Source organism: Seriola dumerili, unplaced genomic scaffold, assembly GCF_002260705.1.
Source record: "Seriola dumerili isolate Sdu_G_001 unplaced genomic scaffold, Sdu_1.0 BDQW01000200.1, whole genome shotgun sequence".
NCBI lineage: Eukaryota > Metazoa > Chordata > Actinopteri > Carangiformes > Carangidae > Seriola > Seriola dumerili.
Genome location: NW_019174455.1, coordinates 1,066,110 through 1,210,288, shown reverse-complemented (window position 1 = coordinate 1,210,288; position 144,179 = coordinate 1,066,110). Strand labels below are relative to the sequence as shown.

General features: G+C 41.5%; 7 protein-coding genes across 17 annotated transcripts; 1 reads left to right on the top strand and 6 right to left on the bottom strand.

Moving 5' to 3' along the window:
* The first annotated feature begins 31,313 nt into the window (after positions 1-31,313).
* On the top strand, positions 31,314-36,093 carry LOC111228111 (ly6/PLAUR domain-containing protein 6-like). Its single transcript, XM_022753927.1, has 4 exons — positions 31,314-31,464; positions 33,918-34,016; positions 35,015-35,145; positions 35,556-36,093. The coding sequence occupies exons 1-4, from the start codon at positions 31,347-31,349 to the stop codon at positions 35,721-35,723; spliced, it is 516 nt and encodes a 171-aa protein (XP_022609648.1). The 5' UTR covers positions 31,314-31,346; the 3' UTR covers positions 35,724-36,093.
* Positions 36,094-56,746: 20,653 nt separating this feature from the next.
* Positions 56,747-62,719, bottom strand: LOC111228095 (methylmalonic aciduria and homocystinuria type D homolog, mitochondrial-like). 3 transcript variants are annotated; one of them, XM_022753905.1, is made up of 8 exons: positions 62,684-62,719; positions 62,215-62,269; positions 61,779-61,920; positions 61,409-61,626; positions 58,401-58,509; positions 58,061-58,191; positions 57,622-57,708; positions 56,747-57,094 (listed from the first exon to the last, which is right to left on the bottom strand). In XM_022753905.1, the coding sequence occupies exons 2-8, from the start codon at positions 62,221-62,223 to the stop codon at positions 56,888-56,890; spliced, it is 903 nt and encodes a 300-aa protein (XP_022609626.1). In that variant the 5' UTR covers positions 62,224-62,269; positions 62,684-62,719; the 3' UTR covers positions 56,747-56,887. The 3 variants fall into 3 exon arrangements, with proteins under 3 accessions (XP_022609626.1, XP_022609624.1, XP_022609625.1); XM_022753903.1 differs by lacking the exon at positions 62,684-62,719 and adding an exon at positions 62,445-62,677 and having other exon boundaries at positions 62,206-62,269; XM_022753904.1 differs by lacking the exon at positions 62,684-62,719 and adding an exon at positions 62,445-62,677.
* Positions 62,720-65,684: 2,965 nt separating this feature from the next.
* LOC111228122 (interleukin-10 receptor subunit beta-like) lies at positions 65,685-77,196 on the bottom strand. The gene is made up of 7 exons (XM_022753942.1): positions 77,001-77,196; positions 75,516-75,639; positions 72,653-72,831; positions 70,432-70,586; positions 67,909-68,059; positions 66,493-66,635; positions 65,685-66,344 (listed from the first exon to the last, which is right to left on the bottom strand). Exons 1-7 carry the CDS (start codon positions 77,056-77,058, stop codon positions 66,129-66,131), a joined length of 1,026 nt encoding a protein of 341 aa, XP_022609663.1. The 5' UTR covers positions 77,059-77,196; the 3' UTR covers positions 65,685-66,128.
* Positions 77,197-79,177: 1,981 nt separating this feature from the next.
* LOC111228128 (interferon alpha/beta receptor 2-like) lies at positions 79,178-88,643 on the bottom strand. 5 transcript variants are annotated; one of them, XM_022753954.1, is made up of 7 exons: positions 88,432-88,643; positions 87,577-87,709; positions 86,318-86,493; positions 85,963-86,123; positions 81,187-81,349; positions 80,481-80,581; positions 79,178-79,805 (listed from the first exon to the last, which is right to left on the bottom strand). In XM_022753954.1, the coding sequence occupies exons 1-7, from the start codon at positions 88,511-88,513 to the stop codon at positions 79,776-79,778; spliced, it is 846 nt and encodes a 281-aa protein (XP_022609675.1). In that variant the 5' UTR covers positions 88,514-88,643; the 3' UTR covers positions 79,178-79,775. The 5 variants fall into 5 exon arrangements, with proteins under 5 accessions (XP_022609675.1, XP_022609671.1, XP_022609672.1 ...); XM_022753950.1 differs by having other exon boundaries at positions 79,178-79,849; positions 88,432-88,641; XM_022753951.1 differs by having other exon boundaries at positions 79,178-79,849; positions 88,442-88,639.
* A 257-nt stretch (positions 88,644-88,900) lies between these two features.
* Positions 88,901-106,596, bottom strand: LOC111228083 (interferon alpha/beta receptor 2-like). 5 transcript variants are annotated; one of them, XM_022753879.1, is made up of 9 exons: positions 106,482-106,596; positions 105,960-106,089; positions 102,104-102,233; positions 101,578-101,753; positions 97,746-97,894; positions 97,087-97,246; positions 94,352-94,467; positions 91,488-91,584; positions 88,901-91,340 (listed from the first exon to the last, which is right to left on the bottom strand). In XM_022753879.1, exons 2-9 carry the CDS (start codon positions 106,015-106,017, stop codon positions 90,877-90,879), a joined length of 1,350 nt encoding a protein of 449 aa, XP_022609600.1. In that variant the 5' UTR covers positions 106,018-106,089; positions 106,482-106,596; the 3' UTR covers positions 88,901-90,876. The 5 variants fall into 5 exon arrangements, with proteins under 5 accessions (XP_022609600.1, XP_022609602.1, XP_022609597.1 ...); XM_022753881.1 differs by having other exon boundaries at positions 88,901-91,157; XM_022753876.1 differs by having other exon boundaries at positions 88,901-91,584.
* Positions 106,597-106,658: 62 nt separating this feature from the next.
* LOC111228081 lies at positions 106,659-117,897 on the bottom strand. Its single transcript, XM_022753875.1, has 8 exons — positions 117,793-117,897; positions 117,403-117,493; positions 117,133-117,253; positions 112,526-112,686; positions 111,732-111,892; positions 109,941-110,100; positions 108,889-109,019; positions 106,659-108,721 (listed from the first exon to the last, which is right to left on the bottom strand). Exons 2-8 carry the CDS (start codon positions 117,449-117,451, stop codon positions 107,972-107,974), a joined length of 1,533 nt encoding a protein of 510 aa, XP_022609596.1. The 5' UTR covers positions 117,452-117,493; positions 117,793-117,897; the 3' UTR covers positions 106,659-107,971.
* A 5,559-nt stretch (positions 117,898-123,456) lies between these two features.
* cunh21orf62 (chromosome unknown C21orf62 homolog) lies at positions 123,457-130,562 on the bottom strand. The gene is made up of 3 exons (XM_022753882.1): positions 130,488-130,562; positions 130,272-130,408; positions 123,457-125,862 (listed from the first exon to the last, which is right to left on the bottom strand). The coding sequence occupies exon 3, from the start codon at positions 125,804-125,806 to the stop codon at positions 125,024-125,026; it is 783 nt and encodes a 260-aa protein (XP_022609603.1). The 5' UTR covers positions 125,807-125,862; positions 130,272-130,408; positions 130,488-130,562; the 3' UTR covers positions 123,457-125,023.
* Between the last annotated feature and the right edge of the window lie 13,617 nt (positions 130,563-144,179).

The window sequence follows — 144,179 nt, the reverse complement described above, 5'->3', positions numbered from 1 at the left end:
AACGTAAACAATCAAGACGCCTGGCGCATCGCTCGCCCACCTCCACCCTCAACTACTCCGAAAAAACATAGTTTCATCTTACTCAAACATTACACAAATCCCCTCCTGACAGTCAACATGTCCCACAAAAACTCTCGGAACAATGTCATTGCTCGCCCCTTCAACCACATACCTGTAAAACATGGACAAATGACCACACAGTGATTCCGTGTTTCCTTGACCAGAGCTTTACTAAGAGTGAGGAAAACACCGCGAACAATCACTCGTCTGTGGGCGTAGACCCAAATAATCGATCTCTGATCCTGCTAGATCTCGACCTACTCTGCCTTTAAATGAATTATTCCTTTTAACTATGAGCTTTTTAACTCTATTGCACTTTTAACCTCTTCAGTATAATATCGTCCTTTTTTAACCTATTACAAGTCTGCTTAACTCAATTTCTAAATACAAATGGCATCAAAGAACTGTTTTAGCATCAGCAACTTATCAAACTTATAGCTTGCTTCATTTAGAACAAGTGAAAATATTTGGAGAAATATTCAAACACAAGTATCTAAGTATAAACCTTAATTAGAGAGGGAATATATCAAAAAAATGGATTATACCACTAATGCATCAGGTAATATAAAGTTTCACATAAGCAGATCCCTTTAAACTTGATTACCTTCCATAAACATATAGATTTTCACACTTTTAGTTTCAACTTATAATGCCCCTTTAACCTTTGTGATGATAAAACACAAAATACACAATTCTTAATCTTCACTTAGAATGATATCACTTTCTACCTTTAACCCTTTTGACAATCATCAATAATAAACATCAGATTCATCCCAAAACATGTAGGCTAAATATAGTTTGCAAGGTTAATAGACCTGAGTTTTTGATTGCAGCTTTACTGTTGAACCACTTCTCACACCACTTTTGCTTGAAGACTGGCAGAGCACTTACTGGTTTTACTTTGAAAGGCTGCACTTTCGACACAGTCTAATCGCCGTTGCTGCGCCGACAATGTTTATGGACTTTGCTTCTCTAATGTGCCGGATGCTCGTTGTGGTGTTACGCTGTTCTCTTCATCTCTCCTACCCGTGTTGAGCAGGCGAGTTCTCACTGTAGCTCCCTAACAGACACGGATCGGTTTCTCTTTTACTGGCATTTATTTCGTCTCTTCTCCCATCGTTCATGCCATGAGAACTATTTGCACAAATATACAAATATATCAGCTCACAACAAAGACCTTATATGAAGTAATTAAAGGCATAAATGGCACGTTGTGTAAACATAAACAAAATGCATCACTAACACAAAGAAAAAATACCCCTGTGGTATCTTGAGGTGCTGATGTGAAGAAGTGATCACCGCTGACACGTCTTTACTTGCAATCAAAAAGAAGTTTATTTACAAGAAAGAAACTGTGTCAAAAATGTCGAATCCTAGAGCATCTCTGCCAATGTGAGATCTCTCCTCTACCGTCTCACAACCCCTCTATTTATCTGTCTCAACCCTCCTTTGGGATGTGCACTTCTTTCAATAGAGGAGCCTTCACCCAAATGGTTGATTACATACGAAATGTGACCTTTGGTCTTTTACCTTTTTAGGCAACAGAGACCCCCATACCCTGAGTCTCTTATAGCATATACAACAGAAAACAGATATATAAACATTGTCACCCCTTAAGGCACATTCTTAAACTTCAACTTGAACTGGATAGTTCAAGGAAACCTTCAACAACATCTTAGTTGGCACCCTTCTTGAACTTTAGGATGAGACACACATAGAAGAAGAACATACAACAATTTAGAATGTTGTAACATAAGGAAATGAAGTGGATAATACACTACACCTCGTTAGCCGCTTGTCATGAAAAGAGGTCCTTGATACACCTTCGGCCATGCTTAGCAGTATAGCATCAATTAAGTCTGCCGTGGCAGCACACAGGTACTAAACATTGGCTCCGGGCCAAAACACCACAGCACCGAAGGAAACAAATTTATGAAGTACATGATGAAATTAACCCATGTTTTATCTTATAACACACACATATGATTTTACTAATTTAACATTTTTATCTGAATTATTTAACAACATGAAATTATGAATTATCATTTGACACAAATACAACATCACTTACAGATTGTTTACAATAAATGATGAATGTAACCAGAAATACTTCACCCAGAAATAACCTCAGCAACAATGGTTTTTTTTTTCATTCCACACAAGGAATGGAGAAAACTCTACAGAGCAGTGTCAAAACTGTCACAAACCGGGCCGCACAGCATGACAAAAAGAGGGAGATGCACACAAAGAAGCCAATTAACAAATGTTTTATTTTTTTTTAAAAAACAGACAATAAATCTAGGAGAACCTAACAATGGCATGTGTAATCTGTAGGATCAGCAGTGTAAGTGAGTAAAGAAGGGTAAAGAAGTGTGTAAATGCAATGTTGTATGGTGCAGCAACAGAAACAACACAAACCAAATGCCAACCAAACCAAACAGGTGCCTGTAGGAGGAGAGAGAGAAAGAACAGAACTCCAACAGGGTTTTAAAAGCACTAGCACACAGGGCCCAGGTGTGCCAGGTTTGCTGATGAGCCCAGGTACTGACAACCCTTGGCCACACCCACCTCTAATACCTGTAAAACTTTGATCACTGTCATGTTCAGGTACATGTGAAAGTGAAAAGGGAATCATCCCTCAAGGCTTTTTTGTGCTTCCAGGGGGCGGCACAGCTGTGAACAGTTGAGAAGAAGGCCAATAAGAGCATTCGTCAGTTTCCCATCCACTTCTCCACTGTGGCGCAGTATTTCACTGTTATTTTAAGGGCACATTATCAAGACAGTAATATGCTCCTACATAGGTCGGTTCAAATGTACACTCTGCCTTTTACAAGCAGAGAGAGCTGAAAATGTGCTTAATAAGTCAAGTGGAACATTGGAATACAGCTTCAGAAGGGAGAATTATTTGTGTCATATTATGTGTTACATAACATTGACCCTGTGTCTCTTGGACATAAACAAGACTTTCTCATTTCCCATTCATCACCTAAATGTGTCCAGAGTTTCATAATGAACCAAAGATTTATTCACAGTTCTTATAATATAATATAAAAGATGTGACATAAGGATTTGTACTGTTGCTTCTTTGTAGAACTGTACCTGTGTCAGGACTGGACTCACTGGTCAGTCACAATATGTCATAAACAAAGACAATCTGCCCATCATCCAAACATAAAATTAAAACACAACGTGCAGGTGGAGGAGGTCGCATTTTAGTTTTTTTTTAGTACAAAATGTACTGTATGTCTTCATGTTATGTGCCACTCATTCATGGCCGTACCCACCACTGAGGTCAATTTTGCGAGCTCAGGTGTACGTAATTAAAGGTGTGAAATAACTTTCTAAAAATAACTTTACTTCAGTGCTGCAAAGATACAAGACAAGATCACTGACTTTCTCATTGCATGTGTATATGTGGATCTCTCTTCTGGTTTCTCCGATAACTTCAGATCCAGACGTCCGACGACTAAAATCCTTCATCTGGTTCAAATATAGAGCTGAAAACCACCAAGGTGTAAAAAGTGTATGTGGCTTAAATCTAGATAAAAGTCAATGTTGAGCTTCTGTCAGACAAACACAACACTGACATATGATCATAGAGGATATGATGTCATTGACAGGTGACCAATGAAACGGAGCATTACCATGATTAAAATCACAGATTTCACTGGTTTGAGAATTGATGGAAACATTTGGGAGAATGTAAGAACACAACTCAACAACATATAGAACACAGGTCTAGTTGTTTTTAGACATTTTAATGAGGAAAAGTTACAGATTATAGCATTTTAACCGAGATAAAGCTTGTTTCTTTGCTTAACAATACTGTTATTGTTATTGTGATTTAACTGTTTTTGGAGGGAAAAAAGAGAATATTATTAGACTGATATCAAATACACACATACATACAGTATATATATAAGATTAAAACGAGAAAATTGTTCTGTTGTTTTAGCTACTGTCACATTTCATATACCAGCTGACCATGCCCAGTTAGGAGACAGGAAGTGAAAACCATTTCATTGGGTGAGTTTGTAATGGGTCATGTTTGTTAGAGAGCATTTTGCTATAAATACAACATCTGGTATTCAAGCTGGCTTCCAGAGACAACAGCCTGCTGCAGCCACAAGGGGGCAGCAACAGATCCTTTATGAGACCACATGTAAGGAGTGTCTATTGTAGCTTCAACTGGTCAAACACTGCTTGACATTTATGTCCTGATGATAGAAGACAATATACGGTGCAGGTGTTACCATGTCCTTCAGCCTCAAACTCAGTGTATGATCAGGAAGAAACATGAGCTGTCAGTGTGTGTCCATATTTAAAATAGATCTTCTCTCTCCTGGTCTGAGATCAGCATGGCTTGTTGAGAACCATAACACCCACATGTGATCCAGTGAGTGGAACCAGCAGCTCTCTTGTAGAAAGGAAAACAAAGTGTTGAAAATGTGGTTGTCAAAACAGCAGGTGCTTACATCCACATCACAAACCAGCATGCAGTCCACTGCAGACAGCACAGACCAGATCAGTTACATGAGAGCTCTGGAGATGGTGGATCAGCACCTTGCACAGAAGAGGCTTATATTATATATTATGTTACATTTCTTCGGTCTGTAAGTGATGCACTCTACTGTGTGTCTGTGATGTAGTTAATTTAATCACTGTACAGTTGTTGGACTGCATGTCTGTGGTGTAGAGCTCCTGTGTTTAACTGTGTGTTCACTTCTGGCTCTGTTGACACAGCAACAGCCAATCAGGGATTAACATTCCACTTGGAGGCCAGAGGTCACCATGCTAATTGGCCACAGTGTTTCAGAGAGTCTGAGCTTCAAACAGAGGCAAAAACCCAGTGAGTCCCCGAGTTAGTCCCCACAGTCCAGCAGAGTCCACCTTCAGTCAGGACAAACAGGTCAGGTTTGATCACAATTCTCTGATAGCAGTTCAGATCCAGTTAAGTGCCAGTATCACTGATCTACACTCAGTTTATTGGTTGTAATAAACCCTCCTTTACCACAGTTAGGGTTCAGTCTGTGTTGATTCAACTGTGTGATCAATTGTTGAACTGTATTACATCATACAGAAAGGTGTTTCAGTTATGTAGTCTACCATCATTGATGTGAATGGGGTAGACACAATAATAGAAACACCTGTTGGTATAATGTACTGCAGTTCTCTTGGTAACAGTGCAACTGATTCTCAGGGTCTATGAGAGTCACAGTGAAACAGACACTGTGTTTGTCCAAGTAACATAAAGTAGTGGTGCTAGACCTGGAGTCTGGCTGTCACAGTGAAGCAGAACACTCAGCACATTGGACTGTATGTTGTGTTCCACTGTATCGTTTACATTCGCACAGATCTCTGAGCAGTTTGATGTCATCACTTGCTGATGGACTGTAGTCCAGCTGTCACACCAGTCTGACCAGTCTGGCCTTCCTCCTAAAGCCCAGGAAATAGCTAATGGGACCTCCCTCCTCCAGGTCCTGGCTACACCTCCAACAACAGCAGCGTGATAGGTGGGTCATACTGTGCAGATTCATTTCATTTGGGCTTTTCAGACCTGTTGGTACATGTACCACCCCATCTGACCTCTCACCTGACGTCTGCTCCTGGTTACCAGTGCAGCTGACACCTGCTCCTCTTGTCTTGATGGCAGCCCTGCAACCTCCTGTTCCTGATCTCCTGTTAGCAGTCTGGCCACCTCAACCTCCTTGTTTCCAGTCGGCAGTCCGGCTGCCTCCTGATCCCCAGTCACCAGTCCAGCCAACTCCTGCTTGCCCTCCAGAAGGGTTCTGCCTGTGGTTTCACCCTCCAGCTCACCCCCTTGACCTCCGGAGAGGCCTGGCCTTCGCCATTGGCATTGCCTCCAGAACATCTCAGTCTGTTTGCTCGGCCTTCAGGCCATCCTCCTGATCTGCCATGTCTGTCTGTCCTGTCTGACCCATCAATCTGAAGTCTTTTGCTGTGTCCCTGCTGCCCCTGTGATCTTTAGCTTCCTCTCTAGCCCCATTTCTCTCCTTCATATCAGTTTGGTTTGGCTAAGTTCCCTGTGTCTCTTGCTCCTGTGTTCCAAGTGTTCTTGGATTTTCTGGTTTTGCCTTGTTTTGTGGATTGCTTGTAAGTGACTTTTTGTTTATTAAAACACCCTTTTCACCAACTCCCTTTGTTTGTCTGCATTTGGGTTCTCATTACTTGACCTGACATGCTCAGTCCATCCTGCATGAAAAAAACTGTTGGAGCAGGAGGAACATTTTTCTAAGCTTAGCTGCTGACAGATGAAGTTCCCCCTGCAGCACACTGAGTTCATACCACCCTTAAACTGATGTGCATTTTGTCTGTACATGAAACTCAGACCAGGATTTCTCTGATGTTTCCATCAAGTCAAGTATTGTCACATTAACATCAAGCCTGTGTCTAAATGTGTCTGCTCTTCTGTTTGTGTATCTGTCAGGTTTTTACAAAGCCTGTGATGTGTCCTTCGTCAGCGTGCCAGGTTCTCACGGCTGCCTTTCCCCCCACCTGTGGAAATCAAAGGCTGGCATGACTCTGATCCAGGTCTCTGGCAGTCTGCAGGAGGTGGTGTATTTGGCCTCTTGGCTTCGGTTCTTATTTGTTTTACCAGGATGAGTCTATCTGGGAAGCTCTTTAAAACATGAAGCTGCTCTTCTCAGCTGTTTCCAGTTTCACATGATGATGAGTTCTGATCATCACAACACAATCATAACTGATAACAGGCCTTCTAGGTGTTTCAGTGGTTTGCAGTTAGTTATCATTCAGTGGGACTTTGACTCCATGATGATGATTATCATACAGAAAATGAATTCTCCACAATGTAAATCACAGATATTTGAACTCAAAACCCCAAAAGGTGACATTTTGTTATGATGAGGGACAAGGCTGAGGTCGAAAAGTCAAAATAACCTCCTCTCTAACAACTTCTCCTCTACCTCGATGGAAGACATCATGAGGTCAAGGAAAGATGTGAAGAAGAGTTCATCAGGACTTAGGAAAAGAATCTGACTGCACTTCCACTAATCTTTTTTTATTTATTTATTTCATCACACATGGATGATAAATCCTCCTTTCCTAACCACAAACACAAAACAGGACTGAAATGTTGATATAAGATAAAGATATACATGTAGAGAAATATGAGCCATTGAAATAATAATTCAATAGAAATAAGGAACTGAGCAAGAGATCAGAATAAATAATATTCAGACATAAGTACATAGTTTGCTGATATAAACACTGGAGGGGATGTAGTGAAACAACAACACGTATAGACTATAGTATTTTGTTATGATGATGTTATTATTAACTATAAATTCAGTCTGTTTGTTCTTCATGATGACTCCTGACTGATTTAAAGAGAATAAATCTATATTTATGGATTAGGGCTTCAGTCGATCAGACAAGGATTTGCATCAGTTCTGGATCAAGTCACAAACATAAAACAGCTGCTCTGATGTTTCCACATTTATGTGGGTCTGCACTGTAGTGAAACAATGGTTTAAATGTTGCTGCAGCAAAGAATTGTGGGATGGCATTTCTCCTTTCCTTCCATAAAGGAAGGTCCAGTGTTTCCTATGGAAAAGGAGATAAGACAGGAAGCATTGAGAATCCTTTCCTCATCATTTAGAGAAGTGGAGCAGCTGTGATCATGGTTGTTGCTCAGATACTTCAGCTCACTTCCCTCAGTTTCAACCTTCCTTAGCAAAGAAGACTTTTTGACTGCAGCCCAGATATCTTCTCAAGTCATTTGTCTGATGGGAACAAGTAATTAAAAAGGCATTAAGACCAGAAACAGCTGTGTTTCAGATAGTGGTGACATGATGATGGTCACAGCAGAGATAGAAGGAGATGCAGTGGTGTGTACAGTATTTCTGATTGTAAACCAAAGGAACCATTTACACAACAGAGAAGGAGGTAGCAGCTAGTATTTGACCCCAGCAGGCTAATAACAGCTATGATTATGTTCCAGAAAGCACCATTATTTTTACACCTTTGTAACACTCCATGAAAAATGATTGATGTGTTAAAAAACTACTGTGATACTCTATAAGTTATTAGACCTAAGGGATGAGCCTCAGTCTGTCCCTCATGAACTCACCCTGTCTCTCAGTCTGACATGCTGTGTGAAAGATGAACCAGATGTGTCTCTCAGTGTCTTCATTTGACCTTGATGAGCTGACAGTGACAGACGAGGCTGGTGGTGATGGTGGCGGTGGTGGTGGTGGAGTCGGACTCCTCATACACACATATTGTGTATACTGTATATTCTACAGCAGTGTTATTTATGTTGAAGTAAAGACTGACTTTATGAACATGTTGGATGAGTCATCTCTTTAAAGAGTCAGAATCCTGAGAATGCACTCAGGACCATGAAAGAAGCTCAGGTCCTCTCCTCTGTGTAAGTGCAGTGTTGATGTCCCCCACCATGTGAATGGGTCTCTGTATGAGGTCTGCTTCTTCTAACTATGCCCATTGTCTCCTTTGATTGACAGCAAGGCTGCTGATAAAGCAGTGAGGATCAAGGTATCCTGCTCTGCTGCCTACAAGAAGCTCTGCAGCTAGATTACTTTACCCTAGAGTCAGAGAGAGAGAGAGAGAGAGAGAACGACTTAAAAACTGTTAAATAACAAAGCTGCATCATTTCAACATCTGGGAGGAGTGAGACAGACGGCTGATAACAACAGCTGATATAAATAAGGTGTTGTAATGACATCAGCTGTGCTGTATCATTATGTAACTAAGGATCATAATAACCAGCTGCACAAACGAACTATAGGCTCGTTTTTTACAGGACGGTCATTTGAAGATGTTTGTAAACACGGGTTAACCTGCTGAAAGGCGACTGACTCCTTTTACACTGCAGATGAGTTTGCTGGAGAGGACACACACAACTGCAAGGAGAGATGTCATCACATGCACTGAGAGAGCACACACACAGACAGTGGAGAGAGAGTGAACTGCTAGCTGCCGTGCAGACTGGTAAAACAGACCCGTCTCGTCTCACCCTCAGGTTGCTGGTCCTGTAAAAGTGTCGGAGCCACTGAGTCAGACGCTTTGATCAGTGATTGTGTGTTTTTAAAGCTTCTTTCAGGGCTGCAGCTCACTCTCAGAGGAAGGTGTAGTTGCTGTGTTCCAGGTTTAACAGCACCGTGCTGGACAGGTGACAGGTGAGTTTACAGTGTCTGTGCTCTGAAAGACGTCACAGCAGGAAAAACTGAGAAAAGTGTTCACCCAGGTGTTATGTTGACCTCAATGCTGATCAGAGCCAGAGCCGATAAATACCTGGGACTACTGCAGAGTAATGCGACCCATATGTGGATTTTGATTGAAACCTTTTCCATTGCTGAGGTCTTAGCGGGTTTCTTGACCAGTGGAAAAGGGGCTACAGTCTGCTCTCTGTGAGCTAATCAAGCAACTCAACATATAAAATTGACCACAGCAGCAGGGGTAGCCCTATAATCTCCAATGATGCTGACTGACTGACTGACTGATGATATTTCCACCACTGGTGAGTGGAGTGCCGAGCCGCAGTCCACTGAGAACTGCAGGGAAGAGGAGGAGCACTTCCAATACACTGAGCCTTGCCTCCATCACAGTAATCAAACTATTTTCATTCCATGTATCATTATTACTGAAGGAGGCAGAGGAATAACTAAACATAAGACACACTGAGCAGAAAGAGCAGGAGAGAGAGAGGGAGAGAGAGAAGTCATCAGTAAGAGGCTTCACACTAACGGCTATGAACAACTATACATATCAAACAAAGGGAATTAGACATAAAGACCTGCCTCTAATAAAAGTCTGTTACGTTCTGGAGTTGAAGTAAATAAAGACTAAACTATTGTGGATCCAAATGGAGGATGTGCTCTGTGTGAGAAACTACATAAGAAAGATAGTCTGTCTCTTCTAACTTTCCCTCTGAGTGATCACGTTACAGTACATACAGCTGAAATCACAGCTCAGTCTTTGGTGGTCCAGACATATACTAGGTTTAGACCTAGTATTGTTATACACAAGACTTCATGTGTTTGTACAGGTTCATCTTCATCATGAACCTGTCAGGTTTCTCTTCTTATCTTTCTGCAGTCATCCCTGTGTGGAGGCCTGTGCCTGTGCCATCCTCACTCAGTCATTAGCTGCTACTTGATCCTCCGGCTAACTACCTTATAATTATGTGAGACGACTGTTTGCAGATCTGAACTTAGAGTGGAATCCAGTCGTGCTTGAAATCTCCACATAGATCCAGTGATATGTCAGCAGGAGATCCAGGATCCTTATTACACATCACCACATGATTGTCATGTAGATGTTTGATCCTGTGGATGTAGATAGTCATCTGACAGTCTGTAGGATATCTGTGACATGGAGAAATCTGCTGCAGACGTCCGCTGTCTAATGATTCTGGTGAACAGCTGCCACACCTGCCTCCAACTACTTTCCTGCCCCTGGTGTTCCAGTTAGTTGACCCCATGTATATGTACTTCCCTGTTTCCCTTTCCCAGATTGTCTTTGTTCCAGTGTGCTCATTGTTGTTCCTCCACACCGGAGACAGTCATAGCCAGAGGCATGTTGTTTTCAAGTTGTCTGCTGGTCTGTCCAATATTTCAGTAACACCTTGACAGAACTTCTTCCAATTTGGAACAAACATTCACTTGGACTCAAGGAAGAACTGATTCGATTTTGGTGGCTACAGGTCAAAGCTCAAGGTCAGTGTGACCTCACAAAACACTTTTTAGCCATAACTCAAGACTTCAAACAGCAATTATAACAGAATCTCACACAAATGGTTCATATTTTATATGACAAACAGTTAGGCCTGCAGAGAAGTTCTCTGGACCTGGACTCAGGACCTGGACTTCCCCTGAGTCAGGAAATAGGTGGAGGAAATCATTGCATAGCCATCGCACCCTGGAAACAAACTGTTCCAGCCTCTTTCCTCTGGTCGGCGCCACAGAACACGACGAAACAACCACGTGACCTCAGTTCATTAACACAGTGTGAAAACATACAACTGTATATACCGTGCATGTGTTCCATCAACAGACATACACCATTCACATACTGTATTTATACTGTAGATTGTTATATTAATAATACAACATTTAAATCAGGATGTAGTCACATCCAGCTCTAACAAACCTAATGGAAACAGACACATACAGAGACTGAATCTCTTCATTTAGCTTCAGTTAGCTTCAGTTAGCATGAAACACTAATATTCTGTAGACTGGAGACATCCCACCCATCTGTCACCACAGCCACTAAATAATATCACATTTACATCCGTTTCTTCCTGTTGATCCTCTCAGCACAAATCAAACCTCTTGTCTGATGTTTGCACATTCCTCTTCACATGTCTTCAGGCTGCACGTTTCATCTGCCCCTGATTTATGTGTTCATCACAGCAGGAGACCCCTCCCCCTACACACACACACACACACACACACACACACACACACACACACACATCACTGAACTGTTCTGACCTGTAACTTGTCACTTGAACCAATTTTTATTCGCTCACACTCTTTTACAACAAACATATCAGTTGACATTTCAGCTGCTTTCATCTCTTTCTCCTTGAATGACAGTTTCAATGTTTTTAGTATGTGGGAGGAGGGGGAGACGCCACAGGAGGCATCTTGGCCCAAATATGTGTTTTTCACATGTTTAGAAATATTAGAAAAAGTATTGTGATATGTTGTTCCAAACAACTGAACAGTTTTTCTCTTGAATCTGCAGCTTCACCCGTGTCCGAACACTGATTCTTTTAAAACCCACATGGACTAATAAGAATCTCAGCAGAGAGATGAGAGATGCACATTTACTGCACGGTGGCAGCTGTGAACATAACTGACATGTGTTGGGGAACAGGCTGAGGTGGGAGGGTGACTGTCTTCACCTTCATGCAGCTGCAGTTCTTGATTTGCTTTCCTTCCTGTTTTCCCTCGCCTCACTACCAGATTCATGCTTTTGTCCTCATGCTTATTTATATTATATATGTCATTGTACAGCTCAGTGATCTGCTGTCAGTGAAATGTTAGGATGATCAATAAATTGTGATCCCGAGTAAGAGCAGTGTGCAAGATATTCTTCTTTTCAAATATAAAGAGAATTTAATTAAACTAAATTTTCTGTATCTGCCTTTATAATATAATAATGCCTTAATATATTTTTTCAAGCAGCTCCTCTATGTGCATCTAAATCTAACACTGAAAATATTAATTTCATGCAGGCTGTTACCGACTGGCTCTTATAATGTAAGTCATTTACAATGTGACAATGTTGAAATTATTTAGTTATTTAGGTTTTTATTATTATTTAAAAATTACACAGTTTTTCATGTTCTTCTTATTTTTAAAATCCTATTAACGTGAACATCTGGAATTTAAAAAATATCTGTATATTCATACATTTTTGGTTGGTGTCAGATTATTTATTAGGGGAAAACAGGGATAGTTGTAACATGGGTCAGTTGTAACACCTCCAATTTCCCCAATCAGGAACAAGTGAGGAATCACCTGATTATCTCTATACCTGCTCAGTTCAGTCCTTTTTCCACATGTGAGGAAGAAGCTCAATGTGACAGACAGAGACAGTTTTTTTTAATTCATGTTTGTAACAGCACTGTCTGCTCTGTAGTGAAACTCTTCAAACGTATGTCATGTTTATTGTGTGTCTATGTAGTGTTGAATAAAAAGCTTTCAATATCAAGTTTTTGTCATAATCCTTATGTTATACAGTTACATTTCACCCCAGGATATGTTACAACTCACCTGGACTATGAGGTGAATTGTAAAATTTCACTCCTGGTGTTTGAGACTAAAACACAGACATGTTCTGTTTGTGTTGCAGATATATCACCTCCACCTTTTAACAGCAGACACACGCAACTAGTTTGTATCACATTTTGAACACTGGATTGAAAGATACAGACAGAAATGTCAAAACTGTTAACTACCATCCCTGGTCTCCCTAGGTGATGAACACTGATTGGAGGGGCCCTTGGCTATTTTTTTGCCCAGGGCCCCAGTGGACTCTGGAATGGCCACTGAATATGAGCTGTATTCCTGCATCAATAATCCAAAAAAAAACACATGATAAAACTCAATGGTCAATGGTTTCTTCTCTGTGACGGATAAATGCAGCGGTACTCATCTTCCTCAGGAAATGCAGATGTTACTTGTCTCCAGTTGTTTTCCTCCAGCTCCTTTATCAGACCGGAGGTAGGGCCGCCGGAGCCACCGCCCACAGGACCGTCCCGGCCAATGAGAAGCGGGCTGAGCGACGACCACTGATAGGAGCGGAGCCGCACTTCACCTCCGTCTCCTTCCCTCAATGGAAAAAGGTTTTCCTCCTTGAGTGTGACCGAGCCGATCCGCCAATGGGACAATAATCCTGAGAGACAACAAACAGAGAGTGAGGAGACTTTCTGCACCGCCTCGGGACCTGAGCCGCTCTGACAGCTGGAACCTCTCTGCTCAAGTAAGTGCTTTGATTTGAGCTGCAGCCGGAGCGCGGTCAGGGATCAGTCCGGCTTCTGAAGGAGAGCCTCAGTGGACAATGCTCCAATAGAAATCTCTTCTAAAATCATTGTGTTCAAACACCCGCAGCACCAGTGCAGGCAGGGGGGGCTGCTCTGTGTGACCCATTTTGACCTCCTCACCAGCTCCATCACATCCACACTGAGCTCTCAACATGAATAAATGATTCAGTGGCAGCAACAAAATCCAACACAGCCCATCTTTCATTCTTTCTTTCTTTCTTTCTTTCTTTCTTTCTTTGCAGAAAAGAACCTCAAAGGATTTGAAGCTTTTATTTAATAACTGATTTTTGTGATGAAGCCTCACAGACAAAGAAGGACCCTGCTCATGAATCACAGTCTCTCTGAATGTGTTTACTTGTATTCAATGATTCTAATGCGAGAGCATCAGTGTTGATCTGCTCTGAATGTTTCCATGAAGCTTCAGTTTCATGTTTGGACAATTTTCGAGTGCTTGAACACGGTGTCTGTGTGTGTGTGTGTGTGTGTGTGTCTGTGTGTGTGTGTGTGTGTGTGTGTGTCTGTGTGTGTGTGTGTGTGTGTGTGTGTCTGTGTGTGTGTGTGTGTGTGTGTGTGTCTGTGTGTGTGTGTGTGTGTGTGTGTGTCTGTGTGTGTGTGTGTGTGTGTGTGTGTGTGTATGTGTGTGTGTGTGTGATAATGAGTAGCAGGCGGATCATCGCCTCACCTGGTATAACGTGTCATGAGGCCATATAAAAGATGTTTTGGGGGTGGGTGCGATCAGAGGCAACACCTCCACACTATGGCGGCTTTGTTTTGCAGGCTCAGTCTTTCTATCAGTGTTCGTGTGTTTGTGTGGGAGCAGTGTGTGTGAGAGCAGTGTGTGTGTGTGTGTGTGTGTGTGTGTGTGTGTGTGTGTGTGTGTGTGAGAGTGTGTCACTTAGTGTCCTGCTGCCCTGCATGGAGCTCCTGTCACTCTGCCCTCTGTCACTGCAGCTCAGTGTGTGGATGAGGGCTGAGGATCAGAGTCCAGTCCTGAAACGCGGCGTCACATTCATGAACTTGTTCTTTGATCATTTGGATCCTGCTGGAGAGGAAAACTGCATCCGTTTCAGACAGGTGTTGTAGTGAAGCTTGAAGTGAGTGATCCTGTTGGTGCCAGGACATAGGCTCACACATATCATCTGTGTTAGTGTCTTGAATGTTTGAGACAGGCTGGAGCCAATCCCAGAGAGGCGGGGTACCGGTAGTCCATCACAGGGCTGACATATGGACCATTCACACACACATTCACACCTATACAGACAGTTCAGAGTCACCAGTTAACCTGCGTGTGTTTGGACTGTGGGAGGAAGCTGGAGCACCTGGAGAGAACCCTCACAGGTACAGGGAGATCAGAAAATCACTACACTGATGGAATTAAACATTAAGCTGAAAAGCAATTCTGAAACTGCATGTGATGTTTTAAAGGTCACTTCATGAAAACTATGAGGTGAAGTAGTAAATTAGTAACAGCATCATTAAGTTATAATATTCTGCATGATATTATATCTATATATAACTATATATTAGTTATATTATAAACAATCAGCCACCTTTAAATGGACTTGGTTGCATTTTTCTTTTCACACTCAGTTTGTAAATTTACCATTGACCTGATGTCAGTTCATGTTTGTTGCCTTCAGGCTCAGACTGAATTATATTATTACTAATGATAAAGATATTTTTGTCCCTGTAAATCCTGGATTATCAAAGTGGTGTCATACTGTTTTCATCTAATTATTACTGAATTTACCAAATCAAAAATATATCAGTGAAAGTTTTTCAACACGTGAATCATTTTATCTCTTATAACAACCTTTCTTAGTTCACACTTTGTTTTCTCTTAAACTGATATTTTCATTATAGATGAATAAAAGCCTAAATAAAAAGTCATTAATATTCATTAAATGCACCACAAATAATATTGAAAATAAATACAGATATTTACTCATTAATGAAATGTGATGAACTGATAGTTTTAATTTTCTTAATTTATTTAGCTTTGTATTAATTCCCCTACTTATTTACTTTCCCATTTGAATTTTTATTTTATTTATTTATTTGTTTATTATTTATTTATCTATCCATTTATTATTTTGCATTTGTGTTTTCCCCCTACTTATTTCCCACCAACTTATTTATTTCTGTATTTTCTTTTTACATGCATTTCTGCTTCATTATGCAAATGAGGGGAAAATAATAAATGGATAGAGAAATAGATGATAAATAAATCAATAAACAAATAAATAACTGAAATGTTACTTTAAGTGAGAAAGTAAATAAGTAGGGGAATTAATACAAAGCTAAATAAATAAAGAAGTACATTAAACCAGAAATGAGTTTATGACTTACTTATTTATATTAATATTATGTTTGGTGCATTTAATGGCATTTTGATTTATTTATCGAGTCATTTCTTTATTTATATTTGATTTGAGCAGCTTCAGTCCTCCATATCGCAAAACGTTTACTGTAACAATAGATGATGCGTGTGTGTGTGTGTGTTGCCAGCCTCAGACCTCACTTCTGAACCTTGTGTCTTGTGTGAAGAGGCTGTAATTTGCTGTGAAGTGAAGCTCTCTGTGTCTCTGTTCGATCAGCATCACAATAAAGTTTCTAAATGGAGACTATGAACAGCTCTGCTGTCGCTCCAGGTCCGGGTCCAGCTAGCCCCCACTGCGGGGCCCCATCCAGCTGATGGGCGTTCTTTAAGGATTAATTCAGATGAAGCTGTGTACCCTGTGTACTGGATCAGGACAGTGTTGGTCTGGTGGGCCTGCAGGACAGTAACACCTGCAGGCTTTACTGTGTGACTTACTGGTGTATTTTATTTGTGGTTAAAAAGCAAAGCAAGAGGAAACTTAGAACCAAACCAAGACATTTTTAATTCATTTCTAGTTGTCTCGTGTTATCTGTGTCTGTGGACTTAACTTTTCTGGTATGTGAAGCTGGCTGTATGTCACCATGGTAACCTGCTCTGGAGCAGGTTAATTTCAGAGGATCAACAGCCTGCTTACTGACCAATCAGATCACTAGAAATACATAGTCATTATCAGACAGGATCGAGTTTACTATAGAGACATAAGTAATAAAGAGTATAGAAACACTGCACCATCATAGAAACAGGACTTCACCAGGTCTCTATCAGTTCAACTATTCAATGGGGATTTTATTTCAATTTAATTTTGAATGCGCCATAAACGTAATCCTCCTCTGTTGTATTGTGGAGGCAGAAATCTACATCTTTATTTGTATGAATGTCTGTTTATCTCACCATCATTTACATCCAGTCCCTGCTGATTGTGGCTCTGTGAGGCTGATGGCTCTGTGTATAAATTGTGTTAGTGTAGCAGTAGTGATGGATGGGGCCTGGGAGCCACCAGCCCTGCTGTGTGATGGATGAAGTCTGGAGCTCTGACACTGACAGGGCTGAGAAATGGGCCGTGGCCTGTTAGGGAAACTGTTCACACTCATTAGAGCAGACACTTTCCATTATGGAGCCTTGTGATGGGGGAAACCCACATCTGTGGCTGCCCGCTGTGGGAGGGGCTGCTCCCAGGTGTGTGATGAAAAGGTGATGAAGGCCATTTTCCTCAGTCAGTGCAGGAGCATATGATGCCTGTGATATTCAGACTGTGCTGGTTTCAAGACCATTATACATGCTGACACCCCCTCCTCATTAGCTCTGACCTCTGTGTGTCAGAGCTGATTCTCATCTGAACACTCTGTAGACTGATGTGGAAGTCCACATTGGGTCTGTGTTTGAGTACAGTTAGTTTAATGTCAGAGCCGTCGTTAACATGGAGGAGTCCAGTTATTTACTTGAGCTGTGCAGTGATAACAGAGTTAGAGGTGGGAGCTGAACCCTGCTCCTGAAATTCATTATCAGTAACTCAAAGAGGTCTGGAACCTGAACTCTGGTCCACACATTACAGATGAAATGATTTTTGTGACTAGTTTGTGTTTAACAGTGGAACATAGTACTGTAGCTGTGGAGTAATGCTGTGTCAGGCTGTATAGAGCTGTTTTAGCTGCTGAACATGTTCATTCAACTTTAGTTAAAAATTTTCATCATGTGAGTTGTAGTGTAGTTCAGCTGCATGTTTGTCAATGGTCAGGATCATGTCATTTGTTTTTGCTCCAGAAGCAACAACCTGCAGGAGCTCAGGACAGTTGGAATGTCTTCAAAGCAGCGGGTGTGTATCAGTGTGAGTGAGCAGTCATGCAACATCTGTCTGAGCTGAAACAAATGACAATGGTCAAAGACTAAAACACAAAATAACTTTGTCAGTCAGCTTTACTTGATGATCATGCTTGTGAGCGACCAGATGTGTGTGTATCCGTCCTTCGAGCAGATCCAGCTGCTGGCGGAGGTGTGCAGTCCAGTTTATGTGTCAGGTCCAGAGAGTCATCGACGTTCTGAAATAAAGTGGAATTTTTCAGCCTCTGTTTCCTCTTGAAACTGCATGGCACACAGCAAAATGAACCGGTTCCAGCAGCTAACTACATCTAACTAGCAGATGGACAGGACTTGGTTATCTTCAATAAACTGGGTCCAGTGGTAATGTAAGGAAACAGGTCCTGTGTTCTGCAGAGCAGAGAGAGGTCACTGTGAGCCGTGGCTCATTGATTATGAAGATTACATCACAGGTCACCAGGTTACCCAGAGTGCTAATTATAAAGTGACAATCAGTGGACCCCACTGATTGTCACTTTATACTATTTCTCCACTTTTTTAACTATTTCTCCAGGGTGAAAGGGAACTCGGTGAAATGAGGTTGTTGGGCACACATGGATTTTAATGTTGTTCAATGACCCAACCGGTAAAACCCCTGAATTCCTGAGTGAAAACAATGATGGTCACAGCCACACAAAGACTACTAACATGAAGTGTTTGTGAGACACAGGAGCAGAAACTTGAGGACTGAGTCACTAATGGAGTGAAGCAGGCAGATGAGACGTTAGAAATGCTACAGTCCACTTCCAGAAGATTCTTTCACAAGATTCTTCCAGACATGAACATGGGAAATATATTGTAATATTTACAATTACAGGTAAGAGGATTATATAAATGTTTCAACGGGTTGAACCTGACTCTGTCGTTGTACTCATGAATTACTGCTTCAGAAAAGTACATTAGACTCAATATATCAGGGGGTAACATGGAGGAAGTGTGGCGTAAAGAAAACATGTTCCTGTCAGCTGTGAAACGTGTCACTGATCACTCTGGTTCATGGAGGACGCTTGACAGAGAGAAACAGATTCTGATGCAGCGTCATGTGTTTCCTCTGTGACAGCCTTGTCACCACTGAGATGTTTAATGGTTCATGACAGTTTGAGGGTCACTGATTGGTGGCTGAGCTGAGCTGTTCCAAACCAGTCCAAACCAGTCCAAATTAGTCTAACCCTGACCCTGACACCAGATACATGGGGGGTAATTTGGGGTTCAGTATCTTCTGTACCATGCTGTACTACAACAGTTTAAATCAGGTGGCTGCTGCGAGGCTACTGTCAGGAAACAGTACTGTTCATAGTTTTTTATTCTGAGCATTTTCTTTAATGGGAGCAAATAACAAAGTGAAAGAGACTGACACAGAGCAGTAGTAGCATCCAGAGTGCTAAGCTCCAATAATACTTAACAATGAGGGTCATGTGACAGAAATGTGGTCATCACCTCATTGCATCATTTCACACTCTCTTCATGCCACTGTGATCACATACTGGAGGTTGTGTCAGTGGCCACTTTATATTGTATATGTTGTTTCTGTGTGAATACTCGTCAGACATATACATCTGTATCTATGTCTACACCATGTCTGACTGTTGATTCATTTATTCACAAAGTAGCAGCAACACATCATCACGTCACTGAACCCAGTCTTTCACAATATATTTGCACAATTCATCTATAATAGTGAAAATATTGTAAAGTATATCACGTGTATAGCTTTTGATGTTTTTCTATTTTTAAAACCTTATTTAATTTATTCAAATCTGTTATCTGTTGTCTGACGCCTCAGCCTGTTTCAGCACAAAATACAAAAACAACTAAACAACAAAAATGACCCCCACCCCCATGGATCATCATTTATGTGTCCGGTTGTTATCAGTGTATATAAATGTAGGACTTCTGACTCGTGCACAGCTTACTGTTGATCCTGTTGGCAGGATGTTGGTCTGGTTCATGTGCAGTGATGGACAGTAGCACAAGCCACTGAGTGAATGTGATGTATGAGAGAAGCACAGATGACTGTATGTGATGTGCCCACACAGCAGGACACATGCTCCTCCATGTCACACAGTCTGGACCCTGCTGCCAGCCGTCTGCTGCTCTGCTCTCATGTCAGGCCTGAAAGCTTCATTTACACAATCTCTTATAACATTTAGTTCTCATACTGAGCTTTTTCTTGCTCTTAGTTCACATGTTTGAGATTCTGTTGACCCACAGACATGGTAGGAAAGATAAAAACCTTTCAGAGGCTCTGAGGAAAATTTTGATTTATATTTTTCTTCAAATGTTCACATGTAGATGAAATCCAATTGTACTTCATTACTTTTTTCGTATGATGACAGAAGGTAAAATACTCTCTATCTCTGTCTGCGTCCTTCCTCAGTGTTAAAATCCTGACATGGATTAACATATGTGTAGTGACCTCCTCTGTGTTAGCATTCAGACGAGGCCTCAGCCTCCGAGAGTCAGGAGGCTGAGTCTCTGGAGACTTCTGCTTTGAAGTTTTGCACTTTACAACATGTGTAATTCATGTCTGAGTCAAACCAGTAGAGGTTGTAGTAGGAACATGGAAAAGATGAGTGTGTGTTTCTAACACACAGGTCTGCCTTAGTGTTTCAGAGGAGTAAATGTCTTAGATGACCCGTATTCGCAAAGTATTTTATATTACCACTCAGTCACAGTGAATGTTTCTAACTAAAAGTTTTCTCCTAAATCCTCTTCACAAAGCTTTTACTAACAGCTTTTACTAGCAACTCTGTTGCTATGGCTGACGTCACTTCTCATGGATGAGCTTGTTCAAGAACCACAGTGATTGGTTGATGAAAGACCAGTGTGTGCCGGTGAAAACACACTCACAACATCCTGCAGTAATAATAAAATAAACACTGAGAAATAAACAAATACAAACGAAATAATAAGGGATTAGGTGCTGTTTACAAAAGTAGTGCATTCTCCAAAATGCATCTGTATGATAAATTAAATCAAATGTATTTATAAAGCACATACAAGAACAGCAAACAGCTGACCAAAGTGCTGTACAACACCAGGAAAACACAAACAACACAGAAACAACAACATCAACAGACAATAAAAACAGCGTGACTAAACAAGCAAGCAGACTGAAATGTTTATGAGTATTAAAAATGTTTTGAGCTATGATTTGGAAGAGTGGATGGATGGAGCAGATCTGATGGATATGGGCAAGCTATTTCAAAGTGTGGGGGCTATGACTGAGAAAGCCTGATCACCTCTGTGTTTAAGGTTAGTATGAGGGACAGTGAGGGGGCCCATGACAGATGATCTGAGGGGCCTGGCTGTAGTGTAGGGGTTAAAAGGTCTGTGATTGAGGGGGGAGCTGATCCATTGAGGGCCTTAAAAACAAACAATAGAACCTTGAAATCAATTCTAAAGTGAGTTGGGAGCCAATGGAGAGGCCAGGATAGGGGTCATGTGATCCCTCCAACTGGAACCAGTCAGAAGCTGAGCTGCAGCACTCAGGACCAGTTGCAGGCGAGACAAGGACAACTAAAAGACACTACCTAACTAACCTATTAGCCACCTGTGTGAGAAGCCATGCCTTACATGGATATCCACTGTCCACCAGGTGACATCCAGCTGGAATATGGTCCTTTCATCAGGTCACTCTCTATTCAGATCCATGAATCCTGTGTAGCTCCTGGACACTGTACAATGTCTACAGCTGTACAGGCAGCATCCAGTACAACCTTGATGGTGTGATTTTGTTTTCCTGTTTACAAATACCTCCTCGTCCTCTGATGGTGCAATCATTTTTACATCTATCTCTGGCACCATTCACAGCGGGTAAGACCGACCATGAAGCTGCTTTATTTCTCTTTAGTTGTTGAACATCTAAAGGAAATGATATTGTTCTATGATGTCGGGTCGGAGCGCATTTACTGTTGGTGAGTAGATCGGCCTACAGATGGCTGGTAGATCTCCAAGTTTTCTGCATTGTAAAGTTGCGTTTTCTCTGTTGCCAAGTAACGCAGCATTGCCAAACACTTAATTTCTGCACTGAGGTTGTTTCAGTTGGTAGGAGATGTTATTGCATCCCTCACAAACTCCACAGCAACTATTATTCTCTCCTGATTGAGTCGTTTCTTTTAAGTAATTCAGCATCATTTAAGGTTTCCAAAACACTGCTATGTAGAATGACGGCATCTCTTTAAGATTCTTTATGATTTGGTCTTCAGTGCGTGAGTCCTCTCGACTGGCACAGGACTGACACACCCATTATTTTGAGGAGTTCCTCCAAAATCAGCAAGTTAGGAGCTGCTTTTAGTCTTAAGATGGAGGAGGATCTGACAGAATTGCTGGTGGAGCAGAGCAAAAGCACTCTGAGAGGGCAGCTCTGGGAGTTTGAACATGAAGACTTCGATGATGCTGATGCCAGGCCTCTTCTAGCGCTGGTGTGGGAGGTGAACACCAGCATGAAGATGAGAGACATTGGATTTGAAGCCATGAAGCTGCTCAACTCTCCAGAGGCCATGTCTCCATGTTTTCAGCATCCGCAGATTCTTAAAGGGGCTGAGGATTACACCAGGATCCTGACAGAGCAGCAGCAGGAGGCGCCCAGCAACAAGCTGCCTGGCCCACAGGACGTGGTGATCCAGGTGTTTTCCAGAGTCCTGCAGGACTTCCAGGTCCCTCCTCAAAGCACCTACTTAAATATGCCCTCCCACCAGCTCAGTGACATGGCTGTCAGCATTACAAACGCTGTTCTGGACCAGGTCTCCGCTGCTTTGTCCACTATGCTCCAACAGATCAGCTTCTCCCGCCCAGGGACAACCCTGTCCTGTCTATCAGCACCAAGGTGAGACCCCCCGATCAACGTGCTGTCATCACTGCAGTGCAGCATGATGCGACCACCAGCCAGGGTAACACAGAGCAGCAGAAAGAGGTGGAGAAAACCTTCAACGCCACAAGAGAGGTGAAGAAAAGGAGTCGAATCCGACGTGTCTATGACTGGCTTCAAAGAACAGTCCAGCATGCTCAAGGAAGACTCCACACTGAAATTCATTCTGGTTGTCTATACTTTAGATTTTTTGTTTTAACAAACAATTTCCATTGTTTGTTTCATTATTTCATTATTTCATTATAATATCATTATTATGTTATTCATTATTTCATTTTTTTGTCATTCATTATTTCATTATTATTTCGTTATTATTTTATTCATTATTTCATTAATTGTTTCATAAGTATTTCATTTATTTTTTCATTATTATTTCATTCATTATTTCATTAAAATATCATTATTATTTAATTGATTGTTTCATTATTATTTCATTCATTATTTCAATATTATTTCGTTATTATTAAATGTATTATTTAATTTCATTAGTATTTTATTCATTACTTCATTATTATTTTATTCATTGTTTTATTCATTTTTTCATTTATTATTTAATTGTTTTTTTAATTATTATTTAATTCATTATTTCATTGTTATTTCATTCATTATTTCATTGTTATTTCATTTATTACTTCATTCATTATTACCAAACATATGAATAATAAATTCGTTGTTTAATTGCAAAAAGGTTTGATATTATTGTTGCATGAGTTCGTGTAGAATGAAGAAAGTAAATCCACCAACAAGGCTCAGAGTTTCTGCTAATGAATAACAGGAGATATGGAGGATAAAGTGTCGACTACAGTAAAAAACAAATACATTCTGTTTTATGATGTATTTATATCAGAGCAGATGACTCTTTTAACGAATAAACTTTTTAAAACTTTTATTATATGGTCTGGAAAATAGAAAATATTCAACTCATTAATATATACATACCTCCATATACACTGTTGCCCATAAAGTTGGAATAATTTTGTTTTCAGACACAATCTTCTGTTTATTCCGACTTAAATGCATCAGTAATCACTTTGGAGGAGATTGACTACTAAAGTTTTGAGAAGATATACATTTTATCTGTCAAGAATAAATCACATTGTCACAATCATTTCATGGAAAGAGGTAAAAAATATTTTATTCCAACTTTATGAGCAACAGTTTATATAGAGTGAAAAAGTACATAATACAGTATATGCATATATATATATAAATATGTATATACAGCTTAATTCTAATAAAATGTAGACTAATATTACATAAGCCAAAAACAACAACAAACAACAAAATGCCTGTATTCACAAAGTATTTTATCTTAGCACTAAGAGTACTCCTAATTCACACTGAAAGTTTTGAACTAAAAGTTTTCTAAATCCTCTTCACAAAGATGCTGAGAACAACTTTTACTAAGAAAAAGTGAAAAGTCCTGAGCTAAGAGTGCGACTCTGCTGCTATGGCTGACGTCAATTCTCATGGATGAGGTAATTTACAAGAACCACAGTGATTGGTTGATGACAGACTGTCTGTGCCGGTGAAAACACATGCTTAAAAATTAAAAAAAATACAAATGAAATAATAACGGATTAGCCGCTGTTTACAAAAGTAGTGCATTTTCCAAAATGCAACTGTATGATAAGGTTTGTGTTGACCTGGGAGAATTCAATTTTAATATAAAAGCTTACATTCAATTCTCTCAATGGAAAAAAAATATCTGATGATAATAGCATCAGGGGCAGTTTGGGGTTCAGTGTTTTGCTCAAGGGTACTTTGACAGGAGGGTATACTCACTAGAGCACTGGATGTGGATTAATCCGCTGCTGCAAATTGTCCCAACAGATGCTCTGTTTCCTCCTGTCTGAGTGACGTTTGACAAAAACCTTTTATGAAATTCATTTTAATTTTACTTTTAAGTGAATCTACAGTTTCTAAAAGTTTGGGCACCTGGAGTCAAATTTCATGTTTAGTTGACTGTTGAAGTGAAAGGAAGAAAATCCACATTAGAAATAAACCTTCTTCTTCTTCTTCTTCTTCTTCTTCTTGCTTCGTATTTCATGAACTTAAAAATAATAAAAAATTAAATGTGGTTTTATGAACCAGATAAAGTAAACAACACTTTTCCATGTTGCTATGGATACCGGCTGTAGTGATGGTTGCCTTCAGCATGGCTTGGCATCATGTCAGAACCATATGGAGACAACATGGACTGGACTGAGTGTGTCCACACATTGTCCTGGTCTGTCTCAGATCAGTGAGGAGGCTGGGCCTTCGGCTGCGGTTGTCAGACTTACTTTCTGTCCTCAGCCTTGAATCTGTCTGAGAACATGCTAATTGGATTTGTTAACAGACAAAAGATGTGCGTCCTGTGAGGATTTCTGGAGCTTTTCAATGCAGCCTGAATGTTGGCCACATAATCTGAAGTGATCTGAGTGTATCACGGTTGCTGTAATCTGTGTTCAGTGAACTGTCTCCTCTACTGCAGATACACCAGACTGATGTGAGCCTGATAAACACAGTGTGATGGTTCAGACGACGTCCACTCTACATTTTCATTCTAAAACTGTTATTTTAGCTCCGTATCAGAAATAATTTACTCTGCTGTTGGTTGATTAGTTATAGAAAATACATGCGCCCTTAATCATCACATCTTGGTCTTGTTTTTGTAAATCATCTGAGTCTAGTGTCACATGCATCGAATCTATTGGGACATAACTAGTTTTCTTTGTCTAGAAAAGTAGGTGATGAGGTTATAAAGGTTCTGTAAATGATCGTCACTGCCACTGAATGTCACACTAGACCGTCACACCTCCCCCTCCGCTCTCGTCACTGTCTCAGTCAGCAAGGTGTTATGAAGCTCAGTGAAATAATATATATATATAATAAACACAACAAGAAGCTCAACTGAATAAAATGACCCTGTGAACATGAGAGCCAACTATAAACAATCCAGCTACAACCATTAGCACACGCTAGACTGGCTGCAATATGCTCCAAAGCAATGCTGACAGTTAGCCAGCTAGCGATAGCAATATTTACCAAACACATAAATAATAAGGATAACAGCAGGTTAGCTTTTGTTATCATGTCTGCTGTAGCTGTCACTAATGAAAACAGACATGTAACATTATGAACCACCAAGTTACTGACACATAGAGAAGAAAAACCAGTTCTGAGTCCAGCTGGACCCTTTAGTAGCTCGCAGGGTTCTTCTCTCAGTAAACCCAGACCAGTATCAGCACCACGGTAGGACTAAGACAGAAATTCAGCCTTGGACTGATCCACTGATGGAGCGGTAAAAACTTTAAAAACTTTATGGGTGTTTTGACGGTCCACTGGCCTACCAGGATTTGAGCTGGTAGTCCTCATGTCCAGTCCTCCTGTGCTCTGCTCTCATCTCTTTCTTTGCCTTAGATGTTCTCAGATGAAAACATGGTTTCTTCTTCCTTGGAGGAAATTCTGGAAGGTCACTCTGACCTGAACGCTGCACTGTGACATCTGACCTGTGGGCAGAGCCTGTGTGTTTATAAAGGTGGGGAGAACCAACGGTTTAACAGGAGGGACTCACATGCACTAACATGCACATATACATGCACTAACATGAAACAAAGAACAGAGAAATTCAGATTACAACACACACACAGAGGGGGGGTGACTTTGTTCTCTGCTCAGGACACCATAACTCCACTATATCTTTACGTAGAAAATAGTTGTTTCCTGCTGTATTATTGTTTAAAAGCACGTTTGCAGATTTTTATTTTATGACAAATAACCCCTTCTGATGAAAATCAAGTGTTTAACCTTGTTAATATCCATATACTTATATAAGACATGATGAGTGAAATAATCAACACCATGACTGAGTGTTTCCACCTTGAACTGCAGTGAACCAATGAGAGTCTCATAGACACAGATTCAGACAGCCAGGGTTTCATACGTCACAAACCTAAGGAACCAATCCTGTCAACTTGTGGGGACGGGGGGCGGGGCTAAATACACCCGAAACCATGTAAGTACAGAGAGCATTAGCACAACCACTAACACTGTGTCAGCCACTGCCAGTTACAAGCTAACAAACAACATAACCAAATAAAAGATGCTAACTACGCTAACTGTTCTGATATGTCTTCTGGTCTCAACAGACTCCTCATCTGAGTCTGGGTCTGACTGAGGCTCAAACATGTGGCTGAGTCTCTCTGATGTTTCCTCCTCTAACCATCTTGATGCTCTCTGCTCTTTCACCTGTCCACCTGGAGCAAACAGGTGGTGGGCGGGGCACAAGGCCTGATCCAGGTTTCTCAATCAGGAAGTAAGAGGAGATGAGCTTCACACCCATGTGTGAAAACCATGTTAAACTAAATATGAATCATAGCAGAGGATTTTTAAGGAGTTTAATACAAATGGAGAGGAACCTTAAATATACACACAGCTCCATTGCTTCACATCGTGTCAAACAAATACCAACCTTAACTGACTAAGGTCAGATCAGTGAGGGTTGACAACATATTGTGACTGGTCAGTGAGCACAGTCCCAGCACACACCTGTCAGACACTGACAGGGACCAAAGAAACTTTTTAGATGACCCACCAGCCCATTGTGCTGTAGATCCCTTTTTTTTTTGGATAAATTACCATCAGTCTACACTCAATAACTCTTGATGACAAAGTGAAAACATGTTTAGAAATCTCTGTAAATTCCAGTGTTGGCTGTTTGCTTCAAGTCATTGTGGAGCTGAAAGGTGAACCTGGACTCTGGATCAGATTTTGTTCTGTATTTGGCTGCATTTACCCTACCCTCAGTTGTGAGCAGTCCACCCATCCCTGCTGCTGAGAAGCCCCCCTATAGCATGGTACTAACCCCCAATGCTTCACTGTAGGGATGTTATTATCCAGGCCACTCTGTCAGTCCATCACTCAGCTCTGTACATGTACCCTGTGCCCTGATCCTAGAGTGAACACACTGGAGACCTCAGATAAAGATCTTAGGTAGGAAACACGATGCAGCGGGGTCAGAGTCCAGCATGGCTGCAGACTGACCTGCTGCTTTGTGCACAGGTCAGAAGGTAGTGTGTTACAAGAGACTGTGACTCTGCAGCCTGTGGCTCTGTGGCTGTTCTTGTGACTGATCACTTTTCACCACCACAGGATACTGGCATCAACTTTCGTGACATAATGTTAGCTCTGACCTGCAGCGTGTTGTGTTGAGATGAGGCAGAAAAGCCTGAAGAGAGCAGAAGCTAAAGAAAAAGTCAGAGGGCACAGGGCTCGTCTTCTTTCCTGCTTTGTTATAAACTCATAGACACAGCTGTTTCAGGAGCTTCTGCTTCCTGAGAAAGTCATTGATGCATGAATTTCCCGTAGGGGATAAATAAAGTATATATCTATCTATCTAAAATATGTTGTCAGTGAACAGTCAGTAAATCAGGCTGTGAAACAATGAAACAACACATTCTCTCAGATAAAAAGTTAAATTCATGAGTATTACATGAACCCTTCTTCAGCACACTGTGTTTCCAGGTGTTGGGGTGTATAAAAAAAGCCCTCAGTGTCTCCAGAGGGAGCTGTGAGAAGATTGATAAATGTCCTCAAGTCTTCACTTGAATCAGCGTCGGTCTGAAGACACAGGTTTGAAAAGTAAAGAATGTGATGGTGTATAAATGATATTTCTCAAAAATATGACATCCTCCATAAAAAAAAACTAGATCAAATAAATTATGTTAGATAAATATATCCTTTACTTAAAATGAGAAACGAATAATTTACAGCTGCCAGTTACTAATGTAAACTGTTCCAGTGCAGGGTCAGTCAAGAAGCCGGGCTGAACACGTCACTTCGATGTCCAGTCGGCATAGTCCAGTCTTCTTGTGTTGTTGCCATGCTCTGACCTGTGCAGCTCCCAGTAAACTACAGCCAGTTTGAGGACCTTTGCAGCTGTAGCCATCTTCCAGGTCCTTCATAATGATCCATAGTATCCTGCCTCATGTCTCTACCATAGACTGTAAATAAAGATGGACTTAGCCTCTGTGAGGTCACCCACAGGTTTCTGAAGGCCGATTTTGAAGCTCAGAGTGAGCTGCTCCACCATCACCATCTTGGCAGTGCCTGACTCCGCCCCTAACTCCCAGCTAATCTAAAAATGGCAAAGAGGAGGGGCATGTGTGGAGCTGGAGTTGTCACTCGAAGAGGCCATCCCCCATTTATAAATACCCCCACCTCCACCCCCCGTACAGTCTGTCATGAAGGAGGAAATTAGCTTCAGAGACCAAAACTGTTTTTGTACCAGGCTGTAAACATGTTTATCTCTGCTGTAAAGTTGGACATTTTAACATGAGAGTTTATGGGGATTGACTCAGGACATGGGGACATTCTTTTCTCATACTTGAGCTTTCTCATAGCTCCTTTGTCCTAACGTGCAGCCTGTCAGACCTGTGGAGCTGTGTGGATGCTGGATGTTTTTAAATAAATATCTATATGGAGCTGATCCAGTCAGGGAGTTCCAGAGATGAATGTGTGGCCGACTGTGTGTGTGAGACAGAGTATGAACCTGTGTGGAGTCTTTGTGAGCTGCTCATTGACTCAGCTCATTGATAATGAGCCCGTCCAGTTTTCAGCAGGGCCTTCAATGCATCTGTCTGTGCTGGAGAAAAGTGCACAAAGGGCCGGAGTCAAGTGCATGTGACAAATGTTCAGATGTCTCCATTTGTTTTCTTCCATGTCAAAGCAGTGTGTTGTCTATAGGACAGGCTTTCCCATGTATCCTGGCTGTTGAATAAGCCAGTGTTCACAGAGGACTCGGTCTGGCCTGACTTTACCTGCAGGGTGATGGATGAACCTGGTCCCAGTCACTGCTCTGTTGGCTGGAGTAAACAAGGATGAAGGCTCCTCCCATCCTCCCATGGGAACGTCCTCAATCTTTAATTTATCCTCAAATTATTATGTCAACAGATAATAGAGGCTAACACTGATGAAACACAACCAACAGTAACTGTGCTGCCACTGCCCCAACCTCCACCCCGCCCACCATCCACTGCTCTGCCTCTGACTGTCAAATAAAAGCAAAAACTGACAAAGAAGAATCTTAATGTACCTGTAAGTTAGCTGTCAATATCCAAAAGGACAATAAAGTTAGTGCCAGGGTGGGGGTCTGATGGCACGACTACACAGAGAGCGTGTCAGCCATGTTTTTCAGTCATCTGTGTTTGATATAACAGATTTACTGCTCTTTTAATCAACCCACCATCTACAAAGGTTGTGTACTGGGTCATGTTTTACTGGTTCTGATATGTCTTTTACAATGACAGTGATTTTGTGTTGGGCTCTGAGCACTGCTAAAACGCAGTTGACCTATTGTCCCTACTGTATCTGAACGTCTCATGTATGACTGATGGAGAACTGCAGCATCCTGCCCACGTTACGTCTGACCACTGTTTTCATCGGTAAAATGACATCACGGGTCACCAGGTAACCAACGGCAGACTGTAAATACTGAGTCCGTGGTTGGAGCTCAGGTAGGAATCTGATAAGTGGAGTACTGTGGGAATCAATGAGTCAGTGAGGAGGCATGTGATGCCCCTACATTGGCTTTATGCTGCACTCATACACTGTCAGCAGGTCAGAAGGAGCAGGAACAGATGGTGACTGCACCGCTAACGTTTTATCACACTGGATCAACAGCCTAAATGATCTGTGTTTATTGTGTCACACTAGCTTTGTATAGCTTTAGTTCAGTGAATGGATTGAATTAGACTTAAAGTTGGATTGTATTTTAGTTGTATTTATTTTAGTTTAGTTTATTTGGATGTGACTGTGAGTGACGGAGGCTCTGCAGCCTGTTCTTTCCAGTGTTTTTAAACACTGGGTGATATAAACATACCTAAAAACAACGTTGAAACAAAATGTGAACAAAGGGGGTTGTGTGACTGGAAACACAAGTTACATGAAACGTTAAATCCTGATTCTTCCATTTCTGTGTAGGAATACAAGTCCAGACTCCAGACTGGTGCAGGTCTTTCAGTTTGATCCATCAATGACAACTGCAGAAACAAGCAGTTCTTGTAGGTTGCCTTCACACAACTGAGAAGTATAAACCACAACAATAACAGAGCAGGTCCTGTGTCACCCTGTGTTCATACTGTGCCTTTAATGATGAATGTAAGTGGAGCTCAGATGATGGAAACACTCATCACTACTACTCTACTGATGTTTTCAGACATTTGAAAACTTGAATTGTTAGTTCTTTGCTGTGGTCAAAGTGGGATTTAAACACAGGAATAAAAGGATATTGCTATATTTATGAACATTAGTTATTGATAAGGGCAGTAACAGGGAGGAAGAACAGTTAAATAATGTGTTAATCATGAGCAACAACAGAGACAGTACTGGTTACCATGTTTGTGAAAACACCAGAGCAATGACTAGATACACCACAGATCAATGTCAGATCAATATCAGATCAATATCAGATCAATATCAGATCAATATCCAAACTAGAAATCACCACAGACTATTGGAAAATAAATAACGCAGTTGTTGTTTTATTTCAAGACCATTAACCTACAGATCTCTGTGTTTTACAGGTGTGTGGTTGATCTTGACCAATCAGAGAGCTGCATGAGTGAAACCAGGAAGCAGCCATGGAGCCCTGGTCTGCAGTGGCCTGGGTCCTGCTGCTGACCATCATGGTGGATCTTCTGAAGAGCACCAACACCAGAGACTTCACTGAACAAGATATTGTATCCCTCCACCCCTCCAGTGAGTGTCCTCACACTGTCTGTCTGTCTCAGCCCACGGCAGTGTTACACACATCAGTGTCAGTCAGTCAGAGCTGATTAAAGGCTGAAGAGCTGCTCCTCTCATAACTGGTTATTGTAACATTAGTTATTGTCTCTCTTCATTTATTGATCAGTTATTGTTGCCCTGTATTGATTACGATGCTGTTAAGCCTACAAGTGTCTGTTCCACTCATTAGTTGGATTGTGTTCTGTATAAACTGTAGGGACTTTTCTTTATAATCCATCATCACTGTGGAAAATAACTTTAGACACTGAAGAGTTCTTCATTTTCCTACAACACATCAGTATGTGAAGTTAACATGAGATGTTCAGTGGCAGTTAAAGGAAGTAAAAAACAAACAATAATCATAACTAGAAAATTCCAGGGAAATTTTGAGTGCCATGGAGGCTACTGCCGGGATAGGGTTAGGGTTAGGGTAAAAAATCTTCTCTGTGTCACTGTAGCGATGACCTCACGCAGCCCTTGGCTGTCAGAGGTCAGGTCAGGAGCTGCCGTTGCCATAGCAATGTGAAAATCTGCCCAGAATTTGGCTTCCACATGGCTTCAAACAATTGTAAATTATGAGAAAACCGTTACTTCTTTTCAAAAACCGAAAACACCGTGAGAGACACTGAAGCCAGAAGTTTCTTACGGTCTCTATTTTATTCAGATATTCCTTAAAATGAGTGAGTAAGCTCAGTGCGAAGACAGAGTGAGATTCTTTTGAAAAAAAAAAGACGATTACATTAGGTGTCAATGAGAGTGAGACAGGTATTGCTGCCGGACTCGGCACCCCCGTTTAAATTTTGTGCAGACCCTGCCTGTCAAAGTTACATTTTATGAATCCCAACAACTATGTCTACATTTTCAGAAAGAATTATTTGTCTCCTTTTTACGGTTTGGCCGTGAGCTCGAGTTAAAAATAAAAATAAAGGTTATTTTTTACTGCTTCACGCACTCTAGCCAACTGACGCTGTCACTCTAACTTTGAAGAAAAAGTGATTTCCACTCCTCCTTTGAGTGCTCATAGTTTGAAAAGTTTACATGTTATGTAAAAACAGTTGCTGTATTTTTGAGAGAGCAGAAGTTTTCCTCCGTTTTATAGTTTGAATCACATTTCTACGTGCAGGTATGAGAGAGCTGGGTGACTCAGAAAAAAGATGAAATTTTGTAGAAAAAAGGTGAAATTTTGTGGGTTTTTAAAGAAAATTCCAATGCATTCCTAATGCATTATTTATTCCCAGTATTTTGGGAATAACTTTGGGAAAAATTGGAATTTTAACACCAAAAGTCATAGCACCTCTTTCGGGATCAAGACACACGTTTTGATGTATATATTACCGGGGTTTTCTCAAGGCTGCAGGACGAGTTACGAGGCACTCCTCTCAGCTATTCTAGCTGTAGAGGAGCCTCGGAGCTGAGCACCTGTAGCACTAATAAAGATGGACCAGTTTGATATCTGGCTGAATTCCAGATTTACCTCAGTCTTACTGGAGATGTGTATCATTCTATTCTGGTGTATCGTGTTGTATTGTGTTGTATTGTGGTGTATTGTGGTCCGATCACACACATGTACCCAGCTGAGTTATTGCCCTGGCTCACACACACACACTTGTCACATTTGTTAGTCTGTAGTAAGGAGCTGTGGTGAGATATGCTGGGAGTTGATGGAAGGACTGTGGTCTTGCAGGCGTTATGGATGAAGTGTTGTCTGACCTGTTGACCTCCCGCTGTCACATGGGAGGAGGTGGGGTACAGAGGAGGGGCCAATCAGAGGTCTGGTCTCGAGCCAAATGGGGAAACAAACATGCAGCCTTTTGATCCCAGCAGATGGTCAACAAGGACGCTCTCCTCCCTGGTCTTCTTCTTTGAGCATGTTCTCCTCCTGCTTCAGGTCTTCCTCTTCCTCTACCTCCACCTCGGCCTCTACCTCTGGCACAGCCTCCGCCTCTTCCTCTTCCTCTACCTCCTTCTCCTCCGCCATGGATTCCCCCTCTCACCCTCACTCTTCTTCTTCTGACTCCTTCCATTTTGGTTGAAGACAGGTGAACTCATGTGCTGCATTTTTATAGTGCTTAACCTGATTGGTGTGTCTACAAATAAGCAATTATGTGTTTGCGCACCTGATGGCTGTGTTTAACCAATTGGCTCATAGGTGTGGTAATTTCACAGTCAGTATTTTGGAATTTCAAGGAAGTGACATCATGATATACTTCTGTGTCTAATATATACAAATGTGTTTAGTGTTTTTCAAATGACTGTGTGTATTGTTTTGCAAAAAGTGTGAGGCTGACTTTGTGCTTATAGTGGTGCAAATCTGGGCCGATGTTTTGCTCCGTGAGTGTAAGGTTTTGATAACTGTGTAATACTTTTGATTTTAGTGTTTATGCAATCGAAAAAATCTTTAATGGTTTGATTTGGTCTTTTCACAGGTACTCCATTTCCTGGTGGATTCAAGTGCTTCACCTGTGAAGATGCACAAGACAACTTTGAGTGCAACCGTTGGGCTCCAGACGTGTACTGTCCTCGTGGTGAGACCACATTAGACCAACATCTGTTAAATGACACACTCTTCTCCTCAGAAGTGAAATCACACGCTGTATATCACTGATATAACCTGTAGCGTACTGTGGCTAATGTTAGCAAACTTGTAGATGCTGCTGTAACTAACTTCACTGACTTTGTCCTCTCTACTGTTACATGCATTCTAGCATTTCCCCACATGTTGTGGCCACAGAGGCTGTTGTTCAGCAACAACCCTTTCTCCAGACTACAGACATAAATACATCTATGAACAAATAAATAAATACATGTCAAAAACAGAAAGTGTTTTCATTACCAAGATGTATTTATTTTGCATTTATTCATGTATTTAATTATTTATTTATTTATTTATATTTGTGTCATGTTTTGCCCTTCATACAAGGTGGGAGTTGGGGTTTGTGTTGAAGATAAATCACTCCAGGCTGCTTTCTTTGAACATTGAACACATTTAATTGTTTTAGTGTTGACAACAACATCTCCACCTGCTCCGCTCTGATAACATGAAATCTCACTTGCACCCACTAAATTGGTTCTGAAGGAGTCCTAAACTCAGTCCAGGATCTGCTGTCTCAGTCAATCAGATTCTGAACACAAACTCAAAAAAAATATTTACACAGCACCATTTTCTTAGTGAGTCTGGTCCTCAGCTTCCAGGTTTAATAAACTGTGAATACTCATAGACAAAGAGACCTGTTACAACCCGTTTACAGCAGCCTCCAATCATCCCAGTGAAGTCAGCCTCAGACCAGGTCCAGTACACACAGTAGTGGACCTGGCCTGAGGCTGGTCTTTCAGGGATATGGCTGTTTCTCAGTGTCTCCATGTTTTACTGGAAAGGTTTAGAGAGTTCATTAAAACCCTGAGACATTTTAGATTGTATATGGCTGATACGACACAGTTCACCCACCCTCTCAGTATATAAAGCAGGAAATTACCAGTGCTGTTGTTATCTTCATCTTGTGCTTGAATTTTCCATGTGTTTCAGAAGCTAAATACTGTTACACTCGCCACACAGTAGACGTGGAGGGTGACAGCGTGTCAGTGACGAAGCGCTGTGTGGCTCCAGAGGCATGTCTCTCCACAGGATGCACTGACATGGACCATGAAGGAAAAAAGGTGGGGAGCAAATCATTTACTTATTACTTATTAGTTAGCAGGGTCAGAATAACCTAGAAACATCAGGATGTTTAAGTTTAGAGAAACATTGAATACACACACACATCATCTTGTTTCAAACCTTCACTTGATTCAGCTTCATAATAGAAAGGAAATAACTCAAAGTTATAATGTAGATTATAATATGACGTCACTGACTCGCTCGTAAATATAAATGTAAATGTAAATATAAGTATAAGTATAAAGGTAAATCTAGTGTAAATGTAAATATAAATGTAATCCTAGTGATTTTGATAGAGTCCCTAATAAAAGGTCAGCTGCTCCAATCAATGGTTCAGACACAAGCAGCCATGCCTACATGCTACTTGAGCATGTTAGCACTGTGTTGAGACGTGTGTCTTCCTGTCCAGGTGTGCACAGCCTGCTGTGAGGGAAATATCTGTAACTTACCGGTGCCATGGAACGAAACAGACGCCATCTTCTCCATCACCTCACCTCTCAGCAGCACTGCTGGACATCCACCCACACTGACCTTTTCAATCATCATCACTTCCTTCATCATCTCAAGTGCTGTTTAAAAAGTGAAGTCAAAGTCAAGGTCATCTAGGTGTACTGACGGGACCAGGTGAACCTGTCAGTGGACCACATGACTTCTAGTTGGACTCTTATATGAGGCAGTTTAGTCTAAATTTTACAGAAAATAAATAAATTCATCAAAAACTCAATAGGTTGTCCATGTATAGAGAATGTGGCCCCTGCATCAGTTATCACATAAAGAATAATGCTTTTGTTCTCATTTAGAATGATGTTTAATTTTCCCATCATACATTATGTTTCTGTACAGTCAGCCTACCAGCAGGGCAACAGTTAATAACATTGATGTACTATTGTTACACAAAAGTAAAATTTGAAGAAAACAATAGTTATAAGCTCATCAAAGGTTTCAAAGGGCTGGACTCAAGGTTCTGCATTTTTTTTTTTACTGTTTCTACGACAACGTTAAACACCTTAAAGGGAAGTGTGCAGATGACAGTACTGATATGGCTGATCAGGCATGTTCAATATTAACAGTAGTCTACCAGCAGGCTCACTGAGAGTTATCCTCCAGCTGTTTTACCTCTGTCAGTTCAGCATGCTCATCATCTCAGTAGCAGCTGTTTTACTCATTTGGAGTTTGCTGATGTGTAAATGTAAAAAGATCAATGATGCTGTAAGACAGGTGACAGAAGAGTAAAGAGTAGGGTTATGAGATGTCCCTGTTTTCCAGGGACAGTCCCCGTTTTTGGTGGCCTGTCCCTGGATTGAGCTGTCCCCGGAAATATCCACGTTTTTAACGTTTGTAATTAAAAACAGACGTCTAGTGTTACACTCAACAGAGGGGGCTGGGTGCTAGCTAAAGCAGATTCAGAAGTGAAGCGAAGACCATCAAAATAGACTTATCCAATCAGATTTTCTTTTTTTGTTGTTGTTGTCTCCAGGCAGAGAACAGGTTAGCTGGCTCACTCATTGGTTAGGAGTTCATAACCAGGCAGTAAACTAACAAAAGCAAGCATACCCAAAGCCCCTTGCCAGAACTTAAACGAAATGTTTTTAGGTTGGAAGAATTGAAGAAGAAGAAGTTGCCCGACTTTCTGCAATGGACTTCACGCCACAATATTCATAACCTTTTATGAAAAATGCTTTTAAAGCTTTTAATCTGTGGACCCTTGCGAATTAAAGGAATATAAATAACTGAGAAATAGATAGACAATAGGACTTCATGACTGCTTCAAAGGTAGGAAGTCGTCATTTAATTAGACAACCTTCACAATAAATACATGACTGTACCCCTTTTTTATTTCATAGGTAAAAACAGTGGATATTTTAACGATATACGTATATTGAATGCTGAACTGGAAATGTGCCATCTGGTCACCTAAGTAAAAAGGCTTCATCTTGTTTAAATATTCAATAATATTGTATGTCTTTGGATGCATGTACATATATATAGTATTTATTTTTATATCAAGTGTTGTGAGAAAAGTAAGTGTGTGAGTTTGATGGTTCAAAATGTCTATGTCATGATGAACCAACCATGAATTCATTTGTTTTTAGGTTCTTGTTGAATCATGTGGTGGAAGAGTTTGTAAAGAAGAGTAGAAATTCCAGTGCTACTTCGGAACACAGATTACACAAAACACAAACATGGGACAATCCACTGTTTTAATGGAAATTAAATACTCTCACACACCACACAACCAGAATATCCTTTGAAGACTCTGTCATTGTGATGTGGCTATAAAACATTATGTGTCATTCTGTGTCCACTTTTATTCACTGTAACTGTGACGAGTTACACAACACATAGACACGTCATATTTCAGTGTACATAGACCCCTAAGGCCATTTACAAGTGATCAGCTACAGCATCACTGTGTGCCATGATCCAGCACTCTGCAGCCAGAGCTCAGCTTTGACCTTGTTGTGAAACCTTTAAAGGGGGAGTGAGTGAGACTGAGGCTGCAGTCGAAAAGTCTTTTTTTCTTATGAAGGTTGAAACTGAGTGAAATGAGCTGAAGTATCTGAGCAGCAGCCATGATCACAGCTGGTCCACTTCCCTAAATGAAAAGGAAAGAAGCTTCAATGCTTCCTATCTTATCTCCTTTAGCATAGGAAACACTGGACCTTCCTCTATGGAATGAAAGGAGAAATGCCGTCCCACAATTCTTTGATGCAGCAACATTTAAAGCAACACACCATTGTAGTTTCACCACAGCAGACCCACATAAATGTAGAAACATCAGAGCAGCTGTTTTATGTTTGTGACTTGATCCAGAACTGATGGAAATCCTTGTCTGATTGACTGAAGCCCTAATCCATAAATATAGATTTATTCTCTTTAAATCAGTCAGGAGTCATCATGAAGAACAAACAGACTGAATTTATAGTTGATAATAACATCATCATAACAAAATACTATAGTCTATACATGTTGTTGTTTCACTACATCCCCTCCCATTGTGGAATGCATAAGGAACAATGGCTAAAAATGAATTTTCTGTGTATGAAAATGTCAAAAGTGTTTATGTCAGGAAACTATGTACTTATATCTGAATATAATTTATTCTGATCTCTTGTTCAGTTCCATATTTTCATTGAAATATTATTTTAATGGCTCAACTTTCTCTACATGTATATTTCTTTATATTTATCTTATTTCAACATTTCAGGCCTGTTTGTTTTGTGTTTGGAAACTTTATCATCCATGTGTTATAAATAAAGTTAGTTAGAGAAAAAAAATCATAGTGGAAGTGCAGTCAGATTCTTTTCTTAATGACCTAATGACATTTTCCATCAATGTCGAGGAGAAGTGGTTAGAGAGGAGATTATTTGGACTTTTCGACTGCAGCCTGATATAACTCTGACTCTTTGTTGGTGCTGACAGAAACCTGCACTACAGTGTCTCTGTAGTAACCATGGTTCAGACTGTCACAAGGCTGAAGGGTCTGGTGTGGACAGATTACTTGTTGATGACAGTGACTTCAGTCTGTCACTATGAAACTGTAGCTCTGATGTGACAGAACAGCTCTGAGAGTCAGTCGTTTAACATTGTCTGCCTTAACACCAGACTATGCAAATGCTGACAGAAGATATAGTAGGAGCTTTACCTGGGTTATGGCTGGGGTTAACTCCAACCTGGTCTGGTTTGTCCAGATGATGATGATGCCTGATGTTGTTTTACTGAGTGTTTTACTGTGTTTTCTAAGAAGCTTCCTTTACTACATGTACCAAGGCTGTTAGAGAGAAACATGTTTCCATTGTGACTGAAGTCTGACCAATATGTTTTGAGGTTGCACTGTCTTTCCGACAATGCAATGAAACAACATGTACACAGGAAGTAGTAGTAACATGAAGTGAAGCTGATGTATGTAGATCCCACTTCCTATGTTTAATCACCTCTGACATGTCTCTCATCCATCTCTCAGTGACAAGATGCTGTGTTAGCATGTACAGTGTACTGGAGGCCGTAGAGTCTCTTACTTCTTGTCTTTTGTATGTTAGAAGTTTTTGATCTTGTGTCAGATAACATTGTTCAGGCTTTTGTTTTAACTCAATTACAAGTGAAACTCAAACTGTTGCATGCCAGTTTTGTGCCAACTTGTGTTACATTTGTTGATGCGCCACTTGTATGTAAATATACATTTATACATGTCTGTAGAGGTGGGAAATCTTAACCTTTCATGTTACAGATGATTTCTCAATGTGAACATTAACAGAAATCATTCACTTCATGAAAGAGTCACCAGCAGTTCATGTGGTGTTGTTACAGTGTTTGTGAGCATGGAGCCAATAAAGGTGCACGTGTGGTGACTGGACATGTCTGAGTGGTTCATCTGAACACTGTCACAGGACAATAAGACACTGTACAGTACAATAAAATACAATATGACAAAGTAAAGTACAACACAGTACAATATACTACAAAACAATACAACACAGTACAACACAGTATTATAGAGCACAGTACAATAGAACAAAGAACAACACAACACAGTACATGACAGCACAGTACAGTATAATAGAGCACAGTACAATATGACAAAGTACAATACATCACAGTACAATACAACAAAGTACAATCCAAAACAGTACAATACAACAAAGTATAATACGGCACAGTTCAATACAACCAAGTACAATACGACCCAATACAATACAACAAACTGCAATACAGCACAGTACAATATCACACAGCACAATATGACACAATGTAATACAACACAGTACAATATGAAAAAGTACAACACAAACAGTACAAGACAACACAGTACAATACGACAAAGTACAATACGATAGTACAATACGACAAATTACAGTACAACACAGTACACTACTACAAAGCACAATACGACAAAGTACAATAAGACAATAAGTACAATACATCACAATACAATACGACAAAGTATAATATAACAAAGTACAGTACAACACAGTACAACAGTACAAATGACAATACAAAACAGTACAATACAACAGTACAAAATGACAAAGTACAATACAACAGTACAATATAACAAAGTACAATACATCACAGTACAATAGGTCAAAGTATAATACGACAAAGGACAATACGACAAAATACAATACGACAAAGTACAGTAGAACACAGTACAATGCAAGAAAGTACAATAGACAGTGCAATACGACAAAGTAAAATACGATGCAGTGCAATCGAGCACGGCACAGGGGGTGCCAGGCCACCACAGCTGTCTGCTGCGTGGGCCCCCGACTGTGGCACTGGGTGGTTGGACTGGGGCCCCCTCGTCTGCTCCTCTGGAGTTCTGGAACGGCCTCTCCCCCACCCTCACTACATGAATATTATAACTACCACCCAGATTGTCATTATTAAAAAGTATTACATTATCATTGTACAGTATTAAGTACAATATGACTAAGTACAATACAACACAGTAGAACTCAGTTAATTGTTCCAGTTTGGACTGACTGGTTGACCCTGGGTCACAGGTTAATATCTGTGACTCCTTTCTCTGTTCTGTGGTGGACAAAATGAAGTGGACTTTTTCTGAGCAGAGGGATTTGGTTTCACAGTGTGTTGGGGTGACCAGCCACCTCACTGCTGAGCTAATGTATTGGTTTGGAAATCACCTCAAAAACAGAGAGAAAAGCTTCTCCCCTCCTCTTTTGCCTTCTCCTCTTTCAGGACGGCCTGCAGCTTTCTCAGGCTTTCTAACCTCAAGTGTAATCTCTAATCCTTTTTCTGAGAAGGGATTAGCTTCCCGCCATGACCTTAGGACCTGTCATGGTGTTCATGTAACAGTGACCAGCTCGCTGATCCATGAGCTACTTGTGCCTTCATGTTCTCTGGAAGCACTTTCAAAGGGAGCTTTAAGGGGAAGGTTACAGCTGCACTCCTGACAAATAACCATTGTCTGGGATTTATACTTATTGAAATCAATCGTTATTAATTTGGTTGAACGGTCCAGAAAAGGTTTAAAAGGTTTATCTTCTAATTTTGACATTTCATTTAGTTTACTTTGCTGAGAATGAGATCATATTTGATTTATTTTTCATTTCACTTCAGACTTGATTCTTGTTTGTTTTGTTTTGGTGTCATCAGCTAACATCAGGTGTCATCATGTATCATCAGGAACATTAGGTAACATCAGGTATCATCAGATATTATCGGGTATTATCAGGTAACATCAGGTAACATTGTGTATCATCGGGTAACATCAGGCATCATCACTGGAACAACACTGCACTGAGATTCAACAGGTGACACTAACACCACTCCAAAACAGACAAAGAAAACAACAACAATGAAAGCAGGTTGAACAGTGGAAGTGATCATTATAGGCCATGAGGTGTATGACTGCAGTGAAAGAGCACCACTCTGTTTTAGGGTTAGTAGTAGCACACACTGTTCCCCTTCTCCTGATGCAGACATGTGAATTATGCTGCACATGTGCAGAGTTGTGAAGGAAACACAGGAGTTTAGTCTCTCTCTCTGGAAACAGAGCAAAGAATCCCAGTGTAGTGTGATCTCTGAAACAGTGATACAATTAATCCGCTGCAGCTGGAGAAGTGGAGCGACTATGAAATGCTCAGTGTTAAAGGCTGATTACATGCAGAAAGGGGAGGTGGGGGTGTTATCCTGTTTCTGGAGTCAGCTGTGCCCCCTCTCCTGTTATCCCACTGGAATGTCAGGGGAAAGGGATTAAGAGGGTCAGGGGCCAGGTGAGATTTAACAGGCCTCTGACAGTGAGGGACCATCATACACACTGTACTGTGTGTGGGTGCAAGGTGTCCTTTAAAGGTCCCTTATTTTACATATGTCCCATCTTTTCATCCATAAGGAGATATATCTGGTTTTAAGAACAAAAAACCATCTCAATGTAGTTTTACATCTCGTCTCTCAAGCTTCAGCCAATCATAACATCAGAGGATCTAAGCCTCTGTTCTGATAAGTTAATGTCATGAGGTGAAACTGTACTTTAAAAAGTGAATTGCTTGCCTGGTGCATACACAGGATTTATGTTGGCCATTGAATATGTGCATTAGTGTTACTCCCATCATGGCTCTGGGCAATGGGAATGAGCTGGACCTGGTGCTGCGAGTTGGTGGATGCTATGCTAGCAGGCTTCATGGATGTATAAGAATACTTCCTCAGGACCTCCTTAGGACTTGAAACCATGGATTTGAAGAAACAGCAAAAACAACCAACAATAAAGATAATGTACTGAAAGGTAAGATTTTAAAGTATTAAACACTAAAACATTATTGTTAATTCGTGTTGAGAGTTAATTTATTTTTGATGTTCCTGACACAACAAGTCATCATTCAAAGCTTCAGAGACTATATCACTTTGGAAAAAAATGTAAGAGAAAGAATATCACTATCGTCATGATGCAGGATGAAAGAAAAAAGGCCATTAAACATATATCCAATCCAACAATGGTTTATTATAATTATTTCAACATGAAAAAGGAAGACACACATGTACATGAATAAAGATTAAATTTAACACACCAAATCAAAATAGTCTCATTATGTACTTATGTACTCTCCGAGATTTGAATTGCCGAAGGGCCATGAGGAAACAATCAGTATCCATGTTATTGAGGAGGTCAAGATGCACACATTGTGTTGTGAGACATTTAAATATGATCCTCCACCTTTTCTTGGATCGGGGCCAATCATGACATCATGCAGTCCAAAACAGTCCATTCCTGTGGAGTAAAAGGGAGGTTTGAGTAACCTGAGACCAGCAGCAGGCAACTCAGCCATCTTTGGGTTGATTGGTTTCACTCTCCAATTTTGACACTTACGCTGATGTTGGCGTACCACCTTTCGTCCTTTTAAAATCCAGAATTTCCAACGTATTTCAGCAAAGAGTCTTTCTGAGCCAGTTTGATGCAATTTTCCAACATAATCCTGAATGACCAATTTTGTCACATTATGAGCAGGACCAAGTACATTTGGATGGATTGACCCAGATTCCAGCTGATGGCTTTGCTGCAATCGACCTCCAACGTGAATAAGTCAAGAGGTACTACACAACTCTGGGGATAAGAAGAGTAAACAACTGTGTGGAGGAAGTGGTTTATGTAATGTGAGTCAGGCTAGGTCCTCACTAAGGCTATCTGTGCTTGTCAGAGGATTTCCTGTTCTGCTTTCAGGTAGTCAGTTGCACAAGGATTGCCACTGGTTAGATTGGAGAGAGAACGGGCGGTGACATCCAGAAGGTCTCTTGTAACTATTTGTGTTTGAGACATTAGCAATGGTATTGATGGTACCACAGAAGTAAGACTTTCTCAAATCTGGTTGATCATCATGAGGTTCAGCTGATTGAAGTTTAGGCCAGTTATCAGGAGATCCATACAAGAATGGTGGGCCAGTGGTCCATCTAGTTGGATTGAGGATATCTGGCAAGAATTTGCCTCTTGTAACATCATCAGCAGGGTTATTAGCTGAGTCCATATATCTCCAATCTTGACTATGAGATTTTGGATTTCTGATCCTCTTGCTGCAAATACTTTAAAGCAACAAGAGTCTGCTTGAAGCCAGTGGAGTACAGTTGTAGAATCCACCCAAAGTGTAGTGTCTCTGATTGGCAGGGTGAGTTCATTCCTGATTAGGTCACACAGGCGTGAACCGGATAGTGCTGCACATAACTCCAATCTTGGTACTGATAGCTGTCGTTTTAAGGAGACTCATGAACGAGCTAGAATGAAACTCAGCTCTACTTGCCCTTTGTTATCTTTTGATCTCAAGTATGCAACAGTACCATAGGCATATTCAGAAGCATCACAATAGATATGGATGTCTCGAACTGTGGTGTACTTCTCCTTGGAAGTATAACAGCAAGGGATAGTGACTTGAGGAAGCTAATGGAGTTCTTCTTCCTGGGATTTCCAAGCTGTTAGGTGAAAGAAGGGGATCATCCCATTCTTGTTCCTTTCTCAATAGCTGTTGAACCAGAATTTTCGCATGAGTTGTGAAAGGTAGGAGGTAGCCTAATGGGTCAGAGATAAGCAAGAACTCTGTAGATGTGTTGCTTTGTTATGGCATGTGCTTCCAAAATTCTGGTTTTGTACCTGAGAAGGTCAGATTTTCAGTTCCATAACAGTCCCAGTGTGTGCTCTTGGGGATCAGCCTGGTCTCCAGAGAACCAGAGTTCAATGCTTTCAGGCTTTGCTTCAGATGGTAGCTGGCTGATCACAGAGGGATCAGTGGTCGTTCAAAGCTCCCTGCTGAGAGAGTAGCTCTCAGTTTGTCAAGTAGTGTTAGAGCTGTCACTGATGAGGGAAGGCTTTGTAAGCAATTGTCAACATAGAAACACTGGGTTACTGAATACTGCACATCAGGTTGGTTGTCGTTCACATGTTTTTGCAGAGCATAAATTGCACAGCAGGGACTACAAGTGGTACCAAAGGGAAGGACCTGCCATTGGAATGTCTCCTCTCTTCTTTGTTAATATCACACCATAGGAATTGTAAAAGAGGTCTATTATGAGGTAGGAGACAGACTTGGTGGAACATGCCTTTAAAATCACCAATTATTGCAACAGCATGTTGCCTGAAGCAAAGCAGCAGCATGCCAAGGAGTGATGGCCCAAGGACTGGTCCTGGTAATAGGTACTTATTAAGGCATTGTCCTTGGAAAGTGAATGAGCAGTCGAATACTGTGCGATCATTGTTGTTATGCATTACGATATGATGGGGAATCTACTAAGATTATTTGGTGCTGTGATCCTCTTCAGATGTCATGAATCATTGAGATTCAATGTTTTGGAGTCGTGACATCACTGCAGACTGAGGAATGTTCAAGTGAGAAGGATACTACGTTACTCTAAGCAGGGGAGTCACATAGTGATTAACATCATTGACATGAACTCTTTCTGTGGCCTGATCAGGAAGCTCCATGGCTTCTCGGTCTTGTTTTGATCTGATGACTGCTTTCACACTGCGTACAGGTAGAGCACAGAGTTTCCAAAGTTTTTCAACATGGTGGCACAATTCATCTGTAGGGGAACTGAAGGATGTAAACAAACACTGGACAGGCGCAGAGGAAGTCTGAGATTGAAAGTCTCTGATAAGGCCTTGGCCTCCTTGAAGCGTTTTCACAGCTGCCGCTGATTCAGGAGGGCCCAGTCTGACAGGTGCAATAACAGTGATAAGATTACCGTAAATCTCGGACTATTGAGCGCACCTGAATATAAGCCGCACCAGCTAAATTTTACAAGAAAATAAATTTTGTACATATATAGGCCGCACTTGACTATAAGCCGCAGGTTTTCATGTTGTAACATGAGATATTTACGTACACAGAAATACATTACACGGAAGATTTTTTTTAAAGATTTAATTCAAGACGTGCTTTTTTTCAAACTGCCTGTACGGCACCAACACGGCCGGCTTCTGCCGTCTTTTTACATTGACTCAGTCCTTCCCACTGCCGCCTCCAACGTCTCACCATCGATTCATTGATATCAAGCTTACGTGCAGTAGCTCTATTTCCCTCTTTGACGGCCAAATCGATTGAATTTAACTTAAAAGCCGCATCATATGCATTTCTCCGTGTGTTTTCCATTTCCAGTTCAAAATCAAAATCAAAACTACCGTGTCGTCTTCGGCGGATAATCTTTCCACATATGTCTGTCTCACTTTTGCGCTTCCCGTTAGAGCGCCCCCTGGAGGCCTTTGGCCAGTAAAAATCTATAATTTAGCCGCATCGTTGTATAGGCCGCAGGGTTAAAAGCGTGTGAAAAAAGTAGCGGCTTATAGTCCGAAATTTACGGTAATGTGATCTGAGCCTATAAGCAGCAGTGGTGATGCTTTTTTGATGGATTGTAAGGGAATGTACCCTGTAGATGCTTGTATTTTCTTTGAAGGGACATTACAGGATAAGAGTGGTCTAACTGGCTCCAATAAAGGCATGTTTGATCTTGAATGTTTTTTCAACTGACCAATGAACCACGAAGAGTTTCGACATCTTGGCGACAGTTCCGAGTGATAATTTCTCAGCTTTATCATTCAGGTGAAGATACTGAGCAACTGACTGCAGAAGAATCTCATCGTGAAGCATCATCAAGGACGGGATATGAAGGATATGTTTCATAGGTTTGCTTCCCATTATGGAGAAGTACTTTTACAACTTTCAGAAGTACACCATTGCAGTCACTTGGTCCATCAAGATATAATGTCCTCACAGCAGGATTAGCAAGGTTGTTGGATTTTTGGTTTACTTCACACAGTATTTGCAGATGTCTTCTTTTGCAGGTGTCACAAGATTTCTTCAGATCACACTTAGGCCAAGCTTGATGTGTCTGAGCACAGTGCCAACAACATTTGTTCTCCTTTATCCAGTGTACTTTTTCATCCTTTGTCACATCAGTGAACTCAGGACATTTGTTGATATGATGTTGAGGTGAACTGCAATATGCACAGGTTGCTCTGGATTTTGGGAAGAATTCTGAAGATGGATTGGGTTCACTTAGTTTGTTTGCTCCATGTAGAATTGTTGTCAGAGCAGGTATGGACTTTCTGGGATGTCTATACTGATTGGAAGATGGGATGGAAATCTCCTTTCTGGGTTAACACCAAGCTTCAGTTTGCAATCATGCTGAGAACATGAACAAATCATATTTCATGACACCTTGATCCCTATAAACATGCCATTTAAAGTGCCTGGTGAGTTCTGGGCAACTTCTCAAGAGAATATCAACATGAGAGCAACAAAGAAGTTCTGCTTGTCCTTAATCTTCCATGGAGCTAAGAAGACCAACAAGTGTTTCTACACAAAGGGCAAAGGTGTCAAGCGCATGACTCTCACCTACTCTGATAGAGGGAAGATCCATGATTTTCCTGAGCTCCTTCAATGCAAGTTGTCTAGGTTGCTAATAACATTCATCAAGAGCTACGATGGCTTGGTTGTATGAGTCAGAAGCATAGGAGAAGGTAAGAGCTAGTCGCTTGGCTTGGTCAACTTTCAGATGATCAAGGAGAATGTGATATTTAAAATGCTCTGTCTCAGGGACTGGGGTCTTAGAGGAGAACACTGCTCCTGCTCTGAGGAGGAGGAAACAAGAGACTGAGTAGGGTTTTCAGCTGGAGGATTAAAAGGCTGACCACATTAGCTTTGTGGGTGGCCCTCTGGTGGTGCTGCAGCAAAACTTTAAGGTAGCAGGTCTTCTGAAGAAAGGATTGATTTAGGAAGACCGGGTGAAGGAACTGCAGCATCAAGGATTGACAAGTGGCTGACAACTGGTGGACAGGAGGATGATTGGTGTTGTGGTGATTTAACACTTTGAAACTGAACAGCTTGCTGTTTGACATGAGGCACCTTCAACTCTAGGATATTGAACTTCATAATTTTCTAGATGAGTAGGGGGTTAAGTGTCATGACCAGATCAACAAAGAGTTTCATCTAATGGCTGTGAATCCGTGACAATAGTAGAATCCTGCTCAAAAGACCATGTCAAGTAGGAGGTTCAGAAATGACTCATTATCACTATGGGCACCTCCATATCCAGTCCAACAAAGGTTTATTTTCAAGACACACATGGGCTGCAGGTTCAGAAACTGCCACCTCATGTGAAGGCGAAAAAGCGTGAATGAGTGGAGTGAAGCTCTTAAATAATCTTTTAGTGCCCAGGTGAACTCTATCAGATAAATTAGGCATGGAGTGAGAAAACAAGAGCCAATCGGTGACAAGGAAAGGAAAGGAAGTCGGTAGGTGAAGAAAGGAAGATGAAAATGAAAGAAAATAGGGATATTTACCAGAGTTTGGTTAAGGTGTGGTCAAAGTTTGGTTGAAGTTTGGTTAAAGTTTGGTTAATGTTTGGTTTTGTGGCAGCAGGACGGTGTGTGTGTGTCTGTGTGTGTGTGTGTGTGTGTGTGTGTGTGTGTGTGTGTGTGTGTGACCGAGTCAAAGTAGACTACAGTGTATGTGTTCATAGTAATGAAGGAACATGTTACACAGTGAAACTCATTAATGTGTTTTAACAGTCATATTATTATTGTTGTCAATAGATTATAGATATTGATAGATAGTGTTAGTAGATATATTCACTGATGGTTTGAATCTGTGCATGTTGATAAGAAGAATCTCAGTTACACACAAGACAATAAAATCAGAGTAGATTAAATGATAAAGTGAATGATGACTGATGGCTGTCACATCTCACACCTGTCCTGTCCTGTCATAATAGCAACACGTGCTTCTCATAATGTCTGTCCTGTCAGTCTAAACCTGACATTAAATGGAAGCTGAACATCTAGAGACAGCTGGACAGGAATGTCCTGCTAACATCCTCTCAGACTTCATGTACACCAGTGCAGAAAGTCCCAGCATTCCCTGCTTCCCCCACCTGCACTCTGCAGCCTGGTTGTTCTGCCTCATTCCAAACCTCAGGCTAGTCTGAGTCAAGACTGAATGGAATTCCTGGTGTGAAGGTCTAACAGGATTAGTGGATGTGGAGAGCTCCCAGCATGGTCCACCAGGGGATTACACAGTGAGAACACAGCACTGAGGCTGCAGGCAGTCACCACCAACACACACATTCACACCTTCACACACTTCACCTGCACTGTGTTCCACATTAACCAGTACTAACAGTTCAGCAGATGTGACAAAGTTGTACAGTGTTCTCATTCTGACTCATACTGAGTGTAAACATGCACTATCACATGATGATATCAGTTGTGTCTCAATGGAATGTGATGAAAGGCTCTGCTATTTCTCTGAATGTATACTGACATGCTGAGAGACAGTAATTTGTGTGATTATTCTGAGTCAAGATGGCTGCCATGAAAAAGGACTTAATTTGGATTTGATCCATGCAGTTACACTTAATGATGTTACTTTAAAGGTTCTGTAAGCAATCGTCACTGCCATTAGATGTCGCACTAGACCACCAACATCAGACCTTAACAAATGCTTCATCAGCCACACTTCCAGCCCTCCTCCCCCCTTCTCAGTCAACAAAGAGTTCTGCCGCCCATTGATATCATCCATTAAACACAACAAGAAGCTCAACTGTATAAAGTTACCCTGTGTACACACACAAAAACAATCTAACCACAACCATTAGCCCACACTAGCACTGATATGCTCCACAGCAATGCTGACAGTTAGCTGTACTCCACAGTAACTCAGTGGACCCAGGACACAGTGGTCCTTCACAGCAACCATGAAGCTTAAGATACACACTGTTAATAACCGAGACAGACAGTTGCTGCTATACTGTTTCCTGCCACTAGGCGGCTACAGTGCACTTCATCTGTGATTTTCCATCTTATGTTCCATTAAAGTGGAAATGAAGCAGTCAATCAAGTTAACGTGATTTACTAAATGGATTTCCACTCTAATCAACAATTATATAACAAATATGACAAATGTAAACATATAAGAGAAAATATAAGATCCGTTATATCTTTCGTAGCAAGAGTGGCGCCATCTTGCAGTACTATAACCTGTGACGTCACGGGGTTGGTTGGCTTGGCGGTTGAGGCAGTGAAATAGTTGAAGATAGTGAAAGGATGGAGACTGAGGAGCCACAGGACAGGAGAAGACAAAAGGGAGGCCACTATTGTATCGCTCCTGGATGTAAAAAAGAGTTTTACAGAGTTAAAGCCAAGGACAAAACTGTCCATTTTCATAAACTGCCGCTGAAACGAAGAGCAGTCCTGCTGCGCTGGTTGGCGGCACTGAAGAGAGAGAGCCCACCGATGGGCACTGACTCCAGGGTTTGCAGTGAACATTTTTTGGATGAAGATTACCTAGAGGACAAGATCTTTGAGTCGGGCAAACTAGTTGTTCGCCGGACCAACAGACTAAAGCCTGAAGTTGCTCCGTCTGTTTTCAATTTCACCGCCTATAATATGTACTCTACTGACCGGCCTACATACTCTGACAACAGCAGTGCAGAGGCATCAGTCCTCCGTAGGGAAAGGGCGCTAAACCGCGCTAGCCAGGCAGGGAAGAGACAGGTAGCAACCCACATAAGTCGGCAGGTACTGGTATCTGTTTGAGATGAACATCATCATTGACTGCAATAAAGTTCCACAAAGTCTCTGTGAGAGTCTCTCTAGCTCTCACTGAACACTTCTTTCACTCCAAACAGCAGCACTCATGAACACCTGATGTCCCCTCACCCTGACACACAGTCCGACGCACGTCACCTAGCCTAAAGATTTCCATAGCATCTCTGCAGCATCAACTGATGAGAGTTGGGCTGTACAATATAGCAGCCCAAATGACTGTCAGAAATTAAAACCACAACCATTAAAAATACTCGGGCCTGAAAGTATTCACCTAAAACTCACGTCATTCCACACCATACATGGTACATGCCTCAGCAAGAGGTCACAGCTGATACAAACTTCCTAAGAAATATTTCTTACGTAACTCCGTTTCCAATAGTCGGTAACTTCAGACACTCCAGACATTATACTCCAAACGTTATAATCCACAGACGTTATCCAAAGTTCCGTTATCTTCCTCACCATTATCTTGTTTCTTCTTGCAATGCGTGCAATAAAGTTTTTTTGCTAGCTTTTCCTTCACATGGCCCGACTGCCGAAAAGCCGCCACACATGTGTAGTGGCAAATTAAAAAAAAATATCGTACCCACCACGAACCAACATAAACGCACAATAATTAACTTTTGGAGCAATTCTTACTATTTTCAACCTAAAGTGTCTGACCATCCACCCAGGAAACCGCTGGAGACCTGACTTGTTTTTTTTTGTTTGTATTTTTTTTAAACCACAACGGAATTGGCTCACAACAAAATAAGCATTTTTGATTGACCGATGTCCGCTCTGCCTGCTCGCTACTGCACTGGTTTTATTCATGACCAACCATAACAATAATAAATCAGCAATATGAACCAATAGTAGCGACAGTAGGCAGAATAATATATTTATGCATAAGGAAATGTTTCGCCTTTTACTGAAATTAATGTATTTTAGATACTATGCAAATTGTACTGGAGCCCTCTTTTGGTCCTGGACTGCGATAACGCCACTTCATGACAGATGACTATAAAAACTAGTTCTAGTAACTATGTACCTATGGATGGGTTAGGGTTAGACAGAGAGATAGATAACGTTATTAATCCCTCCATTTCCAGTTTAACTCGGTTCAGAAATGCTTCACTGTCTTCACTGGCCAACGCACCCAACCAACATCGTTACGTAGGCAATGACGTCACACCAAAATGGCTGCTCGCTAGTTAGCTAGCAATTAGAAATTACGAAAATAAATTAGTCATATTTGTGGTTTTCACAATTTTTAATATCAGATTTTAGGCAAGGTGGTTTTTCTAATATATTTCCTCACTACCAGTGCCAAAAACATGCATGTTTCATTTCCGCTTTAACTTTTTAACATGTTTCTATGTTCATTCAGTGTTTACCATGAATTACCTATATGGTGGCCCAAAGTCTAATCTGACTGTCAGACTCAAACCTGTGCCACTGCAGTTCAGACTTACACCTCCATGGTACGCGCTCTACCCCCTCATCACTTTATGTGTCTCCTGGAAACACTTCTGTTGTGTTGTGAGTATTTGCAGCTCTTGTGTTGTTGAACTGATGAAGATGTTTTTTGAATTTGTGTTTTGTCTGTTTGCATGTGTTTACTTAAGATGTTGAGCTCTCAGGGCCAACATACTAATCTGTCCACCACAGTTTCATATTTCATAATCACATTTCTCAAAACAATATCAAAGATGTCTGACATGTTTGTGCTGTTTCTTCACTGTGGAGCTGTGAGTTGATTCACTCAGTCCCTCCTTGCCCTGCTCTTGAACTTTCAAATTGTGAATACCATCTTCAGGATACTGTATTACCGCCCAACGCTTTCATCTCCTTGATGAAATCTTGCATCTCTCTGCAAGCAGTATGAAAAATCAGCAGGTGCTGCACAGCTGTCTCATTCAGATCCAGAACATCTGTTTACTCAACCTGCGAGTGAAAGACTTGAGGCCTAGGCTCAAACTTTTGAGCAAGATGCTCCTCTTCATCAACCAGTCACAGCTGTGGTAGGAACGACTGTACATAGGACAAAGCAGGGAGGAGCAGAGCAGAGTGAGTCAGCTGTCAATGGAATTTGAGCTACTTGTACTTTACTAGTATTTACAGTTTCATTTTACTTCTACCACTCTACATTTAAGAGCCAAATATTGTTACTCATGACTGTTTTATAATTACAAACATATAAGATGATAAAAATTCAACATTGTTAAAGTAGAACCTGTTGGTTCCCAGTCTGATTGGCTTGTTTCCCCATAAATATTAAAAAACCTGTGTACTTGGGGCCCTCTGTCTTGTTTAAGATGATTTCATTTCAATAACATAAAATATAATATCCAATATTTCACTAAAAAGCACATAGCAGGTAAAATGACTTCTACTTTCTTCTCTTAATAATGATGTCACAGCCCATCAGACATCAGGCTGGGAACCACCAGCCTGAACTATCTATATGAACTCGAGCAGCTACAACAGAACCACATCCAACATAACTGATCTGAACACGTCCTGCACGCCCGCCTCCATCACACTGAAATATACAGGCAGTTGTAACAGAGAACACAAGTCTGACCAACCAATCACAGAGCAGCTTTAAATGACAAAGATACACCAGCTGATGAACATTCACCAGGCATTAGACGTGTGGAGAGGCCACTGTGTCCTTCTATTGTCGCTAAGAGCATGTTACCCAGCATGGCCACTAGGGGGCTGTGGGCTCACTGGACACTGCTGTACAGGTCTGTTTGTTGTAGAATGAGTGTGAAGGGGTCATTATAGACCAGCGAACAGAATCACAAAGACAGACTTTGTCAGAGGAGTCAGAGTTCAGATAGACTGAGTCTAAATTCATCTGCTGCACAAAGCAGTTTAAATGAACTCTGGGAAATTCAACACTAAATAACTGAAGCCATAAAAACCACAAACACTGTGGCCTCACAGCAAACTGCTCTCCTCGACATCAACCACGGAATTTACATTCTCTTCACCTGACTGGAACAGACCACCTGCTCAGGTAAGTATGGGTAACACCACAACTGTTAACAGTCCCGCACCACTGAGAGGACCTCATGATGTAAACCTGTCTCCACTGACACTGAGCAGCTGAAAACATCAACAGATAACAGATAACAAGCCCGTAAACAAAGATAAATCACATCTCACAACCAATAATCAATAATCAAAACCTGAGGAATCAATGGAAACATTTGACTCAAGTACTAATGATATAATACAGACAGTGATAATGTGTTGGAACAGGGCTGGAGGAGTTTTTTCACACACCTCTGTGTGTAAGAACATCGCACTGTAACCCAGCTTCACCTCAACAGTCCATGAGGGTAGCTTGGACTCTGGTCTTTGTAGGGACCTGGAGTCTGCAGAGGCCTCATCACAGACTCCTTCATCTCCCACTGCTGCACAATGTTCAGGTGACCACTCCACCTGCTGGTGGTTGTTGGTGTTGCTTCAGCAGCCTGCAGACAGCTTTGTGTCCTGCTGTGTCACAGAGACTGAGAGTGTCAACAACACTCACAGATCAGTGATGACAGAGCAGTTCAGACTGACAGTGTTTATTCTTCCTGGGGTCATCTTAAACAATTCTTCAATGACAACAGATGGATAAATACACATCCAGATCAAAACACACTCATGTCATTCATACTCAGAGTGAGACTCACAATACACATCAATCTGTTAAATACAATAACTATTTAATGATTTCATTTCTTAATGACTGAGAAAAGAAACTTTTCACAATTCAATCATCTAAGTCACAAAAAAAGATAAATAAAAATAAATAAGTGGGATGAAATAGCTCCTGTATCCATTTCCATTTCAGAAAACTTACACCTTGTGTAAACAAATACAATCTGAACTTGTTTTAAAACATATTGTACTATTTTCTGATGTCAAGAAACATGGGAATGAATTCATGCCACCATTACTCGATGTTTAACCGTTCTCTGTATTAAACTAGTTCTACATGTTGGCAACAGAAAATGACCCTCTGATACCTGCCTAGTAAAATAATGATGTCAATCTGCGATGAATGATAAGTTACTTTAAATATTTATGGGGTTTTAGTTATGATGATATTCCTGATAAAGTGACTAGAGAGTAGTGCAACCTACTTTTTACACTTCACCAAGCCAGACGATGACTCATCATGCTGACTCTTGTTCGATATGAGCAGTGGAGAGCCATTCATGCTGCTTTACTCTGTGCTACCTGTAATCTGTTCAACATACTATCTGTTGTGTTGGACCAGATCACTGAGCAATAATCTAACTGTGATAACACTAATGTTTGCACTAATTCTTGCATGTAGCTACTGGGTAACTGTACCAGTCTATTTGATACAGAAACACAGACAGACATATACACGTATGGAAACATGTCAAGCTACTGTCTCCTGTGAAGAGTTCTAGTGGACACCAGTGCCCCCCTGTGTAGCAGGTGTCATAAAAATGGCTGACGTTCTGTAGCAGCATGTGTGACGGGGAACCAGGGACCTGTGTTTCATCCTGTAGTAGCTCTTCACTGAATTGTGATGTTGACACTGTGAATGATCACAGCCAAGAGGCTTGATGTATCTGGAGTTCTGTGGGTCTGAACCTCAACGACCATACATGTGGTTTGTCCTGACACTCTGATACAACCCACAGGAGCAGGCGCACTGAACCTTTGTTGTCATGGTTACTGGTTGGTGTAACAGACATCACATTCATTTATTGAAGTCAGTGGAGTTTCTTCCTGATCATGTGGTTCAGTTTGAGGAACGGTCAGTCTGCTGGTTTAGGAACAGACACAACGTGGTCTCGTTTAGGAGAGGGTTGTGCTTTTTTCTTCCTTCAGGTCAGAGAACTTTTGTCACCATGGTTACTATAACAATAACCACTTCTATTCATGAGGATTTTTAGAAAGGAGCCTTGACTCTTGTCCACTTGAGGTTGTGTTTTTACTGTAGTTCCCCCACCTGTCCAGCAGAGGGCCTCCTTGGCTGCAGAACAGCACTGCTGGCTCTGGATCAGTAGGTCTGTCTCCACCACAAACATTCAGCAGAGCACAGGTACAGGTAACCACCTGTACCACCAGCCTTAATTAGAATTAATTAGTATTGATGATGTATTAATATAAAGTGTCTGTTAAACCTGTTTGTTTATAGAAGCAGCTTGATGTGTTACTGACTGATGACTTTATACCCACAGTTCCTAATGTGAGCAGCTTCACATTCATTATCTTCAACAGAGACAAATTCACTTATTCTACAATTCTCTGTTTTTGATGAGGAGACATTAGCCCAAACACATAAACAGTGTCACAGTGTGATCAAAACAAAAACTAATTTAAAACTGAGACTGAAGTTCATGCAAATTTATTTTTTTGTTTTTATTTATAAGTAACGTTAACTTCATTCATTTTTAAGATCTGTAAAAATCATATACAAGACATTTTAAGGTCTTAAACTCAGACTATTGGATTTAAGACTTTTTAAGATCTGTGGAAACCCTCAAGTTCCAATATTCAGTGTGACCACTCCATCAAAACCACCTCCAAGCCCAGGTGACATGGACGCTGAGGGCGGAGCCGGACCCACTGCAGGAAGCGGAAACTCTCTCCTACCTCCCCTGCAGGATGAGCCCGCTGAAGGTATTGCAGCAAAACCTGGACTCTCATTTCAATGTTGAAAAGAGATGCTCCACCTGAGATTCAGACCCCTGTCACCCAGTCCCCAGACAGGACCGTAACCAGTACTCTGTACCAGCACACTGGCTTTCCATGGTAATGGGCTGATTTGAGACCATCACTGATTCACTGCTACATAAACCTTGAGTTAGTTAGAACTGAAGATGCTGCTGCAGAGCACAGGTTTCTCCTGTCTGACTCTTCATACTGTTTGTTTATACCGTATTTTCCGCACTATAGGGCGCACTGGATTATAAGGTGACTGTCAATGAACAGTCTATTTTGGAACTTTTTTTCATATATAAAGCGCACCGGACTATAAGGCGCATTAAGCGAAACAAAACAGTCAGATAAGTCAGTCAGTCAAACTTTATTAAACACGTTCACAATAACTCTCAACATTGTTCAAACGTTAATGAGCGTATTCACAATAACTTCCAACCTTGTTCAGTTGTAACACGTAAAAAACACAGTCTGTTCTACTGCGTGACTGATAGCCTTGAGTCTGAAGTCCGCGTCGTAAGCGTGTCTCTTGACAGGTGCCATTTTGGGGTCTTTATACACACACTGTAATATTATGGTGAAGCATATGTATTACTCCGCGACGCTCCTGACTACGGTAGCCATAACAACCAGAATTAATCCATATATAAGGCACACTGGATTATAAGGCGCACTGTCGTTTTTTGAGAAAATTAAAGGCTTTTAAGTGCGCCTTATAGTGCGGAAAATACGGTAGTTTTATTAGCCGTCTGGATCCTAGAAGGGTTCAGCTGCAGGTCCTGGTCAGTCAGTTTGACGCTGGTGTAGATAGACCATATGTTGATTCTCCTCCTGCTGACGTCAGTTTTACACTACTCTGAATCAAAGCACCATTTCAGTGAAGTAACACTTTATTGTGATTACAGCATGTTTCAGCCTGTGACATCTGGATCTTTAAAAATATATCACTATCAGATAATAAGATACAAACTCTGAGGAGTCCGATAACAATGAACCACTGTCTGAGCAGGTTCTCACACAGTTTTAACTGTGTTCATCAGCTTCTTCATGATAAGGCTGCTGGCCGGTGCGTCTGTGAATATTGTCCCAACAAAAACATGTGTACCCCACACAGTGTGTCGGATCACTCTGCAGCAGCCCAGGTCCTCGATCTGGAACCCAAGGTGACGGTACCTGTCGTCCGTCTCAAACAGGGTGTTGTTGGTGTAGGAGCCAAAGAACTGGAGAGGAATATACACTGTTATCATCCAGTTTCTCCAGAGGAACAGCAGCAAACTAGTATACTGAGCTGTAGACCACTACACTGAGCTGTAGTGTCTGTGAACATGACCTGAGAGTTTGTTATACTCAAGTTTGTGTAGTACATGTGTGTGTTTGGTCATGAACAGCTGATGTTCTCTGAATGGTTGCTGGACATTTTACCGGAGGACAGTGTAACAGTACCATGACATCTATATATGAACAAACACAGGGAGCTTCTGTTCACATCTGCCTTATGACTCCGGAGGTGATCATGGCTCCTCTACACTGAATATTAAACTGGATGCTGGGACTTTGTTTCACAGTTAGTGGACACTACAACTCAGTCAGACAGTGATCTCTGTGCAGGCTGATGAAACAGATGTGTGGAAGGTCATGGAAGCCATGGTCACAGGGTCACTGTAGCATTCACTCTTGAATTGTTCATCATTCAATCATGTTGTGTATGTGTGTGTGAGTGACAGTTACACTGAAAGTGGTATCTTACCGCCAGGCCTGAGGAGGGATCGATGAAGTCAGCCCAGAACCCGTCTCTCTGCAGAGCGTAGCAGATCTCTTTGGCTCCATCAACAAACTGCACAGTGGAGGAACAACTGTTATCAATCTGATCCTGCCCCTGATCTCTCTCTCTCTCTTCTCTCCCCCATTCCTCCCCTCTCAACCCCACCCCAAATCTCTATTGATGAACACATTTCTACTGTTACATGGTGTACACCGTCATATCACCCAACACTACCGAGCTCTCTCTAGCTGTTCAAATCTTCTGACTGGCATCATGTCTTTCACTACCTCTCCCTCCCCCAGAGAGATGTGAGGAACCTGCAGTGTATGTGAGGGCAAAACTAAAAACAAACAGTATGAAGTGTGAGACAGGAGAAACATCTGCTCTGCAGCAGCATCTTTAGTTCTAACTAACTCCAGCTCACCTTCCCAAGCATCTGCTCCCTCTCCTCCTCCACCTCAGCACACCATGCTGTCATATCCTTTTGGGTCTTCTGGGTCACTGTCACCACCATCATACCAGAGGATGGAGCCTCTGGAAACATGGACTGGAAATCTGTTGATCATGCAATCAGGAGAGCACGAGTCAGACAGAAACACTGCTTCTCACCTGGAGGAGGTACATCCACAGAGTCAAACACCTCGGAGTTATCAGGGAGAGACAGTGACACTCCAGTCTGTAAAAACAGCTTTTACCTGGTTCTTAATAACAAAGAGAAAGAAGCTGGATGTTATGGATGAAGGTGTGACGAGTATGAGCTGTACCTCTCTGCAGTAGCTCAGGACAGGGTTGTACGGCACACTCCACACTGGAGCTGTCAAAGTATTGTTCAGCCCTACTGACTCTCTGAGAGGAGGCCGGGTCGTCATTCTCCTGACACACACAGACACACACACACACAGAAGAACACAGCAGTGATGGAGGAGCTGTTGGCTGTTGGTTCATCCACACAGTTCAGATCTGAGCTGTCTGTAGGAGTCTGCGTGCATCACTTAGTGTGTAGGTCTTACATTGTGTTCCTTGATTGTAAATGAACCAGTGATTGGTCCATGTTTGACATTACAGCTGATATACTGATGTGTGTAGCTTGACTTCATGAGGTTTATATGGCAACACAAGTCTTGACACAGGAGAAGTTATGTACTGAACTGTTGTGACTATAAGACAAAATCAAGTGAGCTCCATAAACAAGGCCTCGTTGTATCACACGTGTGTCAGGGGCGTGTTAAGGTGGTACTGACAGAGATCAGAGCCACAGACTGACGAGTGGAACCAGATCAAGTCTGTAATGCTGAGTTCTGGATGGGAAATGTTCAAGTGACATCGGCAAGAAGACCCATGAAGCAGACTGCTCTCTCCATCTATCCAGTGTACATATCAGTGTACAGTTAGGCCCAGAAATATTTGGACAGTGACACAATCTTCATGATTTGGGCTCTGCATGCCACCACATTGGATTTGAAATGAAACAACTACAATGGAATTGAAGTGCAGACTTTAAAGGTTTAATTCAAGGGGTTGAACAAAAATATATGATTAAACATGTAGGAATTGTAGCTATTTTTATACAAACGCTCCTCATTTCAGGGGCTCAAAAGTAATTGGACAAATAAACATAACCCTAAGTAAAATGTTACTTTTCAATATTTTGTTGAGAATCCTTTGCAGGCAATGACTGCCTGAAGTCTGGAACCCATGGACATCACCAAACGCTGGGTTTCCTCCTTTGTGATGCTTTGCCAGGCCTTTACTGCAGCTGTCTTCAGTTGTTGCTTGTTTGTGGGTTTTTCTGCCTTAAGTTTTGTCTTGAGCAAGTGAAATGCATGCTCAGTTGGGTTGAGATCTGGTGATTGACTCGGCCATTGCAGAATATTCCACTTCTTTGCTTTAAAAAAACTCCTGGGTTGCTTTTGCAGTATGTTTTGGATCATTGTCCATCTGTACTGTGAAGCACCATCCAATCAACTTTGCTGCATTTGGCTGAATCTGAGCAGAAAGTATATCCCTATACACTTCAGAATTCATCCGGCTGCTTCTGTTTTGTCACATCATCAGTAAACACAAGTGACCAGTGCCATTGGAAGCCATGCATGCCCATGCCATCACACTGCCTCCACCATGTTTACGAGGGTGGTGTGCTTTGGATCATGAGCTGTTCCAATTCTTCTCCAAACTTTCTTCTTCCCATCATTCTGGTACAGGTGATGGCTTGCTCCAGTGTTTTTTGGCAAAGTCAATTCTGGCCTTTCTATTTTTGAGGCTGATTAATGGTTTGCACCTTGTGGTGAATCCTTTGTATTTACTCTCATGAAGTCTTCTCTTTATTCACTTGAGTGGATGTTGTGAAGGGGTTTTTCTTCACCATGGAAAGGATTCTGCGATCATCCACCACTGTTGTTTCCGTGGACGTCCAGGCCTTTTTGAGTTCCCAAGCTCACCAGTCACTCTTTTTTTCTCAGAATGTACCAAACTGTTGATTTGGCCACTCCTAACATTTCTGCTATCTCTCTGATGGATTTCTTCTTTTTTTCAGCCTCAGGATGGTCTGTTTCACCTCCATTGAGAGCTCCTTTGACCGCATGTTGTGTGTTCACAGCAACAGCTTCCAAATGCCACCGCCACACCTGGAATCAACTCCAGACCTTTTAACTGCTTAATTGATGACAGGTTAATGAGGGAAGAGCCCATGCAGCCTTGTTATTTTTTTTTGCAGCCTTCTGAGTCAATTGTCCAATTACTTTTGGTCCCTTGAAAAAGACTTGGCTACGTATTAAAGAGCTGTAATTCCTAAACCCTTGCTCCAATTTGGATGTGAATACTCTCAAATTACAGCTGAGAGTCTGCACTTTAAGCCCATATTGATTATATAATTGTATCCTGAATATGTTTTCGTAAACAGCTAAAATAACAAAACTTGTGTCACTGTCCAAATATTTCTGGGCCTAACTGTATATCTGTGTGTGTCTGTAAAAACAAAATAAAAGGAATAATCATTGTTGGAGAAGCTACTTTAAAAACACAGCTTTACAGGTTTACAGTTGCTTTGCACAGGAGGAAGTTGAGCTACAGTGAAGTGACACTGTGGAGAAAGTTTATTGAACAAAGCTACTTCAGAGTACTTTGTAAAAATGATCACAGTGTGCATATGATATGAGATTATTAAAAAACTTCATATGCTGGCAAAAGTCCAAGTGAATGTTTGTGCCAAATTTGAGAAAGAGGTTCTGTCACGGTGTTACTGAGATGTCGTGTCAACGAGAATGGGGCAGACAGACGGACTACATGAAAACAACATGCCTGGCTCTGACTGTCTCCAGCAAAGAGGAATAAAATATAAAATACCCACTGCTCATGGGAAATCAGCAAGAATCAGCTGTTTATGTCTCTGTCCTGTTGACTGTCCCTTCACTTCCCCGTTAGAACCCTTCTATTTACAACCATGAACAGCAGCAGCTGAGAAGACAAACTAAGTGACATGTTTAATCACAACGCAGCACCTACACACACAGAGCTTCAATGACAGTCAGCTGGTAGCAGTGTGTGTGTGTGTGTGTATGTGTGTGGCAGGACAAATTAAATATAAATTTAATACTACAATAAAAATAATAATAACAATATCACATAGATCACAGCCTCTGACTTTAGACCGAAAAGCGGTCTGAGGGATCCTGGTGTAATTAATTACATCAGAAATTAATATTAAGACTGACCACTGTCAATACAATGTATTTCCTAAGTCTTTCTGTTCTCATGTTAACATCATCACACTTACATAGAAGTCTCCGATGAACTGCGCCAGTATGAACTCGTGTCTCTCACTACTGGACGGAGCCGACAGTACGTCAGGGACCATCTTATGTGGCAGGCTCCTCTTCTTCTCTGCTAGTCCTTCTAGGTGGCACTCAAAACCCACATTACCTGGCAGCTGGAAGCGTTGGTCCTGGGGCCCAAAAGGCCCCATGCTCTCATCAGGCCAAACTGTCCGCAGTCCTTAAAGTACACGATGTGTGAAAATTCAGGTTTCACACAAAATCCAGGTTTTTGACACACACTATATCACCCATACCAGCTTCATTTTACATCTTAAAATCCACTCCAACTACTTCATGTTAAACTGTAAAATAAAAACATGCATGACATACCCATGTCAGGTGGATTGAGGGCTACATGGGGCTCATCAGAGCCTGAGGATCCAGCAGTGAAGGCTCTAGCTCCAGCCACACGATGCACCAACACATGAAGTCCAGGGAGATAAGTGACCAGCCTGGCTCTGCGGCACAGCACCTGAACACAGCACAACACAACACACACATCACACAACTACATAGTCTTTACTGAGTGTCATATTCACAGTGGAACAAAACAAGTCAGGGAAGCATATTGACACACTTTGTGTTCAAAAGTCTAAACGGTGAAAAACAAGTTGTTCTAATCAGGGATGTTCCTAATGACTAATTACGAAATTTACATTGAGACTTTTTTATGGTAAAGGAACACAATCTGTCACCACCCAGACATACACTCAGTGATCACTTTATAAGGAACACCAAACTAACACTGGGTACACACTTGACTCACACTGGCCATCCTGGTGTGTGTTTGTCAGTCTGCCCGTCAGCAGGGTCCAGTTATTCTGTAGGAGAGGACAAGACGAGAGAGAGAGAGAGAGAGAGAGAGAGAGAGAGAGAGAGAGAGAGAGAAAACATGGCAGTAAGATCGGTCGGTGTTACCACCCGAAAAGTCTGTACTGTACTGTACTGTACTTGTATCGTCACGTAAGCTGTAACTACAGAGGAGCAATAATCTACCTGGTGTCAGGTGGTTCACAATGACTGACTGTGGGACACAGACGTCCGTGACCCTTTACTCTTCGTACAGGTGTTAACACAAACCGGGCACAGTCGCGGCTAGCGTTAGCACAACAGCAGCTCATTCGCAGCTAACGGTAGCACAACGTTAGCACAACAGGTGCCGCTAAACTTAGAAATTCTCTGATGAAACCAAAGATCCTCTACACAGTCTCTCTACTGTCTCTGATGAAACTCACCTTCAGTTCGCGCATGCGCTGTTCCGCGGCAAAAAGCCAGGGCGCGCATTAGCGCCCCCGCTGGTCCGGAGGGCCGAGGGGCCCATCTTCTGCGGTCTCTGATGTTGCCCAGACGCTGTCACTACCTGATGATGTATCTGACCGGTCAAACATCAGTATTTGCTGCTGCGACACCTCCTGGCACCTCATGTATTTCCATGTATGTCAGTCAAAGTCCATCCAGACTGTTGTTGTGCAACATACAACAAACATGCAGTGGCTTTTAAGTTATAAGTAAGTGTCACTTCGCCAGGATAGAGCTATGTCAAAGTTTAGACAACTGGTTATTGTGTTGTAAACTTCACCTTCACACTTGCTCTAATATTAAAGGGTCACCACCCTAATTTTACCTGGAAGAAGGTTAACAGTTATGGTCATAAGTGTCATTTACACTGGGTAACTGGGGACATGTCCCCACCACTTTATGAACTGGCTGATTTAGTCCACATCACTTCTGTTAAACACTTTGTGAAATGTTTGCACCAAGAAATGTTAACTGAGAACACACTGAGACAGATTTATTTGAACAATAAGAAAATACAAAAGTCCCCCCACCTACTGATTCTAAAACAACCCAAATACACACATGTACTGATCAGTAACTTTAATTTCTTCCACAGTTTTCCATTCTGTCTGTGTGAACATGACCAACACACAACAGCACCAGGTTTATATGTAAAAGGTTTAAACATATTTAAATGTCATGTCTACAATGAGTCATGATTGGTTGAGCTTGAACTCTAGAGACCTATGTTTCTCTAACATTAAAAGTCTGCAGCATATTGAAACAACAAGTTTAACTTAAGGTCTAAAGGGAAGGTTGATGTATTATCTTTAGACTGACAGCATTCCTACAGGATCCTGACAGGGACACAAGAGTTTACAATAAAGTGATCAATAATAAAGATCAGTATATTTGTATAGATCAGTGGATGTTTTGCTGTTTGAGTCTTTCCATGTGCTACTCCGGTTTTAAAACAGAGCCTCTAACAAACAGAGGAGGGTTTATCACATTAGGCAGTTCGCCTACAAGGAACATGTTGGAGTGGATGATGCCGTCCTTTACATCCTCCACCCATTCTTACTTGGATGAGCCAGGTGGTTACATGAGGATTATGTTCTTTCATTTTTCAAGTGCATTTAACACCATCCAGCCCCCCATCCTTAAAGACAAGCTGGAAGGGATGGGGATGGATCCCTACTTCACGTCCTGGATTGTGGATTACCTGACAAGACGACCACAGTACATCAGGCTGGGTAACTGTGTCTCAGGGACAGTGATGAGCAGCACTGGGGCTCCACAGGGGACTGTTCTGGCTCAGTTCCTGTTCACCCTGTATACGGCCGACTTTAAATACAACTCTGAGTCCTGCCACATCCAGAAATACTCGGATGACACAGCTATTGTTGTGTGTATCAGGAACGGGCAGGAAGAGGAGTACAGGGATCTGATGATGGCCTCCAGTGAATGGAGCGACAAGAACTGCCTCCTTCTGAACACCTCCAAGACCAAGGAGATGGTCATGGACTTTTGAAGGTCTAGGCCCACCCTTCTGCCAGTCAACATTCGAGGGAAGGACATTGAGGTGGTGCACACTTATAAATACCTAGGTGTGCACCTGGACAGTAAACTGGACTGGTCCCTGAACACGGATGCCATCTACCTGAAGGGGCAGAGCCGGCTCTTTTTCCTCAGGGGGCTCAGGTCCTTTGACATCTGCAGTGAAATGCTGCACATGTTTTATCAGTCAGTGGGGGCCAGTATACTCTTTTATGCTGCAGTCTGCTGGGGCAGCAGCATGTCCGACACGAACACAAGGAGACTGGACAAGCTGGTCAAAAAGGCTGGGTCTGTGCTTGGCAGGAGTCTGGACTCACTCAGGACTGTTGTGGAGAGACGCATTCAATGTAAGATGGAGGCCATCTTGGACAATACCAACCATCCTCTCCACAACATTGTGGCAGGACAGAGAAGCAGCTGCAGCAGCAAACGTCCCGTTTATTTATTATCAACTGTTATTATTGTTATTATTAATATTATTATTATCAACAATGAGCTAATGGACACATGAATTTCCGCTAGGGGATAAATAAAGTATCAATCTATCTATTAAATAACTACAAAATAACTATTGGAACCTCATTTGAACAGAACACAGATTGTTTAATCCGACAGGATTCCTGACAGTGATGAAGCTTTTACTCTCTTCTTCATCACTGCAGCTCAGAACAATGAGGAGAAATAAAAACTAAACCAACAATGATCCACACACTGATCAATATTTCCACCATTATAAATGAACATTTCAGTCAGACTGACTCTTCAGACATCAGCTACTTCTCTCCTCTTCTTTCTCTCTTTTCTTTCTCTCTGCAGCAGAAACAGTCTGACATTAACTTTAACTTTTATCTGCTTCACATGTTCATGACAGTTTGTTCATCATCAGACTGAAGAGCAAAATATTCAGTGAGAAACTTAATGATAATTCATGTTGTTTTCAATATATCCTTAGTCTGACTTTAATAATTACAATTATTTCTAGTGTTTCTTTTTTATTCCAGTATTGTGATCACATTGTTTACATTTCACCTTGTTGAATTTCACTTTAAGACGTCACTATAACTGAACTTACCTGCAGGTATCAGTGTCTCTGCTCATATCATATTACTACTTTATTCATGGTTCTGTCGATGTTGCTTATAATTAACGACTCTGCCTCGTTCTCATGATGTGCTCGTACCTGGACAGGTAAACCCAGAGTTAACTGACCCAGTAGATAACCAGCTTCATAGGACAGGTGATCAGGACAATGTTAGGTTCAGTTTAACTAGATAATGAAAAGTTATCCTGGTTATGTTGGACTTACTTTGTAGTACAGACCTCTGGGCTGTTACTCTGTTTGTTGTGTACCATATGTCCTTTGATGTCAGAGCAAACCAAACTAAATGAGACACCACCTTATCACATATTCAAACACTGACTTTATTTAAACTCAACTGAACAACATTGATCTAAAACCCTGGACGTTATGTTGACTTCACTGATCTGAGGTCTGTATTTATTTTCATTAAGAAAACCTTCATCTTGCCACAATGAGACATTGAAAACTATTTTGTGTTCAGTGAATGGAGGTTCATACAGTTACAAAATACACAATCATACACAGAGGATGGTGGGTGAATATCTTGGGACACAACTGCCATAAATCCTTTAGTGTGGGCAGCTCCACTGGGGCATGTTATGCTCCTTCAGTTACATAGTGTGTCACCATGAGCAACACGAAGACTGAAGAGCACAGAGATGACATCACCTGGATGAGCTCTCAGTCCTGTAGCTCCACGTCTCTGTGACTCTTCACAGTTACAATAATAATAATGGACAGCTGCAGAATCTTTTCTGAATCTTTCACTGTTTCTCAGTGTCCATGCTGGTCATGTCTTCTATCCCCCCCACTGAGACATCAGGCTGTTTGCTGCACGAAGTCCTTGCTACCTCCAGAAGGCCCCCTTCCTCCACAGTCCTGTGGTCTGTGATGACACTGATCTGGTGGTAGATCTCCTCTGGTGGGTGGGAGTTCCTCATGGCCTGGTAGATGGTGGGGTCAGGGAGCGTCAGCAGATACTGAGGTCAGGAATGAGGCAGATGGATTCAGGTTTGTGTTAAAAGAACCAAGAAAACACCTGGACAAATAATCCAGGTAAAGGGTCCACTTCAGAACTGAACACACATACAGCTGAACATACATGCAGATCCATATAAACACACACACCTCTTTGAAGTGCTGAGGCAGGGCATCTTTGGGACAAAAAAAGTGGGACATACTTTCCCGGTACACAACCCCAACCACCAACAGAGCCACTGCCACCGCCATGGGGACGAATGCGAGGACGGCTGCCATCCATGGAGCTTCATCTACAGAGAAACAGACCAAGAGCAGGAGTTATCAGTATGTTTACATTCTTAAATTACTGTTGTCATTGTCTGGAGCATTACGATTTTTATCACAGCAAAACGCCACACGAGTCAGAGAGTGAGAATCACTTTGATTGCTTCTTATTGTACAGGTGTTCCCAATAAACTGGTAACAACATAGTAGAGCAGTGTTTTTTCAATTCAATTCAACAGGTTTTATTGGCATGACATTTTCATTGCGTTGCCAAAACACAATTACAATCATTCAATGGAATTAAATTTAAAAAAATGTCAACAACGATATTTATATAATAAAATACAATATAATTATTAATAGAATTAATGAAATAAATGTATAATGAAATAAAGAAAAGGGAAAAAAGCAATTAAATTATGTACATATACATACACACATATACCTGCACATATACTGTATATAGTACATATGCAAATATACACATACATAAACATATACGTACACATATGTAAAAGCAGTTGTTAAATAAATAAAGAAAAAGGAGACAGTGGTAGTAAATACATTTGATTTCTATATTTCTGTATACAGCAGTCTTATGTTGTGACAGGAAGTGACATGTTTAGTAGCCAACATTGCACAGTCTATCTTTTCCCCCAGGACAGAGGAAACTTTTAAATTCGGGGTATTTTTGATCAAACTTTGGGAAGAATTCCTACCTAATATTTCTGCATTTTCGACAGGTGTTGCTTTGACTCAGCACTGTCCCTTACTTTTTAATTTACCAGAAACTGTCACAATGATAAATTTCTGTTCAGCCAGTTCACATAAAATCAAACTGGTTTAAGCTCCTACACCGGACTGGACCAGGCCTGACTGGACTAGACTGGACCAGAGCAGACCAGACTGAATCAGATTGGCAAAACTGGAAATTGACTCAACTCTCTTGAGAAGGAGATGAAGGTCTGAACCAGTTTTCCTCCCAATCCATCCAATTGTTGTCTAGACATTTCAATAAGAACCAAATAGGCAGCCAGGGGAGCACCAGAGTCTGGCTTGTCCAGGAACCATGATTTCATGTAGGACCAGTAGTGGACTAACTGACCGACCAGCTGACACTGCCATCCCCACAGCCCCTCCACTAGACTGGCTACAGGCCTGTCTCTTGTTGTAATCAGAATATAGGAATGACCTGCAGATCAAACCCCTGCAGGCTGTGGTGAAAGTTGCAGGTGGATCAGCACCAATCCAGCTCCTGATTATTCCACTAATAAATCAATAATTAAAAATTCAGCTTACCTGTGGTGGTACTCTCACAGACAACTGTACTGAGCTCACTGGGGTGGGGGTTGCTCTCTGTGCAGATTTGGACTTGGACACAGTACCTGGTCTTTGGGTGCAGGTCAATCAGAACCACCCGGTTTTGCTGTATGTCGCTGATATGTTTGGCCTGTAGGAAAACACAGAGAGGTTGTCAGTGTGTGAGCAGCTGCATCACCACAGGGACAGTAAGATGAGACATCATGGTCCAGCCTCAGCCTCCAGGACTGAATGTATGTTAACAGTGTGATGGGATTCAGCTTGTTAAGTCTCAGACTGATACAGAGACTGTCATCTTGAAGCTACAGTGTAGTGGATAAGTGAGGATTACTGTAAAATACATGGTGACAGAATGAACTCACATCATGGTGACACAGCCATGGTCAATGTAAACTAGATAAGTATGTCATGCTAAATCTTCATGTTGTGAAGGGACTCAATATGTCCAAGTTTCATGGAAGGGTTACAAAAGGTCAGGAACACAGGAAATATCTTTTTATTTGGTCATTTACTGAACAAACACTTTGCTTTAAGGCTGATGAGGATGTCCAGATATGGAGTCAGTCCACACTCTGTATGTTTATATAGCAGCACTCATGCTTCACCTGAGATATACACCTGAACATCTTTTTCTACAAAAGCACTCTGAAAATAGAGCACATCAGCTATATCTGTCCTTTGTAATTAGCACTAATTAGCTAATTCTAGCATCCTGACATAAACTAGGATGTTAACATAGGTCATGTTACCTGTTAAACAACAGCATGTTTCCAGGCTGGAGTCAGCACTCAGTTGAGGATGATGATTACTGTTGATAACTATTATGCTGCATTTACACATCAAACCTCTTGTTACTTCCACTGCTGAAAGTTCACACATAGTTTCAACTAATTACCCCACAGTAAGGACAGCAGCTAAGATAATAACTTTATTGTCTAATGGAAAACAAGACACATTCAGCTCCTTTAAAATGAGCTGGAGATTATGTAAATACCAGCAGGGGTGGCTCTGCAGCCACTCTCCCAGCAGTCTGTGGACATGTCTGCAGTGGTGGAGGACGTATTCACATCTACAGTACTAATACAAAGATGTACACACACAAGTAATATCAGTAAAATGTAGTGAAGGCATAAAAGTCCTGGTCTGATTTCTCTGAACGACATATTATTATATCTGGCATCATTAATACTGAAGCCTCAGTGATCAGCAGCTGTAGCTGCTGCAGGTGAAGCTGGTTTAACAGTATATACAGTTTAATAAACAGGGACACAGGTAAATCTGAGTCACATGATTCACAAGATACACTAATCTGTCAGTTTTTCATTTTTTTTTCTCTGATCTTTGATTATTGGTGAGATATTGGATCATCTGAACATTTATTGAGCTGAAACCATATGAGAAGTTTAGAGGAAACATCCCTGTTTGGTGAAGCTGTTAACATCTGAGCCGTGACCTGACCACATTCTCATGTTTGAGAGGTCAGGAGACAAAAGGTCACAAACCACTGGTTGTGCCAAAACCTACAGTTCCTCTAATGACCACTAGGGTCTGGCTCCAACAGTGAGTCAATCTCCATAGACTCCCATGTTAAAATGTCCAACTTTACAGCAGAAATAACTGGTACAAAAACAGTTTTGGTCTCTAGAGCTAATTTCCTCCTTCATTACAACTGTTTAAATAACTCACCTGTTTACATTTTACTAAGGTTTAAAGTTATGTCTAATTGAGGGCGTGACCTCTTTGAGCGACAGGTGTCTAGCAGCTAGCTGTCTGCTCGGCGTGTCCTCAGCTAACTCAGTCAGTGAACATGACCTCTCTGTTTGTGGTGTTGGCTCGTCATGTAAATATCAGAAGGATAACATGACTTCGTTGTTGACTGACTAATAGAACATGAGGAAGTCTCTGCTACTGTTTTTACTTGTGAGTCAAATTCTACTATTATTTTATTTATGTTAGCACTAATTAGCAGGTATCTGTGCCTACACTCATCATACCTCAGTATACCTTGTTAGCTTAGCTCGTTAGCTAGCTAATTAGCCAGTGAATTAGCCTTTAAGCAAGAAACCCAGCTGTGCTAACGATGCTAATGAGAGTATATATTTTCCAGTTATTAAACCAGCTCCACACCCGCGCTCCTACTCTTTGCACATGTTTGGATTAGCTGGGAGTTAGGGGTGGAATTAGACACTGCCAAGAAGGCAATCAGTAGACTTTAAAACAGCTGGGCATGAACTTCACTTTAAAACTGTGATGTCAATAGTTAAATAATCTGACATCAGCTACCCTTTGGTACATGATCAGTTTCTACACTCTGCAGACAAATGATACCCTAAAATAAATACTATATTTACTACTATAAATAACTTAGTGTTTTTTATTCTTCTTGTGACATAATATTCTTTAGATCAATAAGATGTTTCTGTCATGGTGGCCAAACATAATGGTTCCTCCCAGTATCCCACACAAGAACTATAATTGTGAGGTAAAAACCAGTGCATCCACCTTCTCCTTCTGGCCATCCTTCCAGTAGCTGACGTTGTATGTGGCAGAGATGTAGATGTTCCTAAGCGCCGACACTTTGAATATCGGGTCCTTAATGCTGACCTCAATGGTCGCCCCGTTTGAGAGGAGAGAGACCCCAGGTGGACCAATGACGGCTGAGGAAGACGAAGAGGAGAGGAGAGTGGGAAGGACAGCAGCTTGTTTAACAGCACAAAATGTGAAATAAAGTACTGAAAAAAAGCAACATTGACAGTCGTAAGTGTTTGACTTGATTTGATATAACTACAGAGATATCTAACAGTTTGTAGTCATTGTTTAGTCATCCTTCTGTTAATTCACCACCTGTGAGAGGTTTTTAACACTCCACTTCTTTGTGTGTCTGAAAGGTAAAACAAAAACAACAAAATGAAGATGTATTTAACACAAGAGTTTTCAGGTGACAGCCACAATGGGTGTGTTCATTCTTTGAGTTACAGTATAACGATGCTAACGCCACGGCTCAATCAGTACTTCACTAAACGTCAGATTAATGAGTGATGTATGAACAGCCATGATGAACAGTGTGTGTCCAGCAGTGTGTGAACTGTTAATCTGGGATATTATAGATAAACTGTTCTGGATGGAACTGTGGATTCAACTTCTACACTATAAAATAAATTCAAGCACATTTGAGCTCAACCCAGGTCTTTGAAAGAGATTCTGATATTAAAATAATAGACAACACTAACAGTTACCATGATAATTTGAAACAAAGCCACACTGCATCATTAATCAATTTTTCTTTACAACAAGCTACATATCACTCACACATTTGACATATCATCACCATAAAAACTCATATGCTCACATGTTAGCAGTCACAGAGCTATTAGCATGCGTCCAGTGTTCCCTTCCTCTTTAGCTCTTAGGGAAATATCTTAGCTGCTAAATGCTCCACTACGTTCATCAGCTGCTCTCTGACTGAAGCTGTGGTTGAAAAGTCTTTTTTTCTTATGAAGGTTGAAACTGAGGGAAATGAGCTGAAGTATCTGAGCAGCAGCCATGATCACAGCTGCTCCACTTCCCTAAATGATGAGGAAAGGAGCCTCAATGTTTCCTATCTTATTTCCTTTAGTATAGGAAACACTGGACCTTCCTTTACGAAAGGAAAGGAGATAATACCGTCCCACAATTGCGTGCTGCAGCAACATTTAAAGCAATGCACCATTGTAGTTTCACCACAGCAGACCCACATAAATGTAGAAACATCAGAGCAGCTGTTTTATGTTTGTGACTTGATCCAGAACTGATGGAAATCCTTGTCTGATCGACTGAAGCCCTAATCCATAAATATAGATTTATTCTCTTTAAATCAGTCAGGAGTCATCATGAAGAACAAACAGACTGAATTTATAGTTAATAATAACATCATCATAACAAAATACTATAGTCTATACGTGTTGTTGTTTCACTACATCCCCTCCAGTGTTTATATCAGCAAACTATGTACTTATGTCTGAATATTATTTATTCTGATCTCTTGCTCAGTTCCTTATTTCTATTTAATTATTATTTTAATGGCTCATATTTCTCTACATGTATATCTTTATCTTATATCAACATTTCAGTCCTGTTTTGTGTTTGTGGTTAGGAAAGGAGGATTTATCATCCATGTGTGATAAATAAATAAATAAAAAAAGATTAGTGGAAGTGCAGTCAGATTCTTTTCCTAAGTACTGATGAACTCTCCTTCACATCTTTCCTTGACCTCATGACGTGTTCCATCGCAGTCGAGAAGTGGTTAGAGAGGAGGTTATTTAGACTTTTGCACTGCAGCCTGTCTGTCTGCTGTTTGCTGTGAGCAGGTAGAGGACAGAGGCTCTTTACAGCTGTTTAGAGCTGTTTGCAGCTGCAGTAAGACTGAACCAGAACAGTGAAACTTCAGTTCATTAAACCAAAACAATGAGCTGAGAGACAAAAAAATGCTCTGAAGGGAATAGCAGAGGTGAATAATCATTTCCTCTGAGTTTGTCACCTTTTAAATCACACAATCATTTGACCCAATGTTCATATAAACATCCAGATGTTTTTGATAGAACAATCAATTATCTGATCAATAATCAAATCAAAACTCAGCTGACTCATCAGCTGAGTACAACATACTAAAATCATCTTTTTGAGATCAGATCACCTGTATGTCGGGTACAGTACTTTTATTATGACACACAGAGTGTGTACTCACTGTCTTTGTCCGGGGTGATGTGGTTACTCTCCACCCAGGCCGAGCTCTCTGACCCCAGCTGCGCCCGCACTCTGCCGGTGTACTTTCCATACTCCACGATGGGATGATTGAGCTGAGTCAACTCACATAAAAGGTCGGAGGTGTTCACACAGCCGACTGTGTAGGGTATGACTGTAGTGCTGTGGACAAACATCAGCCAGGACTTATTTCAGTTTCAAGTGTGCTGTGATGACAATGTACAAAGAGCACGCTGGGAAAACCCACGATGTTCAACTGAGGGCAAGAAAGTGTGTGTCTAGAATAGAAAAGGCAGCAGTGTGTCAAACTAACAGATTAGCTATGGAAGAGGATTAGGGCCAAATGAGAAAAAATTATTTGGGGTATAAATTCAAGAATTCAGAGAGAAAATCTGAGGATTCAGAAATTAAAGTCAGGATTCACACAGTAATCCCACAGTGAAGGTGAGTGGAATTTAAAACAACAGAATCTCTTTTGAGAAAGTCTCATTGTTTCTCCTGATAATCCACATCCACAGAACACAGTGTCAAAGAAACCACTCAACTTCTCTGGTCGAGTGCAGGCAGATGTCAAGCTAAGCTAACCGGCTAGGCTATGAGAACACATCCAAGCTAGCTTTCATTTCCAGCTGCACACCTGTCCAGGTTTAACAGACTGACTGTGTAAATGCAGCACAGACAAAGAAACTGTCAGAAGAGTGAATGATGAATGGATGTTTGCCAATTCACTGAGCAGCTCAGAGGCCACTGGCAGTAGGGCTGCATGAGATGCAAAAAAAAAAAGAATATTTCAGCAGATATTGTGATTTCAGTAGGAATGATAGTTTTTGCATTTAACTTCCACTGAAAAATTTTAAATGATGATGTGATTTTTGTTGGTGTTGTACCAAACAAACATGTTCCTTTACGTCTGGAGAATATGATTTGTAGGCCAGGGTGTCTCTGTAGCACCACAAGTCTTATGATGCTAACAATGAAGAACAATGTGACACTTTTTACCTTCATCAAAAAAAAATGCAGCTCCTGTGATTTGGGTTTGCAAAAGGCCATATTGCGATTTTAATTATATTTTGATTCCGCCACTCCGGCTACTTTTAAGGTGGAATGTTTTCGTGTTACTCAATGCATCAGCTGATGTGAATCAATCAGTACACCTAAAATGTCAACATGACATCTTTGACCATTCAGTTTGTTTTATTGGCTCTCTCATGACAGACACTTCAGTGATGATCAGATTTTCAAGCATATAAAAGATGTATATGAATATGAATTCAAACTGAGAACTAGAAAATTCTATTCAGTTTGGGAAAAGTAGAATCACCTCCTCGTGGTTGTCTGCCTCCTCTACTCAGACTATTTTCAGATTAGATCCCTGTTTATCCAGAGTCATAGAAAATATGAAATATTTGTGTGAAATTTTCATAGTCAGCCATAATTGCTGTGTGAAGTCTTGAGTTATGGCTAAAAAGTGTCTTGTGAGGTCACCATTACCTTACCTTTGACGACCAAAATCTAATCAGTTTGTCCTTGAATCCGAGTGACTGTTTGTGCCAAATTGTGATTGTGATTGATTGTTCCTTTAAGGCGTTACAGAGATATCGTGTCCACGAGAACGGGATGGACGGACTGTTGTCGGCACAGAGGCATAAACAAGGGGCGGAGCATTGATACAGTGCACTCCAGCAGTGCTACAGCTGTTGGTGAAGTGATCCCTGTCTGCCATATAGTGGCTGCTCTTTTAACTGCAGTCTCTGCACATGAGACAGTTCAGTGGAAGTAGAGTTCTCTGTGTCAGTGACAATGTTTTCACAGTCAGATCTATTCTTTACAGTCTCTATGAAGACATCCTGCCATAAATATCCTGTTACCTGTGCAGGTGTGTGGTACCTGTGTGTAGCATGACCTGCAAACTGTACTGAACACAAAACATTTCCACAGCGGTGACCTCAGGAGGATTTTCCAGTTCAGTTTCTGTGTCATCTCCTCCTCTGGTACAGAATGTGTTGAAACCCTGTGATACCTGTGATAGGCTCTGGAGGACCAGACAAACCTGAACTCCTGGAGAACGTCTTTATTCAGATCACTACAGTTTACACCAGTGTCCACTTATGTTCTTTTTTCTTCAGATGTGTGCTGAACGCGACCATGTAGACAGGGATGGAGAAAAAAAATACTGGGAGAATGAGTGATTGATAAACTGATCATCATTTTGATCAATTTTAGATTCAGAAAGGAAACATGACACCTGTATGTAGAAATATTTCATCATGGTGATGTTAGACCACCTAAACCTTGTGTTTCTCCATGCTCTTAACAGTGTGTGTCAAATTTATATTCACTGGTACCTGCTGCTGGATGCAGGTCCCCATATTCACTTTAATAAATGACTACAAAGGTTTGTTTTTTTTTACTTTTAATACCTGCTGACCCTCAACCCCTAATTCTTGAGTGACAAGTATGTGACTGAGTAACATTTGACTTGTAGAGGAATGTAAACCAGTGAAGCTAAAATGATCAGTTGATTAATTTTTATTCATTTTTTGAAGCTAAAGTGTCCAAACATGTCCAGGTCCAGTTTTTCAGATGTGACATCTGTTGGTTATTTGATAGGAAGCTGAACAGCTCTCAGCTTTGGACTGTCGGCTGAATACAACAATCTGAATGTGAAAATGATGGGATCTTTTTAATCACTCTCTGCCATTTATAGACTAAATGATTGTTCTCTGAATCAGTAATGGAAATAATGTGTTGTGGCAGCTGTGGGTTTAACACAGACAGGTCATGGCTGTGCAGCAAAACCACAGAGGGTTTATTAGTTTAGTGTTATTTGATCAATGTGGACTCACTTGTACTCAACTGTGTAGACCAGGTTGCTGGTTGCCCCTTCAGATGCATTCCACCTCAGCACCAGATCCATGTTGTAGGAAGTCAGGTGGACATTTGTGGGTCTGCTGAGGATCCCTGATACCACTGCACAGGCCATATACAAACACAATGTGACACAAAGTTAGTGTCATCAGTTACACTCTATACTTTACACACTAACATTACTAACACCTGTAATTATCCCATCAGCCAATCATATGGCAGCAGTAGATCCAGGTGAGGATCTTCTGTTGATGAGGGAAAATGTGACTCAGTGACTTTGACAGTGACATGACTGCTGGTCTGAGTTTTTGCTAAACTGCTGATCTCCACACTCAGCAGTCTCTAGAGTTTTTACTCAGAATTGAGCAACAACAAAAGCGTCCAGTGAGCAGCAGCTCTGTGTTGATGACAGAGGTCAGAGGTCTACGGCTATGGTCACTCAGATAACCACTCTGTACAACTGTGTTGAGCAGAGAAGCTTCAGAGTGAACAACACGTCCAACCTACACCAGCAGAGACCACATCAGGTTCCACTTCCTGCCACCAAGACCAGAACCTGAACCTGAGGCTGCAGTGGACACAGACTCACCACTTGATGGATCTGGATTTGTGCTGAGTCAGCAGATGGTCGAGTCAGAGTCTGAATCCATGGAGACAACCTGCCTTGTGTCAACAGTCCAGGCTGGGGGTGGTGGTGTGATGGTGTGGGGAACGTACCAATCAATCATGGTCTGATTGTCTCAGTCTATCTGAGTATTGTTGCTGACTATGTTCATCCCTTCATGGCCACAGTTCACCATCTTCTAATGGCTCCTTCCAGCAGGATCATGCTCCATTTCTCAAACTGGTATCATCAACATGACAGTGAGTTCAGTTGACCCCCCAGTCTCCAGATCTGAATCCAGTAGAATCAGCAGAAATGATGTGATCCATCATGTCAACATGGAGCAGAGTCTCAGAGGAAAGTTTCAACATCTGCTGGATCCATGACATGAAGAACTGAGGAACTACCAAGTGTGTTCCCTCTCCACTGTCAGAAGTGTTCATGAACGTTTGATCTCTGGAAATGTGAAAGAGACACTGGACCTGTTCTATCTGGTGTTCCTAATAACTGCTCCGTGAGCGGACGACTTGTGACAACACAACAAGGTAATGTCACAGTCTTAACTTACTGTAACCCAGAGTGATACTAAGTCAAAGTTAATTTCACTTACAGAATCCCACCTGGGATTTTAGAAAAACAAATTTAACACAAATGATCTGACTGCCTCATTTTTACACAGCTGATCATGCTTTTCTACAGAACACATTTCTGATTCATTAAGTTCAGTCACAAAGTGTCAGGACACAGTCACAGCGACTTCACTGTTGGCTGGATTCACAATGATTCCTATCAACTCCAGTTCCAGTAACAGTCACATACACAAACTGTGACACACACACACAAAACAGACAGATGTTACCTGTGGATCCACATAGTGTTGAAAACGTCAGGATGAAGGTGCGGAAGGTGGCAGACATGTTGTCCTCTCCGGTCAGTTTAAAGTGTCGTCCAGCTGACGGTCTGTTTCATTTATGACTCCAATATTTCCTGGTACAATGAGTAAAATAAGGCGGGGAACTCCGCGGAAACGAAACTCCTCTCTGCGCAGAAACGTCTGAGGCTTCGTGTAACCCGCCTATCGGTGTACGCTGTAAAAAATGTCAGCCATGTTGACAGAGGTTTAAACAGAGGAGGGGGCGCAGCCCGCATGTTTTCATTTATTGAGCTGCCGTTGGCGGTAAATGATCAGACAGGACTTGTTTTGCAGACTGCCTGTGAACACACCACACACTGTTACTGTGTCAAACCCATGGATGTATTATGTCAAACCACTCTCTACTCACTGTACAGTCCGCTGTGTTACAGTAACTTCACCGTTCTGTAGTGTGGTGATAAAGTGAAATAAATAAAGTGATAAAGTGTTCGCCTTGGTGGCGTTAAGTCGCTGCAGGACGTCACCGCGTCACATGATTTTAAGGCTTCTGGAACCACCTATGTGACGACAGAGCTCTGTCCTGACTGCCACACATGACACATGAACGGGCTCTGTTTTTATAAGAACTAAGAACTACTAAGAACTTCAGAGCTATACTCTCCTTAAAAGAATGTTCTGAATTTATGTAGCCGATTTCCAAAAGAAATTAAAGTGAGTATTTAAATAGTTATGTTTGATGCAATGCAATATTTTAAGATAAGATTGAAGCACATGTTGTATGTAATACAACTTTTTTTATTTTTTGGAAAATATTTATAAGAAAAAATGGGCAAGAACCAAGCCAACTTTCCTGCACTTTGTTGATGCTATAAACAAAAAAGCTATTAAGACCTTGAACGGTTGAATTTATTTAGTTGGATATGCTGCATATAACACCAACTCTGGCTTTGTTACATGTGAAATATGTTCTTTTATTATTTATTTATTTAAATTTATTTATTGATTTGTTATTGTCTTTTCTTTGATTGTTTTATTGTATATGTCTACGTTTGCACGTGAGAAAAAGATCTGTTCTCTCCTGAGGTTCTCTCAGTTGGACTCAACGATGAACTGATTTGATAATGGTGGTCAAAGGTAAAGGTCACAGTGAGTGTTCTTGTGAATGCAATATATCAGGAACGCCTGGAGGGAAGTTCATCACTTCTGACACATTATGATCTCACAAAACACATTTTTGGCCACAACCCACAAATTCATACACTAATTATGACACAATTTAAAATTAAGTGATGACATTTTTTATCCAAATGGTCAATGGTCAACTTCACTGTGCCATCATAATGTTCTGCAAAAACTGTTGTGGCCATATTCAATGCTGTAACTCAGAAAGGAGAGACTGTAGCCATATTTCCTGCAACTTGGCTGGTTGGAGGAAATATGGCTACCGGGAGGAGATAATTCTAGTTTTACCCACAGTGGCCCTAATCTGTTCTAAGACAGAGCCCAGAGAGATGGGAAATACATGAATCACACTTGAATTAAAGTTAAAATGTATGTGGAAATTTATAACAAGACCAAAGAGAACAAGATGATCATAGATAGATACTTTACTTATCCCCTAGGGGAAATTCATGTGTCCATTGTTTTAATAAACACTCTTGGTGCAACTTAGACACATCATCAGTGTTGTATCCTGGGTTCACTGGGTGTTTCGGGTCTCACAACAGACACCCTCGCCCAGGTGACCCAGCCGGGGTTGATCAGGCCCCGGCTTGTGTCTAAGTAGCTTGTGTAGCCCACGGATCCCCCCGCTTGATCCACAGCCATCTTGACGCCTTTTCTGCTGCGTCAGTGATGTCTCTGATGGCTCTCCTGTTCTGCAGTCCCTTCACTCCCAGCATCTTGAGTGCCCTGATGAGAGACTGGCCGACAAATAATAATAATAATAATAACTGTTGATAATAAATAAACAATAATAATTAGATTAGTCCACTTCCTTTGGCTGAGGTGTTGTATAGCCTGATAGCAGTGGGAACAAAGGATCTCCTGAACCTCTCTGATCTGCAGCGCAGTGAGATGAGACCTTTGCTGCACCTGTAGCATAGTCGACTTTAATAATAGATGGTGAACTCTGAGAACAAAGATATAATAAACCTGATAAATATCTGTTGATTTCAGTTTTATTCATTGGGAAATTAAAGTGAAAGAACTGCAGTTACATTAAAAGGCTTTCCAGTTTAACCATGCACATACAGCAAGATGTAGATCAGTGTTAGCTTCAACGCTGACATTAACACAAGTCCCACAACTCTTCTCCAGACATCATACATACATCAGTGTCACGCTGTTATGACATGATTATTTTTATGTTATAAAAATATGAATAGTATCAGTAACAGTATTATTTGTGTAATAATAAGGAAGGGTTCTTGTTAAAAATGTATACATTTGTGAAAACATCGTTATTATGTCAAAAACTTATTGTTTAACTTTTAATTTCACAATGTGATATTGAGCAGTTTCTCATGGAAGAAAGAAGCCTCCATAAGAAACACTGACATAAGGAAAGTTTTATAACAATTTATAAAGACATTTCACTCTGATACTGAACCATGAACATTACCCTGAACTTCCTCTAAGGCCCTATCAGGTCTACCTAAACCAGCTCCCCTGGTCTCGATTCTCAGTCCTGTCCCTCTCCAACACTTTACATTTTTAATCTGCAGTCAGTTCAGTCTTCACAGTCGTCCTCTCCCCCCCTCAGAGCAGCTCCTCAGTGGTGGAGTCGGGCTGTGGGCAGTCAGGAGACAGTTGGTAGAGTCTTTATTCTGTAGCTGTGTATGATTAGAGATAAGACAGATATAGGTTCTATATAAAACAATGAGTTTTCATATAGGCCTGAAATATATGATTTAGGGCTGCACAATTAATCGAAATATAATTAAATCAAATTATGGTCAAGTGCAAATCCAAATCACAGTTAGCTGAATTTTTTTGATAAAGGTAAAATGTGTCACATAGTTGTTCATTGTTAGCACCATAAGTGTTTTGGTGCTACAGACGCAGACTACAAATGATATTCTCCAGATGTAAAGGAACATCTTTGTTTGGTACAAGACCAACAAAAATCACATCATTATCATCATTTTAAATTATTTTTCATCGAAAAAACGATCATTCCCACTAAAATCTAAAAACTGAAATAATCGTAGTATGATTTTGTTTGCATATCATGCAGCCCTAATAGGATTATTTTTAATCTTTAGTTTTCAATGAAGCGATTAATTAGTCTATAAAGGAGAACACTGGGCCAGTCTGTGTACACAGAGAAGGAGATGAGACTAACATGTCACTGACTAACTCTAACAAAAATCTAATGACTACAATTTGACTAAAAGTAGATGAAAATCCAATGTGAAAGCCAACATTCCTCTTCAGGTCCCAGCACAGAGCTGGATCAGTTACCAGAGTTCTGGATGAGCTCAGCCAACTGCCATGAACCATTAGTCCAATGAAGAAGAGCCCCAGCACACAGGAAGCCCCCAGCAGGCCGAAGACCAAATACGCTGTAAAACAAGGGGAGAGCAACTCACATAAGACCCTGAACCTTTGCTGTTTGGAATAAACACCTGTTTTCACTGCCAATTAGCATGTGGCTAACTGTGATCACACTTCAGTGTTAAACTGTTAAATCCTGTGTTCTCAGAGAGGAACCGTTAAATTCAAATCAACTTCCCTCTTTCAGCATTTTAGCCCAGAGCTAAAACACTGGAGAGCGACAGGAGCCTGTTCAGACACACAGGATCAGTTTCAATACATTCTACCCTCATGAAGGCGTCACACAAGTTTTTAATACTAAAGGATACAGCACACACTGTCCAGGGAAATACAAAGAACTACAGTGAGGACCATGCTCAGCCTCAGATTAATTTCGGATTAACTCAGTATGGGAACTGTGGATTCTGTTCCCATCACTTAAAAAATAGAAAGTTCATTACTGTAGTTTTAAGTCAGAATCAGTCTGACACAATCCGAAACAGACGAGGTATAGTCAGAAAACATAACTGATAAAAACCTGTGAGGGTGGACCAAGGATGTGTCTGGTCTTTAAAGAGTATCTTAATGAGTGTACTGGAACTTTCCTACACTGTCGGTATACACAGCGCCGTACCTGAGGTTGTGGGTGGAGGGGGGCTGGTGAAGGCACAGTAAGGTCGACTGGAGACAGAGTTGGAGGTGAAGTGTGTGGTCACAGTGATGGTCACACAGTATTCTACACCTGGCTGCAGGTACGTGATCACAGTCTCCTCTTTGTAAGGCAGACTCAATCTGAACTGAAACACAACACAAGCCAGAAGATACAGTGGTGACACATGTCAAGAAAAGAAATGACATCATTCATGGAGCAGGGTGAGGTGGTAATGAAGTTTCTGTAGGTGGGAACAAATTATGATCAAATCTCACAGTTTGGTTGACAACAAAATATCCTTTCAGACAAGTGTTGTGTTCTCTTCACACAGTCAGTAAAACTCATCCTGGTATTTAAATGGAAAATGAAGGACGTCGAGTAGCTCAGTTGGATGAGCATCCGCCCCATGTGTAGAGGCTACAGTCCTCGCTGCAATTAGCCCCAGTTCAAGTCCTGCATCGGACAAGCCCTTACCTGCGTGTCATTCCCCCTCTCTCTGCCACCCCATTTCCTGTCTCTCTCTACTGCACTATCAATAAAGGCACAAAAAGCCTGAAAAAATAAATAAAAAATAAATAAATAAATGGAAAATGAACAACGCTCCAAGTCAAAAAGACAAACAACTTCCCTTTTTGTTTGGTAGGCTCAGATCTAGGGGAGGATACGGAAAAATTTCTGCTCAGAGAACAGTGGTCTCCATCATTCTGACATGAAGAAGTCTGGAACAACCAGGACTCTTCTAGAGCTGGACTTGGACTAACTGAGACATCAGGGAGAAGAGAGGAGACCAAGAACCTGATGGTCTCTCTGAGATCCACAGATCCTGTGTCCAGTGGCTGTTTCCTCCAGACATGAAGCTTAGACCTGAGACCAAACAGCTGCTTCTTTACAAACTGTCACTGAATTTAGGCTTCTTCTGGCCACTCTGACATGAAGCCCCAATCACTGGAGAGCTGCAGTGATGGTTGTCCTTCTGGAAGTTTCTCCACCTCAGTTACATACACAACACTGTTTTCAAGTTCTCCCTTTGAATGATATAATATTGCATAACAAAGGTTTGCAGTTTCACATCTCTCTGTCTGTGATATCTGGGGGACCTCAGGCCCCTGCCTGATCAGGACTACTACCACTGTGGTTTCTGATCTCACCATCACGGTCCTGTGACCCAGCTGTGGGGCAAAGTGATGCAACACCTTCTGAACCGCCCTCAGGTCCAGAAGGTGGATGCAGTGGATCTATTCTGACCACCATGTTTTGATCTATCATTCACCCCCTGATCTTTACACCTTGGAACAGCATGTAGTTCATGTTGGGAGATAAACTTTATAAAAGTTGAACTGTAGATAAAATACAATTTCTGACTATTCTGTATCATATTGATGGAGTACTATTCATGATGTGAGCAGCATGTTAATGTTTTAGTCTGTTGAGTTGCAGCTAATTTGCATAGAGTGTATGTAAAATCTTATTGTTATTAAAGCTATAATCTGTTTTCCTCATTAAAATGTCTAAAAAATTCTAGGCCTATGTTCTATATGTTGTTGAGTTGTGTTCTTACATTCTCCCAAATGTTTCCATCAATTCTCAAACCAAAGAAATCTGTGATTTTAATCATGGTAACTTTTTATTGGTTGTCTGTCAATGACATCATATCTTCTATGATCATGTGTCAGTGTGTTTGGAAATGTTAGACAGCTCAGCTCCTGTGTCACTGAATAGCGTCAGTGAATCTCTGATTTTTAAAGGTAAACTGCTGCATTTGAATCCCCTGGTGTGTTTGTTATGGAGAGGAGGACACCTCTGTGGATAATTAAGCTGCTGGTAAAAACCTGTGTCTTGTCTCTCCACAGAAACTGTTGTTGTTTCTGCAGTAACAGTCTCACTTCCTGTGCCACAGTGTTGAACAACAAAGAGCTGCCACACACCAGGTGTTCACAACAGGAAACACAGACTGGATCACTACGAACATTTCCTGGATGTAACACCTCAAACTGCTTTACTAAGGAAGCCTGTTCTGCCCAGACTGAAACTACAGATGTGACGATGAATTCTCTGTGTTCTTCTCATCAGACTCTGTGTTTCCTTGAACACAGGAACACGAGCTGGTGAGAGGAGACGAGGGTAAAACCACACATCCTTAAAAACATCGGAGGGAAACCAGCCTCTAAGTCTGATTGGCTGTAAACGAGTCTGTCACAGACATGAAGCAGAGCTGCTTTGTGAGTTTAAACTTCTGATTTCCCAGTATTTCATACTGCTTCGAGTTTCATTTACAGTTGTTTGCGATTGCTTACACACTTATTTCAGAATTTGCCTCACTCCGTCAAAACTCCACACACAAGCGAAATAAGACAGAACACTTGGAACTGAAGATCTCACTTCTACATCGAAATGAAACTGCAATCTCAACACATGTGCACCATCTGAATGACTCTTTCAAAGCAGCAACAACACACTGATGAACTTAACCAAAACATTGCTGTCTTTACAACTTTATATATCTTTTTGTCATACAGGCTTCACACAACACAGAAATAGAAAATATTCAAAAACAGCTGATTTTACCAGAACAGGTCAGTAGGTCAGTATAATGTATGCTGCTGCATCAAAGTCCAAGACTCTGGAACAGAAGCATGTTTACACTACTGCTTATGTCACATGCTTTTTCTGAACAACACCACATGATCTACTGCCATTACTTCAGTGATACGTCCACATATTCATAGTGACTCTCACACTGTTCCTCTCTAATAAACCCTGTACTGCTGCTTCATTGTAAGTTGGTGTTTATGTACTGAAAGGTACAGTCTAGTAGAATGTTGAAGACATGTTCTCCAGTCTAGATGTCTGTATTATGGATGCTACTGTGTACAGACTGAGGACTGGTCTCTCTGCCCAGTCTCCCTCAGGGTCAGACCATGATTTACAGTTTTTTAAACTGCTTACACACAAAATATTTATACATCACAATTTCCTGTCACTCAAAGAACAAAAACACTCACCAAATCTGCAAAACCATGAGTTAATATTCTCAGATTCTGACTCAGTTTTCTGTGTCATAAAACACTTTTTGCAAAACACTACACACAGCTCTCTACCAATAAAATCACTTGCTTACCTTTTCTGAACACAACCAATCATAATGCTGCATATATTCACCAGTGTCACACATCCACTCTGCACATGTGCAAACACTAATTGTTTAACTGATCATAAACCAATCACTGCTTTAGAATAGTCCAATAAATAGGCCAAAGGTCAAACAATGGATGAAAACACAACTATGAGAGAGGCTGGACAGAGAGTCCAACACAACATGAGTCCGTTTACAGTGGCTCCAAAGTAGAAAATAAATACAAAAATACATATTCTTGCACTGTGTTAGCCACCCATTTACTGCACTGCATTGTGGGAATGAATGGTTATTTTTCTGCACAATACAGCCAACTTAAAAAAAAATATATATATATATGTGTGTACTATACTGCACACACCCACACTGTTTGTTACTGTAATAGTAGAAGGGCAGAGTTATCATGGAAGACACATGTTTACGGAGGAACAGGAAGTGGACACTTTAAATATGGTTTTTACACATGTGTACTGTTTTTGTACAAATTCCCATATGGTTTTGTTTTCTTGTACAACACTGTACTACATTTACAACATCAATGTTTTGGATGACTAAAAATCTTCAGTTTCAACATTGCCAGGTGTTTATTTTATTTTAACCCCTCTCAATAGATCACTGTACTGTCACTTTACAACATTGTATGGAAAGGTATATACAAGCCTTTTGAAGATTATTTACTACAATGAGAAAAGTGTTTGGCATTTGATACAAATACTTGATTCTGAGATGCTTTTAGGATATTTTCAATGCAGTGTTTCATTTTGCAGCAGATATGTGGCACTTTGCATTTTGTGTGAGCAATTTTTGGACTAGAGTTTTGAAAAAACGAGACCAAGTTGTAAAAAACGATGTGACATGGTCCACCAAAGTGGCCCTAATGTCAGCTGAAATGTGTCTGTCTATTGCCTGGTCTCCTTTGTTGTTCTCCACCTCCTCTACCTCTACCTCTCACTGCTTTAATGTTTGAACTGCTGCCCTCTGGTAAGCACTACAGGTCTCAACACACACCTCAAGACTCAGAAACAGTTTCCTCTCCTAGGCCATTAGCACATTAAACGCAAAGTAAGCATTGAGAAACTGCTTTCCTCTTGTGCATTACTGTCATTCTGCAATAATCACCAAATCAACTGCTATTCATCTCACACTGCAATTTGATATGTATTTGTGCTATATTATTATGTTATTTATTATTATTTATTATTGTGCAATATAATACAACTTGAATTTTATGTGACTGTTTTGTACATATGTTCTTTTTTATATTATTTATCTTCTTTTATTAGAAATCATCTGTCTTTTTGTTACTATGCACCAATTGAGGAGCAGAACTCCTAATATCGTTGTATGCAGAACTTACAATGACAGTAAAATCTTTCTAATTCTAATCGAAGATTATAAAAAGAGCACATGACAATTTTTTGCTAAAAATCCATCTTAAAACAGGTTATGTAACAGCTGCCTGCTGCTGGACACACTGTTGGTGAGAGTGCACTGTGATTCCAAACCAGACTAAACGTTTCTGTAGAGTCCAGCGATAATTATCTGTGGGTCACTTTACACACAGTCAACTGATACGTTAGGAAGATCAAAACATGGTTTAGAGCTGCTGTCAGTCCGACACATACCTGTGTCTCGTCCCTGGTCCTTTGCACATGCAGCTCGACTGTTCTGTAGAGGTTCTCCAGCTGCAGGTTCTGCTGCCCCCCCCTTGTAACAGGAAGTCTGAGCTGCAGGATCAAACAGTTCCCACAGCCAGACACAGACACACCAGGAGGTCCCAACACAGCTGCAGGGAGAAATCAACTGACATTCACTCAACTGGGAAGAGAGCAATCACAAGACAAATAACTATAGTTTAAAAACAATGAAACAAAGATGGCTGCCAGTGTAGTGATGGTGGAGGAGATATTTCACTCCATTTCTCTGAGAAATGTGTGTAACTTTTAAACTGTCTGTGTGTGAATGTGTCGGTTGTCTCACTGTCTGACAGAGGCTGGAACCATCCTGACACAGTCCAGTTGGATGTCTGGGTGGCTGTGAAGGCCTGGACCCGGGCTCGGTACTGAGTGTACGGGTCCTTGAATGCTGTGGTAAGATTACACATCTGTGCAGCCTTCAGCTCCAAACAACCCACCACTGGTCTCCATGAGGACTTCCTCCAAAGTAAAAGACAAGACAAAAAAAGTAGAACAAAGACAAAGTAGAACATGTGTGTCTGAACTGTGGCGGAGTTGAGGTGTGAAGTTGTAGAAAAATCAAAGTAAAGTATTTCAGTGACTGTACAGTTTGTTATTCTCCAACACTGGATTATCATACAGGAAGTGTATGTATGTGTGACATGAACATCTGGCAACATCTGTCTCACTGAGGCCTCCACACCCCCACCCCCCACCCCCACGCTTGTGTGTGCTGGAAACACTTCCATTGTGCTGTAGGACTGAATTTGTGTCTTTGCATGTGTTTTCTTAAGATGCAGTGCATTGAGCTCTCAGGGCCACCGTACATTTCCTCTAGGTCCATCATCAGAGCTTGTGTGTTATGGTAAAACTAATGACCTCCCCATCATCCTCAGCTGTACTGTGAGTTCAGTGCTTATTACTAAATGTCATTATTAAGGTATTATTATATTATTACTTGGTAAAACGCTAATAAAAGATCACAAAGCCTGATTAAATTATGGATGGAGGAACCTAATGATAAATAAGAAAATGTAAAATCATCATCAACAAAATCAAGATGGAGTAAAGAGTTTTATAAAAATAAATATATTTGACTGAACTTGTCCTTGAAGACTTTTTATTTATTTATTTATATATTTATATTTTATTTAGCTGTTTGTTATTTGTCAGTATTATGACTAAGTCTTTGTTCCTATTGTGTGATCAGTAAAGAGATCAGTTATTTGAAAACTGTTTAAACACCAGTAACACTAAACACCCCTTATTAGAGCCCAACTCATGATCATGCTGGGCTGATATTGAGAAAGTATTCAGAACCCTTCATTATGTTGTACATTTCATTTCAAATTCCTCATCATTCTACACACAACAACTCATAATGACGAGGTTAGTGTGAAAAAATGTTTCTAGAAATGGGTTTGCAAATTTATTAAAAATGAAAAATGTGCTTTTTAGTACGAGAATCCATGTACCCATCATGTTAACCTATATAAGTCTAAATGTCCCAAGCATATTTCCTTCCTCTTTATCTGACCTTAATGGTGCCAGTCGAGTGAATACCTCTGGCGGATGATTTGGACACTGAAGTGGGTGTTGGAGGGGGTCCCAGGACCTGGGAGGAAGCTGAGTGTATGCTCCATGTTGAAGGAAGAGATGGAGACGTTGGAAGGTGGTGGGAGTGAGACACCAACCTCTGTAGAGGGTGAGAGAGTAAGAACATAAACACACATCTGTATACATATCAACATCCATATACACACATCTATATACACGTCATCCATATACATACATCTACATACTGTACATATGTCATCCATATACACACATCTTTATACATTTATCATCCATATACATACATCTACATACATGTCATTCATATACACACATCTACATACATGTCATTCATATACACACATCTATATACATATCAACATCTAGATATATACATCTATATACACATCAACATCTATATACACACATCTATATACACCTCATTCGTATTCACAGATCTATAAACACGTCATCTATATACACATCAACATCCATATACACACATCTATATACACTCGTCATCTATATACACACATCTATATACACTTTAACATTCATATACTCACATCTACATACATGTCATCTATAAACACACATCCATATACACATCAACATTCATATACACACAAAATTCATACACACTTCTATATACGCATGTCACCCATATACACACATCTATATACACATCAACATCCATACACACATCTACTGTATATACACGTCATCCATATACACACGTCTACACACACCTTGTCACAGTAAAATCTATAAATCCAAGTTTAAAGGTGGAAAAACAACAACAGTGACAAAGCTCACCAGTACAGCAGCAGCTCTTTGCTCACACATTGATCATAAACCTCTTACTTTCTCCCACCTTCAATCCATGGAGCATTAGCAAGTTGCAAATGCAGAAGAAGAAGCATCCACAGCTCCATTGTTCCTCCATGGACTGTTAGCGCTCGAAGATAAAAGTCTTACATAAGATATTAAGGTTCTTGTTTTTGGGTTGGAGCACACAACATATATGTGTGGGGGTTGGGAAACTAACACTGGCTGTTATCATGTACACGGCTGAGTTTCTATTTCCACAGAAGTCCCTCCCTGTGCATTGAACTCAGTGAGCTGTCACAGCTGATGGAGGCAGAGTGGTTCACACTGGAGTCAGTAAACTTGGCTTCACCTTCACTTTGTTTTTGATCTGTCAGAGTTTTCTTCATTGTTATTATCATGATAAACATGTCTGTACTGTATGAAGTGGGATTCAATAAGTCATGGAAGATTAGCTGCTGTTTCTATAACAATACAACTGACAGAACATGATTTGTTGTTTCATTGTTACTTTATTATTGTTGTGTTTATGGCTGAACACTGAGTAATATGAGACATTGAATAACTTGATACTGAGGTAATACATGATTTTACAGTCAGTATAAAAATACAAATGTGTCACAATTATGGAATTTGATTATATTGTTTATATTGTTTCTGCATAGTGAAACTTGTAATAATAAATGTATGAATGACATAACATAACATAAGTGCATTGTCAATATGATTGAACACTGGCCTAGTTAACAAATAGAGAAAAGTATGAACATCAACACATGTATGAATCATGGACTGTACAAATACTGGGCAAATGACTCTAAATTAATCAAAGTATCAAAAACGGCAGTTGATTCATTTTCTTTTGATGAACTAATGACTGAAGCAGCGAACAGTTTCAGCTCAGGTTTTACAGTAACTCCTCATCCAGTGGACCTGTTTGACAAACTACTGTTTTCTATTCCAGTTTTCAGCTCATGTTGAGGGAGAATGTTTGAAGATAAAATACCATTTAAGACACAGTCACACTGGTGAACATCATCAATGACATTCAGAACAACACAGCTGATGAAATGAATTGTAGCTACTTTCCCTCCATTCAGATTTCTTCTACCTCAGTTCATGATTACTGCTCCAGCTGTGAGTTATCTCTCATTGATGTCATATAAAATATATCAAATATATCTGCTCCCTGCTCTGCAGAAAAGAAAACAGAAACTGCACAATTAAACAATAAAAGCCATTCATTGCTGCTGTTTTTTAGCTGAATTCGTATGAAATCTAAAGCAAAATTAAAAACGTGTGAAATATCAAGTGTTCCCTTATCAGGTTAGTCCTCCAGCTGCTGATCGAACTGTCTGGCATCCTGGAAACAGCAGTGAGGATCCTTTTCTCCAAGCTGTGACTCATCTGGCTGATGAGGCTGCATGATTTGCAGTAAACTATCAGAGGAGGAACTGGTCTCAAGAACATCTTCACTCTCTCATCCAAAACCTCTCTCTCTGTTTTCTGAGGTTTGTTTGTATTTCAAGTCAGAGTCACCAAACTGAAGGACATTGAGCATCATCAGTCTGTTAACACCGTTATCAACAGTCATGGTTTGACAGTGTTTCAGTTTCTTTCTAAATCAAAGTGGAGCATGATTGAGATGGACTCAGTCAGAGGGGTGGCACAGTCACAGAGACACTGGGAATGATGGAGGATGTGACTCTGTGGAATGGAAGCTGCCATGGCAAAAAGAAAATAAAACCATAAAAATATAAAATTATTACATCCATTAAAAAAGTATTCATCAAAAAACATCCCAGTAAATAAAAAGCTGTGATGCTTTGAAAAATGTTGTGAACAGAGAAAATAAACAAATGTAAACCAAGGGTCTCCAACAGGTGGCTCGTGAGCTCCCAGTGGGGCGGGGGGGAGTGGGAGTTCTGACTGAATCATGACTGATTTTTCTCTACTGTGACTTTCACATGTTTTTGGATGTTGATATTTGAAGACTTGTTAAATGCTCTTATTGATCTGCTTTGGTTTGGAGATCAGTTTGAGTGTTTTGATAGGATATGTGAATGATTGTAACCAGTAATATTAGACATGAGGAGCTCTCAGACACTTTTATTTTGGCAAAGTAGCTCTCAGAGTGAAAAAGGTTGGAGACCCCTGGTGTAAATGTAGCAGAATGTTTCACATGTGAGTCACACCAGTTCAGGGCTTGTACAACATGTCTGGACCACTCCAGAGAACACACACTGAACACAACACATGTGAAGAATGTAACAAGCTTAAATCAGTCATATATCATGAAGAACAGATCTGCTTCCAACATGACGACCTTTGACCCTTTAGACGACTGCTCTGATAAGATCTGACTCTTTATCAGAAACAATAAGAAAAGTTCACTGGTTTCAAACTGTAGTCCCACACATCGACGCTGTGTGAGGAGCAGCTCAGTGTCAGTGTCATGATCAGGCTGATCTGACAACATCACTATAATAAATTCTTTAAAACATTAGTACATGGACGCCCCATATATCCAGACTCCTCCTCCTCCTCATCATCATTATCATCAGCAGAGCAGGAGACGGTCTCTATGGTAACTTCCTGGTCATCCCAGGTTTGTGAAGGTTGAACTAGTGTGATGTTGACCTCCTCTGAGGCTGAATGAGACTCTGGCTCGGCCACACCAAGATGCTCCTCCTCCTCTTCCTCATGGCTGCCAAAGGTTAATGTGAGGAGGTTAACGTCCTGGCTGTCCTCCTCCTCCTTACCTGTGTGGATTGTTACAACAGTCACACTGTGTGTGTCTGTGTGTGTGCTCAGTGTGTGGTCCACTTCAACACTGGGATGTGTCTCTGTTAAAACAGGAACTTCAGTCTGAAGTGGACTGAAGAGGTCTGATGTTTGGTTTGAGGAGCCGCCGGGCCGTGGTTCAGGCTCTGGGGATAAAGGAGCTGATAAAGATGATGAAGATGAAGAAGAGGAGGACAGGAGGTTAGTGCCCCCCCGCAGTTTATAACCTCTTCTGCTGTCTCCGTTACTCTCTGTCCCACCCTGTCCATCACTCTCCTCTGACGAAGAGCAGCTGCTCCTCCTCTCACCTGCAGAGGGCAGCGTGGCTTTAACATTCAGGAGGGAGGATAGAGACGTTCTGGATGGAGTGACGACCAGGACCACGTCTACGTGATGGACGGAGGTCTGAGACACAGAGAGACAGAGAAGACAAAGACAAAGATGTTTAACAGAGACAGCACATGTTCTCTCATACAACTGGAAACTAAGGACACTGTGAATCCATGAGTGGGACTGAGACATCACTGAGGGCTCCGACATGTGATCGATGAATGACTGAATATTGATCATCCTTCATCGAAACAAATGACTCAACGTGTCCTTGCTTCTGACAGTGAACAATTTCCTTTGGTTCAGTGTCATTATTTTAACTAACTATGGGATTTTATTTATTAAAAGCTGATAATAAGATTGTTTTGGTCTATAATTGATCGTAAAACAGTGAAAACACCTTCAGACCAAACACAGATACTCTGTTTAATTCTTACATTTGCAAAGCTGAAATATAGTTTGATAAATGACTTTGATGATTAATAGATGATCTTTAATTATCAGTCATCTGATTGATTGACTATGGCAGCTCTGTGAGTTGTTTCTCAAGCTGAGTTTTTAGTGAAATTGGTGTAAATGTATAAATTCAATCACGTTTAATGTAGTTTCAACAGGAAACTTCAAGGTCCTCCTCAAGGTTCAGGTTTAAAAAAGTCACTTCAGGTGGTTTGACTCTGTAGAGTTTCAATGATTGTGCACTCAGACCTCCACCACATGTCCTCCTCCATCAGATGTGAGTGAAACTCAGTGTGTGTGTTCAGGAGGTACTGTAGGTTTAATCAGGATTGACCAAAAGCAACTTGAGTAAGGAGCCAATCTGTAATAGGCCACGCCCACTCGTACCAATCAGATTTTGGTTAATACTGGATCCAAAGCATGGACACCAGCTTTGGTGAAATTTTCCCACCAGGTTTTCAGTTATGTACCAAGATCTGTGATGACTGGTTCATGAGTTACAGCCAATATTCTCCAAGTTTCTCCATCTCCACACAGGATCTCTGGAGCTCAAAGAGACCACCAGGGTCCTGGTGTCCCCTCTTCTCCCTGATGTTAGTCCAGGTCCAGCTCTAGAAGAGTCCAGGTTGCTCCAGACTTCTTCATGTCAGAATGAGGGAGATCACTGTTCTTCTCAGGAACCTTCAGTGCAGCAGAAATGTTTTTGATCCTCGACACAATCCTGTCTCTAAGCTCTGCAGCAGTTTCTTCCTCCTCATGGTTTCTGCTCTGATCTGCATCGTCAGCTGCGAGATCTGATATAGACAGGTGTGTGTCTGTCCACATCATGTCCAATCAGAGTTTACCACAGGTGAACTTCAGTCAAGGTGTAGAAACATCCCAGAGATGATCCAGAGAAATGGAGGAACCTGAGCTTAACTTCAACTGTCACAGTAATGTGTCTGAATACTTAATTCAATGTGAGATATCAATTTTTACTTTTTGATATGTTTGTAATAAATCATAAAATTGAGGTACTGAGAGGAGAATAATAAGGGAAAATTAATTTAAATGATTTTATCAGAAAACTACAACATAACAACATGCAAACAGTTCAGGCTCTAATACTGTCTGACTGTAGTATAGTGTTGTTGTGTAGTGTGAACTGCTTGTTCTGATATTTAACAGAAATGAAGCTGTTTTTTCCATGAACAACCAACAATGTGGAAATATTACTGAATCATATTAAAGAACCTGCCTGGAGCTCGCTGTGTTTCAGAAAATAAAGTGTGGGTGAACCACCACCAGCCTCATGTTCTCTCCAAACCTCACATCTCATATATGGGCCACATCCGAGGCCTGTATGAGGGGAACCCCCCCTCTACATCTCACTGCCACTCTGGGTGACTTTAGGCCATTAATAATGGAACATGAAACTGCACCATATTTCATAGAAAAGTGAGTTAAAATCCCCCTCACATGAGACCAACACCACAAATATAAAAGGTTAACAACAACCGACGCCCACACTCACAACAGTTCTCATGTCACAGTGAGCTGCAGTGAAATAAAGCAGGTTTCAGAAGCTGCTGGTGACGGACACCTGAGTGAAGCTCTGTTACCTGTGTACTCATGTTTACTGACACAGCTCTCAGTCATTCATCTGAACACATCTGATTTTTAAAATACCATAATTTATCACACATGACAACAGGATTTGTGTAGAGTTAAGTGACACCATTTAAAAATTCTATACTTTATATCTGTGTATCTACACTGAACCCCTGCTTATTCATTCAATTCTCTTACAAAAATGTTTAAACATCCACTCAACAAGTTTTTAGGAGTTTAGCACATCTAAAAACTCTTTAAATGATCATTCATGTTTTTTTCCATAAAAAGTTCAACTGTCTTGTTAAAATTTCAGCCATTTTGACTTCAGTGAAAAACACATTTTAAACAGTAGCTCAGTTTTCTGTGGCTCTTCATTGGACCTTGGACCCCTGGATCTTTTTTTTTTTTTTAGATATTGACCAATTAACTTTCCATGGGGTGGAGCTTAGTTGGACATTGCCCATAACTAATTAATGATTTCTCAAATGATCATAAATGTTGTCAGATATTTTCAGTCCCTGTTTAGGTCCAGAACTACTAGAGTACCAAAACATGTACGTCAAACCTGGTGGACAGAATCTCACCTGATTTAGTGAACATGATCTGGAGGCCAGTATTAACCAAAACCAGAGTGACTTATTGACTGATTAAAGTGGGCGTGGCCTCCTAATCAATATCTGCCATCTTGTGTCTGTTCGGCTTAAAGGTGCAATCCTAGTACCCTCAAACAACTGCTCCCATTAGCACTATGTGTACTTCACTACCACCACAGTTAAATGTAACTGTTACTTACCAGGACCAGCGGTAGTGGTCTCCTCCTCAGACAGATGAAACCAGTGAAGATCAGCAGGCCAAAGACCACCACACCGAACATCACCAACAAGCAGAGCATGGCTGAGATCCATGGGTCTGCAGAGGGGAGAGGGGGTAAGGGCATGATGGGGTCACGAGAAAAAAAAAAGTTGAGGTTTTGAAAAAAAAGAAAAGAAAAAAATATTCAAAAAAAAAAAAAGCCACATGAAGCAGTGGGCAGGGTCTAATTCCTCTGAAGAAGGAAACAGCTCAGGAAGCAGCAAACAGCAGCGAGTGAATTCCAGGCAAAACTGAGCTGCGGTGTTTTCACATGTTGAAAGTTCAGCCACCAGTTTTTATGTCATTTTCAAAAGGTGCAGATTTGCAATTTTCTCTCTAAGAACTGACTGACAGCTACACAAACATAACTTTTCTGTCATGGACAATTTAACTGTATGGTCATAATAAAACACTGACTGTTAATTATGAAATATCTAGGTGAAGGTCTCTCTCTCTCTCTTGTTACAACTCTTCACATAATGGATGATTATTACAGTTTTTCTCAATGGCTTTGATGCAATTCACTCATCAGAAACATCATCCTCACAACTCAAAATGCAGTTCTCAGAACACTAAATCACCAGTGTAAAAGCCTCTAAAACAATCAAACCGTGTTCATGTGTCGAAACGTTAAGTCAGTCATTGTCACTAATGAATTAAACCTTTTCACCAGAGCTTCAAGACTTAGACTCCAAATGTTTTGATGTTTAAAATAGATAGTAAAAATGATCAGACACAAACTGAACTATAGTTACCATAATAACATGTTGGAAAAACAAATATATTCTGTTTCAACATTGCATTGGTGTTTATTGTACTGTGTACATTTCAACCTCTAAACAGATCTGTCCTGTCACTTTACAACACTGTATGGAAATGTATATACAAGCCTGTGGAAAACAGAAGAGCTTTAGATTTAGAACATGGTGTATCCAAAAATTTACTATAATAAAAAAAGTTTTTGGCATTTGATGCAAATACTTGATTTTTAGATGTTTTTACTGTATGGTATTTTCAATGCATTTTGAAGCAGATTTGTGGCACTTTGCATTTTGTGTGCAATTTTTGGATTTGTGTGAAGAGTTTTGAAAAAATGAGACCTAGTTTAGAAAATGTGTGAAAGCAGTGGGAAAAAAATTGTATCTGTAAATTCACACAATATAACTGCTGTAACTGAGGAAAGCAACTATTGAAAGGAAGGAAAGGAACTATGCATTACAAAGTAGAAAAATATGCAATCAAACTTAGAACATAGCATCAATTATAGTACAGTAAATTAATACCATATATATATATATATATATATATTTGTGTGTGTGAGACTGGCCTTGCTCTCTCATACATATTTGAAGAAAGTTTAAAGTTATTTGATTGAAAACACTGATGCTGCAGTATGAGTGAGTGAGTGAGAAGTCTGTCATTCTATCTGATGAAGGTACAAACTGTTTTCATGAGTCACAGTCAGATATAGAGAAAACGTCTTTAGTAGTGAACTTTGTGTGGATACAAGGGAAGTTTGTACAAATACAATGAGAAATGCTAATGTGTGTGCTAACTGTTTTGAGAACTGCATTAAGAAAGGTGAGAGTGATGTTTCTGATGTCAGAATTGGATTGAAGCAATTGAGAAAACCCTTAATACTAATTATTATTCAAGGCTCAGCAGTAACACTGGTGGTGTGGACACGTGTACAAGCTACAGCAGTTCAGCAGGTAGCCGTCATGCACAGGTGAGGTCAGAGGTGGGTGTGGCTCAAGTTGTAGCTCCCTCAGTGGGTGATGATGTTTAAGAGTCTGATGAAGTTTATTGTTCTGACTGTTTCTTCCTCCTTCTTTACTTTGACCTCACATGATTCTGTTTTAACACGTGCTGCTAAATTTACTATGATTAATAATTATTATTATTGTTATTAGATTTCATTATTACTTATGTCAGTAGGAGCATTACACTTCCCATTACATTACTATTGTTACTGCCACTACTATCAATTATTAATATTACCGTCATTGCATGCTGGTCTTTTCCTCTCCGCACTCTCTCTCTCTCCCAACCGAGAGGTTCCTGCCTCTGTAAAGGAAGTCTTTCCTTGCCACTGTCACCTAGTGAAGCTTTTGGTGGGAATTGTTGGGTCTCTGTAAATAATATTATAAAGAGAAGGTCTAGACCTGCTCTATTTGGAAAGTGCCTTGAAAGAACTTCTGTTGTGAATTGGTATCATACAAATAAAATGGCAGGCTTGACTTGACAGGTTTTACAGACTGTTAGTTTTGTGTCTTCCACACTGATAGCATGTTGTGTGTGTGTGTGTGTGTGTGTGTGTGTGCTCTTGTGTGAACATGAACCATCATGTGGAACATGAGTGTAAATTTGAGCAGCACAAGATCAGTTATCTGAGACTGATCTGCCGATCACTGTTCACAGCTGATCACACTGAAAACCAGCTGTTTCCTGTAACCAGCTGATTGATCAGTGATCTCTGGTGTGAAAGGAGTGTGACCTCCAAATTAAAAACTCAAACAATCACAGATGTCAATTTCCATCCTTTAAATTGTGTCAGGCAACCTATTCCTCTGTCACAGTGTCATGGCACAGACTGAGGAACTAGCTGTTGATGACAAATGACTAGAGGCCTAATCAGCAGGGTAATTGAAAGCACTTGTGTGAGGGTGCCAGTACCTGCAGAATAGAGGCGAGAGGTGAAAGCACACACAGGCTGGCTGTAGTTGGAGTTCTTGGACTCCAAGCTATCTGAGAAGCAGACTGAGACACAGTACTGTCTTCCAGGGGCCAGATTCTCCACAATCTGTCCTCTCAGAGACTTGGTGTCCTTGAAGAGCTGCACACAGAGACCACAGACAAACATTAGGACACAGCATTAGTCCCATTGATTAAACCACAGGAAGCCATGAGACTGTATGTACATCATTTTTACACCAGTTCTACACCAACTAACCTTAAATGCATCACATGATCTTTTTTCATGTCACACTTCCATTGTATACACAGACATCTGGCAGTGAGTGGACAATGGGCTTCAGAGAAGAATAAAAGTGCACTATGTGACACCATTAGATTTAATTATAGCATCCCCATATATAAAAATTCCCTCACAGTTGACAGTTTTTAGATCAGCTGTGTTGTGTCTGATGAGCCTTAAAACTACTCAAACTCAGACTTCCTGGGTAGCATCTTCTCACCTGTACCTGCAGCAGCACTCCCACTTCAATAGAGCTGTTGCATTTTTTAAGCAGTGCTATTTTGAATGCCCACTTAAACTTGCCAGTCATGATGGCACAACTGCATAAACTGGTGTTGTTAAAACAATGTGACAGTACCTGGGCTCTGTCTGCACTGTTGCTCTGGATCTTGAGTTTGTAATCAAGTGTCTCATAGGCCTCTCTAAGATGTTCCATGGGAGGCTGAAGTTCCACACACAGGTTTCTGCCACAGGGAATCACAGTCAGCAGGGGCAGGTCCATGTGAGCTGGAGGACACAGACACATTAGAGATACTTTAGTTACATAAACTCACATTTCCATCACATGACAATCACTTGACAGGTTTGTCATGTTGTCAGTGTTGGAACAAAAGACTGAACATAAGGCCAGCGTGAACATGATAAGTATCAATCATTAATAAGTTACCTCACTGAGACTGTTGTGTTAAGTGGGCTGCAGTTATTTCAATGTGTCAAACAGATTTAATCAACATTTAAGTGAATCTATCAGATCAGACTCAGTATCAGCAGACACAATATGAAAGTCCAAAAAAACCTGATCAGTGCATCCCGACACATTTTAGTCAGTCATTACCAATAATTCACTGAAAAGGACGTAAGATATAAACATATGGTGCCCTGAAAGTCTCACACCACATTCAAGTGAATGGGAAATATACAGACAACTCCCATAAGAAACACAGTACAGTATGTTACTGGAGCTCATGAATGTAATTTTATTAACTGCTCTTAGTCTGGCCCCTCCCTTAGGACTAATTTGACTTGGGAGATCCTTCCAGGAGCTATTACCCCCAACAACATAGCCCCCAGGATCACTGGGACACACAAACCCCTCCACCACATCAAAGTGGTATTCTCGGAGGGGGATCATTGATGGAGCTGTAGCACATCGTCCAGAAAAGGGAAACTGGGGCACCCTGCAGGGGCAACACCTGGAACGGGAGCTGGCAGGCACACGTGTGGCAGCCAGGCCTTGAGTTGTGGGGCCCAAAAAGTGACATGCAGCACCCGCCCTGGGGGGGCCACGCGCAGGCATAGGCATTAAGGGACGGGTGCTTTGCAAGCCAGGTGGTAGGCAAAGGAACTTGAGCTGGTACAGGAGTCGGAGCGGTACCACCTAAATATGGTTGAGTTCACCTCTATACATGGCATAGGTTCTGGACCCAAACTCCTGGAGAGGGGCTGGACTTTCCTTTTGCGGAGTTGCACAGGGTGATAGGCACCAGACGGGCATGGGGATACTCACAAGCCCCCAGCTGAGTGCTGCTGCCCTCACGAGAGGGTCATGTGTGTGTGCTTATGCACTGAACAACAAGTAATAGGCCTTCTTGGAGTCTCTGGGTGGTGTCCTAGAAAGCTTTTGGCCCAATGCTCATGTGGACAACAATGGAGAAACCAGGTGGGGTGTTATTAGGAGGAACATCCTCCCTGATCTGAACCTAAGCGGTGTTTCGTTATTGGACTTCTATGCTAGTCATGGATTGGCCATAACAAACACCATGTTTCAGCATAAAGTGGTTCTTAAGTGTACCTGATACCAGAGCATCTATTTGGCCTAAGGTGCTCTGGTATCAGGTACATCAATGAGTGACTTTGTGGTTGTGTCACGAGATCTGCGGCTCTATGGTGGTGAGTTGGATCAGATGGTGGGGAAAGCTGCCAGACAGCCCTGGGAAACCCAAATGTGTAGTGAGGGTGAACTGTTTAATTGGCCATGAGTGTGGGTTTTAGTTTTATGTGTAATAGGAATACAGGAAAATGTATGAAGAGATAATAAATAACAATAAAAAGAGATGAAAAAAAAAAAGGAATTGGCGAGCTGGCAGGCGCCTCCAGCTCTCGATAAATCTCTGACGGGTGTCTTTACTATTTTCAAGCAAACATTTCACTGTAAATGTGACTCTGTCATTAATAGTGTCGCTGCATCGTAATCAGTGAAAGGTGCAGCCAAAACTCCCAAAGAGGAAGAAAAGAGCCACAACTTTACTTAATTTTTTATAAAAGTTTCCTAAATTTACATTTCATCCCAATCAGTGATGACTTTAAGGCGAGTTCACGAGGAGGGGAATCATGAGAGCAGGTGAAACAGAGTAATGTGTTTTGGAGAGAGCAGAAGTTTTCCTCCGTTTTATAGTTTGAATCACATTTCTACGTGCAGGTATGAGAGAGCTGGGTGACTCAGAAATAATGTGAAATTTTGTAGAAAAAAGGTGAAATTTTGTAGAAAAAAGGTGAAATTTTGTAGAAAAAAGGTGAAATTTTGTGGGTTTTTAAAGAAAATTCCAATGCATTCCTAATGCATTATTTATCCCCAGCATTTTGGGAATAACTTTGGGAAAAATTGGAATTTTAACACCAAAAGTCATAGCACCTCTTTCGGGATCAAGACGCACGTTTTGAAGTATATATTACCGGGGTTTTCTCAAAGCTGCGGGACGAGTTACCCGTGGCACTAATAAGCCCGAAGGAATATTAATAGATGCACTAATTAGTGCCACGGGTGCTCAGCTCCGAGGCACTCCTCTACAGCTAGAATAGCTGAGAGGAGTGCCTCGGGGCGGAGCTATTAATATTCTTTCGGGCTTATTATTATTCTTCCACCAAATTTTGGCGCGTAACTCGTCCCGCAGCTTTGAGAAAACCCCGGTAATATATACATCAAAACAGGTTTTTGAAAAGAAGTAACGGTTTTCTCATAATTTGCAATTGTTTTAAGCCATGTAGAAGCCAAATTCTGGGCAGATTTTCACATTGCCATGGCAACGGCAGCTCCTGACCTGTGTGCGTGTGTGCGTGCCTAGCAACCAGATAACCAACTCTCCAAGCTCCGCTAGCTTTACATTAGCCGCATGTTAGGTCTTAAATTACATTTAGTTAGGTCTTAAATATGTAAGTCCATTTACTGCTTCCTTTGTTGCTTTTCTTTTTGTTTTGTTAAAAGAGTGAATGAAGTTGTGACGGTCTCCGCTGAGACAGAGGAGAGGAGAAGCTACTAGCCCTCTCTCGCTGTCACTTCTAGTCACGTTGCTCTCCTCCCCAGTAATGTTAAATTTAGCACCGAAAAAAACATAATAGTGGTAATTTAAATAGCGGTTCATGGGATTTATTAACCCTCAGGGGTCCCTCTGTCCTTTTTTGGACATTTTCTTCACTTTTCTTTTTTGATTTGCTGATCATTTTGGCTGTGTTACAGCTGAAGGTATGGATTTCTGCAAGAAAGTGTCTTTTTTTTACATATTTTTAAAATCTAATGTCAGTTACTGTTACAGGTCTATTATACACTGGTAACACATTTTGTAACCTCTGGGGTTCCTCGCGTCCAAAAAAGGACACACAAAGAAAATGCTATAAAATCATCATTTATCAATATTTTTTTCTGCTTCTTTTTGCATACATCTCTTAAACCACTTCAGTTCTGCTCAAACCTACCAAATGTTTATTAGTTTTCAGGATTTTAACCCTTTAAATGCCAGTTTGAAGACATGTTGCCTCTTGTTTAATTAAAAAAAACAACACAGAATATGAGATATGACATAGGGATGTGACATTGTTTTATATCAGTCTTTTATATCAAGACATTTCTCAAAACCAGAATATGATCAGGGTGACTTTTGAACACTGGAAATAAATCATGTACTCGTCCCGGCAGTAGCCCCCGTGGCACTCAAAATTTCCCTGGAATTTTCTAGTTTAATTTGTTCTTGTATTTATTTTGCTTGTAAAAGGTGTTTTAGCCAGTTGAAGGCACAGTACACATGATCAGGACGGTACCACCTCCACCTCATGTTGAACCAGGAAACACCCTGGACAGAATGAGATGATTCAAAGGAAAGAAGTGGACTGTTTGGAAGAGCAGAATCAAGTTAAGACATGTCCATTGAGGTTCCATTTCATTTAACATCATCCAGTGTCAGTAGAGAGCAACTTACTGTCTTTGATGGGAATAAATCCTGGGTGAGTCAGCGGTTGTGAGGCCTGTCCTTCCAGCCATGCTGTCACCTGGACTAAGTAGACTTGTCTCAGTTCAGGGAAGACATCTGAGAGGTTGCAAACCAGTGGGTGCTGGACACGCTCGCAGCCAGACACTGGCACCCAGTATTTTCCCCTGCAGGACCGGAGAGGTGGGAAACAAGCAGATTTAAGGAGGTGAAAAGAACCAATGAGTTGTTTGTTTTTAATCCTCTGTATTAAAATGAACAGAGGATTTTAATCAGACAGAGGAGGACTGTGATGACTGATTCACATTAAAGACCTACCACTTCCTACACATTAAAATGAGACACATCTCTGATCTCTGATCTGTCTCAGACTGACCTGATGACATGGTGGTTTGTGCATTAAACATAAACACTACATGGATAGAGAGACTTCAACTCAGTACACTCTCTGTGACTGACATCTTTGTGTGTGTGTGTGTGTGTGTGTGTGTAGCAGTTGGTTCACAGATAAACCCACTTGTCTGTGTTGACAGTGACATTGTAGTAGACTCCAGGGGGGGTCTCTGGTCCAGGCTGCCATTTCAACATGTGAATGAGGTGGATGGAGGTCAGGTTGAGGTTGACAGGCTGGGGCACTTTACTCATAGCTGGAATACAAACAAACAGGACATTTCATGGAAATGCAAACATAAATTTCATATGCACCTAACTCATGTTTATCTTTGCCTCCAGGGAAAACCATGAGTTATCATCTGAGCTGAGTAACTTTGAGTCATCACCTCAGCTCTGACGTCCCAACACTGGCTTCTGATTCAATTTAGGATTCAACTCAAGATCCTGCTCCTCTTCTATAAGGCCTGGAATAACCCTGGTCCACAGTATAGCAGTGAAATATAAATGTCTTCTACCTCTGCCCCTCAGCTCCTCTGAACAAGGCCTACATGTTGTACCTCACTCAGACTGAAACCTCTTGGGGGTTGTGTGTTTGTCCAGGGTCCCAGACTGTGGACCAGTCTCCCCGAGAGTCCAGTCAGCAAACTGGGTTTTCATGTCAAAGCTGAAGACCCAAAGTGGTATTGTTCTGGGTTATTATGACACTTACAAGGTATTTAAATAAAGATTTACAAATAAAATGTACTAAATCATTTGATTTGTTAATAACAGTCCTGTAAGTATTTACTGCTCCATGCTGGCAGGTTGTGTAGTCCAGAGATATACCAAGGTGAACTCCACCCAACTGTATACAGGTGGGGAGTACTGCTGCATACACTCAGCTGTCAGTTATAAGGAACACCCAGCTAAAGCTAAAACTAAAGCAGCCTAATCCAACAGTGCTGCAATAAATCCTCCGTCATAAAGGTTGTGTGTTCAGTTTGTGTTGAAACTGTTGATTTACCTGTGTGATCATTCTGGAGGCTGCAGTGTGGTGCTGATGAACCATAATGCATTACAGAGAGACGTTTCTATTGTTTTGTCTACCCCACTTATATCAGTGAGGGTGAGCTACATACAGTGGGGAGAACAAGTATTTGATACACTGCCGATTTTGCAGGTTTTCCAACTTTCAAAGCATGTAGAGGTCTGTAATTTTTATCATAGGTACTCTTCAACTTTGAGTGACGGAATCTAAAACAAAAATCCAGGAAGTCACATTGTATGATTTTTAAATAATTAATTTGCATTTTATTGCATGACATAAGTATTTGATACATCAGAAAAACAGAACTTAATATTTGGTACAGAAACCTTTGTTTGCAATTACAGAGATCAGATGTTTCCTGTAGTTCTTGACCAGGTTTGCACACACTGCAGCAGGGATTTTGGCCCACTCCTCCATACAGATCTTCTCCAGATCCTTCAGGTTTCGGGGCTGTCGCTGGGCAATACGGACTTTCAGCTCCCTCCAAAGATTTTTCTATTGGGTTCAGGTCTGGAGACTGGCTAGGCCACTCCAGGACCTTGAGATGCGTCTTACGGAGCCACTCCTTAGTTGCCCTGGCTGTGTGTTTTGGTTCGTTGTCATGCTGGAAGACCCAGCCACGACCCATCTTCAATGTTCTTACTGAGGGAAGGAGGTTGTTAGCCAAGATCTCGCGATACATGGCCCCATCCATCCTCCCCTCAATACGGTGCAGTTGTCCTGTCCCCTTTGCAGAAAAGCATCCACAAAGAATGATGTTTCCACCTCCATGCTTCACAGTTGGGATGGTGTTCTCTGGGTTGTACTCATCCTTCTTCTTCCTCCAAATACGGCGAGTGGAGTTTAGACCAAAAAGCTCTATTTTTGTCTTATCAGACCACATGACCTTCTCCCATTCCTCCTCTGGATCATCTAGATGGTCATTGGCAAACTTCAGACAGGCCTGGACATGAGTTGGCTTGAGTACCGTGCGCTGCAGGATTTTAATCCATGACGGCGTAGTGTGTTACTAATGGTTTTCTGCCGTGTAGTTCTGGGCTGATCCCTCACCTTCCTCATGATCATTAATGCCCCACGAGGTGAGATCTTGCATGGAGCCCCAGACTGAGGGAGACTGACCGTCATCTTGAACTTCTTCCATTTTCTAATAATTGTGCCAACAGTTGTTGCCTTCTCACCAAGCTGCTCGCCTATGGTCCTGTAGCCCATCCCAGCCTTGTGCAGGTCTACAGTTTGATCCCTGATGTCCTTACACAGCTCTCTGGTCTTGGCCATTGTGGAGAGGTTGGAGTCTGTTTGATTGAGTGTGTGGACAGGTGTCTTTTATACAGGTAACAAGTTCAAACAGGTGCAGTTAATACAGGTAATGAGTGGAGAACAGGAGGGCTTCCTAAAGAAGAACTAACTATGACGGTTTGTGCGAGCCAGAATTCTTAGTGGTTGGTAGGTGATCAAATACTTGTCATGCAATAAAATGCAAATTAAAAATCATACAATGTGATTTTCTGGATTTTTGTTTTAGATTCCGTCTCTCACAGTTGAAGTGTACCTATGATAAAAATTACAGACCTCTACTTGCTTTGTAAGTGGGAAAACCTGCAAAATCAGCAGTGTATCAAATACTTGTTGTCCCCACTGTAACAGGACCACCTGTCTGTATAACAGTTAAACAGCACCACACACTACATCCACAAAAACCATCACATAGGTGAATCAGCAACTCCACAACAGCTTCAGTCAACACTGGACATTAGGGCTCACTACAGGACTGCTGTGCTGGACTACATCAGTCTCAGTTGTGTGTTAAAGGGAGCTGCACAGAATCTGACCAACCAAAGTGAGGTCACCTGAGTCAGCGTCAGGTGGGTCTGAAGACAACATGTTAGAAAAAACTGTGGGGTTGTGAAGCTGGCTACATTAGCCGCTACTAGCATAACACACACATAACTCAATCACATCTGTGCTGTGACTTCTGTACAACAGTATAAACAGAGATGCTGTAATCTGAAGAATAACGTGCAGCTACAGCTGAAGACAAATGTAGTATGTATATAAATAGTATATAAAACCTACAGCAGTGTGTCAGAGAAGTGGAGCAGAAGTAAAACAACATCATAAAATGGAAATAAAGTAAAGTGCACAAATCTTGAATTTGTACATAGGTACAGATCCTGGGTCAGTGTATATTTTTACAGTCCTATGGTGGCCCTGAGAGCTCAGTGTACTGCATCTTAAGAAAACACATGTAAACAGACAAAACACAAACAACTTCAGAAAACATCTTCATCAGTTTGACAACACATGACCTGCAAATACTCACAACACAACGGAGGTGTTTCCAGGGGACATTAAAAAGTGATGAACCTGGCTGGGACACGCTTGCATGGATGTATTGAATGTATTACATGTATTATCATACATCCATGTGCACTTGTTGTTCAATGCTTTTAACTTCAAAAGTCACAAAAGCATTGAACAACATTAAGTGCGTCCCAGCCAGATTCACACTTTCAAGTTATCTTTTGCTTTAATACCGATAGCGACAGACAGAGAGAGAGAGAGAGAGAGAGAGAGAGAGAGAGAGGGAGAGGGAGAGGATGATATGAAGCAAAGAGCAATGGGTTGAACTCGAACCCGTCGCGGTGGAACCAGTGTCACTGCGGTTAGGACTACGTCTTCATGATACCTGCTCTACCAGGTGAGGTTTTCTGCATTTGCAGTGCGTTTGAGTATTTGGTTGTGTTGTGAATGTTAGCAATTCATGTGTTGTCAAACTGATGAAGATGTTTTCTGAATTTGTTTGTGTTTTGTCTGTTTGCATGCGTTTTCTTCTGTTGCAGTGGATTGAGCTCTCAGGGCCACCATACAAACACCTTCTGTCACATACGTGTTTACTTAAAATGACTAAACGTGCCGTCCTCAGAAGTGACACACATCACCTGACTGTACTCACCTGACAGGACCTGAGGGAGCCATATGAGCATCCAAAAGAGAGTAGTCATGACATCCATCACTGACGCAATGCCACCACACCTCTCCGGACTCTTTCACTTTCCATATTAACTCAGTGTGTAAGTATGAACCTGCAGTTAGATCACGTTTTACTGTTATTACTAGTCAGATACATGTACAACATCAAACTCGTTATTTCCCTCTGTAGTTATTTCTACTGTAAACTGAGGCAACTTCAATCTATACTTCATAACACTACCTTAACTTTTATAAGCACTGGCGGTCAGCGGGCTTCATTTGGTCTCTGTATGTCAGTTAGCTCAACAACACATTCAGGTTACTGTTAGTTTCATCAAGAAACTCAAATCTCCCTGCGACAGACACCGCTGCCTGTCTCTATCTCTACATGCCCACTCACCGGAAACACATCGCTAGCTAGCTAACGGATTAGTTTTTCAGCTGTCAGCGTGTGGACTGGCAGCTTCCATAATAAGTCAGAGGCTATAGACTGTTCGTCACGTACCGGCGTGTGTTTGAAGAGGCTGTTTCCTGTCCCGAGAAGAAGCATTTCTGCTGCAAACACACTGCAGACAGCCGGACTTTAGCCCACAGCTGCTCCTGCTACCTTCAAAGACCTGTAGGATAACTGATTAACCAGAGCAGCACCGGACACTGACACATAAGAAACTGACAACAGTAACAGAATAGAACCCACTTTATTTTACAAATCCGGCGGTAAAGAGCGGGTAATTAATGTGTTTTGTTGAAAAATAATAACTGTTGAAATATACAACTAAAAAAGAGGACGTGCGACAAAGCAGTCTGTTGTGATGGTTACATTACAAATATAAAATATAAATATAAATATAAATATAAAAAATGAACAGCTTTCTCATGCTTGTGTCTCTAAAACTATCATGCTTATGCTTTGCTCTTTTGTTCTGTTTTTGCTCTTTCAAATTGGCTGTAGACGAAATTTTAATTTGTCTGGAGGTTCCTGAAGGCACCATCAGTGGAGGTTGTTGACAGAAAATCACATGACCTAGGAGAAGTAGAGGAGCCTGTCATCACGAGAGGCTGCTCGGTGTGTGTGCCCAGCTGCGCTGTACTGAGACGTCAGTGATGTACATGAAATGTTGACGTCATGACAGCGTCATGTACTCAGCACGTAGATGTCAGAGCTTTAAAGTTAGACTCCTCTAGGTCAAGTCCTTCATTTTACTGTGTTCCATACACAATGAATGTACTGTAATTATATTACACTGCTTACATAATTAAAATCGACATACTTTACAGGATACTATACAACACGTTCACCAACCAGTCAAACTGCCTTTGGAGTGTAATTCTGCACCTGTGAATGGTGCCTCCATTTCTACTTCCTACAGATGTGCACAGCATTCTGGGACTTATATCTACATCAACATCACATGTTTCAGTATGTAGACATTACAAACTCAGAGCCAGGTTAGAAATAGTGTCAAGTATAGAGTTGTAACACAGGTCTTTTCTTAATTTCCCACAATGTCAAAATGCCCCTCACCCTACATGTACTTCCCCTGCTATGACAAGTCAAAATGGCTGCTGTGTGAAAGGCCTGTATTAAATGTGGATTCATTTACATTTTGCATTTTCGTCTGACTCTTCAGGCATTTCTGTATCAATAGGTCCAATATATGCAAGCTCTTATTATGGATGAACATGAATGTAAATGGTTACAAGGACAAGGATGTGATGAGTTTGCTGCCTTCAGGACCTACTGATGTGTACAAGGTTACAGTGCTGTTGTAACTGCAGGGGAAATGGAATGATGCATTATGTCCTCGTCAGACCTCCAAAACAAAATCCACCTCTTTAACCATATCAAAGATTTCTCCTTCATAAAAAAGGAAGGCCCACTGTGAAGAAATGGTCCCCAAACACACAACACACATCATGACCCGACCTGTAAAGTGTCGTCAGATAATGTGTTGTTATTAATAAAAAATTGTTAACACACATCAGAGCTAAATATCATGTATGTGCCATATATCCAAAGAATCTTTCCTTCTTCTCCTCCTCCTCCTCCTCCTCTTCATGTTGTGTCTCACAGGTTCTGATGTAGCCTGCACCATGTGTGTTCTGATAATCGGTTTGTGAGTCTGTGTGTTGGACTGTGAGCTGTCCAGCCTCCAGATCACCTAGTCTCAGAAGGTCTGTCAGAGAGTCTCTTGTATTCTGCTCCTCTTCCTCTTTCTCTTCCTCGCCCGCATCCAGTGCGGCAAGGGTGACTGAGAATAGGTTGATGTTGCCGGAGCTGTCAAACACCTCCTCCTTCATCTCCTCCTCCTCCTCCTCCTCTTTCTCACCTATGACATGTCCCTGGACTCCAGTCTGACTCTCCTCAGGCATGACAGAAACCTTTGCTTTGGTCTCATCTTCATCAAGTCCCCGATGTGGGATCCCACCTTCATGCTGTGCGTCTGGTACCTCCACCTCAGCTGACAACGTCTTTGTCAGACTCCCACAATCCCCTGGTGCACCTAGCTCGCTGTTCACCGGCACATTACCAGAGCCCCAGGACAAACTTTCCCCTGAGGAAAGCTGTGCGTCTCTGTCAATGTAGACGTTTAGCTCCTCCTCTTCCTCCTCATCTTCATCCTCATTAGGATGTGGCATTATGGGATTGGTGTGGTTCCTCTGTTTGTCCTTCTCTGAGCTAATGGAGACTGAGTCTGGGATGGTCCTCTTTGGTGTCAGGGTGTAGCCTTGGTTCAGAGCCATCTAGAGTGGAAAAAAGGGAACAACAATTCTGATGAAAGACTAGACATCATGTCAGTGAGGAAAGATATTGTTGTAATTTGGCTTAACAGAGTCAAAGTTCAAATCTTCAAAGGTATAGTTCAAAATTCTGTTTTTCAAATCTGTGTAGATGGATGGATGATTCTTACGATTATTGCTCTGGGCAACGTTGCCTTCACTTTACAAATGAGTCCAGTGTACTGGAGGCAAAACACAGAGGTCATCAGGAGGCCCAGAACTATAATCAGAAGAGCAGCAACTATACCTATAACAAAGGGGTCTGAACACACACACACACACACACACACACACACACACACACACACACACACACACACAGTAATACATCCTTCAGTTTGGATGTGTTATAGGTGCTATTTCCTGACAAAAAATGTGACCAACACATAGGTCTTTTATTTTAATGCAGGTGCAGGGTGTGTGTGCTCAGGTTATTTCCTACCACTTCTGGTATTACAGTGGTATCTAACTCCAGACGGTATCAGAACCCTTTAATGTATGATAATGAATTCCTTCTGATTCCACTACATATCCAGGTACACCAAGAACCCATAAGACCAGGATTTGGTGATAAGCAAGGATATGAACTTGTACCTAATGTCTATAAGCAGCTGAGTAAATGAAGCATTAATGATCAACACATTACAAAGAGGTCAGAATCAAACAGATGAATAAATCTGATCTCTGAATGACAAACTGATGACAGTGAAATTGAGCATGTGGTTCAGAGTTACTCAGGGGATGATCATCTTCTCTAGGACTTTAAATTAATCTGACATCCACCCTTATCACGGACAGCAGCGTTGACTCAGACCAAACCCCGTTCAGTTGGTCACAAAGCTTCACTTGTGACTCTCCCAGCCAGGTCACGCCCTGATCTGGGATTGTACTGGAATTGACCTGGGATTGATCTGGGACTGATCTGGGATTGACCTGGAATTAATCTTGGAGTGATCTGGGATTGATGTGGGACTGACCTAGGATTGATCTGGGATTAATTTAGAAGTGACGTGGGATTGATCCAGGAGCGATCTGGGATTGATCTGGGAGAGAGGTCTGGGTCCTAACTACACTGCACTTCACACCATGCCCCTTTAGAAACAAAAATAAAGCCCACGAACTTCAAGTTTCGGTCTCTTAACGTTATATCATAACAATGATGAGCTCTGAAGGCTCAGCTCACCTCTGTGCTCCACACTTCCCGTAAGGATGCATTCTGAGGTGGAGGGCTGAGTGTTTCCATTCACACGGATATGTGTGTTCACCTGTACACAGTACTTCACGCCCTCCTGTAGGTTATCAAGAGTAAAACTCTTGTTTCGGGTCTCCAGAGACATCTTATGCTAGAGGAGAAAAAATATAATTCAAATAATTTCCATTCATCTGTGTCCCCAGCACTCTGAACTGAAACAATGAGAGAGGAGCTGGAAAATATCTGGTTAACCCGTTGTGTCTCTGTTACATACACATGTTTAGAGGTAATGCATTTAATTCAGTACTCCATGTGAACATTCCCCCTTTGAGCACTTTATTAGGAACACCTGGTCACCTGCTTATTCATGTAATTATCTAACCAGCCAATCATGTGGCAGCAGCAGATCCAGGTGAGGATCTTCTGTTGATGAGGGAAAATGTGACTCAGTGACTTTGACAGTGACATGACTGCTGGTCTGAGTTTTTGTCAAACTGCTGATCTCCTGGATTTTCACACTCAGCAGTCTGTAGAGTTTTTACTCAGAATGGAGCAACAACAAAAGCGTCCAGTGAGCAGCAGCTCAGTGTTGATGACAGAGGTCAGAGGTCTGAGGAGAATGGACAGACTGGTTGGAACTGACAGAAAGGCTACGCTCACTCAGATAACCACTCTGTACAACTGTACTGAGCAGAGAAGCTTCAGAGTGAACAACACGTCCAACCTACAACAGCAGAGACCACATCAGGTTCCACGTCCTGTCACCAAGACCAGAAACCTGAGGCTGCAGTGGACACAGACTCACCACCTGATGGATCTGGATTTGTGCTGAGTAAGCGTCTGAATCCATGGAGACAACCTGCCTTGTGTCAACAGTCCAGGCTGGGGGAGGTGGTGTGATGGTGTGGGGAACGTACCAATCAATCATGGTCTGATTGTCTCAGTCTATCTGAGTATTGTTGCTGACTATGTTCATCCCTTCATGGCCACAGTTCACCATCTTCTAATGGCTCCTTCCAGCAGGATCATGCTCCATGTCACTGTTACATGCCATGGTGTTATGTGTGCTGGTGTGCCCTCTGTCCTCCCCTCTCCTCCAACAGGTGGCTCAGCACAGCTATCCCTAGTTCCCAATCAGGAGCTGGAGTTGGAAGACGGAGTGGGGAGGCTTGGCCCTCCTTGAGAGAGAGCTGCGTGGAGCTTCAGTGGTTGGTCATTCTGATAGTGATCTTCTCCTTTTTTTGTGGTTATTCTTAGTTAGGATTATCTCCTTTCTCTGTTAGTTTGAGTTACCCAGTGCTACTGCCGGTTTTTCATAATAGTTTTTTTTTTTTGTGAATAAAATCTCAGCTGATGCAGCTGATGAATCAGGGTGGCTGTGGCTCAGGAGGTAGAGTGGGTCCTCCACTAATTAGAAGGTCAGTGGTTCCTTCCTTGACTCCTCCAGGCCGCATGTTGAAGTATCCTTGGGCAAGATACTGAACCCCACATTGCCCCTGATGGCTGTTCCATCAGTGTTTGAGTGTGATGTATGAGTGTGAGTGAATGGGTGAATGTGGCAATAATTGTAAAGCGCTTTGAGTGTTCAGAAAGACTAGGAAAGCACTATACAATTGCAAGGAAAGTTTCAACATCTGGTGGATCCAAGAACTGAGTAACTACCGAGTGTTAGTGTGCTGTTCCTAATAAAGTGATCACTGAGTGTAATATTCATACACAATACAGTTGAGAATCAGCAGAAGAAATTTGAGGTGTAACAAAGAGACAAAATAGAGTTTTTACCTCTGGATTTCCATCCCTCCACCACCAAACAATGAAATGAACGTCATAGAACTTGTAGATGTCCTCGATCCCTGTTCTACTGTCGGGCTCCAGCAGGGACATGTTCATTTGGATGCAGTTTCCACAACCGGCCAGAGACACTTCTGGAGGACCTATTTTGGCTGGTCACAAGAAAAAAAGCACATTATTTTTTAATTTGGGCAAGTTCTGATTCATTAGACATTTCAGTGTGAAAATCTTTGGTCATAGTGATCCAAGAAAAGGTGAATCAAGGGCAACAGGCCTTGCTGTAGATACTAGAAGACGTTTCATGTCTCATCCCAGAGTCTTCTTCAGTTCTGACTGACTGGTAAGGAGACCAGGTATTTAACTTCTGTGGGCTCATTATCAAGGCCCCTGAATGATGTCACTTGTTTCGTTAGTGCTCCATTGTAGGTGAAGAATAAGTGGTGTCATAGACATCCCCCTCTGCTGAGGGATAGTATTTAGGATGATGTTTCAGACAGGGAGGACAGGTGGTTTAAAAAAAAAGTGAAGGTCAGAGGATGAGGTCTACAACACTTATCTCCACCTGCAACACCTTGATAACAAGCCCACGGAAGTTAAATACCTGGTCAGTCAGAACTGAAGAAGACTCTGGGATGAGACATGAAGCGTCTTCCAATTTCTACAGCTAGGTCCTGTTGCCCTCAATTCACCTTTTCTTGGATAACTATGACCTGGTTGACTGTGAGTCCACACAGACATGTCATTCAAGACAACATGCCACTCAGAAGATGCTCATGTTGACATACTGTCTTTGTACGGGGTGAAGCAGATGCTGTGGGACTCTGGAGACAGGGTTTGGTTGTAGGATGCCTGGACACTCAGGTAATACGTCCTGTCATAGCGTAGTTTCAGCTTCAATGATGCTGTTGTTGAGTTCAGAACCTTTCTCTGTTTCTTCCCCCGCAACCTGCACAGTGAGAAACAGAGGTCAAATTTCATGCTTGTAGTAGAGCAATGTGCATGATTTTCAACAAAGAAGAGTTATGAGCCATTACAACACCAGACAGGCCTGTGCTCTCAGAGTAAAGACCCACAAAATAAAGCCATTGCAAACCATTGTATGATACTACCAGAAATGTGACTGGACAACAAGACTGTGCAGTCAATGAGCATTTTCACCTCCAGCAAGTCATTGCACCCACATATAAGGACTTCATTACACAATAAAAAGGTGTAATTTCACCCATTAAAAGCTGCAGTGAGGGAATTTTACAAATAAATAAACATCCATCACATCCAAGCTCACTCAGTGCTGGCTCCGCCTCTCAGCTCTAGGTAAATCCCTATGTAATTTGTGGTGACTTTCCCGCACTACGCACTGTTAGTGATGCATTTTACATCAACCAGCAAGTTTGCCAGAGCAGAAAATGGGAGGAACCATAGCAACGGAGGCGGAGCAGCAACAGCAGTTGGGTGTATGGAGGAGTTTATGGTGGAATCACCTTGGAAGCATCCAAGAACAGTTTCAGATGCTCCAGATAAAAAAGAAACTCAGTGTTCAGAGGAAGGAGTACGGTCTGAACAAGGAAGTGGTGAAGAGATGGACGTGGCTGGTAAAAACTGCAAAAACTTCCACCAGCCAGCTAATGTAGCGGACCACCAGGATCTGTCCGACTGTGACAAACAGAGTCGCACTGGTATTAGAGAGCCTGACAGAGAAGGGACTGGACACGGATGTCTCCTTCCTGCTTTTGGACAGGTTGGCATTTGTGAAATATTTGGAATTATACCTAAATAATGAATTGTTGTGTTGGACCCTTCTCTGTTCAACAGTGCTATGTAATTACTCTGACTGTCAGGAGGGGGAGACAAAAGATCCTCACTGCAGATTTAATATAGACCTCTGTACTGTGTGCACGGTCCCGGACTTGATTCATCTAACCTGCCCAGACCCATGACACTGTGGACCTCTACAGCTTATCTAAAGATACACCTGTTTTATAAGTTATACCACTGTTTTTACATTCAGAAACACCGATCATTCAGATGACTTCCACATCACTGATTTCCAGATTCCTTCATAAACATGTAGTTTGTGTTATTTTACTTTTTCCAATCACAAACAATGTGCCATATTTTACTCCAGAAGTTCATTACTCATAGCAGTTCAGTAGTTTGACTTGTATACGCACATATTCATAAAGACACGACAGACAGACAGATCCAGTGAACATGAAATAAAAATATCTTCAGATCAAATGTTTGAGACCATATTAATTACCTCTTTCCAAACCCCCTTTATCAGTGTTGAGGCTGTATACAGATACTGTTAGCCCACATATGTGCAGATGACAAACATGTATAACTGAGTCTGACTGAGAAGTACAGTAGTAATGTACTCTCAAACAGCCTGAGGCAATGTGTCCAAACAACATTTCTTCTATTGTTCCCAGTTAGGAGAGAGTGTCTGTGGCCTCCTCTTCGTGCTTCTTGTTGAAAACCTCTGAACTGTTCAGAAAGGTGCTAGTGTCGTCACTGCCGCTCATTTTCAAGCAACCAAGCAGATGGGATGGGACTCGTCACCCTGGTAACCAGGACAATTGAGGAGAAGCTTGTTCTGGCTGTTCTTGTTTATGGGATAGAAACAACCACAACAGAGACAGAGCTGTGGGAGTAGATGGACCATACTCTGACTGCTGCTGTCTGATCCTGTCACCAAAACACACACACAGCAAACCTGGTCCCAGCACTTAGATCTTCCTCAGTCCTACCTTCATTCAACATATTGAAGTTTCTGGTTAAACACTCTCCATTAGGAGTAAATGAGCTTCATTCTACTGTAGCTAGCGAAAGGTCTGAGGAGGCTGAGTGAAACCTATGATCTCAGTCCACTCTTACAACAACAATCCTTTTTTTATTTTATAGATGATCTTATAGATCTCCTGACAGCCCCCCTTTAAAAAGCTGCACCTTCACCTGCAGGAACTAGGAACTGATCCCTTGCTGCTGTTTATGGCAATCAGCTGGTGTACTTTCCTATAGGCCACTAGGCCAGGTCTGACACGCCTGTTTGTTTAGGTCTAGATTGAACATCCTCAATATTTGAAATCAGAAAAGGAAAGAAAATATCTAAATAAACCACTGCAGTGGTTATAAACTGTGTAAATTAGGGAACTACGGTTGGCAGTGATGTCCCTCCCCTCTAATCAAGATCTTCATCTGAACGATGCAGTGAGTGAGTCAGTGTTCAGTCAAAGGTTCTCAGTTATAGTCAAAATATGAGTAAACCTGCAAAAGCTGATGTTGTGTCTCTTACAGGAACACAAACAAACTTTAAACTGACATATTATCAAGTAGTTTACATGGTGAAGTTGGCAGCACACAGTTGCTAAATCATAGTCACTACCTCTGTCAGTCTGCTGTTGGTGCTGAGCAAGTAGAGCATAACAGCAGCTCACACATGTAGTTTAATTTTTAAACGGAGTCCTAAAACAGCAGCACCTGGAGTTTTCAGCAAATGTAACTCAAACTGGAGGATATAGAGCATTTGACTATTTTTAGCAGAAAATTAATCCACATCTGCTGTCACCTGGTGCAACAGTGAAGCTTTGTGGCTCAGAGGAGTAAGACCAGACTTAGACACACACATTACTTGTTAGTGGATCTGCACATATTATCAAACTGCTCCTTCATGATTCACTCAGACAGTGAAGATGTGACCAACACTTTAGAAACATTATCATATTATTGTTTCAAGTCAAATCCAGTCATGAAATAAGTAGTGTGTATTCATTTCTGTCAGTGTAGGCAGTGTGATTAATGAGTTGTGAAACTTCACAATGACAAAACAAAGACTGGATCATGTGGAACTGAAAGTCAAATAAGAGCATCCCAATCCCTGGTTCCTCTAAAAGCATCAGCCGGCCTCTCTGTGGTCACAGCTGCATCAAACACACACTGGATGGAAACAAACACGACGCCTCAGCCACAGTCAGATCTTCCATCAAAGCAGGCTCTCAGGTCAACCACAGATTATTACACAGACCCAGTTCTGACTGTGAATGTGAACAAATCAAAGGATGCTGTTGATCCTGGGGTTCAGACAGGCTGATAAGATCATGTGAATTCGCACTGATGTAAATCAAATATATTCATTTTACATGTTTGTTTATATAGGAAAAATATCCAGATAGATCTTTGTAAACTTAAGTGTGTAACTGCACAGGTGTGATATCCAGTGGACTGCAGAGTAACACCAAGGATAAGAAGTTAAAATGAGATGAGGTTTAGCTTTTACTTAATTAAAGGAACATTCAGCATTTTTCTACATGACTACATGAAATGGGGCAGGAATAGCCTGTAATCCTCCACAAGTATAGAACAAAAACTATCTGTACTCATGGTCGACTTACTCATTGTTCTAGAGCTATAGACCATATCACAGGGTCTTCATCAGCAGATTAAGTTTGCTCAGTTGATCTAAACTGTCCATTATTGGGAACTCTCTGTGGTCAGCTGCTGTGTCTGTGTCAGGCTCCTCTTTGGTGACATAACTCCTTCATCAGGTCTATCTACTGAGACACAGTGAAGCTCTGAGAGCAACACAACGTTACAACATCAAACATGAGAAGAGCATCACACAGGCTGTGAAGAGGACGACAGGTCAGACGGATTAGCTTCAGCTGAAAACAGTGAAAGTGAGCTCATCTGACCTACTGCTACTTCTGTCACTGCACAGGAAATGGTTAGAGATGAAACAGGAAGTTGCTCTTGAAACTGTTTATAATATAGCCTGGGTGATGACTCTGTGCTTTGAATTAATTTCATTTAAAGTTCATCACTCTACATGTGAAGGTTTGGTTAATTATCATTCATGCTCCCTGAGAGGACCGGCTCATTACATAACCTGTAGTTAACAAACACCTTACAGAAATAATGAGCAGGTTGTATTGACCTCCTCTCATCCTATATATTATGTTGGTTTATTTTCATCTTTCATGTTTTTGTGGTTGATTTATTCTTTTTTAACCTTATTTATCTCAAGGGACAAAGAGTGAGTTCATTTATTGTGATGGTTTATTTCTTATTGTCATCTGTGCTTTGCCAAAATAACTCTGTCTGAAAATGACAATAGAGATATTGTTTAATAAAAAAATAGTTTTCTAATGTTAAATGTCAAAATACAAGAACTCTGCCTGAATAAAATAAAGTAAAAAACATCAGTTAAATTTAATATTATTCTCTATTCCTTTAGACCATAAATTCTGTATTAGACAGTTTGTATGTTGGGTGCTTAGAAATGTACAGAATGTACAGACTCCACAGACTGACGGAACAGAGAGAAAATGGCATCAGGCTCAAGAGTTCTGGTAGAAAGTGAGACAGATAACAAGATGGTGGAGAGGGAAAGTACCTCTGGAAGATATTGTACTCTGTTCCTGGTTTGGTGCCTGGTGCAGGGTCCCAGCGCAGTACATGGTGGAAGTTGACAGAGTCGACAGTCACATTGACTGGAGCACCAAGGGAACCGAGCACTGTGTGAGCAACAAGGTAACAGGTCATCAGTGCAAAGGTACAAAGACACACCTGGCAGGGCAGTCGCAGCAGTGAGTGGTGGGTGTGTTCAGGAGAATGGTATCTGAGCTATTCAACTGCCCAATAAACATTGAACCTGTTCACTCACCAGAGTCAAGCAGCGACATCAGGAACAGACCCAGGGGGAAACAGTTCATCTTGTCACAGTGACACAGCTCCAGGTTCAGTCTGTTCACTGTCTGCAAACAGAGAGCAGTGATGTCCACTGTGAATTTTATTTAAATAATAAAAAAAATATTAATAATTGTATCAAATTCCTACGTGTTGTGTTAAACTGTTGTACCTGATCACTAAATGTATCAGACATGTAGAGTTAGAGTACAGAGGTCAGTGTCCTGAGCTCACTGTCAGCAGGTTTACAGTCAGTCAGCCTGTTGCTCCCTGACAGGACGTTTGTTACTTTCTAACTCAGACTCAGGTTTTATCAGAAACATGAACAAACGTCCTTCAACATGATGTCAACAGTTCATGGACTCACCGACTCTCACAGCCCGCGACAGTCGCTCCAGTATCCGGGAAACAAAACCGAAATACTGTTTTCAGTATTTCGGTTTTCAGTGGCTCGAAGTTAGAGACGACTGTTGATCTGTCAACAGTCGGGATAACAATGTGACGTTACAGCACACGCAATATACCGCTACTTCCTGTGTCACCTTCAAAGTAAAAGTCTTACTGTCGAACAGATTTTAATAGTGTCAGAGTGAAGTACAGGAGAAATTTATAGTAGTATGCCTTGGTTTATCTCAGTTATGAACTCATTCATGTACAGTCTTTGAGTGCTCTCGCTATGATTCAATAGCTTCCCTGATGGACCACTTTTAGTGATTGTAATTATCTGTAAATTTGCTCCCATTCATGTCTGTGTTGAACAGGACAAAAACAGTAACTATGGGGCTGAATTACATGCATTATCAAATCATACTGCAATTATTTTTGGCAGATATTGCAATATGAGTCATGATTTCATTTAATTTTCACAGAAAAAAATAAAACATTTATGATTTTTGTTGGGTATTGTAGCAAACAACCAAAAGTTCCTTTATGTCTGGAGAATATAATTTGTAGGCTGGACTCTCAGACTCTCACATTTTCAAAAGTTTCCTGGGTGACAGGCGCCGGGCGGTTATGGGGATACTGACAAGCCCCCGGTTGAGCTCCACTGTGTTGGAGTTCTCGCCGGGGAAGCAAGAGGGTCACCTCTATGCAACTGCGGGTCCCTAGGGGTAAGGCTCTGACTGTTGTGTGTGCTTATGCACCGAACAGCAGCTCGGGGTATCAGGCCTTTTTGGGGGCTCTGGCCGGTGTCCTATAAAGAGTTCCACCTGGGGACTCTATAGTTCTGCATGAGGACTTCAACAGTCATGTGGGCAACGATGGAGAATCATGGATTGGCGTCATTGGGAGGAACAGCCTCCCTGATCTGAACCTGAGTGGTGCTTTGTTATTGAGCTTCTGTGCTAGTCATAGTTTGGTACCTCATGAATGTACTTACCAGAGCACCTTGGGCCAAAGATTGATGATCGACTTTATGGTCATATTGTCAGATCTGTATCAACATATGTCTTGGACACTTGGCTGAAGAGAGTGGCAAAGCTGTCAACTGATCACCACCTGGTGGTGAATTGGATCAGATGGTGAGGGAAGGCTGCTGGACAGACCAGGCAAACCCAAACATGTAGTGAGGGTGAACTGGGCCATGTTCAAAGCCTCCATTGCAGAGGCAGGTAGGTAGGGGCTGTGTTCTGAAGATCGTCGGTCTGTCGAGGCGACCAGCAGTGAAGGAAGCCTTCAAGCTGAGGAAGGAAGCCTTTTGGGCTTGATTGACCCAGGGGTCTCTGAAACAACAGGCAGTGTGGGTGGAGCTCCAGGAGGCTATAGGATGACTTTAATGGAAGTTCTCAAGGAAGTTCTGGCAAACCATTCAGCAGCTCAGGAAGGGGAAACAGGGTACATGATGCTGTTAATATAAGTCAGTGATAGAAAGTGAAGTTCATTTCCTCAGGTTCTGTACTGTAGTACAGATCTGAGGTGTTTTAGTTTATTCTTTTATCCTCTACATTTCAGAGAGAGTGTTGTACTTTTACGTAAGAACCTGTTTAACTGCAAATATGATGGTCACACTAAGAATATCCAACAGTACAATAAGTAGTTAACATGAGCTCCACTACCACCTGCTTCTACATTACAATGCTACTAGCTTAAATTCATCAGTAATAAAATTCCACAATTATGAGATTATAATAAAAAGTCATTCTGACAGGACTGTGATGCCCAGTGTGGTGCTTTCATTACGTTTTGATAGTTATACTTTAGAATGTGGATGTGAGACTGTAGACAGAGAGGCACAGAGCTGCTGCTTTAACCTCAGTTAAAGATCTGACTTCTTCTTCACCTCAGTCATTAATGATAGACTCATGTCTTACCTGCTCTAACACAAGGTCTCTCTCTGTTTACACTATTCTGAAGACAGTCATTCACTTCCTGTCAGTGGGCAGTTACCAAACCTCACTGACTGCTCTGACTGCTCAGTGGTAGACAGGCCACTAGAGGGCAGTCTTGAGACAGCTTTCTGTGACATTATATAAGCTGTAACATGACTCAGTGCCAATGAGAAATTAAGTCCCTGGAACATGTCTGCAGTGGTCCTGAGATACCAACACAGATACAGATCTGTGATAGTAAGTTTTACTGATTCAATTCACTGTGAGTAGTTAAAAATCTATCATTCTAAAAATCAATGTCATCAAAACTGTTGCTCATGTTAATGTGTTTGACACTTTGTATATCAGAAAACATTTTTGAAACATAACTCATAATACATGACACTGTTGTGTCATGTATTATGTATTATTGAAACATAACTCATAATACATGACACAACAGTGTCATGTATTATGAGTTATGTTTCAAAAATGTTTTGGATGCAGCCTCACATTACAGACATTGAGTGGAAGCAAATGCACTGATGCTCTTCACACAAACTGATTTGAACACGCTGAGTTTTATCAATCTTATCTTCCTGAGTGCACTGGAGGTGTCTGACACACACACAGGTGAGTACGGATGAAGCTGTGATATCTGATATTGTCACCACGTGTCCAGGCTGAGCTGCTGATTCCTTTACTGTTGTTATTTAACATCAGGTCCAGCTGGTCGTCCTGTGGTGGGACACATTACAGTGTGCCATCTCACACAGTGGGGTTTCCTATTTAAAAACTTGGATTAATGTGGCTGTGGACAGAAGTTCACTGATGAAACACCATCCCTCAGTAGACAGAGGTCAGTCCTGCTCACTACAGTGCTCTGCTCAGTGACAGCTCTTCTCATCAGTCTAACAGTGTGGAAGTTAACTGATACATCTCCTCAGAGATGCACTTGAGTGCAGTGCCTAGCTACTAGAGTATTTCCATTTTATTCTACTTTATACTTTTACACCACCTCATTTATCTGACAGCTGTCGCTACTGGTTAATTTTATACATTAGAAACATAAGCTCGTTGGGAACCACTGAATTAAACTACTAAACTGTTTAGCTCCACTTTATGACAGTATATTAGGCTCAATGAAGGTCAAAAAAATGATGGAGCTGGGGGCAGGGGGAAATATTCTGAGAAACTAGAATCACCTCCTTGTGGTTATCTGCCTCCTCCACTCAGACTAGTTTCAGATTACATTCCTTTTTATCCAGAGTCACAGAATATATGAACCATGTGTGTGAAATGTTGTCATAATTGCTGTGAAGTCTTGAGTTATGGCTAAAAAGTGTTTTGTGAGGTCACACTGACCTTGACCTTTGACCTTTGACCACCAAAATCTAATCAATTCATCCTTGAGTCCAGGAGAATGTTTGTTCCAAATTTGAAGATTTTACTTCACAGCAGTCATCAAAAAAGAAAAACATGCATTCAGAGCCACTCCGATGAGCAAAGTCATTTTCAGATATATGGTGCTGAAGGAGATGAGCTGCTGAGACAGTTTGTTGTAGATGCACCTGCTCACAGAAAATACTGTAGTCATCAAATTCTGTAGGAGCCAAGTGGTTTTCTCTACTGGCTGATGAGATGGCTGTTGTCAGTAGCGTTGCCCTTGTAGTTGGGTATGTGGACTATTCTGGCAGCTCCTCATTTTTTCCTACAGCTGACACTGCAGACGAGACCTTAACCCAGTTTTTGCTGAACAGCTCAGTCAGAGAGAGATCTCGTAACAACAGATTCTGACCTTGTCGCAAGATTTCAAGAAAGGCTCCCTAGATTTGAGCACCATCTTCAACATCAGATGGTAATATTCAGCCTACAGGCAGATCAGGGAGAACCTTACATTTACCTGGAGACTCTCACCTCATGTAAAAAATATTTAATCAAAACACAACCACAAAACCACTTTTTAAATCTTTTTATTCTCTCACTGTACAGAGGGAGAAGGTCTGTGGACCAAAGACTAATCCACGTCGTCATGAGAGACAAATCAGCTCCAGGAATTTGCTTAAATAAGCCAAAGTATATACAAATCAAACACAAGCTCTGTCTGAACACACACTGTTCTTTAACCTTGAGTCGCTGCGCTTGTCAAAGGTTGTAAAAATGCAGATCTGCAATGTAAGACACACACCTGTGGGTTACACACAATCTTAACAATCTGAATAATTACACTCCCTGATGAAAGTACATAAGGTGCTGAGATGCAGAGAAGAGAAGAGAAGAGAAGAGAAGAGAAGAGAAGAGAAGAGAAGAGAAGAGAAGAGAAGAGAAAGAGAGGAGATTTAACAGAGTCTTTGACAGGATATGAACTGGAACCAGAAAGAGGAAGACAACATGAAAGCAGAAGAAGCTGTGACTTCTTTTTCACTTCCTTCAAACTGTCCAAATCTTGTCTTGGTTAAAGAGACTGAAAAACAACCAGAAGAAGAAATCTCTCTCTCTCTCTCTCTTCCCCTCTCTCTCTCTCTCTCCCTCTCTCTCTCTCTCTCTCTCTCTCTCTCTCTGTCTCCCTCCTCCATGAATGTTGCCAACTTGGCCTGAGGCTGGTTAATAACTGCAGAACTTGTCCCGCTCCAGAGACTCAGAGTCCTTGTTTTGATCCAAACACACTGAGGTCTGTTGGATCTGGGCTCTGGGACTCTTGTTCACTGGGCGTCCATTTTAACCTGTTTCAAAACAACTTGTTTTATTAGGCCATCTGCACTCAATAAGAGCAGCTGGAAAAACGCAGCCTTCATAACAGGGAGCCCACTGCGCCTCCTCATTGCCGATATACTGTCTTCTGTCTGTTTGTCCTTTCACTATAATTTACTTTATTAAACAATTTCAACCTCTGTCCCAGACAACAACAGTGTGGTCCAGCTCTGACCCCCCTTGGATTCTCTGGACTGGGTCCAGTCATTGTTTGCTGCAGTCAGCTGCCACAGGACATCTTGTTTTCCCATGATGCTCCTTTGACACTGAAGCATGTGGTGTTAGAATAATCTGAAAAATTAGTTTCCAAATGGGAAAATTTGTCCTTGTCCTCTTCCCCACAGAACCACTAAGACTGTACTGAGCCTATACAGAGCATGAGCAGGTACACACTGAGCACATGTTTCAACAGAGCCACAGATGCATAAACATAGTTCAGAAATCTTAAACATAAGATTTCTGGGGGGGGGGGGGATTTGTGATAATATGATTTAACACACATTTATATAAAGATATGCAGCATTTAATCATCATGGCAACTGAGAAATTAAAGGTATAAAATCTAAGTTTTGACCCCGGGCCCCTCTGAGTCCTCAAGAACACAGGAGCCACATCAGGCCCTGCGTCATCTCAGTGCTGAATTGTGTTGCAGTGCTGATTCTTATCAAAGAAATGTGGATTTAATCAGATTACCACTTTATCTCGGTGGTCATCCAGCCTCATGAAAATCACCGCAATCTCTCTGTGTTGTTGTAGCAGTCACATATTCTCCTCTTCACTAAGAACAGACAGGTCTCGTCCTTTTCTTTAAGTAATAAGAAAACAACCAGTTCACATTAGTAAAGTCGACACTACAGGGCCCCAAATATTGAAGTGTGTTCTGGTTTGACCAGAATCTGTGACTGACTGACAGAACTACTACAGTTCACTACTGACTGTTTAATTGTCATGCTCTTTCCAAAGATGGGTGACAAAGTCAAAAACTACACAAAGTGTCTCAGAAAGACGTTCATCACACAACAACTTCAGTTGGAGCATGGAGTCTGTGATCAAGGTATGTCAGATGCTCTGGAGTCCAGGTCTGCTCACTGTTTTGGTGTCACACTGCTGGAACCCACCTTTTTTTGGAATTAGATGTGGTTTTGGGCCGGGGATCTGACTGTTGGTTAATGCTGTGACTACCTTTGTCCCCTGTCTCTATGGTGGATCAGCAGACTCTATGGTGGATCAGCAGACTCTATGGTGGACCAGCAGACTCTATGGTAGACCAGCAGACTCTATGGTGGACCAGCAGACTCTATGGTGGACCAGCAGATATGTGAGGTAAGTGGTCTGGGGTAATGGGTGAGCCCTTAAAGACTCTGGCTACATGTTGTCGTAACCTAGCTATGACAAGGGATGTTGCTGCTGCTCTCCTCTGAGCTGAACCCTGTCCTGATGTTAAGATGGGGTTAGGATTCTAGTGTCCACATGGATACTCCAAGTCACAGCCTCCTCACTAACGCCCCTGCTGATGTACCGATATGACATACAGTATCTGAACGACAGGAAATGTTTTCAGGCCAGATGTGGACACACAGTGATGTTACCATGGTAACCATCTACCCCTCCAACATCAGAGCTCTGAACCATGTCAACATGTCGTCTTATATTTTAACACTGACATGTTTTACCAACATTTACAACTGTGTAAAACTCCTGATCACCCTACCTCGACCTGTTACCTGTCCTGGTCACTCATCAGTCAGCTGAGCTAACAAAGCTAAACTGTGCTGATCAGCTGACCCTGACACTGAAGCGTCACAGAAGCAGAATGTGATAGAACCCAAGTGTTCTGGGTTCTACACAGATCAGAGGATCTGTGTTCTGCTGCTGGACCCTCACCAGAGTAGACTGATGAGACAGATATATATGACAGAATGTGGATCCAGGTCTCAGTCTTGGAACTGGAGCCACAATATCAAATCCCCAGTCGCACCACGATCTCGAGACAGGAATATACACAGACTCTGACCAGATCACGTCTGTGTGCAATTCAAATGAATGACCTGTTTGTTTGAAGTGATCTATGACCTATGACCTATGAACTGTGAAGCTTCTTTATAGCGGGGGTGTTAATAAACTGAATTATTTGTAGTAGGTGATCAGAGTGTCTACGAGCCTGTAACACACTGACCTGTATATAGACATTAAGGCTATGAGATAATATTAATGGATGTAAACAGTTAAGCCTGTGTACACACCACAGACTGCAGCTGGTCTGAGCAGGACCCAGTCTTGGGTCGGTGTGGGTTATGGCTGTAGAGATATGTCAGCAGGGATGAAAACAGCAGTCCAAATGAAATCAGCGTCTCTTTGAAGAAAAAGCATCTGGAGACAGTTCAGACTAACATTCACACAAACTGTGATCTACTCCACAGAGAATGTGTCAGATGAGACGTGTCAGGGTAAAAACCTTCAGCTGTGTTGTATATGATCCCTGTGCACCAGCTGTCTCTCCTGCTACAGACCTGACTATGCTCCAGTGAGAACTTGTTGTCAGTAGACAAATGTGACGAGCAGTTTTTGCAGAGGCTCTGCAGCCTGATCTCCAGGGTGCACAGGGTCCACAGGGTCCACAGGGTCTACAGGGTCCACAGGGTCCCCAAGAGTGAGGGGACTGGCCAGGAGGGGGAAATGCTGGGAGAGGGTGGGAGCAGGTGGTCCCACAACACTGTACGCCTTCAGGGCAGAGCGTCCATTGAGCACGGCCACATCCAGGATGGTCAGGTGGAAGGAGGAGGAGAGGTCAAAGGACAGGGCCTCAAGCTCCACTGCAGCCCCCCCTGCAGGGAGGAGTGTGATTTCCTGGTTGCGATACGGAGCTTCTGCTGCTGCACTGTGGATCCTGAGGGTCTGCAGACCCAGCAGAGCAAGGTACTGACTGTGCATTGGTTTTATTCCACAGAAAGACAAGTGTAAATGGCCAACCATGCTTCTGTTCAGCAGCTCCTCCAGGACCCAGAGTTCCTTCACCCAGACAGTAAGCTGTCCAGGATCTCTGAGCCCAGCGAGGGGCAGAGCCGAGCGCAGGACAGTGTGACACCTGCACAGAGAGTTGGCCAGGGCTTCATCACAGTCCAGCACAGGTGCAGAGCAGCTGCAGTTCCTCAAGCTGTAGCCTGGGGCGCCACTGTCGAACAACAATGTGGTATTGAAAGACCGAGACGTGTCAGGTGTGGGGGCAGAGTCTGTCGTCCCGGTGATGGGGGTCAGGAGAAACAGCAACCACAAGGAGCGTAGCAACAAGGCAGAGGAAGCTGTGTCTGGAGACATCTCCATGGAGATCAAACAGACTACATCTTCACCAGGTGGAGAGAGGAGACAGGTGGATGAAGCTGTGAACACACAGGTGAGGTGAAGTTACCATGGGTACAGACAGGTGTATGAAGTGATAAGTCACAAGAGAAGAGAACAGACTTTGATTCCAACCCTGAGCAGCAACAGATTCTCTCAGCGCTCTGAGTCCAGAACCTTCTCTCCGTGTCCTACAGTAACCTCTGCAGTTACAACAGCCAGCTGAATTTAGCTTTTATTTCCAGTCTACACACACACATATACACACACACACACACACACATACACACATACACGCTGGCGTACAGCTGCTGTGGCCACATTAAATGAAACACTGGTCTCTTTATTTCCTCATCCAGAGGAGACGTGGCTCAGTGAACCACATCTACAAAAGGGGGGGGGGGGGGGGGGGGTTACACATTTGGTACCAAACACACAGTGTGAGTGATTGCTGCAGTCAGACTGTCTCTATCCAGGTGGCAGGTGATGTAATTCAGTCAGATGATCCACCACAGACATACAGTGGATCTGATCTGATCTCCTGATCAGCAGGACCCCCCCCCCCCCCCCCCCCTCCCCCTCTCAGCCTGTTTACCAGTCACATGTTATTTATAGAAATGTTCCTGACTTCACTCCAGATGTGCATGTGAGATCTTTTCCCAGACTGTGATGGAAACAGCAGATGACTCAGTGGAAAACCAACCAGTGGAGGATCGAAGTAAACCAGATCCACAATTTCAACCCAACACAGTGAATACACACAGCTGCTGCAGCATTAATTACACAACAGCATCATCTGAAAACTCACAATACATTCATTCAAGACATTTGTACATTAGTACAATATACTATACACCCTCCAGTACATTGAGGGGTGTCACTGCTCCACCCTGACTTGGTCTGGACCAGTAGACTAAGTTGGGTCCAGTGTTGTTCAGGAGGTTTTAGAGTCTCTCCACAACAGACCAGGGGATTAAAACCAGTAACATTTATTCAGATGGTTTCTCTGATGACTGAAGATCCTTCATGTGGTTAAAATATATATTTAAAGATCCTCTGATGAAAATCCAGTGTTTAACCTTGTTAACATCCATATGAGGTTTTTATATAATACAAGACATATGATGAGAGAAAAGTTCATCAACACCATGACTGAGTGTTTCCACCTTGAACTGGAGTGAACCAATGACAGTCTCATAAAAACAGATTCAGACAGCCAGGGTTTCATACGTGACAAACCTAAGGAACCAATCCTGTCAACTTGTGGGGACGGGGGGCGGGGCTAAATAAACCTGAAACCTTGTCAGTACAGAGAGAGAGTTAGCATTAGCACAGCTGCTAACACTGTGTCAGCCACTGCCAGTTTCAAGCTAACAAACAACATAAACAAATAAAAGATGCTAACTATGCTAACCATTCTGATACGTCTGCTAGTCTCTGGTTCTGGTCTCAACAGACTCCTCATCTGAGTCTGGGTCTGACTGAGGCTCAAACATGTGGCTGAGTCTCTCTGATGTTTCCTCCTCTAACCATCTTGATACTCTCTGCTCTTTCACCTGTCCACCTGGAGCAAGCAGGTGGTGGGCGGGGCTAAAGGCCTGATCCAGGTTTCTCAATCAGGAAGTAAGAGATGAGCTTCAGACCCAGTTTTTATACATGAAAACCATGTTAAACTAAATATGAATCATAGCAGAGGATTTTTATAGAGTTTAACACGTCTGAGAGAAACTTTAAAAACCACCGAGAGTGTATATTAAAAATGTAAAAAAAAAAAAAAAAAGATATATATATATATATAAAACTGGATAAAAGTCAGTGTTGGGCGTCTGTCAGACAAACACACTGACACATGATCATAGAGGATATGATGTCATTGAAAGAAACAAAGTATTACCATGATTGAAATCACAGATTTCTCTGGTTTGAGAATTGATGGAAACATTTGTGATAATGTAAGAACACAACTCAACAACATGTAGAACATAGGTCTAGCTGTTTTTAGACATTTTAATGAGGAAAAGTCAGATTATAACTTGTGGGGGGGGTGCTGTTACTGGCTTTAGCTACATGTGTGATTGACTATCTCTACGTGTTGGAGGAGGGTATGCTAATGCTAATGTCAGTGAAAATCTTCAGTATTGAAGGTGGAACATTTTGATACACATGTTATATCACCAGGCTCCATGGAGTCATTTTAACACTGTTGAAGCTTCTTCAGGGTTAAACTGATTTAGAATTAAAGTCTCATTTCTGGGATCATGACTAAGCTGCTATAAATACATGTGACTTCACTGTGGTTGGTTTACAGTAGCAGCTGCCCTCCACACACAGCCTGTCTCTCCATCCTCTGTCTTACCTCACTGCTAATGTTAGTCACTGTCAGTCCAGCTGTTTCAGCATCTGGCTCTCCCACACATTAGTCACTCTCTCTTTCTTTCCATCTGTCTGTCCACTCCCTTTTCATTTCCCTTCCTTTCCTCTTCTTCTCCCCTGTCCTCCATCTCTGTAATCCCTGCAACAGGCTCCAGCTGCAGGACCGGATGCTGAACGAAGATGAAAATTCACCACTGAAAACACATTCTCTGATACTCAGATGACAGTGTGGGGTTGATATCATTGATTCTGTGTGTAGATATTTGAATTATATTTACTTAAAGCATTTTTCTACAGTAAACACAATGGAAATGTACCACAGAATAAAAATGGTTTTTAGTGTTTTGTTTGTGAGTGTTGTGTGTGAGGTGTCTGCTGCTCCGCACAGCTCCAGCTCATTAAAGGAGAGGCTCGACACATTCCTCTGACATCATGCTCCACTAAAGGCACCCACCCTAAACTTCCCTTCCTCTCTCCACCTCCCTCAATTACAGCCCCTCTCGTCCCTCCCTCTCTCTCAGCAGCTGCAACTCCACACACAACTGCACAGACTAAACTCCAGAAACTTCTGAGATACAGAACCTACTGCAGATCCCTTTCTTAAATCTGCAATAATACATTTAATGCATTTTTTGGCCAATTAGGGGAAAACAAACAAGTTATGAACTCAATATTAACATAGTATTATCATCTTTTAAGTTGATCTGGCAAAGAGTTGCTTGTCTACACATCCAGAAGATATTATCATTAATTCAGTTGTAATTCTGTAACATATAATGAATCTCAGTCCAGTGCGCCATCTCTTTTAGCTCTGTGTTTGGTCTCCACCAGCTCCTGAGGGAAATATCTGAATCTTACGATGTTATTGTAAAAACTGTTGATTATTGCAACTTTAAAAATTTAGTGTTTGTTTTAAACCTGCGTCACAGAAACATCCCTGCAGACACACAGCTGTGTCAATGTCAGATCAACGTCTAACACCAACATTGATCTGACGTAAAACGCTGACAACAGCTAACGACAATGACAACCATGTTGTGGTTGTAAAGTAACTCACAGATGTCTGATGTCAACATCATTATGACAAATAAAATCCAACATCTACTGAACGTCACGTCTGTCCTATCTTAGCATCGTTAGCATCTTTCTGACATTTCATTGACGACTGGTGTCTGCAGGGATGATTTAACTTTTAAAGGGCACTCTAGCTTTAGCTAATGCTACTCCAACAGGAGGAAATATTGCCTTTGTTACTATTTAATTAATACACATCTAGTGCTCTGGTGGGTATCAGTGAGTTTTGGTAGCACCAGGACAGTGATAGAGGAATGTGATACACCGCCACCACCACCAACTTGTTTAACTTCAGGAAACATCATATCACAACAAACATAATTTCATTGTCTTGGTTACAGTAATAACCACCTGTTAGGTTAGAGGAGCTTCATCATCATGGTTACTACAATAAACCCTGTTAGGTAAGGGGAGCTTTATCGTCATGGTTACACCTCTATCTGTATTGGCGTCACTCACAGGTCAGTGAGTTATATTGTCATTCACTATGAGCCTTTTATATTCTGAACGTGTTATAGAACTTGTTTTATTGAGCCACAGATGATTTGTATCCAGGTGGACAGAGTAGCAATCATAAGAACATCACAGTGCTGTTAAATAACCAGAGGGTTGTGCACACTGGTGCTGAAGAGCTAATGTGCCTTGTGAAACATGTTTTTACTTTGGGTGAACTGACCGTTAAAGTAAAATAAAAACATCAGTAAAATGAGTGGATGGTGATGTTCCAGGCAATGGATTAACAGTTCATTTTCCCATCAGGCAGTTGGAACAGAATGAGGTTTTCAGATGACATCACGTCTCAGCCGTCTGAAGGTTTTTCTGTCATTTCAGCAATCCCACGTTTCTCATTATGAACTAAATCTATAGCTGCTTTGAAACATCACAACATGAAGTCTTTATTTACATGAGGAGAGTGTGAGAAACCAGCAGCATGTGTCCTGTACATGTAGCAGAAAACATGCCTGTCGGACAGCACATGTACATGAGAGTGCAGTGTACTTACGAGGACGGCTCAATGCTGCTCACGGTGGCATGCTGCTGCCATCTGGGTCCAGGCAGGTCGCTCCAGGTTTCTTGAGTGATGAGAGCAGCAGCAGCGTCCACATCTGTCTGCAGGTCGTCTGGAAAACCTCTGTTGGTCTGGAAGCAGAGAGATGGTCAGGATGGAAAGAGAGAGGGAGGGACAGAGGGGGGAGGGAGAGAAACAGAGAGCTCTTACTTCCTGGACTCTGGGTAGACAAACTTCTCTTCAGAAGTGACAGCATGGCAGAGTCAGACGCTATGTCCATTTTCCTCTCATCTTTTTTCCCATTCCCTGTCTCCTCAGCCACACTCTCCTCCTACTTTGGGACCCTCCTCTCATCTTAAAGCCAGTAAACCCCCCCCCCGCACACTCAGTCTTGCTGTGTATACCTCCATCTTGTGGCTTGAAGTATTACTACACCACTAATCATTCTGCCAACACAAGCTGAACTGGAGCTGTAGCAGGTCTGTGTGCTTGCTGGGAGCTGTGTGTGAAGTGATGATGTTTGGACACACATCACACAGGGACTCTGTGAGCCAGATCTTAGTTTCCCAGGGTCTTTGATTCACAGCCATTCATGCTCAGTAACCATCTAGATTACTGTAACTCACTATTTACCCCAGAAATCCATCAACAGCCTCCAACACAGACCACAAAGATTGTCCTGTAGTGCTTTGAGTTCTCAGGGCCACCATACGTTTCCCTCTATGCACCATTTAGTGTACAGTAGAGGTGAACTGATGAAGACAGCCGGCCTAACATGACCTCAGCTGACCTCACGGTCCTGACATGGGCATAACATGAACAAGAAAAGAACATATCCAATAAGGTTTACAGCTTTGAATGTGTGTGTGTGTGTGTGCGTGTGCGTGTGTGTGTGTGTGAGTTCCCTTCTTATCAGAGCAGGATGCTACTGTCTGTTTCAGACAGGGTTTGGGGGTTAAGGTAAGAGTCTGAGCTTAACCACTGGTTCATATCTGCACAGAAACAGCTGTTGTTGGTAGAAACACAGATCCCCAAAGAGAGGGAGAGCACAGCAGATGGAAACGCTGGCTCTTGTTTTTCTGAGGCAGTGAGATCACTTCCTGTTGAGTTCCCACATTGGCAAGGATAGACAAGGTGGCAGCCAGGGTTGGAGCTGCTACACCAGAGCGCCCAGTATTTCCAGAACTACGATGCTGGGTGGAGGCACAGGGTGCAGCTGGTGCATCATACTCAGACATTCACATAATGTAAGTCAGACTGTTACTGGTTCTGTAGAGAACAGAGTGAGGCAAGTTTATTTATTTAGCACATTTCATACACATATGAAATTCAAAGTGTTTTACACAATAAAAAAAGCAGAGCATAGAATAATAAATAATAATAAAAAGATTAATAAGTATATATTCATCAAAAAGAATAAAAACAATAACATTCAACACAGTGGGTTTAATAATATAAGACTGCAGCAGCAGTTAAATCAGAGGTGAACATGCAAGACTCTAACCTGTTTTTAGTCAGAGTCAGCCTAAGCTAAGCTCTGACAGACAATAGTGTTTCTTTACATAAATGTATATTTTAACTGGACTACGAGGATATTCATTAAATCTAATTAAACCACTAAGAACACAACAACTAGTCACCACAGAGATCTTAGCTTTAACAAGTATACACAGTCTGTTGACTGGACGATAATCAACACTTAGCATAATGCTAACAACACATGAAAAGCATGAGGCTAACATCTTAAACATAACACATAAAACCACAGTAACCTGTGGTTATTACACCTGGGTCTGTGCATGGATGAAGCAATGAACAATGAAGCATATTGTGTCAGCGGGATGGTGGGTTAGCTTTAGTTATAGCCTATCTGTTTCACATTGTTTCCAGTCTATGCAAAGCTAAGCTAACTGGCTGCTGGCAGTGACTTCATATGAAACTGGTATCAATCTAATGGTCAGCTCTCTGTACAACCTGGTACCTAGCTCTCAGTCCGGACCACTCTGCTGAAGAATGATGACGTTGCAATGATGTTCGTAATGCTTATTCCCATTCAGGCAGCAAACACAATTCCCGGCCAATCAACACTTTTATGCCGTTATCCTGAGCTTATCTAGACACTTTTGCTGACTACCTGTAGGTTCTCCAGCTGCACAGTATACGGTGCAGTCTGACTCAACGACATACACATGGGAGAGCTCTACTTCCCAAAACACCTCAATCACTATGTCACACACAGGTTACCCACAAGGCCCCCGCCCTGAAAGGGGAGGGTTTGGCCGGTAATCTATTTATATTGTAACCATGACAACTAGGATTATAATGTTGAGGAAGCACTTATTTTAACCCAAAGAATGATCTTTTCCTAAAGCTAACCAAGTAGTTTTAGTGCCTAAGCCTAACCAAGCCATGACCATTATTATAGTAACCATGGTGACAAAGGTAGGTACACCGTTCTCGTACAATCGCATGTTTATTATGGTAATCATGACAACCAAGGTCTGGTAAGCATGCTGCCATAGGAGCACTATTTCAGGACACACTCCTTTGGGTCTTATCAGAGGGTTGAAAAAAAATGACCTGTGTGGTTTTTCAGGTTGGAGGAGTGGTTGTGTTTCTGACTCTAAAACTTGGACAAAATGTCCAATCTGAGTTCTTGCCGATAATTAAATGTGTGCCACAGGGCTTTGTTTATATTTACATTAATAACATACCTCATCCTTAACTTTCTGTCATGTCCATCTATATGCAGATGACACTATTTTATATTGTTTTGTAGATTCAGTTCAATCAGCTGTTATAACTCTGCAAACTTCCTTTAATACTCTGCATGCTGTACTGTCTACTGTACATAGACTGATTCAGAATGGAGGAAGTTCTACAATGTAAATATGCAGCATGATGAAAGGCTTAAAGTTAAATGTCATAGGGACAAGTATGTGAACTGCTTTCCTGTACAGAGATAGATTCATCTGTAGAAAGAGCATCACTGAAGATGTTTTCCTGTCAGTGTTACATTATTTTGATGTGATTTATGCAGCTCTTTCTGTCCTCATACCTCTGGACTCAGTGTGTCATTCTGAACTCTGTTTAATTACTGGTGATGTTTATGGTTCTCATCATTGCAGCCTGTACAAGAAGGCTGGTTGGTCCATGACACATGGGCACCTGGTACCTCATCTACAAAGCCCTTACTGGGAAATTACCATCTTAGATTACACTGAGTTCACACAGGCTTGTTTCTGAGAATTCATGTTGTAGTCCCTCTACTTCTCAGAACTGGCAAGAGAGGAAACCACACACACGCGCATAGACATTGTATTGAGGCAAATACAATAAATAGATCATTAGCTGTACTGTCACTGTGCTCAGCTGCTGTGTTGTGACAGTTGTGACGTTATTGTGTTACTGTGAAATCAACTACAGCAGAAACAAGTAATAAACTAAGACTAACATAGACTTATGAAAAACACCATGACCATCACTGCCTTGGGCTACTGAGGTACTTAGTACTGTACTTGAATATTTCCATGTTCTCCAGCTGTGTATGTCTACTGCTGGGTGGGAGTCTGTCCCCTCTGTTTCAGAGTTATTAATTTATCTGACAGCTTTTGACAGGTCAGTGTACATTCGATCTTGGACTGGAGGATTAAGACTGGCTCAATTACAAGAAAATCAAATGAAACTTCAGACACAACATCTGTTGATATAAAAGCCTGATGTTAGCAGGGGTTTTGACCAGTGGAAAAGGTGCTTCGGTGTACCAGAGTCAGGCAGTGGATCTGGTCCCTGTTAGGCTCTGGATGGTTCTCCTGGTTCCTGCTGCTGGTGGACATTGACTAAATGTTTTTATTCTGATTTAGTCTCCAGCTAATTTCTTATTTCTGAACAGTCATGACATGAACGTGAATTGGGAGAACATGCAGAAAACAGTCATCACAGTCCAGCTCTCGGTTTGATAAGATATCAGCTTCATGTAGCCTGAGGATAATGAAGCCTGTTGTTTTACCTCCACTTGATACTAGTACATCGATTAGTGTGTCCACTCCTATGGCCTGAAAGTTGTTCAACACTCAATGGGCTTTTCAATAACTCAAAATGCTGGATATATTTAGAGGTTGGCAATGGTACATATAGAGTGGGCTGGTTTGGTTGTTAAATGATCTGAGTCATACATGAAACAAAGAGGACACACAGGGAAGCTCCACCTCACTTCCTCTATTCATTGCCTGGTGCTTTGCATCAAATATCTCCCAGCATCAGTGTCTGACAACTGAAAATAAGGAAAGATTAACCTGCACTGGACCCTGTGGAGGAGATTCAGTTTGACACAGCAGCACAAGGGAATGTACTGAACATTAAAGACAGTGTCCATAAGTACATCAGAAAAAAATGAGTAAAGATAAAATAGATAAAATTATTTGGATAAAACATGAATGATAGATACACTGAAATAGAGTTCAGCTGCAATGCTATAATGATGAAGCTTGTTGTTTGTGGGAAGATTGGTGAAGTTCTGGTGGTCAGAATACATCAAAGTATAAAATACGTTATGACTACACCTGAATATTGTCAGGTAGATGTCTTCGGGCTGGGACTGTCATCAAACATGTGAAGTTTGGGGCATATGGACAACATGTTTTTGAGTTATAACAACTTCCTGTTTCACGGTGTAACAAAATCGAAATCGAATCATGGACATTACACTGTTCAACGAAAACTCAAAAGCTTCACAATTTAGCATTGTGAAGGTATCTAGATTGGACTGACTACATGTCAATGTAAAGGTGGATTATTGATGGATTTATGAATGTAGGTTTGTACCAGATAGTGGATGAAGAGTCCCTGTCTGGAGGAGCTGGACAGGAGAAGAGGTTTACAACAGGACACAAATCCAGACATACTGAAGAAAAATCACACCAGAGTTTTTAAAGAGTAGGTCAAGTCAGTCCCTGAAACCAAAAGGAAACCTCTGGAGTTTTTACTGGTTTTCAACAGAGGGCAGAGCAGCAAGAGCCTCCAGCAAAGATCACGAAAAGAAGAACATCTGTCCACAGACTGATCCCAATCCAGGACTATCCCCTCTGCCATCACACATGAAGGTGGATCTACAGAGTATTAAAACATTAAAGAGTCGCTCTGATGAAGGTCTACTGACTGATGTAACTCGTTTGTTCTCTATAGCTGCATCACTCAGTTCTTCTTCTTGAGTTTGGCATGTAAAACAAACTGTATTAAAGGGTTTTACGGAACAGTTTACTGACTCTGACCAGGATCAGTTCATTTGTACATTGTCCATGATACTGCTCTTTGTCTCCATCTGGTGGTGTTATGGCTGCTCTTGTATTCCAACAAACCCAAAACATGATTCAAAAAGTTCAAAAATAAAAGAGCAGTCTGTGAGGAGGAGGGCTACGACTCACTAAAACAAAATAAGCACGCACAGAGATGGCTTCAACTAAAAACTTGGTTTTTATTTCCATAAACAAAAAAACGATCTCCGGTTGACTTTCAGTATATAAACAAATAAATAAACAAATAAAGAAACTAAGGTTGACTTTAGAGTCTTTACTGTTAGCGTATTTAGCGGTCGAAAAACTGTATCATCTCCTCCCATGCCTCACTCAATCCATCAAGCGAAGAACACCAAGAAACCAGCTGTGGTCCCTCTGTAATCATGGGCGGCAAGGAGGAGGAGGATCCTAATCAACAATCCATTACAATAATAACAATAAATATTAATTCTTTCTTAATTCCTTTTCTTATTTTATCCATAGAAATTAATTTTCAACTTAATTTACAAATAATCCAAAAACAATTATTATGTTAAACCAATATTTAACTTAAGTCAATAGGCTCCAACAGGTGGTTAGAAAATGCCACTGTTTTTTGAAAGTAGAAGGGAGGGTCTAACACAGGGGTGTCAAACTCAAATATACAGTGGGCCAAAATTTAAAACTTGGACAAAGTCGCGGGCCAACATTGATATTTATTGAAAAAATGGACCCAAACAAGTTCAAACAATATGGAACAAACAAAGCTTGATATAACTTAATATTGCACACATGCAAAATCGAATTTCAAATAAAAAAAATAAAAAAAACACATCAATGGCATTCATTTCTTAAATAAAATTTAAATAAAAATCGTATTCCTCTTTTTTTATTTGCAGCCTTCTTTAAATTTAAAAGTAATCTTTTTCCACAGGCTAATAATAAACTTAAAAATAAAACAACAATAATAAACCAATTGACTAATAATATCCTTCAAGTCATGTCCATGTCCTTGTACTTGTCGTGGTGTTTCGTTTCATAGTGTCTTCTAATGTTGTACTCTTTGGTTATAGCCACGTTGGCTCCACATACAAGACAAACAGGCCTGTCTTTTACATATGTAAACAGATATTCTGCCTCCCACCTGTCCAGAAAGCTCCTGTTTTCTGTCTCTCTTTTCACCATTTTTGGGATGGGTAGCACGGTGCCAGTAGCAGCATGAGGTCACTATGACTACTGTCAACAGAGGAGAGGGTGTTTATGGGTCCTGTACTGATTGACGCGCCAAAACACGAACAGAGCATTCTGGGATTTGTAGTATTAGCGGTACATGCGCTGTATAATACCGGCGGGCCAGCTCTAGTAGTCATTTGGTATTGCCTCGCGGGCCAAATATAATTACACTGTGGGCCATATTTGGCCTGCGGACCAGAGTTTGACACCTATGGTCTAACAGGATGAGCCACCATGTTGGTCTTTGGGGGTTGAGACATTTGAACATCACGAAAAGCTCTTTTGCTCACTGTCCTCAGCAGACCTCAGACCTCTCTCTGCTCACACAGATGTTGACCTGCATGTTAGGGAAAATTCTTATCGGTGGTGAAGAAAGAGCGCTGGAGTCCAGGATGTCTAATGCTGAGGATGTTTATTGATGCTTGATCAAGGAGAAAAGATGAATCATCAATACAGGCTTCTTTGCATGATGTCACCTCAATTCTGAAGCAGGAACCTCTGGGGATAGGTTTTATACATTTAGAAAGAATACTATAGAAAGCTTACACTCCATAATTGGTCAAATAACCCCATAAGATGGAGAAGGGGTTGGAGAGGGATGTGTTACTACACTATTGGTTCATTAACCATAAATAAGGAAACATGACAATATACATATGAGTGCTGATTCTTAGAACACTCAGCCACTTGTTACTGCCCATCCAAGGTCTGTTGTTATCAGCAGTATCAGCTGAACCACAGCTTTGTCTGGAGGAGCTTCCTCAGCGTCTCAAGGCTTGTAAGATTCAGTGCAGTAGCTGGGGCACAGAGACCTAGGGCCTCACACTGACCTTTCACCCTAAGTCAGTCATTCATTAGGTGGACAAGAGAAAAATCCCTCACACTGCAGACTGAGTAGGTCTGTGATCTTCTCATCGGTACACTCTCATGGACAGAGGTAGTCGCTGTTAGAGAGAGTACTGTCACATGTCCTAACATCAGTGGATGGTAAATTTAAAACTCTCAGGATCATGAACTCCTTCCTGTTTGGACAAACAGAAACACAAATGAACTCTGAGGCTCAGGAACAACAGTTTATCACATTTAAAATAGCAATGATTGATTGAAATGGGTCCCTAAAAGACTCTGCCTCTCATCTGAATGTAGCCATTTAACGAATGTAACCATCTCTGCAACATCTTTGATTTTAAATTATATTGTGACCACAATGGATGAAAAGAACCATCGTGCTGCTTTGTTCATCAACATATCAAAAGCCTTTAATTTAGGTGATCACTCCCTGATCTTGAATAATGGTTGTGACCTGATCGCTGATGGATGGTTCCAAAACTACAGCAGTGTGTGAAAGCAGGTAATGTTCAATCTGACTTTTTACCGTCCAGTCATTAAATAACTGTAATGTTCATCTGTATGTGTAGCAGCTGTAGAATGACTGTCCATAGGCTGAAGAACACCAGTCACACCAGGAATAAGGATCTGCACTTTTTCTCAGAACAGCAGCAAGGGGCACAGTCAACACACACACACTGGCAGGCTCTCTCACTGAGCCCTGCAGCGAGTCAGAAGGTAGGCGAATGATCCAACTCATAATGTGACTCAGTAGTGTGTATTGCCCCCGCGTGCCTGAATGCACTCCCGACAACGTCTGGGCATGCTCCTTATGAGTCAGCGGGTGGTGTCCTGGGGATCTCCTCCCACACCTGGAGGGGGCATCAGTGAGCTCCTGGACAGTCTGTGGCGGTACTTGGTGGCGTCAGATCCACCGATACATAACGTCCCATAGGTGCTCATTTGGATTTAGGTCAGGGGAACATAAAGGCCAGTCAGTGGCATCAGTGCCTTCGTCATCCAGGAACTACCTTCGCACTCTGGCCACATGAGGCCGGGTATTGTCCTGCACCAGGAGGAACCCAGGGCCCACTGCAGCAGCATAAGGTCTGACAATCGCTCTGAGGATTTCATCCTGGTATCTAACAGCAGTCAGGGTACCGTTGGCTATGACATGAAGGTCTGTACGACCCTCCAAGGATATGCCTCCCCAGACCATCACTGACCCACCATCAAACCGGTCATGCTGGATGATGTTACAGGCAGCATAAGGCAGGCAGCAGTCCCCTGTGGAGCCCCAGTGCTGCTCATCACTGTCCCTGAGACACAGTTAATCAGCCTGACGTAGTAGGACCCTCCCTGTTTGTAGGGCTTAAGTTAAAGCCCCCCCCCCCCGCCCCACCCCCCCCCCCCCCCCCCCCCCCCCCCCCAAAAAAAAGAATTAAAAACAAAGAAAAGCCCAAAAGAATATACTTTAAAAAAAAAAGGAAGGCTGGTCCTCTCTATGAGAAGAGATCAACACTGGTATATATTCATTTTAAAAAATCACTCTTAAATAAATTACCAAATTACTTTACATCACTAATAGACCTCAGTGTAGGCACTGCTTTTAGATTTTGTGCTCCACACTCATGGAATAACATACAGCACACTTTAATAATAGATTCCCTGACAACATTGGGACAGTTTAGAAATATGTTTTTAAATCTTTTAAATCTTAATGTCTTTGAATTGATTTTTGTATGTCTGATTGTTTGTCTTGTTTTCTTTCTGCTTGGGTAATCTCAGCATCATTGAAAATGAGGGTTACCGTTCAATGTATCAACAAGAAAATAAATGAAGGTTGATGATAGTGATGATGAAATGCTCCTCTGTTCACCAGCTGCTCTCTGACTGAGTCTGTCTGCTGTTTGCTGCTCAGCAAGTAGAGGACAGAGGCTTCAGCTGGAAACAAGGATGATAATGTAAAAGCAAAAGACTGAGCAGGACTGCAGCTGGGTGATAACTGTCTGCAGGTACAGGTACACGTGATCCCTTGTACAGATAAAAATCTTCATGATGGTGGAACAAAATAATCTGTGGTCAAACTTGATCATTTGAAAATGATCAAAGGTCAAATGATTCCACCTGAGCCAGTTCCATTTGCTGAAGAAGACCATGAGATGGTTGAAAGCTCCAAAAAGCCATTAAGTGGACCTTATGAGATCAGATTGTTTGGTTCCACATGGATTCACTGANAGACTGAGTAGGTCTGTGATCTTCTCATCGGTACACTCTCATGGACAGAGGTAGTCGCTGTTAGAGAGAGTACTGTCACATGTCCTAACATCAGTGGATGGTAAATTTAAAACTCTCAGGATCATGAACTCCTTCCTGTTTGGACAAACAGAAACACAAATGAACTCTGAGGCTCAGGAACAACAGTTTATCACATTTAAAATAGCAATGATTGATTGAAATGGGTCCCTAAAAGACTCTGCCTCTCATCTGAATGTAGCCATTTAACGAATGTAACCATCTCTGCAACATCTTTGATTTTAAATTATATTGTGACCACAATGGATGAAAAGAACCATCGTGCTGCTTTGTTCATCAACATATCAAAAGCCTTTAATTTAGGTGATCACTCCCTGATCTTGAATAATGGTTGTGACCTGATCGCTGATGGATGGTTCCAAAACTACAGCAGTGTGTGAAAGCAGGTAATGTTCAATCTGACTTTTTACCGTCCAGTCATTAAATAACTGTAATGTTCATCTGTATGTGTAGCAGCTGTAGAATGACTGTCCATAGGCTGAAGAACACCAGTCACACCAGGAATAAGGATCTGCACTTTTTCTCAGAACAGCAGCAAGGGGCACAGTCAACACACACACACTGGCAGGCTCTCTCACTGAGCCCTGCAGCGAGTCAGAAGGTAGGCGAATGATCCAACTCATAATGTGACTCAGTAGTGTGTATGGCCCCCGCGTGCCTGAATGCACTCCCGACAACGTCTGGGCATGCTCCTTATGAGTCAGCGGGTGGTGTCCTGGGGATCTCCTCCCACACCTGTAGGGGGCATCAGTGAGCTCCTGGACAGTCTGTGGCGGTACTTGGTGGCGTCAGATCCACCGATACATAACGTCCCATAGGTGCTCATTTGGATTTAGGTCAGGGGAACATAAAGGCCAGTCAGTGGCATCAGTGCCTTCGTCATCCAGGAACTACCTTCGCACTCTGGCCACATGAGGCCGGGTATTGTCCTGCACCAGGAGGAACCCAGGGCCCACTGCACCAGCATAAGGTCTGACAATCGCTCTGAGGATTTCATCCTGGTATCTAACAGCAGTCAGGGTACCGTTGGCTATGACATGAAGGTCTGTACGACCCTCCAAGGATATGCCTCCCCAGACCATCACTGACCCACCATCAAACCGGTCATGCTGGATGATGTTACAGGCAGCATAAGGCAGGCAGCAGTCCCCTGTGGAGCCCCAGTGCTGCTCATCACTGTCCCTGAGACACAGTTAATCAGCCTGACGTAGTAGGACCCTCCCTGTTTGTAGGGCTTAAGTTAAAGCCCCCCTTCCCCCCCCCCCCCCCCCCCAAAAAAAAGAATTAAAAACAAAGAAAAGCCCAAAAGAATATACTTTAAAAAAAAAAGGAAGGCTGGTCCTCTCTATGAGAAGAGATCAACACTGGTATATATTCATTTTAAAAAATCACTCTTAAATAAATTACCAAATTACTTTACATCACTAATAGACCTCAGTGTAGGCACTGCTTTTAGATTTTGTGCTCCACACTCATGGAATAACATACAGCACACTTTAATAATAGATTCCCTGACAACATTGGGACAGTTTAGAAATATGTTTTTAAATCTTTTAAATCTTAATGTCTTTGAATTGATTTTTGTATGTCTGATTGTTTGTCTTGTTTTCTTTCTGCTTGGGTAATCTCAGCATCATTGAAAATGAGGGTTACCGTTCAATGTATCAACAAGAAAATAAATGAAGGTTGATGATAGTGATGATGAAATGCTCCTCTGTTCACCAGCTGCTCTCTGACTGAGTCTGTCTGCTGTTTGCTGCTCAGCAAGTAGAGGACAGAGGCTTCAGCTGGAAACAAGGATGATAATGTAAAAGCAAAAGACTGAGCAGGACTGCAGCTGGGTGATAACTGTCTGCAGGTACAGGTACACGTGATCCCTTGTACAGATAAAAATCTTCATGATGGTGGAACAAAATAATCTGTGGTCAAACTTGATCATTTGAAAATGATCAAAGGTCAAATGATTCCACCTGAGCCAGTTCCATTTGCTGAAGAAGACCATGAGATGGTTGAAAGCTCCAAAAAGCCATTAAGTGGACCTTATGAGATCAGATTGTTTGGTTCCACATGGATTCACTGAGAGCCTCCAACACTGAAATACTGAAGCTGTGTGGCCAGTGTATTCTGTATATTTGATTGTTGGGATTTTTATTAACAACAACAGCAACAATTACATATATACAAGAATTAGATATATACAATTAAACAATAAATACATGTACGTTTCATGAAGCAACAGGATAGGCCACCCAACGAGACAATCAAATAATCTGCATCTCCCTTTCTATCACACCAATAGAGGGCAATATTCAATTAAATATAGAGGTGCACAACTGCGGAACACCAACTGACACCTGGTAGACACCTCACCCTCGCTGCCTGTTCTTAAAAGACTATTAAAAGAAGCATTAGCATTAGAAGCTCTCACATGGGAATTAGGGTAAACTAATAGATGGGTTAGGGTTAAGGTTAGGATTAGGGTTCAGTTAGATTCATTCAAATAGCTGTCCCTTCCACTGTATACTGTATATTGTGTTGTTCGTGCTTTTTTATTCCTCTTTCTTTCCTTCGTCCTGTGTTTCTTTCTTTCTTTCTTTGCATCTATCTTCCTGTCTTTCTTTCTTTCTCATCTTGTATGATGTTTATTTTATGTTGAGGTGAAGTTTAACATCAGCCCTCAATGGGTTTCTTACGTCACCTGCACATTCTCTCCATGAAAAAACTATATCCAACATATTTGTAATGTTATGTGTGCAGATGACACAAAAATTTAAATCAAACAAGTGAGTTTTGAGTTGTGACTTACTGTAAATGCCAAACACTATTCTCAATATAGTAAATTGTTAGATACACCAAGTTCTAAATCTAAAGCTCTTCTGTCTTCCATAGGCTTGTATATACATTTCCATACAGTGTTCTAAAGTGTAGACAGTACAGTGATCTGTTGATAGGGGTTGAAACATACACAGTAAACACCAATGCAATGTTGAAACGGAATATATTTATCTTTCCAACACATTACTGTTGTAAATAGTAGTACAGCATACAAGAAACCATTTCTACAAAAACCATACATGTGTAAACCAAAAGTAAAGAATTTCTTTTCATTGGGGGTGGGGAATGTCACCAGTGCTAAGCTGCATCCCCTCCAGGCTAGATTTGGCCACAATATTTCATCACATTATATATTTTACCTAACAGCGAGGGAAAAAACTCCTAAAGTGACATATGCAACCTTTGCTCGGGGCAGCATCTATGTCCCCACATGCTTCCTCCATTGCCTGGAGAAGCAGCATGCAGTCATGGGGCTGACGATCCTATACTTTCCAAAAGGTAAATATGGAGGAAGGTACAGAACTGAGAACTGTGGATGGGTGGCAAACCTGTTTTGGATCAGAACAGCCTGGTAAAAACTCACATTGTCCCATAATACCAGAAATCTGGTTTGTTCTGGATTTTGATCAGGAACAAGCCTGGTGTGAACTGCTTCCAGAAAGAGAGCATATGGGCTGTGTTGTAAGGACCCAGTGTGGTATGGTGGTTGAGGACACCATGCAGCATGCAGCACACATGGTCACATTTCCTCCATGCTGTTAACATTAACAGTGTCCAATCACATTTCTCCCCCTGCACCTGCTTTTGCTGAGGTTGAAGCCTATGTCATCCACTTGAATATATTCATGGGGAATGGTATGAGAATCCTTCACCAATATTCTCTGGCAAAATATGCAGATCAGTAAATATGGTACAGTTCAACAGTCTGGTTGTTTATCTGCAAGCTTGAAGTATTGGAAGTAGTGGTGCATATATCCACATAGTTACATCAGAGATCGTTGACTCTGTCAGAGTTTCTCTCAAATGGCATCCTGTATAGTTGTTTCATTCTCAATTGGTGTCGATGGAGGACGTGTTGCAATGTTGACAGGCTTACAACATTGATGTCGTACTGTACTGTTGAACTGTATTGTTGCATCATTTAGGATATGTTCTCTTATCTCCCTAAACCTAATGGCATTGTTGGCATAAACGATATTTACAGTGTCAACTTCCTGTTTCTCTGTAAACATGTGACCTCGTCCTCCATGATGTCTCTGCCTTTCCACTCTGTAGATGATTAAAGTAACAAGCAGTGTGGGTGTGTGCAGTGTATACATGTTTTTTTTGTTTTTTTTTTTTTTACAGTTGGCTGTACTGTAATACAGTATGATAACCATCGATTCCCACAATGCAGTGCAGTAAATAGGTGCCTACA

What these genes read in the sequence shown, in the direction of transcription:
- LOC111228111 (XM_022753927.1), top strand. Translation starts at nt 31,347, where the DNA reads ATGGAGCCCTGGTCTGCAGTGGCCTGGGTCCTGCTGCTGACCATCATG. An exon ending in TGTATCCCTCCACCCCTCCA is followed by an intron (nt 31,465 to 33,917) that starts GTGAGTGTCCTC and finishes GTCTTTTCACAG; the next exon opens with GTACTCCATTTCCTGGTGGA. An exon ending in TGGACCATGAAGGAAAAAAG is followed by an intron (nt 35,146 to 35,555) that starts GTGGGGAGCAAA and finishes CTTCCTGTCCAG; the next exon opens with GTGTGCACAGCCTGCTGTGA.
- LOC111228095 (XM_022753903.1), bottom strand. An exon ending in AGTTCATCGGAGACTTCTAT is followed by an intron (nt 58,510 to 61,408) that starts GTAAGTGTGATG and finishes TGTGTGTGTCAG; the next exon opens with GAGAATGACGACCCGGCCTC. An exon ending in GGGAGCAGATGCTTGGGAAG is followed by an intron (nt 57,709 to 58,060) that starts GTGAGCTGGAGT and finishes TCCACTGTGCAG; the next exon opens with TTTGTTGATGGAGCCAAAGA.
- LOC111228081 (XM_022753875.1), bottom strand. Translation starts at nt 117,451, where the DNA reads ATGAACTGTTTCCCCCTGGGTCTGTTCCTGATGTCGCTGCTTGACTCT. An exon ending in GGAGGGATGGAAATCCAGAG is followed by an intron (nt 110,101 to 111,731) that starts GTAAAAACTCTA and finishes TTTCTCCTCTAG; the next exon opens with CATAAGATGTCTCTGGAGAC. An exon ending in CGTTGCCCAGAGCAATAATC is followed by an intron (nt 108,722 to 108,888) that starts GTAAGAATCATC and finishes TTTCCACTCTAG; the next exon opens with ATGGCTCTGAACCAAGGCTA.
- LOC111228128 (XM_022753950.1), bottom strand. Translation starts at nt 88,513, where the DNA reads ATGGAGGAACAATGGAGCTGTGGATGCTTCTTCTTCTGCATTTGCAAC. An exon ending in GGACCAGGGACGAGACACAG is followed by an intron (nt 81,350 to 85,962) that starts GTATGTGTCGGA and finishes GTTGTGTTTCAG; the next exon opens with TTCAGATTGAGTCTGCCTTA. An exon ending in TGAGCTCATCCAGAACTCTG is followed by an intron (nt 79,850 to 80,480) that starts GTAACTGATCCA and finishes AATCATACACAG; the next exon opens with CTACAGAATAAAGACTCTAC.
- LOC111228122 (XM_022753942.1), bottom strand. Translation starts at nt 77,058, where the DNA reads ATGTCTGCCACCTTCCGCACCTTCATCCTGACGTTTTCAACACTATGT. An exon ending in CATCACCCCGGACAAAGACA is followed by an intron (nt 70,587 to 72,652) that starts GTGAGTACACAC and finishes CGTCTTCCTCAG; the next exon opens with CCGTCATTGGTCCACCTGGG. An exon ending in CTGTGAGAGTACCACCACAG is followed by an intron (nt 66,636 to 67,908) that starts GTAAGCTGAATT and finishes GTTTCTCTGTAG; the next exon opens with ATGAAGCTCCATGGATGGCA.
- LOC111228083 (XM_022753876.1), bottom strand. Translation starts at nt 106,017, where the DNA reads ATGGATGTCATGACTACTCTCTTTTGGATGCTCATATGGCTCCCTCAG. An exon ending in ATTTATTCCCATCAAAGACA is followed by an intron (nt 97,895 to 101,577) that starts GTAAGTTGCTCT and finishes TGTGTCCTCCAG; the next exon opens with CTCACATGGACCTGCCCCTG. An exon ending in ACAGTGCAGACAGAGCCCAG is followed by an intron (nt 97,247 to 97,745) that starts GTACTGTCACAT and finishes CTCTGTGTGCAG; the next exon opens with CTCTTCAAGGACACCAAGTC.
- cunh21orf62 (XM_022753882.1), bottom strand. Translation starts at nt 125,806, where the DNA reads ATGGAGATGTCTCCAGACACAGCTTCCTCTGCCTTGTTGCTACGCTCC.